This window comes from Dermacentor silvarum, chromosome 11, assembly GCF_013339745.2.
Source record: "Dermacentor silvarum isolate Dsil-2018 chromosome 11, BIME_Dsil_1.4, whole genome shotgun sequence".
Classification (NCBI taxonomy): Eukaryota; Metazoa; Arthropoda; class Arachnida; order Ixodida; family Ixodidae; genus Dermacentor; species Dermacentor silvarum.
In genome coordinates this window covers 23458315-23602493 of record NC_051164.1, presented here as the reverse complement: position 1 = coordinate 23602493, position 144179 = coordinate 23458315, and the positions used below count along the sequence as shown (strand labels likewise).

The window sequence follows — 144179 nt, the reverse complement described above, 5'->3', positions numbered from 1 at the left end:
AGACGGAACGGTGCTAGCCAGGCGCAGTCTTCAAGGCGTTCTGGCTCTCCAAGAACGATGCCAATCCGAAGTCACAATATACCGGCATGCCCATGGATACCACAGCGCAGCAGCGCCAGTTTTCCCTCTAGGTAATATAGTGAGAAACTCTATGGCGCCAACGAGCCAGCTGCGGAAGAAGAGGACGACGCTCGAGCCAATGCTGATGATGATAGTTTTCCGCGCACACCGACCCCGACACAAGTGAGCCAATACAAGCTTCTCATGAAAACTTCCTCTGCACTCGTTGGGTCGCTAGTAGAAAGAATGAGGATGGAGAGGCAAGGTCGGTGATGCGAGATCTTGAAAATCGCAAGAACTACTAAAATACTCGATTAAGCCGTTCACGTTATCACTTAGATGGGAGTATGAGTGTGTGTCAGCTTTTATTTTCGTTAAATGCGCACGGACATTTGTTATTTAAAAATTGTTGATAAACCGGCAGTTGCGCCTCGTATCATGGTCATTATTTAGTATCTTCTTCTGAAAGTAATCTCATTTTGCTCGTTTAAATGCATTAAAAGTCTGCTCAAATATTTTTCAAACGAGTTGGGAAGTTGAATGGTTCACTATTTATTCTTTTTCTGGAACCAATTTTTTTTTCCTTTTTTTTCGGGATACATGGAAGCCATGCCCTCGTGACACAAGGTTACCTTGGGAAACTGAATTAACGAGTAATGATAAATGTGTAGTTGTTGATTCGCGAATGCAGTGTGCAATTTTATCCAAAAATAACTGATACTGCAGTACAGTCAGTTGATTAAATCATGGAAGTACATTTTTGGCAGTCAGAACATACTTTCTCTTTGTTTTCAGTAGATTTAGAATTTTCTGTACTTATAAAGTCAGGAATATAAGCTAGCGGTCTTACATGATGTGATGAATTGTTGCTGCTGAAGTATCTGTAGTAAATTCAGTGGATATATGATCCATATATTGTATTAGATACGGCCATCACATCTAGTTGGAGTGGTCATTGAAGAAGCAAGGTCGTAGCTAAAAAATAAAACACACCAGAATATGAGAGCAGAGCTGATCATTACGGTCGATAATTTTCGTTTACGCCTCCGCAGATAATGGCATTCTTGTTTTTGTTTGTTAGAGTGTGTAATGACTTTTCAAGCTGTAGAAAGAACTCAGAGTATGACGATGACGGAGAACGATAAATGCATGCTAATACTGTGCTCTGGCTATTAATAGAACAAAAAAACGCTCTGATCGAATTCTGACCATGAATATTCGCAAAGAAGGTTACAGAACACCAAGTCATTGTGGCGTTTCTATGGCAATGATGGCCTAATAAATACGGAATATCTGTCTCCGCGTAAACGGTTTAGCACGATACCAGTGCTCTGTATCGTACCCTGATAGTGCATGCTAATTTCTATCGTCTGGCAACAGGCGGGTCCGGCGAGAGGCAGATAAAAGAAAAGCTGTGATTAATTACACAAAGAAGCGTAATGAGGCTGTCGTGGTAATGAGGCTTCCGTAATGAGGCTGTCGTGGTAAGCTACAATATTCTAAGCATCAGTGAGAATTTGAAAATTCCATCACTGAAATATTTGTTACGTTCCTGACAAGTAAAAATGCTTGCAGAGGTCAATATACACAGCGAAAACAACAACGCTAATGATAACTGCAAGATTACATGGGACGCAAGAGTTACGGTAAACGCGGCTGTCATCCTTCCTTCAGGATCTGATAACACAATGGTCTGTCCAGAGATGTTTCCATCCTATTGATTGTTCGCTCTCTTTTTTCTTAATTGAAGAGCTTGCGCGAACAAGTTAATTATTTACAGCATGCATTGCGGAGAAGGACAAGGTATTCTTTCGCAACTGCTGGCAGAACACGGCGCGTCTAACATTTCGTTAACAATGTAGTGCTTCCAGCGATGTGGTCGTGCGTAGGAATACTCAACACACTAAAATGAAATTCCGCCACATTAAGTATGCAGAGGGATTCAATCCACGCGAAAATTATAGTGTTCGGTGTTTTCTTTGATACCATAGAACATAACTGAGTGAAGGAGTCAGGCGCACAAATGTATACAACGTCACAGAAGCGGTAAATAAAAAAAAAAAAAACATTGCACTCGGCCGCGCAACGCTTGAAACAGTGAAGCTGGGCGATCGTAGCCCAGCATTTTCAGGAAGTGCGCGCTAACCTTTCATCTTATTACTCGTGATGTTGATAATTTCTTTTGGCACGTCTCGGACTTACAGCCGTCACTGCGCGTTGCATAGCGCAGCTTGCAACACCGACACCGCGTTCCAATGCCGACACCGCATTCCAGGAGACCCGCTGCATCTTTCTGCGTCTCTCTCTCTCTCTCTCTCTCGCTCTCATAGCGCGCAAAACCTCTTCACCTCGCAGAGCACGAGCGTACGAACGCGCCAGCTGTGCACGAAGACGATGACGCTCGAACGCAATCATATGGCTCGCATAAATGCATGCTCTGCAGGCGTGGCTGTATAGCCTAGTGTTTTTTTTTTGACAGCCATTTGATTTATTCTTCTTCTAACATAGCAAGTACCAAGAACTGAAGCGCTTTTTTTTTACAGGTTTCCTAACCACAGAGAGAGGGAATCACACATCTACATAAAGACAAGTCTTTGGTGCAGGCGCTTCTGCCACACCTGCCAAGTCTTGCTAAACTCATCTTCACCGTCAAGCAGCGAATTTGTGTATGTAAAAACATCGCAAAAGTGGGTCCACGCCGGTTTCGCGTTTTCTAGAGCTAGCATGTAGTCAGTTCGTGATATCCAAAATGAAACAAGAAAGTTACATAGCCTAGTGGTTACGACGCTCGCCTTGGGGCTGGGGGTACGCGGGTTCGAACCTCGCCTCGGAAAGAAAGTTTATTTTATTTCTTGGTAGTCTCCTTGCTACGCACCACAAACTACGGCTGGTTTAAACAGCTTCGCTGTTAAAAATATTTTCCAGAATTGTATGTGCCAAAACCACGATCTGTTTATGAGGCACGCCACATAGTGGCCGATCTCCGGATTAATTTTTCTTTAACGCCCACTCAACGTAATTGTACACTAGAGTTTCTTGCATTTCCCCTGCATCGAAATGCAGTCGCCGCGGCCGGGGTCGAACCCTCCAGCTCAGCAGTGCAACGCCGTAGCCACTGGGTTACCGCGGTGGGTGAAGCGGTTATAGTAGCCTTTTCAAACTCGGTAGATTTACGGGTGCCCCCCCCCCCCCTTCCCTTAGGTGTATTACCTTAATTTCTTTCCTTTCTGATACCGTTTGAGTGAAATGTCGAAGGGCCAATATCCTGAGAGTGCCCGGAAGGCCTAAGCCCGTGCGACTGGTTCAATAGCTTACTAGAACAGAAATCTGGGCGAGTTTGTACGAACGGATGATTGCCGCAATAGCGCGATAAATACGATATCTAGAACAGAAGACAACAGGAGAGGCCGTTAACTTCAAACTATAGTTTATTCTTGACAAACTGAACTTTTTAGGCACTGTCACGGAAAAAAGGGTGAACTCAAAACAATCCAAGGTGCGCGCGCATTCGACTCACAAAAAGATCATACTGTTGCAAGTCACACTGCTGTGACCTAAAAAAACATGCATCAAACGAAAGCTGCTGCGTGACTGTGGCGTACTCTGCCACATTCCTCTTTCACGTCGACGCAGTCATGTTGAGCAGGTGGGTCCCTGTCAAAATAGTAGGTTTAGGGAGCACCACAGCTCGCTAAAGGGGCCCCTTCCTGGCCCTTTCCTCGCACCTGGCTGTATATTGTCGCGAACCACTTTTGCAGGACACCTCAGTCGGTGTCAGTCAGGACACACGCGAAAAAATTATCTTTGGGTGCTCACGCTAATCTTCTGCGCGAAAAGTCATACGAATTTCACAAGGCTGAGTCATCGGTTTCTTCAGAAAATAATGCAATCTTTGTTTAACACTAAGAGAGAGGGAAAGGCATAGAGGGTAACCACGGTCGCATTTGATTGGCTACCGCTGCACGTGGGGAAGGGGAAGGGAAAGTCAAGAAGAGGGAAGGGGCGTCAGTGTGCGCACTCCGCAAACGAACGCTCACTCACGTATATATAGTCGCAAGCGGTGGCATAGTACTGATTTTCAATAATTTGTCAACTATAGTGCCGATATGGCGCAGCCGAAATCTATGACCTCATGAGGACGTACAGGTGGAACTTCGACGTGGTGTTACAGCCGCGTCTTTAAATATTGCTTTTCTTCTTTCTTTCTTTTTCTTTTTTTTTTTTTGTAGGGGGGGGGGGGGGGGGGGGGCTTACCGAGTTTCCGCGCACCGTAACACTAATATTTTACGATGTCTCAGAAATGTGTTGTACTGATTCCGCTAAAGTTATTTATTTCTCTTCGGTATCAGATTAGCCGTGTTCCTTGACAGGCGGTCGCGGCACTATACAGCGTTGTCAGGGGAACCTATTTCGCGTGCATAATTCCCCACTGTTATTTTCGCCACAGGGCGTGCTTAAACGAGCAAGGCGCTGTTGCAGGGCGTTGATTATTTTCCTGAGCATGGCCTTAATTTCAAATTCTGATCGCCGGTGTTCTCGGTGGTCCCTCGTTCCGTCAGCTGACCTTCAAATGAGTGCGCGTCCGGGGCGGTAGTTTTCGAAGGCCACATGTAGAGCCGAGTCCAGTCTGGCGCCATTCACTCGCCATAAATGGGTCTCTGGTGCATGACCTGAGGCAGCTTTCACCACCGCTTGCTGTGGCGGCGCCACTGGAGGTCAAGGGGTGTGCGGCGGAATTTACAAATCGTTTCCTTCCTAAGTGCTCCTCGCCATTGGCCGATTGGCTTCGCTAATAATAGATCTCCTCCATCGCGATTGGCTGGCACTTGGTCTTGCGAACCGTTCCAGCGTAATATATTCGTGGATACGGGCCTTGTCTTTGAGGCAGAATGAGTTTGCTCGTTTGGACTATGCGTTCTTCTTCTTCTTTCTGGGGTTTTACGTGCCAAAACCAGTTCTGATTATGAGGCACGCCGTAGTGGAGGGCTCCGGGTTAGTTTTGACCACCTGGCGTTCTTTAACGTGCACTACAACGCAAGCACACGGGAGTTTTTGCATTACGCCTCCATCGAAATGCAGTCGCCGCGGCTGGGATTCGATCCCGCGACCTCATGCTCAGCAGCGCAACGCCTTTTTTCGACTATGCGAGCGCTTTCTTCAAAAGCACGCTGACCTTTCTACGTTATCGTTGCCTTATGAAATTTTAACATCCCAGACCCATAGATCGCTACGGTATACGCCATTGCACTACACGATCGGACTAACTTCGCTTTCGGTACAACACAAACAACAAACAAACGATTGGCCAAATGAATTGGCTGTGGCTACGTCCAGGAATGCTTCAATATCCCACCGCTGATTGTCTCCAGACATGAGCCCCGTTTATAAATTTTTGAGAAAGGTTTCGGCGCGCTCATTCTCGGTATAATGAGATATTTATTTTTCGTTTCTTTCTTCCTTTTCTCTTGTCTCAGGAATGAAGCTAGCATTCTTTTATTGTTCTGTTATGAGCACTCAACAGTTCTGGCTCAACCTCAATAGTTAATTTTGAATTATCTGGCTTTGCGGCAAGCGAGAGAACAATTCTCAGCGTTCGCAGGCACCAGCGCGCCACGCCTTTGATCTCGGAGGCAACGCGCGGACTTCTCGGCAGCGCCACCAGAAAGAAGTGCGAGAGAGGAGCCCGATTGGCGGCCCAACCACATGGAGCACGGGATACGCGTCTCGCTAAGCGTACGAGTCTCCGAGTCCGTACCCATGTGACGATGGGAAGGGCGAGCTGTCACACGATACGCGCACAAGTCAGGGCTCCATGACGCGTATAGCGCAGTGCTGCACAATCACTTTCGGAGGAAACGTTCGTGTTTAGATTTGAGGAAAGTTCATTCTCAACTTGCTCAAAAGAGGCAATCGCGATTGAGAAATGTGATCCCGATCGGGCTCGATCGCTGATTGAATGCGCCCCGTGTGACAACCGTATAAAATGCGATGCGTTGGGCATCGCATTTCTCGGCACCTCGGCCCACAGGCACCTCGTCGCGAGCTTATTCTTATGGTGCTTGTGCTTTGCTGGCCAAAGTGCAGGCCGAGCCTCAACGCAGGCGACCTGTGTTTCTTAAGGCGAAATCCTTAAGTGGCTCATGGGTCGAAAAATACGATGTCCGGCGTTATCGAAAAATTGACCGTCCATCCTTATGGCAGTAAAATTCAATGGCATCAAAATTGACGGGAGTCGAACACACGACATTCGGTGTTAATTAAGGCAAAGTTAATTGAGCACTCGAACCCACGATCTTTGGTGGGACCAAAATAAAAGGGAATCAAAACTGATCGTGCCACCATTGATGGTCGAACCCAACACCCTTGGTGTTAATTCTCACAGTTATTCAAGTGAGAGGTCATTAAGGCACTCGAAACTACGACTTTTGGTGGTAGAAAACAACTAATTGAACTGTAACAACGCATTCGAATGAGAATGTCAAGTGATTTAATGAATGCCTCGTGGGCGTGCAGGCTCTCGCCTTCATCCTCTTCAGCGGATGCTATAGTGACTGTCAACGTTTTGATAGCGTCCATCGTCTTTGTGCGACACGGAACCGGCAGGGAGTTCCGGCGTCTCAGCACGATTCCGAGACTATACAACAACGTGTTTCCAAACCCGCGCCGGAAGTTTACATGCCGGCCACGTGATGACGTGACTGCCACTTCCGTCGCGTATACGCTCAAAATGAAGCACTGCCTGACGCGCGGCCTGCGCCTCTGCCCTCTCAAGACGCGTAGGGCAAGCGCGCACGTCCTTGCAGACGCGTAGCCAGGCGCGTACGATTGACCGCGTGTGGCTGGACCTTTACGCGATTTCTAGCGTTCGCGCGCACCACTACGTCATACATTTCGGAGGCTTCACGGCAGGCTTCACGCGAAAGAAAAGTCCCGCTGCAGTACACGCCTCCTACGTAACTCGTTTCGACGGTGGCATTACGCTGTGCCGCTATAAGAGCAGCGGCATAAGAGCAGCACCCAGTGGCACCTACCTAGTGGCCCAAGTTTGCCTCAAAGAGATTCATTGACGAGTGACATACCTAGCGTGCCCAATTTGAAGGCAGTTTCATTGAACAGAGGCACCGATCAAGTGACACACATCCGGTGAACCAAGGTGCTCCAGCGGTTGGTTATAGGAACCCTGTTCCATAAGCACAGCAGCCCGATGCGCTACCCTTAGGACTGTGGACTATTTACTGACAGTAACACCGGTTAGCGTGAAACGGGTTAACTGATAAGCGCCACACATGCAATGTTATATACCTGTCACTTAAGTTGGCCGGACCATTGGTTTCGAACCAGGTTTGTTCATCACAGCAGCGCGATTCTCTAACGCCCAGACCGTGGACTACCCATGTGACCCAAGCTGACGGAAGAACGGTCAGAGACATCGCCACACAGACAGCCACAGGAAAGTGTCAAGAGTACCCTAACAATACTAGTCGTGTTAACACTTGGACCGTGGCCGCATGTGTCACAAGCCCAGAAAGCGGTACGTGCATTACTGCCGTTCCCGTAGTCGACCGACCTAAATGAGCGACTGTAATTTCGATCCTGACTCCCAAACAAAGCGACACTCTGAGTGTTCGTTCTGCTTTCTTTCTTTCTTCTTTCTTTCTCTCTTTCTTTTTCATCCTTCAATCCTCTTCTTACTGCGTAAGGTGGCAAACGTGACGTGCGTATGGTTGACCTCCCTGCTAGCTATCTCTTCACTTTTGTCTCTCTCTCTCTCTCTCTCTCACCCCCAGGCACGGTAGCACAGCAGACTCGAACTTGGCTGACCTGTTGGCGTTGTTTCTTGACTCTCTCTCTCTTTCTCTCAAAGCGGAACGTTGCTAAGATTTCTGGCTTCATTAATTCCCGCTCATTTGACCCGTCAGAACCGTAAATAAATGGCGCGAGACCGCAACTTCGACGCGCCGAGGAGACGCCCTTGGCCGATGTATCTCTCGGTGGCGCCCGGCCTCTCTTATCTGGCAGAGATCAACGCGTATACTTCGGCAGCAGCATTCACTGAACCTGCTCGCGCAGCCCCTAAGCGCAGTGACCTCAACCGTTTGAAGCTAAGAGCCGAACGGCTGACGCATATTCAATGTTTCAGCAGCGCGGAACTGTTACCAGCACTTGGCTCTAAGTAAGGTCAAGTAAGGTCAGTCTATTTTCTTAAAGGAGTACGAACATGATATTTACGACCGCTCATATGTTTTTGCGTTAAATGAATGTCTTACACCTTTAAGCCCCAGAAAAGAAGTTACGGTTAAACTCATCTCACGATTACAGTCGATGGTAATGCGAATAGGATTCGAGCAATGCAGTGACAGACTGTATTCATGAAGTGACGTTCACGAAAACGTGTAGTGGTAATTGTGATACTTTCGTTGCCTCGGCTATACGCCACATACTCCGATATCGCCCCTCTTTGCTATCGCACTCATTTGCCGAGGTCACCCATGAGCATGCAGGCATGACCACGACCGTGTTTGACGTCGACGCTGTGACGATGGAATGATGAAGCAGAAATAATATCGATGTGACTACAAAGGTCGTGTAACGACAACGGCATCACGACGATCAGATGACCGCGACGGAATCACAACAACAGTATGACAACGAATGCCCGACAATGACGACGCAATGACGAAAATGGTGTGACAACGCTATGACGACAATGGAATGATGACGAGTGTACGATGACAATGGTGTAACGATGACTGTATCATAAATCCCGTATGACGACGTTGTCCTGACGAGAGTCGGATGACGAAGCTAGTGTGACGAAGATGGCACGATGCCATGACGACGATGGTCTGACAACGGATGCATGATAGCGTTTGTCTGACGATGACTACATTACAAGGCAACATTATCCCGATTTAATCAGAACAGTATGCTTACGTTAGAACGGCGAAGTCTGACGTCGATGGAACGATGACGACGACTGCGTGATGACAATGGCGCGATGACGGTGGCGTGACGAGAGTGAGATGACAAAGATAGATAGATAGATAGATAGATAGATAGATAGATAGATAGATAGATAGATAGATAGATAGATAGATAGATAGATAGATAGATAGATAGATAGATAGATAGATAGATAGATAGATAGATAGATAGATAGATAGATAGATAGATAGATAGATAGATAGTCACGTGGGAGCAGGACATCGCGACGTTTTGGCAGTCGTGCTCCGTCTCGCTCGGTCGTCTGCTATGCTGTTACATCGACCTTATATCATCGCAAAAGGTGACATTCTCGGAATATCAGCTTCATAACTTCGTTACTGCCAGGCTTCAATTCAGCATTCGTGATATGTTCCCTAAGTAATAATGAAAATGTCTGTAACGCGTCAATATTACCTGAAGGTCACGATATATCATGCGGACAATGCCCGTTTCTTTAAATTTACCGCCTCAATGGGTATGATTGCGCTGCCCGGCGAAAATGAAATTTTAAGATCCCGTACGGAATAAAAACGAAAAGAAAGGCCTTGAATACAGCAGCATGTGGCGTTACGAGTGCCACACGAGACAGGCGAGGCAGAGAAACACATGATGGAATGGTTATGCGACTTCAGGCGAGTGTCGGGTGAAGTAGGGGAAACCTAGTGAAGTACCTGATGCTGATGATGATAGTGATGAGTTATTGGCATACCCTTTAAAACGGGTCGGTGACAAATAGTCACCTATTCTGATTGGGGTAATCAGGTAGGCTATACATGCTTTTCATTCTGGCATTTTTGTATACGTCCCCGTAACCTTTCTTTCCTTCCTCAGAATTTCTCTAACTTGTAACGCTACGTATGCCTATAACGGATCCAGTCGTATCAATCGCTTCCCTGTTTCTTTTTTTTTTCTCTAAACGGCTCTTGGTTCTCTCGACTGCTGACCAGTTGATGCTTCCGTTCACTTTAAGTTCAAGCGCTTCTGGAAGGTCTACGTTACCTACGGGTCTCACTGGGTGAATCCTTCGACATTCCATTAAAATATGGCGAGTGGTCTCCGGATTTTCACTGCGGCATAGACATGTTTCATCTTGTTGCAAGTATTTGCTCCGGCACGTTTTTGTCCTTACGTAACCAGCTCGAGCCACAAATACTAAGGCACTGATCTGGCGCATCGCTCAGATGGCCCCTAAGAGCGCAGAGCGCAACAGAATCAGAACCATTTCGCCAGCAGGTCTTAACAGCGCACAACACTGTGATGGTAATGATGATAATTTGTTGCCATCCCCATTGAAACGGGTGGTGGTATAGTCACCTAGCCTGTTTGAGCCACTCAGGTATTCTGTGAGGACTGATGATGATTTAATGGCATCCCCCATGAAGCAGGGTGGTAACAACTAGTCACACAGCCTGCTTGACCCAATCAGGTATGCCATACATGTTTTTCATCCAGCATTCCTGTACACATTTAATTAATCTTTTCTTTCATTAATAACTAGGCACGGCGCACAAGTGACCTCTAGTGATCGCAGAACGATACACTTGGATGAGCGCACAAGTGATCCCTGGCTGGCGCAGAGCGAAACACTTGGCGCATCGCACAGTTGGCCACGACCAAGTGAGGCATCGAGGATGGTAAAACCCTTAGCAAGGCAGTTGCTGTGCTGAGCCTATTTTGATTTATATTGTGCGCTCTGAACGGCAGCCGTAGATCTGTGGTAGTGCACTCGGCTCGCACGTTCTGGGCCCGGGTTCGAATCATAGGTCAAGAGTGAGTTCAGTTTTATCGTCACCCTGGTGCTTTCTTTTTTTTTTTTTTTTTAATCCTGCGGGTGAATACCATTAGGATCTACAATAATATATACGTCCTCACCACGTCACCTTGAAACAGGCAAAAACACCGGACCTACTTTTTTGTTCTTTTTTTTTTTTCCGGCCTTCTCCTTGCAGTGGCCAAGTTCCGCAATTTGAAGTCCGGCGTCGGGAACGGTTCGGTTAGTTTGACGGCGGCGGTTGCTGCCCGCCTTGCTTGGCGGCATGATCGGTCTTTGAAGACACTCTTTTATAAACTGAACTGCGCTATTCGTCGACACTGGAATAAGCTCTGCAGGATGAAACAGGCTGCATTCTGTGCAATATTGAGTGGTCTCGCCGCCACCACCGGACCACACAATCCTTTCGCCGTCATTTCTTCACAGAAAAACAATTTCCTGCCTCGTTTAGCCAGACATTCTGCCTATGTCTGCACGCTTGGAAGAAAAACTGAACCTACTGTTTCTCTTGCGCCTTCGACACCTACTGACATGGACCCCCGCTTTACAGTGACAGAGTTTCTCAGTGTCATAGACAGGCTGCGTCGACGGAGAGCACCACGACCTGATGGCATCACAAACGAAATGCTTGCGGACTTGTCAGCTAAGCTAAAATATAATATGCTTGCCTTCTTCAATAACATGTGGGCAGCAGGTGATCTACCGTCATTGTGGCAATTGGCCTGGGTAATTCCGCTACTAAACCATGGCAAAGATCTCGGTCACACCAAGCGTCATATTGAGCTGTCTCCCTAAATTATCGCGTAGCAAAATTAGGGGAAGGGGGGGGGGGGGGGGGGGAGTTCGCCTGCGTGACACTAATATGATGGCTGGAGCAATGCATGAAATTTACATCTGTGACGTTTTTTTTTTTTTTTTCCGCCAGCAGCTCAGTGCTCAAGACAACGTCCTACACTTAATAACCCTCATACAATACCAGCGTGCCTTTCGATTTTATACTCTGGCCGTCTTTATTGACGTTATCAAGGTATACGACTGTGTACTCCACGGTTCCATCATCCTTCGATAACTGGACGAGTGACCGGTCACCTTATATGTCTGTACACGCGTTCCTCCACCAGCAAGTCCATAAAGATAAAATTAGCAACCAGGTTGAGTGACACAAGGACAGTTTCACGAGCTGTACCACGACGAAGCGTCCGGTCGCCCTCACTGCTCAATGTTGCCATGGCTGGCCTGTCTGAGGCGCAGGAAAAAGTGCACAAGTTTTTCCACGTGTCCATTTATATTTGTACTTGATTCAGAGGTTACCAGTGTAGACAACTGGTGCGAGGAAGAAGAATGACCTGTAGCTTAACTCGAATAATTGTTTTTTTTTGCGATACAATTACTCACATTGGATCATGTTGTTTTAAAACAAGGTATACTTCCTGACCCAACTAAACTCCGAGCCGTGCGCGAATTTCGTAAGCCAACGACGCTCAAGGCACTGCGTAACTTCATACGCCTGTGCTCATATTTTCACCGTTTTGTGTGAAATTTTGCTACGAAATTTAGCTACCATCATGGTACGCCGGACACAGCTCCTTGCCCACACTAGTGACCTTTTCTAGCTGGTTAGAAAAGTGTGACACCACACTTCGCCACCAATCTTACGTCACATCGATCCGAATGTTCCTAACGGAAATTCGCATTGACGCCAGCAGTGTCGGTCTGGGTGCAGTGCTAGCACAACGAAAACCTGGCTTTGGCGAGTACGTCGTAGCCTACGCCAGCCGAACTCTCACCAAAAATGAAGCGAGCTAGTCTAGTGAGTGAAAAGGAATGCTTAGCCATTGTGTGGACTCTTGCGAAATGTCAGTCTTACCTTTACGGCCGACCTTTTGACGTCGTCACAGACCACCATGCGCTTTGCTGGTAGCCGTCCCTCGAAGACTTGCCTGGACGCCTTACGCGCTGGTCCCTACACGCCTATAGGAATATGCCACCATGGTTGTCTATCGCTCCGGGCACAAACATCCTCACATTGACACTTAATTCCATTCGGAGGTGGTCATAGCGCTAGAAGACATGGACAAGAAGGAGAGAACAGGACGAGCGCTCACTTTCAACTCAATTCAACTTGTCCCTGTCTTCTAGCGCTATGACCACCTCTGATGTATATAACCAACTAGCCCAAAAAGCCATACTTGTAATTCCATTCGCCGATCCCACCCAACGTCGACATTGTTTCGCCCCTGACGCCCGCTCTGTTACCTGTGGACATCACGGACTTGGCTTGAAAGCAACAAAAGCACCCATGAATAGCCACGCTTGTGAACTGGACTACCCGCGTCTCGCGCGCTCCGCCATCAAGCGCCACATTTCACAGTTCGCGATGGACTGCTCTACCACAGAAGCTACGGCATGCGATGGTCGCAAGTGGCTTGTGTAGCGGTCCCGTTCAACTCCGTAACAATATCAGCGCTTCATTTCACGCCGACCTGCGGTGTGGCCATGGCAGCGTGTCCAAAATCTACACGCGTCTTCAATTTCGATATTACTAGCGGGGCATGTAAATGAAACGTACGGAAATGTGTAGTCTCGTGTACTGATTGTCCCAAATCGACTCATCATCCAGCCGCTCCGTTGCAGCCACTTCCATGCCCAGTTTGCCTTTTTAACCACATTGGGATTGATTTATATGGTTCTTTCGGCAACTAGAAACCGTTGGGCCATAGTCGCGGTCGAACGCGATATGCCGAAACCGCTGGCCTCCCAGCGGCCACAGCGCACGCCGTCGCTTATTTCATCCTCCATCACTACGTTCTGCGCCGCGAAGCACCTTGCGAACACTTGAGTGACCAAGGGCGCGTGTTTCTCTCTGAAGTAGTCAAGTCTTTCCTTCATCAATGCAACATTATACATCGCAGCACCACCCCCTGTCACCCCCAGACAAATGGTCAGACGGAACAGTTCAACCGAACTCTCGACGACATCCTGCACATGTGTATGTCGCCTCGGAACACTTCAACTAGGAACTGGTCCTTCGTTCGCAACATATACCTAAAACACCGCCACAAGCCCTAAGCGGATTCTCTCCAGTTTTTCTTTTCTACGACCGTGAATCTTCCTGTACCAACGACACATTCTTTTTCTCTCTTTTTTTCATATAATGCTGATGCTTCAGAGAACTCCGATTTTCACCACCCCTAAGCATGCCGAGGAATGTAGGCACCTTTCCCGCTCAGTCAACACACACCCAACCGCTACCCACGAAGAAGCGGCAGGTGTGCTGCAAAATGGAATTGAGCTGCACATGCATTGTACACCGAGTCATATGGGCGCAGGAGGGAACTAGCGAGCGGACGCACAGGGAGCAAATTTACCCACCCCCCATTCTCCTTGCTCCTAGCTCTTCCGTTGCATCCCGATCGGCAGAAGATGTAGACGCTGTCGATGCTGACCTGCAGCTCCGACAGCATAGAAAGCTTGCTCTACAAGCGCTTATGACGCCCGAAAGGCCAAGACCCCACTCCCTTATGGGCATCCACGCCGGTAACGCGTGGCACTCCACCGTCTGCGTCGAGAGCCCAATAACTTGACAAGTAAGTGGACCCAACCTGTGGAATTTGCGACACGGGTAAGCAAGCCACAGAACACCATCTGCTATGAACATGTCCTGGCCTATACTCACTGCAAAGAATCAGCCTTGCTGCGCTACAGAGCTCAATCATTACACTTAACGACTGTTTTCTTCCAAGAGGTACCCCTGCCCACCGCAAAGCTTGCTGCATGCAACAGCTTGCTGCTCCACCTATGAGGGAGCGAAACAATTAACCTAATCTAGGCACCTCGGCGGAAATACCACTGGGGTTGCCTTTTAATATATGTGCATATATATATATATATATATATATATATATATATATATATATATATATGATATAGATATATATCAATTAATGAACGTATTTCTCGCTCTCTCTGCCCCGCTAAGTCACTACCACCGACCAATCCCGCCAAAAGGTTCGACGTGACGACGACCAACCTGCCCCCACCTTCCCGCCTGAATCCCTCGTATGGCTCTTGGTCCCACCTGCCAGTCCTGGTCTCTCTTCCAAACTTCTTTCGAAATTTAATGGTCCTTACCGCGTCATTGCCCAAACCTCCCCCGTCAACTACATCGTCGAGCCACAACGCCCCCCAAGTGACCACCGTCGCAATAGACGTTAAATAGTTCACGTAGTTAGGCAAGCCTTAGTATGAGTATATCGTATCGTTGTCGCCGTATGCCGCCAGGATGGCTCCTTTTTCAGCCGGAGATGGCGGGTGGGATTCTAAGGAAGAAGAACGGCACACTACAAAGTCCCCTCGCCATCGTGTGTCTCGCGGCCAGTCCGCGTATCCAGCTGTGCTCTCGTTGCTGCCGCTGCGTTTCTGGCTGCTGGTCGACGACTCCAATGAACCCCGTCTCACTGGCACTGATAGCCCAGAAGACAGGCCTAGCCATTCCTGCTTACATGGGGACCATCAGACTTGAAATATCAATGGGAAAATTGCGCTTTCTTTTCTTCCTCGGATTGTATGCCGAAGGGCAGCGAACATGGGGCCGAATTCACAAAGCTCCTCGTTCATAAGTGCTCTATATACAGCTGGCTGGTTGCTTCGCTAATCGCAAGCGCCGCATCAGGATTGTCTGCCATTTTCTCTTGCGAACAAAGCGAGCGTGAGACGTTTTTGTGAATACGGATCTTGATGCTCCGCATCAAAGGCTTATACCAATCAAGCTAACAAGGCAAGTGTATTTTCTTGGTGTCACACTTGACTACACGAGGCAATGGCGACCCATCGTGGATGCTATCGTCTCAACATTCGTTCAGCCTGTAAACGTCATACCGATAACCGCTGGTGCGCGTTGGGGAAGTCATCCTATGTCTCCAATAAAACTGCGCATAGCCCTGGTTATCAACCGAGTATTTTATCAGCTTCATCTGATCGCACTATCCGAGTCACTACACAGCAAAGGCTCCAGAAATGCTTTTTGGGTACCGTAGACAACAACGAATGCAAAGGTCCATGAGGACTCCCGACCACCCCATATGCGTCTGCTTGCGTGCTTCTCAAAGACTGCTAATGCAACTTTGCCACTTAAGCATAGTCAGACACCAGGAGAACTTCGTTCAGACTGCTACGAGGAAAGGTGTCTCGTGCTTTTGTTACTCTCCATACTCACAGAGCCCTTGGTCTTAATTTGAGATGAAGAGAACGGCCGGAGGGGCCGTCGTTGTACATTTGAGTCTATAGGATAGCCTTCTAAAGATTCCTGGTATTACCACCACATTCTCTACAGCTGCGGCACGAGCTAAGTCCTTGGTGCTTAGCAGTTACATATCCCGTACCTCCACCGAAATGTTACGCGAATGACGAGGGATGTATTATATCGAATACAATTTTCAAGGTATATTAAAAAATTGGCAGCCGATCCACGAAGTGAATGCTGATGATGGAGCGAAGCTCCTTGGACGATTACGGCTGCTGCTCGAGCTTTCGCTTCGGGGTCTGGCTGCCGTTGCCGGCGTGCTGCTGCTTCTCGAGCTCGTAGCTCGGGGTTAGCTTCGTGGTGCTGCCGTTGGGCTGCCGCGTCTCGTTCTCGAAGTGTAGGATCAGCGTCACGACGTTTGCGCTTACGTTCGCGCTCCACCATACTGCAGGGCTAAGTGTAGCGACAGCGGCGCGGCGCCGGCGCAACACCTGCGCGCGGTCGGTATGCGCGCTGCGTGCGCTCTGCGAACGCTTCCGCGCATGACGTCGTGCGCTTGTTCGGAAAAGGGTTTCAGAGCGTCGGTATGCGCGCTGCGTGCGCGACGGGGAGCTACGACGACGACGGCGACGGGCATCGTGAGAGCCTAAGGAGCTAATAAATACAACTGCAATGTTGGCTAGTTCACCTGACAGCTCGAGCCCAAGGAGCATGTTGTCTTCTTCGTCGGGCCGCGCGCGCGCATCATCCACAATAAACACGCAATATGCATGTAGCATTGTTATGAGAGAGAGAGATAGAAACGCTGTGGGAAAGGCAGGGAGGTTAGCCCGAAAAGATTCTGGTTTGCTACCCTGCACTGGGGGAAGGGGAAATGAAAGGCGGAAAGAATAGGGAAGAGAAAAAGCAGTCACGGAAAAAAAACAAGGAATAAAATAAAAAAATAGAGAAGGTTGGAAACCTCTGTGATAACTATAGTCTGTCAGAAAGTCCACTCGATCACAAAAACTTCAAGAGTGCCTTGACTGACTTGTTGTGTGACGTCTGTATAGGCCGGCGTTCCAGGACTGTCTGCTCCGATCGAAAGCGGCTGGTCGTCAAGACTCGCCAGCACGGTCGCGAGTGACTGCCTATGTGCGCTGTATTGGAGACAATGACAAAGTACGTGCTCGATTGTTTCCTCGTCGCCGCAGTGGTCACACGCAGCACTATCCCTCCATCCGATGCGGCAATCAAACGACTTTGTAAATGCGACACCAAGCCACAATCGGCAAAGTACCGTTGTTTCGGGTCGGGATAGTCCAGGTGGAAGTCGAAGTCGAAGACAGGGGTCCAGTCGATGCAGACGTGGGTGCTGCAAACTAGGTGTGTTCCACAACCATTGTGTGGCATCGTTTGCAAGTACTCGAAGTTTCGCTGCTGCATCTGTTCTTGACAGCAGGATTGGTTCCTGCGCGCCGTCTTCATGAGCAGATCGAGCAGCTTCATCGGCATATTCGTTGCCCATTATGCCACAGTAGCTAGGGAGCCACTGAAAGGTGACGTCGTGTCCTTGCTCGACGAGGCGATGAAGGAGCTTTCGGATTTCGAGGACTAGTTGTTCGTAGGGTCCACGGCGTAAGGCGGAAAGCAAGCAATGTAGAGCTACCTTGGAGTCACTGAAAACACCACCTACACGTACTCACCTATAACTCTGTTGGCGTAGAACGAGAGGCCAGCGCTTCAGCTTTCGTGATACCGTCCTTGGGAGCCTTATCGATTACCCATACATTAGCGGGTTGGTTCTGCGACGGTAAAGCGTAAATGCCGCAATTGAAGTGGCTTAGCGAGAGCCTAAATCTTTCCAAGTACAACTGCGGTAGTGATCTTATCGAACTGCAAGACAGCACTCGAGCTACTGCACTGAAGGTTTCTCCAGGAGATCCGTCTGAAGCGGTCATTACGAAGCCTCACTCAGCTACCCAGTTTATTATTTTTAGAGCGCAGGTCTTAGGCGCCCGTTCCTGCGTGGAGCGTCGGCGTCCCCCGGCGTAACCGAGCGAACGAGGACAGCGAAGGATGAAAGAGCGAACGCGGAGCGCAGCGCGGGATGAAAGACGGCGATAGCGAAGAGAGTGCGAGGAGGAAAGCGGAGGAGGAGAGTGTGGCGGAAGGGTGAGGACGAACGCGGAGTGCCGCACGAGACGTGCTTCACGGCGGCGACCAGGCATGCGGCAAGCGCGTCCACCGATACCATATATGGAAACAAAGCGCTGGCGTGGGCTTCGGATCCACATCGCATGTGCTACTTCACCTGGGGCGTTTGCCGCCGCTAGAGAATGTGCTCCGCGCTAGCCACGCGTTCCCGTGTTCACAGCTTTCTTTCTGAACAATGAGCGACGCAACTGGTGGAAATGCTTCGTCTGATGCAGCTGCTAAACGAGCTGCCCGACCAGAGGCTCAGCGCCGCCGCCGAGAGGACCTTGTCATTCAGAATGAAATTCTTCTCCACAACATATCGCGAATTCAAAACACCTAAACAGCGCCGCTCAAAATTCGTATTAAAGAGTGTCGTAATCGTCGGTGATTTTTTTTTCTTTTTTTTACCTTGACTGTCAAAGGCCTCCGTCACATGTCGATGTGCCTGTATACGAAGCTGCTGATAGCGCTGTACGCCTGTGTACTTATATTTAGGTGCACCCTAAAGAACCCCAGGTGGTTCAAATTATTCTGTAGTTGCCCACTACGGCGTGCCCCATAATCAGATCGTGGTTTTGGCACGCAAAACCCCATGATTTTATTTTTTTTCAGCGTTGTAATAAACCTACAGGTTGATGGCTAGAGCACGTCTACATTAAGCGACTCCCGAAGACAACTATATTGAACAACTTTCGCTCCTTGCGCTCTCCACCGCACTGCAGCCCTGCGTGACGAAGGAACTCAACCGATTAGAAGCCTCCATACTACACCGTATTCGCGCGCGATCAGCGCGAACACAGGCGTGGCTGACACTACATAAGACTGTGGCCCTCATCAATGTGTTCCTTCTGCCCGCTCATGGCTGATGTGAAACACTACTTATTAGATGGCCCAGAATTCGTGTCAGAGCGCAAGACTCTTCTTGGTGGACTGAGATAGTCCGTCCAAGACTCTCTGCTGTCTTGACTGTCAAGACTGAGTGGCTCCGTGTGCTATCGTGGACGACTTATTCTTCGCGTTAGATTTTCATTGCATTTCCACAAGAGAAGCGCTTCGCCTCTTCCTTGAGTTTCTTAAAGACACCGGATCTATTCAGTGAGCAGTCGTGGTTGCCAAGTGATGCTAAATGTCGCCAATCGCTTGATGGTGTGCCGATTTGGAATGGGGTGAACTTGGTAGAGTGGCACCACTGAATGTATGCTTCCTATAATCGCCTTCACCTGTTTTGGAAGCTTGAAAATTTTCGCGCTTCGTTTAGCTCTGTGTCATGTTTAGCTCAGCACTTTAAAGAGAGACGGTCGGGTATAGAAATTGCAAGCGTGCCTTTTCAATGCTACATTCGGCTAGGGCTAGCACTATCTTATTCCTCAGGGAAAAACCCGTCAGGCGATTCGCAGTGCACAGAGAACCTAAGCCAGATGATAATGTTGAGTAGGGACTATTTCAGTCTGTGTAAGAAAGTGGAGAAAGCATGATTAATATGCAGAAGACAAATATAATGTTCAATAGCCTGGCTAGGGAACAAGAATTCAGGATCGTCAGTCAGCCTCTAGAGTCTGTAAAGGAGTATGTTATTCTAGGTTAATTATTCATAGGGGACGCTAATCATAAGAAAGAAATTTACAGAAAAATAAAATTGTGTTAGAATGCATACCTCACGCATTGCCGAATCCTGACTGGGAGCTTACCATTGTCATTGAAAAGAAAAGTGTACAATCATTGCATTCTACCAGTGCTAACATATGGGGCAGAAACTTGAAGGTTAACAGAGAAGCTCGAGAACAAGTTAAGGACCGCGCAAAGAGCGATGGAACGAAAAATCTTAGGACTAATGTTAAGAGACAGGAAGAGAGCGGTGTGGATCAGAGAACAAACGGGGATAGCCGATATTCTAGTTGACATTAAGCGGAAAAAGTGGAGCTGGGCAGGCCATGTAATGCGTAGGATGGATAACCGGTGGACCATTAGAGTTACAGAATGGATACCAAGAGAAGGGAAGCGCAGTCGAGGACGGCAGGGAATTAGGTATGGTGATGTAGTTAGGAAATTTGCAGGCGCAAGTTGGAATCGCCTAGCACAAGACAGTGGTAAATTGGAGATCACAGGGAGAGACCTTCGTCCTGCAGCGGACATAAATAAAAGCTTTTGATGATGATGATGATTTCAGTCTGAACGCTGTGCGGTACGTGCTCAGTATAGGGCACAGGACAGCTCCACGAAAGGTACCAGCGCAATTAATCGAGGGGCGCACACCATACAATAGCGAAGCTTTGCTAAACATTACAAAATAGAAAGGCTGCCTCGGGAAACCTGTCCCAATTTAGCACGTCTATGTTGCCTATAAAGTAAGAACCGCTTTCTACAATAAACCACAGTTTACAGACAACTTTGAGAATAGTTTAGCTTCTGTGTAATGTAGCGATCTGGGTCCAAATTCACAATGCTTTCTTTCGTTACGTGCTTTTTGCCATTGGCCCGCATCCTTCGCTAATGATATTTCCAGAATCATAATTGGCACGAACTTGCTCTGCCGAACAATTCTAGCACAAGAGCTTTTTTGAGTGTACACTATAGTCGACGTGAATCATCTAGGTCACAATCAGCCACCATGCTCTTCATTGAGTCCTGCGGCCTTCGTATCTTCGGCATTTTGCCGTCTCATTCTCCGCATCTCCGCATATCATTCGCGATGTTATAGTCCTATACGCTGTCGCTCTAAATTTGTCGCTAACGAACGATGTCGATGGTCGTACAGGGTGACGCGTATGGTTGTACAGTAAACTCAGACGTGCACTTTCTCCAAGAAATGTTTCTACAGAGCATATGGCCGTACTTTCAAAACGTGCCTTATCGGATAGTATAATTCAGGATCTCGGGCGAGCGTGTCGTGAACGGCTTGCCCTACTGCGCAGAAGCCGCAGAACTGTTTTTTGGCGGGTCTTGACTCGCTGCACTGAATGGGCTCATCGGTCATACGCTCGTACATATCTCAGTGAGGGTCTCTGTCTCAGCTAGTTGGTGCGTGACTGATTATAGCGAACAGACTGGGACACGCGACATGACAACCGACGGAAAACGACGACAGACAACCGATCACGCGACAGTTGAGCACACGGCGACTATGGCAGAGTGAGCTCTCTGAAACGGGAACGCTTTCGCTCCGATCGACAGACTCGTGTTGAACTACGCCTCTCGGAATGGCAGAGCGATAGGCTAAATTCAGCTCCGATTGCATCATGCGTGGCGCGACAACGGGGCCATCTGTGCACGTGACACATGCATAATCTAGTAATGGTTTCTTTGCTCCACACAACGATACCGAAGTAAGTCGCGTGGCTAATACGGTTGAAAAGATATCAGCGATATTAGTACTACATGTTTACCTTACATACACGTAACTTTACATAGAGTTTTAGCGCGTGCTGGCCCCTGTGCTGACGGAGATGAAAGACGTTTCACGTTAAAGAAGGATCAGGGAAAAGCAACGAGAAAATGTGTGAAAGAGGATTCCACAAATTTTGAACGGTATAGATATTAGAATTTTAGAAACACAGTTTAGAAGCTTTCTTGCCTAGTAGACAGCAACTTGGGCCCCGGGATATGTTCCACGGGTATGTGTCCGAATAGACAACTTGAATCACTTATCGCGCTACGTCTGAAAAAGTTGTCGCAGTTTCACCTGAAAGGCGAAGCATCAATTGCGATAGCAAATTTGTAGAGAGCTATACGGAGTAATGATATTAGCTTTATCAGCTGTATAAACTTGGACATGCAGCAGCACCGGCAACACGCAGAACTATTGTCGACGCCGTCGGCGTTTTGCCCGCGTTCGCTCAAAATGCGTGCGGCGTTGGTGACTGTTGCCGGAGCCTCTGATATAAATAGGCACTTGGTGCCGCAGCTAAACGTCGCCTCCCTTCCCTTCCCTCCCTCTCCCCCCTCCCCCTCTACCACGGCCTCTCGCGCGTCGGAAGAAGGCGCGTTTGCTCTACATATATGGTGATTGTAAAGGAGGAAAGAGACGCTTACTTCTGCAGCCCTTAAGCGAGCACGGCGCAGAACGCGCGTTTGTTCTCCGCCGTGCGTTCACTCCCCGTGAAAGCGCGCGCCCCTCGCGCCCTTTCACTCGCACATACAGCGTTCGGCGCGCGGCGACGATTTCATCTCCATTGACGTCATACGGAACCTCACGGCGACGGCGACGCCGACGGCAGAAATCTGCTTTGGAGTGTCCATATAATTGCTATCGCAATAATAAATACTTCACTTCATTAGTGTCATTAGCGTTACACTTGCGTGAAATTACATTCTGCTTGAGTAATTTGTGCAAACATGTCTGTCATTAGCGTTGCGTTTTTCTATAGTAGTTGCTTGAACATTCCCGCAAACATCAATGAAAGCTTCGCTTAACACCGATTTTTACATAGACGTTAAATCTGTCGATTTTAACACGAAAGTGTTTTATGCCGGGGTCCACCAAGACTTCACTGACGTATTTCCGTCACGGAAATACGTCATAGAACATAATACAAAGAAAGAAACCAGAAGAAAAAGTTCCACAAACATGCAAAATTTGGAAATCGAACCCACGACCTCTCGGTCCGCGACGATAGATCGCCGAGCGTTTAACCCATTGCGCCACAAACGCATTTGCAGAGAGCTACACAGACGCGCCTTATATATCTAACACTCCTCCGTGTACCCGCGCTCTTGCTCGGGGCGGTGCCGCCGCCTACGAGCAGAAAAGAGAAGTACTGCATTATGACACTAACGCGCACCGACAGTGAACGCTTCGGTGGTCTCAGCACTACGACGCCTCGATGCCAGCATTCGAAGGGACGCTCGCATCAAGAAGCACTACCAACGCCACCTAGGTGGCGTTCACCGTATCTTCAGCAAAACAAGCGGAAAAGCGTGGCCTCCAGCAGATTTAAGGCTGACTGGAACACATGTTTCTGAAGTTGAGTCAGGCAAGGAGGCTGCAATTACGACGTCCAAGAAAGACTCCAGTACGCGCTGATTTGACTCGGTGACGATTCAGCATACACACTACGAAAGTAGCCAGCAGATTTCCGAAAAAACGACCGAGTCTTGCGCGTTGTATTAGTGTGTCAGTTACGTGCTTCGTCTTTCGCGTTGTGCTACTGCGTGTGCAGCGTAGTGCCAAGCTTCCATATGCACGACGGTTGCTCATGGGTCATCGACGAATTGTGTATGGTCGTGATGGAGGAGAACGTGCCACCAGGCGTCAGCGTGGGTGCATCAACGCCTACAGGGCGCTTTAGCCACAAAACACCAATAGACATTATATCGATCAATGTGCAATAAACATTAGACTACTTCTGTGAAGACACAAAGGGTTTCACTTTCGTGTTCGACCGACGGCACGAAACAGCGCCTTTTTTTTTCTAACCAGGTTTTGACAGGAAGGATTGCCGAATGTAACTTAAAGAAAAAATGTCGCAGTTTCGCCCGAAAGGCAAAGCATCAATTGCGATAGCAAATTAGCAGAGAGCTATTTGGAGTAGGGATAGTAGTTTTATCGGCTGCATAAACTTGGACACATTCGCTTTCTAACTGAATTGACAAGCGTGGTGTCATCGCGCACAAGCAAACGTGAATAGATCACACTGAATGACCGCAGACAACGACTGTCAAAACGCTGGCAGCAAGCGCAGCCGCCGCAGCGGGCGAAGGTTCGTGCGGTCTATCGCTTCAACGGAAACTGAGCGGCGAATGCACAGCGCATACAAAGGTCAGAGCCGTGTGGAGATAAGGGACGGTGCGGGCGACCGCCACCACAGCCAGTACAAGCGTAGTTGTTGGCAGAGTAGAAGCTGCGCCCCCCCCCCTCCCTCCCGCGCTGCCTTCCCGCTTTCTTGCTTTCGCGTGGGAGATTGCGTTGCCAGTTCCCCTTGCGCCCGGTTGCAAGATACGCATTTGGTTCCGTAGCACAGCGCGTCCCGCCTCCCTCCCTCCCTCCCTCCCATACCCCCACGGCCTTTCGCGCGACGGTCGCGTTTGCTTTCCGCCGTGCGTTCGCTCTCCGTGATAGCGCGCGTCCCCCGCGCGCTTTCACTCGCGCATACGGCGCGCCGCGACGATGTTATAGCCCTTGGAGTCTATACGGAACCTCACGGCGACGGCGACGGCGACGGCGACACCGACGGCAGAAATCCGGTTGAAGTATCTATATAATTGCTATCGCAATAAAACGTTTTGATCCCTGAAGGAATGATCACTTGACGGACGCGCGTAAATACATCTAGGTATTATTTATTATTTGGTTATTATTTGGTTTGTGTACATATAACAAGGAAATAGGGAGGGAGCAAGCTGACAACTGCCACCGAGAGGGGCACAACGCCTGTCTACTCTTTCAGGAGGAGGGAATAGAGGAAATGAAAAGATGAGGAAAGAAAAGATGAAATGAAGAAATGACGGAGACACAGACAGAACAAAAGAAAATACAAATAATGTCTATAAACTGGAGGCCAAGTCAGTGTCTTTAAGAAAAGTTAGCAGGGCTCGATGGGCCTGGTCACGCCGGGAATATTGGAAAGAGGCAATTGTCAAGGGTCGCACATTGCAGTCCAATAAGTCCATATTCCTTAATTAGCAATGCGCGCTGCTCAACGAATGCGGGACACTCTAAAACGAGATGTTCAAGTGTCTCACAGGAGCCACAAGATGTACACGACGGGCTGTCCACACGTCCTTGTCGGTATAGGCGTGGCATCTAGGTAATAACATTGTAAATAAGGCGAACGATAACGGGGAACCGGAAACAATGTGTCTTATGAGTGCAGCAGAAATTTCTTTGCGGGAGGCAGTGAAAATATAATCCATGCTAAAGCGAGCCTTAACAAAGTGAAAGCCGCCGACAACCTCTTTAAAGAAGCCCCAAGGAGCCGGTGGTGCATCTCTGACAGATGACGACACAACTATTTCTGGAAGGTAACTGAGGGTCTTGGCCTAGTTCACCTTTTTGTTAGGCAACTTGTCTCCCGGTTATTCTTCTTGCGTGGTGTAAACAGTCCATTTGTAAGAGAGATGTTACAACTGCGGCTAAATTGGCCAAGCCTCTCAACGCGCTCGCTTGCACGCAAGGAGTTCATAACTCGAAGGATCGCTCAGCGGTGTTCAAATGGACATGAATGCTTTCGCATTCACAACTCATAAGGCGTGCTTAGGCGTCCTCGGATTTTTACTTTGTTTCTCGTAACGTCATAGCCCATAAGTGAAATAGAGTAGAAGGACGGACAGGCAAGGTCAGAAGTTTGCGGGATGCAACATAGGCGGAAAGATTTCATTTTGCCGGGAGGGGGGGGAGGGAGGGGGGCCCGACCAGCTTTCCGAAACCTACCCATATATATATATATATATATATATATATATATATATATATATATACCCTCTGCTAACAATTTTCTGTTTCTAGCTTTATGGCGAAAGCAATTAAATCGACACTTCAGGCAAATTGTCGCGGTTATCGTCGCCGTGATGTTCCGCATTAACTCCAAAAGCCATATACATGAGCGGCCCATACTCTGTGGGTGCGGGAAAAAGCACGTAACAGGGAGCCGAAAAGGTTGGCGGCTTGATGGGCATTATTTCCCACGCGCTCAATATTCGACTTAGTTGTAGGTCACGTAATCAAACGCGAATGGGACGGAGAGCACGCGTCTTCTCCTCTAGCCCTGCCCTAGCTGTGAATGACTGTGCGCGGCTGACGCTTATGGGGCCCGCGTGCCATATCTAATTGTTGGTAATCGTTGGTGGATGCAATGATAAAGGGCAACCAGGGATATCTGCTAACTTCATGCCTGCTGTCTTCCTTGCTGGGCTGTTTTTCTGCGCCCCTAGTGTTGCAGAGTTAAAGAGACAGAGGTCATCGCAGATCACTCACAGAGGCCGTCGGTAGTGGACATAAAAATAGACAGATAATGATGATGAATCTAATTTTCGGAGTTGCAGTGAATCGCGCGGCTGTACGAACCGTTTGCCTCCGCTGTCGGCGTTCTTCACAATGCTTGCTTTGTAAAAGCGAGTGCTCGAGGTCATCCAGTGAGGTATTTACAGGTTTACATGGTCCATGCTTATATGTCCACTATGTCCACTATGCTTACTATTTTAACTTTAGGTGAATGTTTACTACAATTTATATGGCCACTATAACTCGTGTAAGGGCCACACTTTTCCGTCGCGATTTTGACGAGCCTTTCATGGGACCGGGCCATGTGACCTCATTTTTCCAACTACACGTATGAAATCCACCGTAAACCTCCTCGATCGCCTCCTCTCGACATCCAGTAGCGACGCGCGAAAGTATGCTGCGCGCGACAATTCGCTGTTGAGCCCGATCAGAATGAACGCAAGGGACGCGATTGCTTCTCAGTTGGATGTCTTTTTTTTTAATATTGGCTGTCAAGTTATGGGTGCGGAGCTTACACGGGTGCGATCCTTACACGGATTTACACGGTAAGAATATTCCTTCGTGTAATTGTCTTCTACTTCGCCATCACTAATACTGCTTCGTCTTCCCGGCCAAACTGCACTCTTTTTTTATTTTTTTAGTACTTTGAGCCCGAGTATAAGCGCTGCTGCTCACGACTTCTAGACTTCTATTTATTCTCATTTTGAGTGAATCCAGCTTGGCATCATTTCGGTTACTGAGTGAATTCTATATACAATTAAGGTGTTTCAAGCGAACAGTTTCCAAAATTTTTAAAGGTGGCCTGTGGCAGATAGTACAATTCTAGTTCATGAGCTCGTCTACTCGAAGAGGCGGGCATTACTTGTACAAAAAATGAAATGAATACTCGACTAATTAACACAATTAACCAATTAGGTTTTTAGCTAATTACCTAACGGCCCATGTTGCAAGTTACAAATTCTAGCCGTGGAGTGCGGATCCACTTTGAACTAATTCTCAGGCAAACACCAGTGTCGAGATATTAATTCTCTAACTTTGCGGAGAAATACATTAGCGTGCCAGTCACTTTCTCAACAAAACGTCGTTTAATGCATCAAAGCACAAAAGTATGAAAAGAACAAATTATTGGATTTTACGTGCCAAAACCACGATCTGCTTACGAGGCACGCCGTAGTGGAGGACTCTGGAATAATTTAGACCACCTGGGGTTCTTTAAGGTGCACCTAAATCTAAGTATACGGGTGTTCTAGCATTTCCCCCCATCGAAATGCAGCCGCCGTGGCCGTGATTTGATCCCGCGACCTCATGCTTAGCAGTCCAACACCATAGCCACTAAACAACCACGGCGGGTAAGCGCAAAAGTAACTGGAACGCCAATGCATTTCTCCACAATGTTCGGGAATTATCTAGAAACTGGTGCCATCCTGAGAATTAGTTCCTAGAGCATCCGCCTTGCGAATTCCACGGCTAGAATTTGTAAATTGCAACACGGGCCATAAGTTACCATGTCAAAAACCTAATTGGTGATTTTTTTAATTAGTCGATTATGCATTTCAATTTTTTGTGCAAGTAATGTCCACCTCTTCGAGTAGACCAGCTCATGAACTAGAATTGTGCTATCTGCCATAGGGAACCTTTAAAATTTTTTTGAAAGTGTTTGCTGAAACACGTATTTATGGCCTCTGCATGCAAGAAGCGATGTTTCCATCCCTAATGCGTAAAAGTTGTAAATAATTAGAAGAGCTTTTTTTCTTTTATTTTGTCGGCAGTCGTTAGCATTGCCTTTTGGAAAGAGAATCAATATTGAGACACATATCACTCACGTGCTTTTCACACGCCGTTGATAGAAGACTCTACCGAAGGGGTCACTGAAGTCTGCTGGTTTTTTTCAGGGTCATAAAAGCACGCAAAGTAATTTGAAGTGAGGTGAACACACATCAACATATTCATTTTCTAGGTATAGGCTATCCATTTAGTTGGATACCTCCTTCTCTTTAAAAAATATAATAAACTTTGTCCCTTGTATATATTTAAATATATTGTGTCTGTGCGTGGTGTTCTCAGGCGAAATTTTTAAAAAATGTTAAAGTGAGGAAACACGGATGAGGTAGCCGCCGATTGTGCTTCTAATACGCTTGTCCTCCTATTGTCAGAATTTGCCGAAATAAAGCGAAAGTATAAATTAAAAGCCGTGCACGTCCGCGCGAACAATGGTGCCGTAAGCTTTTAGCCACAACAAAAGTGAAAATGTGGAGGCACCGCAAGATAATCCTCAAGTTATGTGGGTAACAGAACTCTGTTAATGACATTTTGGGGCCGGGGGGGGGGGGGGGGGGAGGGGGTCGGCTACGGATCTCCGGGGGGGGGGGGGGCTCAGCCCCCCCTGTGAAATTCCGGCGGGGGCTCGCGCCCCAGAGCCCCCCCGTAGTCGGCGCCTATGGGATGCAGGATCTAAAAAGAAAGCAGAATATTACCTCAGCCAGCGCACGCAGACTTTATTTCAAATGTGCTATGTGTACTGGTGTACACAACCAACATAGTGTTGAACCACTTATTGGTCACAAGCTAAAACTGCGCTGATATTCGATTTTTCATGGTACTTGCATCCAGTAAACTGTTTACCCTGATTGAACCTGTTTCAAATCTCTCAACTTTGTCCCCCAGCTAAGCCTAATCTTCCGCTTTGCCTCACTCCAATTTGTATCGTCTTCCACTAACGCTAAGCTACTTCGAAGGAAGAGAAGGTAAGGGCAATGGCGCATATTCAATGAAAGCTTAGACCTCTGGTCCGAGCGGGGACCCGTTCAGCCCTTTCTCCAGGCGTACTTATGTTCCATCCGACAACTGCGAAATGTGTTATCATCTCAATGGACGATATGGCGAAATTCCGTAAGCCGGCTTTACCACATGTCTAGCCTGCCCTAGCCAAAATGGGTGCTTTCCCGCTAGTGGCACTGCTAAAGCCGAGGGACAAGTTTTGAAAGCTTGGACGGTGCGAGGAACGGACGGCGGCAGGAATGACGTCACCAGTCCGCACGCTGACGCCTTAATTATGGTTCTACCCCATGGAGGAAAGAAACAAGACAGGAGAGGCCCTGACGTCAGCGTTTTTGAAGCCGGAAGTGCTGCCATGTTGGTGTGCCATCTCCCTTTGCGCCTCCAATCAGCACGCTCGTGTGCTCTTTTGATTAAAGTTTATTGTCTCTCTCTCTCTCTCTCTCTCCAATCAGCTCGCCGGAGCAGCTGGGCACGAGCAGGGCGCGAGCTTTGAACGTGCATTGTTACCAGCCGCCGGAAGTGTGTGCTGCGGACGCGCGCCAGAGCAAAGCCTACGAAACTTCTGTAACAGTCTTAGTGAAGCAGACGTGCTCCTGTGTTTTTCCGTGGCAGGTTGAAGAAGACGACGAAGACCCACACCATGATTGCTTGAGTGTATCTGTTGCTGGCTGACACTCACACTCACAGACCCAAAACATAACTTTCAAGCTTACACACCACACTCCAAAGTCAGTTTTTCTCGCGAACAAAATGTGCTGCGAGAAAAACACCGGCGGCAAAATCTTATCTCACTTTTCAGAGACCGAGAGCAGCAGCGAAAGCTTCAGGAGTGAGGTTGCTATGGCAACGTTGACATTTGGGTTACCCGTCCCAGTGCTCCTTTGCGAAAAACAGCACGTGACCTCCGCCACACTTTCTCCAACACGTCCGTGCTGGCGAGGGCCTCTCCTGCGCTTTCCTTCCTACATGTTCTACGCTGAGGTCCGCCATCTTGGTTAAGTCAAACGAGGTGTGTGAAGAAGCGCACTTGCGCGTTTTGAACAAATAACACAGCCGGCGTACACAAAACATTTTCTACAAAAAATTTCAAGAGCTGATAGTCCGGAATGTATTTGTGGCCACGCGGATTCATTTTCAAAGACGAGCGTTAATGGCCCTCCAAAGATTTTAGAAGCGAGCAATATTCTCGGAAACTATTGAAAAGAGTGTTTATCTGTGATAAGCTCACGCTATGGGATTTTTTATTTTATCTGAATTTGGTCAATTCAACACCTGGGTTCATGTACCTTCACTTGAATCTAATCCGTGCTATCTTATGTGCCCTGACTTTAGTACAGTTACGTGACCGGACTATGTGTTTACTTTAGTGCACCTATGCGACTGAACTTTGTGTGCTGTGTTTCTGAGTTGATTTTCAGCATTAGTGTGGCATTAGTGTACATTATGTGACTGGACTTTGTGTTATTGTGACTTTGAGTCGATTTTTAGTTTTAATGGGTGTAGGTTAATTCTTTTCTTTTCATATCTGTATGTGAAAAGGAGTAGCCGGCGCCAATTAAAGGCGACAATATCTCCTAAATACCATATAATAAAACATAAACGCTGGACCACCGCTGACACTTACTTCACACATGACCGCAGCAGGTAGACGCAATACCAAACTTTTTTTACCGAGCACGCATACGGACCACTCATCCCCTGACTACGACTGCCCCCCCCCTTTTTTATTACGATAGCAATTATATGGACACTCCAAGCGCATTTCTGCCATCGGCGTCGCCGTCGTCGTCGCCGTGAGGTTCCGTATAATGCCCAACAGCGATAAAATCAGCGCCACGCGCCGTGCGCTGTGTGTGCGAGTGGAAGCTTACGAGGGTGATCCGGCAAACGCGGCTCAATGTAGCGCATATGAGGGAGGAAGGCAGGCCGGAAGCGCGCTGTCTTCATTCTCGCGTGAGGTACGGGGGCGAGGTGACGGAGAGGGAAGGGGGGGGGGGCTGCGTTCTGCACCGTCGGCTGCTGCTCACAGCGCGGCAGCGCGGGCGCCGTATCTTGAAAGCGATCTGCGATGTGGGCGAAGTACGCGCCCGCGCAAGCCTCATCTTCAAAGCGATCTGCGATGGGTACAAAGTGCATGCGCCGAGTGCCGCTAGCTTGGTGTGCGATGTGCTTTCGACGTTTAGTTCGCGTTGAAGCGAGACGAGAGACAACGCGAAGGGCAATTTGCCCGCTGCTGCCCGCGCGCTTTCTCACTCCGGCGTTTTCACAGCGACTTTCCGCTGTCATAGACCATGATGTGTTCATGTTTTCCTGTGCACACGTGACACTGTGACGCCGCGCGTGCGCTGTAGGGGTGTGGGATGCCGCGGGACGGACAAGGCAGCCCGCCATAAGATGCTTCGCATCTAACAGATAATGCAACAGGAGTGTGGTTGAATAGGAAGGCCCCTCACCCGCCTTGCACCTGCCCCCTAAAGTTCACTAGGAAAAGTCGACAATGACATTGTCCACGGCATTCTCCATGGTATTCTCCTCAATGTTGCTTAGAACACAAACACGGTGGAAAACTGTTGAGGGTGCTGACATCATGGCGCCGCCAGGGTCGCTATAGCCATGCGCTTCTGAACGTGGTGAAATCAGTCTATTGAAGATGACAGAGATCATTCATCCTGCAATCGGCATGATGTTGATGAAACACGTGGTGTCTTTGAAAACGGGCTACAGTGACATCTACGGCAATTATTATCCAGATGCCCTGGACCTGCTCTCACTTCTACGTGCGCCCATTGCTCGCTCAGCGTATTCATTGAATCATCTTGATTCAGGCAACCAGTACACAGTTGCCTAGAGAACCGACACGAGGGCTCGGAAAGCCTGACGGAGCGCCTGTCCCCCAACCCCCCTCTCTCCACTTAGACTCATCTAAACATTGACTAAAGCGAAACAAAATTTGCACAGAGGTCAGAACAAAAGTACATGGCGACTAGATACTAGAAGGCAACCAATTAGAGTTAATATATATATATATATATATATATATATATATATATATATATATATATATATACGAGAAGAAAGGGAACCGAGGGGCCCGATTTTTATTAATCATATCATAAGACGCCAATAAACAATAACACCAAGGACAACATAGGGGAAATTACTTGTACTTACTAACTGAATTAAAGAATTGATTAAAACGGATGGAAAAAAACAACTGTCCGCAGGTGGGGAACGATCCCACGTCTTCGCATTACCCGTGCGATTCTCTTACCATTGAGCTACCGCAGCGCCGTTTTCCCACCCACATTCTGGAGTATTTATGTTTTACTACTAGAACTGACCCTGGGAGTGTTAGCCAGCGCCACCACTCGCAAACCTTGGCGGCGGATGTGGAACATCCTTTCTGCCGCAGGCGTCACGAGTACGTGATCTTTTTTGGGTGAAGGCAACTGGTCAATAAACCCACATATGCTACCTGAAGGCATCAATGTTGCCAGATTCGAGCCCTCGTTATGTAATGAACGAGAAGAAAGGGAACCGAGGGGCCCAATTTTTATTAATCAAAATTAATAAAAATTGGGCCCTCGGTTCCCACGTTCACATATATATATATATAGTTTGAAAGTTTTTCATACTGAAAGTTTTTCAACTGTTGGCATAATACATATTAAGTTTTCGCTTACGACAACGCTCCATCATTTCTATATATAAAAAGGTTTACACATGTTAAACATCATACAAAGGAACATAGCACCACCGAATTTTGTATTGGACGGCAAAAAAAAAAAAAGTGAGACAAACGCGACATATGTATGTATAATTCTGGCATTTTCAATCTGATTGATTTACTAGCATCTGCCGCAGTGAAACTGATGTCTGATATCAGACATCAGTTTCGACTCAGCTTGACATCAATATCAGACTCCGCTCTGCTTGCCACAAAGAGCGGGAAGTGCTTCTTTCGATACACTGGAACAGCCGGGCGCTATCTGCAGTCATGATCCAACTAAATGTTAGGCCCCACCTTGTAAGGGAACTACGGAGTGCCTCTCGAGCTCATCGGTTTAATACTGTAACATCATCTGACTGTTGTTGTTTTTTGTTTTTTTACATGTAGATGAAATAGTATTAAAGTAGTCCATTTTGTGTGGCATTCATGTGGCGGTTGAACGCAAGAAAGCCGTCACTAGTATTATTTTAGGACAAGCTTGATGATGTCTTTTACCATGAAGTATTAGCGAAACAGTCATTCTTTTCTTTAACTCCCTCAGTAATTTGGCCATTATGGGCGCCTTTCTTACTGTTTTAGTTTTTATTAGTTATTACAGTTAGCACGCGTTAAGTCGTAGGCTCGGTATGAGTGGTGAGTTAAATTTTATGCGTAAGCGTCAAATGACCCATTGAGCGAAATGCAGCTCCACTAACGTGAAACCTGGGGAGGTGCGAAGCATGCATGGATGCACCGCTAATGGGCTCATACTGCCTTAAGCAATGGCTCATAACCCCGTAAACGTGGCCTCCTCATTACGACGACAGAAGAGAAGTGAAATTATACGCTGGCATGATGAGCGGCAACGCAGCCAGCTGTGGAAGACGACGACGACGACGAACGCGGGAGCAGTGGCACGAGCGCGTGCCTTGCGCGAGCACGAGCCGCTTGCTTTACCGTGACGACGACGACAGGAGACGCCAACAGCCCGAGCGCAAAAGGGGCTTCGCAGTTCGTGTACCGTGCATTGGGTCCACGTTAAAGAATGTCCAAATTAATCCGGAGTCCCCCGCTACGGCGTGCCTCATAATTACATCGTGGTTTTGTCCCATAAATCCCTGAACTGAATTACTGCAATACTTCTGCACGTTTTTGTGCACGTAAACCACTGTATAAATGGTTCGTCAAATCTGGCTTCACCGCAGTCATGAGCAATGTGTGGGAAAGCCCGCTTCTGTTACTCGATCCTTTGCGTGTTAATATCGCTCGGTATGTGTGCGCCCACAGTACTGTCGATAACAATCGTAAGCTGGATTCACATCACGAGTCGAACCACTGGTACAGTCCGCAGTAGAGCATTACGTGACTCAGGGACGGCAAGCCAGGCCACACGGTATAGGGCGCCGCAGACAAATCGCGCTACAGCTAAGCCTCATCAGTATGGAGTGAATCAGATATTGCGTCCGACACGCGAACAGGCCAAGAATTCAGGAGAGGCTACTCGCACAACAGCATGGCAAACAGTGCAGACGACCGGACAAGAAAGACGGAACACATTTGATGACTGTCAACTGATAGTGGTGGTGGTGGTGGCGTGTGTGTGTTTCAGGGGCGTAGCCAGCGGAGGGCCCAACTGGAATTTCATCTGATATGATGTGTAGACGATGATTGTGCACGATTAGACCTAACGATACAAAAATAATTAGTTCCGATTCTACGCCTTTTTCTCCGTTAGCCACCCGCTGTTGGTCCTGTCTGTTATGCGATGTCACAAAACGGCGAAAACTGACCACGTCAAAATGATGTGTACGCATTAAAGATGCATTAGTATGCCAAACAAAATTGAACTTTCTTTCGGAATAGCCGAAGACTGCCCCGTTCCGAAAGGAGTCGAAAATCGCTACCCGCCGATCAATCTCGCACTGGCTACTCGGAGCTGCCGGGGAAAATGGATCTATTTTCGTAAAATATGAATTTTTGCGTATGCAGTATAATGTTGTCGAACCTTTCCGACACCTATTCGACATCGCTCTGCGAACTCTTCGTCGATGAAGATCCGTTTTAGCGGCATTTTTAACCTTCAATCCCACGCCACCGTGATTTTTGACTAACCACCGCAAGCTAAGCAAGGAGTACTGGAGCAATTGCAGAGGCCGGCACCACCACTTTCACTGCACTAGCTAATCCATATCAAAACCATCTCCACTGCAGCCTGTTCCTCGCCTTTTGTCAGCCACATAGATAAGAGGAACCTGTCAAGGTAGGCAATGCTATTCGCTTTGAAAGCAATCAAATGTGACGTCCCTCCCATAAACTAGTATAGAGCGTTTGATTGGTCGGTTCAAACAACGCTATGGGCCACCTCCCGATGCTTGCGTCGGCGGTTACGTAAGTTTGACGTCAGAAGATCAAAATAATAATGTGTTTAAAGCTGTTAAAGTACGCTGGATCTGCTCGTCGCTGCCGTTGTCGTTCTCGTACAGCGGCAAGCTTCGCTTCACGATGCGCTGATTCTTCTTCGGGAGTACGTACTTTCTTTCGGTGTCCCATGGTTGCATCTGATTGAGCGTTGCCGAGCAACGGCTTACATAGCCGTTGCCTGCTGTCGGCGCATGCGCAGTACTCAGTGTCTCCGGCGGTAGGCGTGGCTTATCGCCAGCTGCGGCACGGAAGAACTCGGCTACTGCAAGGAGGAAAGCGTGACGTCACACAAGCTGCGGCGCGGTGGTAGGGCGGCGGAACTCGGTTGCGCGAGGTGTCTCCATCGCTGGGCGTGGCTTAGCGGTAGCAGCTGCGTGGTTGTCGCTACTCCGCATGCGCGGCTTGGCATGACGTCACGAGGTTATGCCAGGGTACAGTGCCTAGAATGTAAGTACATTCTAGGCACTATAGCCAGGGGTTCTAGCAGCTGCGGCGTCGCTGGTTGCCATGGCTACGGCGCGGCTGGCTTTTCGTGAAACGCGCACACATTGGAATAGTTTTACGTTATAGGGCACACAGTTTCGGTCGTACGAACCGTTTGTCAATGAGTGGTCACCTTTGCTAATGATATGCTCTCTATTCTGATTGGTCGCAGCCTGTTCTTGCGAACCATTTTAGCCTACGAAATAGGTTTGTAAATGTGGGCCTCGGGGCCGAATTAATAAAGGTTTTTGTTCGTAAATGCCCGTCGCCATCGCGAACAATATGTTCGGCTTCCCAATTGTCTGGCTCTTGTGAACAGTTCTAGCCTTAGAACTCCTTTGTGAATTCTGGGGCATAGGATTGTTCGTAGGAGCAAATTGATTGATTCTGGGGTTTTACGTGCCAAAACCAGTTCTGATTATGAGGCACGCCGTAGTCGAGGGCTCAGGAATAATTTTGACCACCTGGTATTCTTTAACGTGCTCTACAGCGCAAGCACATGGGCGTTTTTGCATTTCGCCTCCATCTAAATATCAGCCAATCTTGATGTTAGACATATAATTAGTGGAACAAAAATCTTAGGAACAAAAATCTCTGAATTAGTCCCCAGCAAGTTTCTGCCAAGAAAGCTGAAATAAAATTCGCGAGTGATACCCTGAACCGGGCTTGCATCTTCGATTTCGCTTGTGTGTGACGTCAGCTCTCTTGTTTCGCCGCAGCTAACGGTATAATTGTACGACTGAAAAAAAAAAAAAAGTCACGGTGACTACGTACATGAACGTTATCATCATCATCATCAGCCTATAGTTATGTCCACTGCAGCACGATGCCCTTTCCCTGTGCTCTCCAATTACCCTTGTCTTGCACTAGCTGATTCCAATTTCCACCTGCAAATTTCATAATTACGTGACTCCCCCCCCCCCTAGTTTTCTGCCATCCTCGTCTGCGCTTCCCTTCTCTTGGCACCCATTCTGTAACTCTAATGGTCCATCGGTTATCTACCCTACGCATTACATGGCCTGCCCAGCTTCATTTCTTTCTCTTAATGTCAACTAGAATATCCGCTAAGCCCGTGTGCTCTCTGATCCACACCGCTCTCTTTTTAATTTAATAAGTGAACGTAATTTACAGCAGCCAACTTAGACCGAGAGAAGTCTTCATCGGCCAATCTTATTTCCCCTGTAGAACGAAGTTCTTTCCCGGCGACCTCCAATTACTCGTGTGTTACGTCAACCGACACCACCTTACGAAGTTTTAATCTCGTTCGTGCAGAGCAAACAATGAACAATAACAGGCTATAGAGGCGAAAAGACCTCGGTGCCCTTGCATATCAGTTCGGGTCGTTCTCGTTTCATCATCGCAAGGTCGTCTTGAGAAGTTGGCGATGAGGATCCACCGTGGCATATATCGTGACAACTGCTCATCAAAAGCAAAAAGCGGCGGTAATACAGCATCACCACGTCAGAGGGAGACACGGGCAGCGGATTTCTGCATCTCCTCCACGCTCACCACCGGCCCGAAAACTGGAAGAGACAATCAAACCGCGTTTAGCGTATAATAAACTTCAACGCGGGGGTCGAGTTTTGCTCGAAGCGGCTCTTTTGGCAAGGCCAGCGGCATACTGCGCACTACACCAAGACAGCGAGGGCTGAAGCACCGGGGCGGGTTTGTCGGGTATAGGTTCTCGCGGTGCAGTAGTCGGTTCGAGCGACGGCGCTTCGTCGAAAGGACGCACCGCGCGCTCAGAGGACAATCGTCGCGGTTGCTTCCCCTCTCACGAGCCGATCGTAACGAGCCGCTTTTCCATTCACCTGTCTCGGGTAACATGATGAATGGCCTGGGAAAAGCCTCGTGCCGGAGGGACGCACATACGCGCGCGAGACGCGGCAACCGCGTTTTTTACGACGCCGAGCTGCGCGCCATATGCAGACGTCGCCGCCGCCGGCAGTGCAAGAGAGGGGTCCCTCCACGGCAACGCCAAACCGCTCCAACGAAGAGCGCAAGGCAGCGAGCGAGCGGCGGGGGTGAGACCGGCGGCCGCAGCGTCAGAACGACCCTGGAGCAGCGCCGCTAATCGGAAGTCCGCATCGGTTATATAAGAATCGCCGATACGGACCGCGATTAGCGCGCTCTCGCCTTTGCCTGTCTTTTTTTCTCGCGAGAACGGGGCGCCTAGCGACACCGCAGCGCGCCGCTTCTTCCCTCGCGCTGGTCGGTTGTCGACGGAGTGAACGCCGAGCGAGAGCTCCAAGTCACGGCGCTATTTTCAGAGTTCCAGTGTCAGGCGAACGACCGGGCATCACACAGCGGCGAAGATGGGGAGAGAGTTGGGAAAAAATAAAAGCGTTGCGCTCTCTTCGACTCCCGGGACGTCCGCGCTCGGGCGTCGTCTGCTTGCGCTGCTGCTAGCGCTGCGCCGTACAACGCGAGCAACGTCCACTTTTATTCGCTCGAGCGACGACGTCCGGCGAACTTTGACGTCTCCTTTCTCGGGCCGTTTTTATCTCGGGGGCCCCGATCGGGTTTGCGTTATCCAACGCACAAAGCAGGCTCGCAAGAGAGAATGGTTGTCTCGTTTGCTTTCTTCTTCTTTTTTGAGGAACGACCTCGGTAGCCGACGGCGACCACCGACGCGCGCGCGCGCTGCGGGTGATGCGGCCTCACGTGGAGCGACGGTCCCGCCCCCCCGGCCTCGTGACGCGCCGCGCGTCACGCGCCTCGCGCGCCGCCATTGGCTCCGGGCAGCGGTGAGTGACGGCTCGGGGCCGGTTTATCGCTCCTCCCTCGCTGCCTCGCTCGCTCGCACGCCCAGCGACCCACTGCAGCGGCTGCGGCGATTATTTGGCCCGTACTACGCCACAGTTGAAATCCGCATTGATTTTGGCGCAGCTTTTTGTTTGGTTGGCCCGGCGAGTTGCTCTTCATCCTCCGCCATCATCTGCTCGTCCCGGGATCAGTGGAATCGATAGAGGCTGCGCAGCGCTTTTCGGTGCTCCCGTGGGACCCCGCTCGTTCGTTCGTCGGTGGCCTTTCTCTCTGACGTGTGTCTGTATCGCTGCGAGGAAAACCCGGAAGGAGCGTGCGTATTTTCTGTGATAACACTCCCGTCGTCGTCGTCGACTGCCGCCACCGAGTCGCCCCCGCGCCAAGTGTTGTGCCCGGAAAGGATGCGCGTGCCGCCCCTTGGATTCTGCCGCTAGAGCATGGTGAGTGTGTTGTGTGCCTTTCTCCTTTGGCTGGCGCGCGATGCTGCGTCGGGGCGCGGCGCCGCGCGCGGACCCCCGTCTCTTGGAAAGGCTGACCGCGGCCCCGGCTGCTGGGCCCAAGCCAGGTCAGCGGCGCCGCGCTGGCTGCTTGCGCGTTCGACGCTCGTCAGTGCCCCGGGTGTGACCGGCGGCGACGGAGCGCTAGGCCTAGGCTCTACGCACGATCGCGAGGCTTAAGCCCGCGTGTGCCCTTGGGCCCTCCTCGCGGCGCTGGTTTCGGATCGCCCGTTATGGGCCGCGCCGCGCGCCGCCGTGAAAGCTGAGCACGCGGCGCGCGCGCGGCGATGTGCGCGGTGGCAGCAGCTAGGAAGGGGGGGTCGGTCCCGTGTCCGAGCGGTGTCGCGTTTCTCGAAAGGGGGGGTTTGCCCCGCGACCGCAGCGACGTCGGCGGCACGGCAGCTTCCGCGCGGCGTCTGCTTGTCCCCGCGGATTGTGCGTGTGTGTGTGCGGCAGTTATGTCAGCCGAGCCTTGAACGGGGCCGACCTTGCACGCCTTGGCGGCTCGGAAGCGCCAAGGCGACTCGCCTCGTCATGGGCGACCATGTCCCGAGGGCGCGCTCCCAAAAGGGAACGGGCTCGATCAAGGCCGGCCAGTTTGCCGCACTGTCCTTGTGTAATGTGGTATCCTTGGAGGCGCAGTTTCGCGGAGGCCCTCGCGCGCTGCTGCCGCCGCTTCCGCCGCGGAGCTCCCATGCGGACCGCCTCGGGGACTCCAAGCCATGAGGTAAGCGCGCGCGAGCGAGGTTTATTTCCAGGGCAGCCCGAATTAGCGGCGCTTCCCGCCCCCCTCGAAATAGACGCGCGTCGCGCGCGGCCGGGTCCCCCCCGGCGGTGCTGCGCGATGAGCAACCTTGAAATGCGCGCCGCCGGTGCGAACCCACTGCTACCACCGCTGCTTCCGCGGATGGTCCGCCGCCGGTCCGGCCCTTGACATTCGGACCCCACCGCGCATTCGGGACCGTTGCCGCGCCGCGCGAGCTCGTGGCCTCCCCCCGGCGCCGGACCTTGGGCGCCGTTATCGTGGGGCGGCCTTGGCGGCTCGTAATCGAGAGACCCTGCGCGCAACGCGCGTTGTGTGTGTGTGTGTTGGTCGCGCAGGCGTCGCAGCGGAGCCGCTGCCTCGTCGTGGTACTGCCTGCCCAGCGGCCTGCAGCCGATGGTGGCGTGCGGCATACCGGCCAGCTGTAGCCTTCCCCAGCTCTCACGGGACTGCATGCCTCTGGTGGGTACCGCCGCCGCATCCAAGGTCTGCGGCCCAGCAGCAAAACGAGCAGCAGCAGAAGCGCGCGCTTCCGGTCCGCCCAAGGTTGGCCGCCTGTGACGCCGTGCGCGCTGCTGCTGCTGCTGCTGGCTGTTACGTCAGGGCCGCTCACCTTGGCCGCCGCCGGCGCGGCGTATAACGCGCATGTTTTTCTTCCGCGTGTGCTGTCGCAGGATGAATTCCATCCATTCATTGAGGCCCTCCTGCCTCATGTGAAGGCCTTCTCGTACACCTGGTTCAACCTCCAGGCGGCCAAGCGCAAGTACTTCAAGAAGCACGAGAAGCGCATGAGCTTGGACGAGGAGCGCCGCTGCAAGGAAGAGCTTCAGGTGCGGACTCGCGCGCGCGCGCAGAGGCCTTGACACAGAGCCGCCGGGCAGCCGCCCTTCGCTCGCTGCTTCCTACATCTCACCCCCCCCCCCCCCTCCCCTTACCAAGCGGCACTGCCAAGGTCCTCACCCCCCTCGCCTCCCTCCGGCAGGCGCGCAATCTTGAACACGCTGCGGCCTATCGGCTCGTGGCGATTCCCCCGCGGTAACAGCTATATAGTCGCCTTCGGAAAAAACAGCACTTGTGCTCCGCCCGGAGACCTCGCGCCGACGATATTGTGGTTCACAGAGACGGGCCCGTACGCGCGTTACGGATTGACCCTCGACGTCGACGAGCTGCTTGCGGATATATATGCGCGCGCCGTAACGTGCGCATCGCACTGCGGCGATCGCAGCTAGTGTGACACGAAGGCCACGCACTATATAACTCGACTGCCGAAAGGTTTATCTGCACGTGCCAGCGGGGAAAGCGCCACGAGCTGATGAAGACCGTGGTGTCGAGTGCGTGCGCGCGACCCGGCGTTATGCGTACAAGCATAAAAAAAGAGAGAGAGGAAGCCCCCACCGGGGGGCTGAAGTCGAGGTCATGCCCGAGGTGTCATGAAATAGCGCGCCTCGGTCACTGTCCCCTCAGCTAGCTGGTGTCCGGCCAAGTGGGCCTTGTTGTGGGCCACTGGATCCCACCTTGAATGTTTGCACATAAACTGTACGGCGCTTGCCAAAAGCACCCCCCCCCCCCCCCCCCCACCACCGCCACCACTCTTCTATGCTGCCTCGGGTAAAAAAATAAATAAAGAGAGAAGGTGGTTCCCGCCAAGAATGCACTCACTCACAAGCGAGCAGAGGTCTTTCACTTGTGCCCATACATTTGCCAATTTGCTGTTGCACTTTTACCTAAGCTCACTGGAGACATCTTCGAAATCGTTCACCCATATTAAGATATTTTGCATAATTTTGTATCAAATTTTTGTTTTAGATGCGTGACACTCATGTTTCTTTTAACAACCAACATTCTTGAAGGCTGGTTGCACATGACATATACAAACAAAATTTTTTCCTCTTTGGACTTATTTTTATTTCTTTTTTGGTCATGTCAGATACTGTTACTGTTAAGGTGTTTTTGATATGATAGCATATTTCTCAGACCCAGGTAATTGAAATTGCCATTTTATATGTGTATTTATGTGATCTTGCATTTTGCATTGATGTTACCAGAAGTCGACATACATACATACTACTGTTATACATGACTTTGCGAAGTCCTATTTCGTTTTTACTTTTTACTAAATGCTTTTCAAAAGGCAGATGACGTTAAAATTTCACACTGCGAGTTCTTGGTAGCGGTGTTGATGACCTCCAACATTGCAGAGCCCTGTGCTTTTACAGTTGGGGAAACTAGTAACTCCATGTTATGGACAATCCTAATCATCATTGAAACCAATCCGTATTGAAATTATGGAGTATAATCAAAACATGGGCTACGAGCCCACATAGTAGGAGTGAAGTCAAGCATGGCTTTTAAAAAATTGTGTTTCATTGTACCATATATTTTAAAGTGAAGATTTTCATCCCTTCTTTTACTATACTACAATGATTTCTATGTGTAAAAGAGCCTCATGGTAGGTGTCCTTCATTCATCTTTGTACCATGATACAAATTGCCATGGTACAGCAAGCTCTGCCACAGTATTACGAATTAAGTCTCGTGACCAGCGACTGACAGTGAAGTTGTGCAGTATTTTGGTATGTTATATATTACTACACTTTATAGAAACCTACTGCAACCTTTAGAATCATTCGTACAATTCAAGACTCATTGTCCTGATTAATCTAGCATCATCATTTTTCCTGTTTTGGTTGCATTCAGTGGTCACTGTGGACACCAGTAAACTCCTGTGCATTGAAAGCTCAAAAAATAAGTTTTCAAATGTTGATCGTCTGTTAGTTAAGGTGAAGCAGACTCAATTGTATGCAGTGTGCCATTGCACCCATGATGGCAAATAGATGCACATTTGCAACTCTTTTTATGGAATCTTCAGAGTGCCAATTGCAGCAGTTGACTGTCTTCGGGTCATTCTTTGACTGAGCACAAGGTCATGGGTTCGATTCCCGGTTATGACAGCCACATTTTGATGGGAGCATAATAAAAAAAATTGTAAGCCGATTCAACCTGTAGTTGACGCTGATGAAAGACAATGTCTTCATGAGCGAGTCAGGGGTAAGAATGGGGCGGAATCACTGCACATGGCACTCTATAGCACCACCCCTCACGTGAGGGCAGTAGGAAGAGCGTCAGACTGTTTTAATTTTTTTACTGGGATCGGCCCACATTCTGAGACTACTACCTACAGGATCGGCCCACATTCTTAGACTGCACTACTTCAGGATCGGCCCACATTTTTACGGGGATTAGCCCACATTCTTAGACTGCGCTATTTCAGAATCGGCCCACATTTTCTACGGGGATTAGCCCACATTCTTAGACTGCGCTACTTCATGATCGGCCCACATTTTTACGGGGATCGGCCCACATTCTTTGACTGCACTACTTCAAGATCGGCCCTCTCTTTTATGGGATCAGCCCACAAGATAGGCAGGAAACAGGCATACCCGATATGAAAAAGGGAGGGTAACTCACCAAGGAAAATATAATCTTCAAAAACACCTAATTACTAAGCTTTGGTGGACCTGATTATAACGAAGTCGCATCCAGCACGAAAACACCTTCATTATATCTAGTATTTGTATAACGCATATATCCATTACATATTGATATCAGCAAGGTAATTCTATATTTAGTTCATTATATCCAATAATCTGATTATATCTGTGATTGTTATATCAAGGTTCAGCTGTATTAAGTGAGGTTGATAGCCTAAATTTGGGGAGCTGGCATTTAGGTCAGCCTTATATTAAGCTTGGGTTCAGTGCGCTATAAGCAACACAAAACTAGAAGACGGTGGAACATTATTTTTAAATTCCTGCGTCAGGTCCATGTGACATCAGATACTTTGGCAATGCTTGTGAGTACCTAATGAGTTGGTTGCAGACAAAAAAAAAAGTGCACTGCGTTTGAAGATAAACAAAACCCGGCAAAATCTGTAGATCTCTCTTGCATAACAATGACTAAAGTGAGCAAAAATACCATGAAATTTGTGACGCTGCAAAGGGGTATCATCCGTGCTATGGTTTGAACGCACAAAATTATTAAGGGCAGAAATTTAGCCATAATAAGGGTTTGTTTTTGTTTATCACTTTTCTCTGAAGAAATGCAGATAGTTTTGCAAGAATTATCCGTCATCTAAAACTTTTAATGGTTCTCTCCAGCATTCCTAAAACTAGTTTTTGAGGTGCCCGCGGTGTGACGGTTACAGAAATACGTGCATTGCATGGTTAGCAGCTCCCTGTATTGATCTCCATTTCAAACTTCTTATCCATTTGTTCTACCTCACTTCCAGCTGAAATGTCTCTCTCTCTCTCTCTTTTATTATTATTCCTTGTCTTTCCTTATTAGTATTTCATTGGTTGGAGTGAAAACAGGACATGACATTCTTATACAGCCCCTTGTCTACATGCTGTTATGTACTAATGCCATATTTTATATCAGTCGTAAATATTAGGACATCATAGTGCATTGTCATGCACAGTGTACCATCATTATAGGAATTGTCTTGCAAGATCAATTGTCTAGAACCCATTTCAGGATCAAGAATTACTTTAGTCAGATGCACTTTCACGAGATAATAAGGGGGTTCCTTCATTTGGCCTTTAAGTATGCTCTTCCCCTACCAAAGCGGACTTAGTTTCAACGTTTAACCATCTATTAAAAGTCTATGCAAAATGCTGATGTTCTGTGAATGAGTGAAACAACATATTTTGTTGGTTAAGCTGAGTTTTACATAGAGCATAGTAAGATCAGTAAAGTCAGTCCCGTGAATGTGAAACGATCAGGAGTCCAAGCTAAGGCATACTTCTGGTGTGTAGCATTCTGTTCATTGTTCATGTTGACTGCCTGTTCGAATGGAGCAAAATCGGTTGCAGGTAATATGCAACCAGATTGGCGGTGGCGAATATACATTCAGAACTTTATTTTGAAACTATGGAAGTACTTGCTGCATTTTGTAGGTGCGATCCCTGTAGAAGTTACCGCACCTCAAAATACAGTGTTTGTAGCCTGAGCTCAAGCATGATAAAGTCAGCGTCAGTTAGTTAAAGTTCCTTGAAGTGGCAACACATTCTTGCTCGAACTGTTGCAAGCTTGAGTGATCCAAGATGATGTAAAATGCATTCCTAAACTATAGGCACACTCAAGTATATTTTGAGAGCTCACTGCTAGTGAGAGTGCCCTTGGTCCTGCGAGGTGTCATATGTTAGTGCCATTTCTTGTGTATTTTTTTTTTGCTTATTCCTTCATTAGAATTAATTGTAGCTGCCTCATTTGTCTATTTTTTTTTTTCGATGGAGAAAACTGTGTACCTTGCAGAGCTCTCTTGTTTAATTCACGGCTGAGCGTGCTGCCAAGTTTTGATGAAAGACTGGTGAAAGAAGACGTTGAGACAGGGTGATGCGCAAACTGACAATTGGTTTATTTTTCTTCCGGCATGGGTCTTGTGTACCGAACTTGAAAGACGATAACAGAAAATGGGGCCGAAAAAAAGGAAACAATAGAATAAAACCAGCTGTCAGTTCGCGCATCACCCTGTCTTCTTGTGTCTTCTTTCACCAGTCTTTCGTAAGAACTTGGCAGCACGCACAGCCATGAAGTCACGCCAACTATCCCCTGTCGCAGCTTTGCCGTTGTTTAATGTCGTGAGCAAAACAAGATGTGACGAAATTTTCCAGTGGAATAGCACTTAACCGTGAGCGGGAAGAACAAAGAGAACCAATGGGGCTATATTTTTTCGTTAGAGTATTAAAACCACATGAAACCAACAGACCATAAAGGAAAGGAAGGCATTAAGGAAATGAACTGTTCTCTTAATTGAAATGTGCAAATCATGAAGAGAAAGAAAAATAGAAGTGGGCAAAAAGACAACTTGCTGCAAAGGGGCTGTCACGGCCACTTCAATGGAACTCATTCTCGTTCACATTCGCGTCCCGCTAACACGCTCAGTAATGCTCTACCTCACCCCTGTGAAATGAGTTGGGAGCAAGGGTAAGTCAATGTACTCGTGGGTGAGTATGCAGAGCTATGCACAATCAATTCAGCAAAAGTGCAACTGTGTAGACCGCAGAGGTGATGGCGCGCGCAGGTGACTTTACTTCCTTCGAGAATCTGGATGAGTGACTGGAACCGCCGATGCGAAGAAAGAGTTCAAGAGTGATTTTCAAGGGTCACTGGCCCCACCCGATTGTGCACACAGGGTGAGCGTCCAGAGGTCAAACAGAAGTGGGCCTCACGACTGTTGGGGAAGCTGCGCAAGGACATCACACAGGAATGTCGCGAGGACTTTGTGCTGGGCATCACGGGCAAGCGGCGGGCCGCCTGCGTGCTTAGCAACCCCGACCAGAAGGGCAAGATGCGACGCATCGACTGCCTACGACAGGCTGACAAGGCAAGTTGGCTCCACCTTTTTTTTCTTTTTAACAAGAGTATTAAGTTAAAAACAAACTTCAACGAAATTTCTCTTCAGCTGAATTAGTACAAATGTGGTACTGTCTTTGGAGAGTACAAATAGCCGGTCAAATCTGGCTCCCTGGGCGACGTAGCCTGCTCCACTATTCAACTTCTCGGGTTTCATACCTGCTATGGCCATGGGGATTAAATTCATTGTACACTTGCTCTAATTTGATCTTTAATTCAGTACAGTTGACAATTATGAAATATTCGAAAACTGTTAAAAATATTTGAATTTATGGATAGTGACCACTCAAATTGATGATCGAATCAAGTAGGACAATGTTTGATTCATTATTTGAAGGCTTTGAATATTTTTGCACCCCTATAAATTGGTAGTAAATGAGTAATATATATATATATATATGTATATATAGCAGAATCTCGTTAAACAAAAACTGAAGACACCGGAGAAATACATTCTGATTAACAAGAGTTCCATTTACTAAGAAAGATGTGCAGAACTATATGTCATACACTCTCTTAACACAGTTAGAAATGTTAAGCATTAAGAATTGAAAGATAGCAGCCAGTTCGTCCTGTGGTTTGGGCGTAGTCGACAGCTACCGGATTGACTAGGCTCCTCTAGTTTCAGTTTAGAGGAGACACCGAGAATGTATCAAAAGAAGAACATAGCTCTTACTGTGCCAGTCGTTGGCAGAATAATGCAAGGTTGTGCAGGTGGAGTTGAAATTATTGAATGGCATGCTGTTAAGGTGTCCAAAATTTTGTTTGTCTTTATTTTGGTCTATGGGGCAAGTGGTGGTGTAGTGAAGCTGTCCATCCAACTTGTGCAAAGAACATAGCTATTGTGAGTGACGAATGCTGATAGGGCAATATTGGTGTTGCTACTGTGAAGATATGGTATTATCATTTATCAAGCAATATCTCTCATTTTTTAAAATTCGTAAATACTAACTTGAAGCAGGAAGTAGTGCGCAACAGAGCATGGTCTCTGAGATTGCTGGTTCTGCATGGAAAACCCTGTTCATTGCAGGCTATACAAATAAAGAATTGCGCTGCCTTTTCAGTTGCTGTATTCTTGGCACCTAAGTCATCTCTTGGCATAAAGCAAACATTGCGCAGTTTCTAAAAGGGCCATCTAACAATCTAGATTAACTGTGCAGTTGTTTTCTTCAAACTTAGCTACAAAATTTCGACCACACCTAACCAGTTTTGAGGCGATGTTGAGACAGCCTCAGTACATGTGCTTGGTTTTGACGAATGGCTAGCTTGTGGTTGTTGCTTGGTGCAACAGATCAAGTATAAGTCAGCTTATGTCTCAAGCTCATACAAATAATGGTCCACATGGTTGAGCACGTGATAAAACACACCCATTTTAGATCAAGTTGTATACCTGTTACATGGGATTCAATAACTGTGGTGTTAAATTTCTTACAATAGCATCACGGATTCAAATGCCAGCAGAGGCGTTCACATTTCAGTGGAGGCAGGTTACAGATATGGTCATGTATTGAGATTTGGTGTGCTTTTTATAAAGATGCCAAAGATGGTAAAATTTATCTACTACGCTGTAGATACTACCTTGACAGACACCTTGTAGATATCTAGCCTCCTTTAAAGGCTAGGCCCATAGCTTTATCATAAGACACACAATAACCTACGATCATACAAATACAATAACCAGCTATCATACAAAGCTGATGCTGCAGTGACCTACCATATTTTCCTGAACTGCTGATGTAATGCATTGGTAGTGACATAATCGTTGGCGCACAATCCTTTAGTGATTTTCTTTTGATGGAAATACCCACGCAGTACAAGAATGCCTCAAACACATTGTACTCGGATGTTGGAAGATGTCATTATAAGCTTTGCTACTATCCACGGCTCCGGTAACCTGGTAATCCGTAAGTAGTAAAAAGTTTATGGGCAAGCTGATACTCTCCATAACTGTGTTTGAAGTCGGTCATTGGTATGTTAAGTACATAAAAAATCCAATTATGTTTGAATACCTTGAGTAGATGTAGAAGGCAGCATCTCTATCTACATCAGGAAATTAATCTTCTCCATGTTTCTTGTCATAAAAACCTTTCTTTTTTTTTGCTTAAGCACAAAGATCAAGGTGTAACATTGCCTGTGTTCCAATACTTGCCGTGGACTGCAAAGTAGACGACTAAGTAGACATCGGCCATCTTGAGTCTCGTTCCAATTCTGACGAAGCCGTCAAAGAAGAGAGCCTTGCAAAGACAGCCTCGAAGTCAAAAACGATGCAGGCTACTTTGCTGTCCGAACAAGATGGCAGCTGAGCAGGAAGCTTGGAAAATGGACAGGAAGGTCATCTGTGCACAAGGAAACATAGTTGCGTTCTCCTATGCACTTAATGTAAGTTAAGTTCACACATAGGTTCACACACGCAAAGTGTTAAAATACAACGATAATCTGTGCTTTTCTTAGCTTTCTCTTCTTGGCACCAGGTGGTGTCATTTCGCATAAACGTCTTCTAGGTGGTTCCAAGCACGTTCCATTACTTGGGCTCGAAGATGTCTCCTTAGCTGTATACGTAGACTGTCTCTGATGCTGGCTGGAATTTGAACACATCGTGTGGCAGGTTGGCATGTTGATGTTATATGCCAAATTTTCATGTCAGCTTGCAGTATTCAAGGCGCATTTTGTGCGTGCTTCTTGTGTGTGGTTACTCAGTGGTTTATATCAAATTAGTGTTTCTTTTACCAAAAACTGAGGGCAAGAATATGCTTAAACCACTTCCATACAGTTCCTCAAAGCATCATAACACTTTATGTCCACGATGAATATCTTACGTAATCACTTTCAAGTTAATTTTGGAAAGGATTGAAGGCGATGTGCATATAATGTACAAGGGGGCCTGCGAGGATAAATTTATATGAAATCAAGATTATGCCATCATCATCATCATCATCATCATCCTGTTTTTGTCCACTGATGAAGGCCTCTGCCAGCGATTTCCAGTTACCCCTGTCTTGTGCCAGCTGGCCCCATCTTATGGCTACAAATTTCCTCATTTCAACACATCTTCTATCCTTCCTCTACTGCGCTGCCCTTCTCTTGAGAGCCATTTTGTAACTCTGATAGACCACTAGTTATCCGCCCCGCAAAGTTCATGGCTTGCCCAGCTTCATTCCTGCCTCTTCCTGTCAACTGAAATATTGGTTACCCCCGTTTGCTCTCTAGTCCTCACCACCTTCTTCCTGTCATTTAATGTTAAGCCTAACGTTTTCTTTCCCTCGCTCGTTGTGCGGCCCTCAACTTCTTTTCAACTTTCTTTGACAACCTCCAAGCTTCTGCCCCATGTGCCTGTATGTAAAGTTAGGAAAATAGCACTCATAACAGGTCTAAGCAACTTTGCAGCATCACTGACCAAGGATCAGACTCTCCCGCCAAAGAGGATCGTAACACTATGATGCCTCCATGCTTTCTGGACACTGTTTAGTCGCTGAACGACGCAGCTCACGCGATCTGTCCTCTGCCAGCGCTGCTAGCACTGAGCTCACTTCTACTTCGATGAAAGGGACACTAAAAATAAAGTTAGCCTGAGCTGTATTAGTAAACTACATTTCTAGAACACCAAAAAAATGTCACTCCTATGGTGAGCGGAGGCTTAGTAAGGCAGAAGAGACAAAAAACGAAAAGCGGGTGGCCACGCCACCATGAAGTTCTTGCACCATTTCGTATGATGTCATAGATTTTGACGCCATCTGCTTAGACCTAGTTGATATTTTTATCATTAACGATGGACTACATCTGCACTGTATTCTATAGGAGCAAAAAGAAATGCTGAATTTACCAAGTTTTGATATGTTTTACTGTACCACACCAGCCCAAATACCAGAAATATTGGCTGTTTTACCTGGCAGCCAAAGAAGCGCTGATAATGATAGCAAAGTTTAGCGTTGTGCTTAAACTCCTCAGATGGGTTCTAACTATACGCGGGTGCAGAAATATTTCTGGCACCCTTAAAAGTTTTAACACGCTGTGTAGGGCTTGTAATGGCATCACACAGCACCATGCTGCCCGTAAGGAGCGACGCTAGTGAAATTACGTAACTTTCAGATTGTTTTCCACGTTCTAATAGTCTGAGAACATTTAAGATCGAAGGCATGCATTATGAATTGAATGTTTGATTACTTTTTCTTGCGGTCTGTAATTCTCGAGAATTGTGAGGAATAATTCAGTCGAAAACTTAAGACCTGGTTTGAGCAACTGAGGTGGTTGAATAGTATAGCATCTACCTTGCATACATGGCATAGATAAACATATAGCATGCATGTACTTAAATAAGTACTGAACATCGACACTTACTGCAAAGCTAATGAATAAAGAGTTTTGAAAGACTACTTTATCAGTGTAAACTGATTTAGTGTTTTTGTTTAGTGCTTGTTTAACCTGCCATAGGATCAGCACCCTCAAGGTATCATGACATTGCGGTGACCACAGCTAGTGATCATATGTATGGACCGAATGATAAAACAAGCACTTGAAGAAGAAGTCAAGGTCCATAACCAAATTTAACATTGACTCACCTGATTCTAGAGTGGGTCCAACATCCATGGAGGATGATGTAAGCTCCAGATACCTTCCAACAAAGATAACCAATGCAATCCTAGCAGGACGCTATGAAAACATTCGTGTGGATCACCACTTGCTTGAAGCGTTTGGCTTGTCATATTGGATCTGCTGCCAAATTGTGATGGATGAATTGGGAATGGCCCACATACAGGGGCGTAGCCAGGGGGGGGGGGGGCGAACGCTGATGGGGTTAAGCCCCCCCCCCCCGAAATTTTTTCATGCTGGCATGCACCGCCGACCAAAACGACCACCGGCGCCGGGAATCATTCTATATTTTGTCTACAATGTCTTTTTCACGCTCGAAAAGACATTTCGGCACGAACATTGTGAACTCGGGATGGATTTCGTGGCAACATCCTTGCACCTGGAGTCACATAACGCAGGGAGCCCTGTCCGAGCACAAACTTTCAAGGGCTTTTTGATAGCGAGCGGGTGCATTGCGGCATCTCACAGCAGCAACGGAATCTACGGAGCGTATGGATTTTAATTCCGAGACTTTACGGGTATAAAGCCAAACTTTTCACGCGACTGGTGCACTGGCTTTTCCAAAGGCGTGCTTTAGATTTTCAATTCTGGAACTTAATTTATGGGTTTAATGTTCTTATATACTTGGGCCAACATGTGCGCACTGGAGCCCTCGTGACCAAGCCGTTTCAGAAATGTAAGCATGTGCTCGCAATCTTCCACACACATGAAAATACTAAATGTCACAGGGACTGTCAGCTGGCAGCTGATAATTTTCTCCTACCATTTTCAGGAAGCGCACCCAATGTGATCGATCAGCTAGACCAGGGCAGGCATAGTAAAATAAGGAAAACAGAAGAAAGTTAACGGCCTATTATTGAGGCAGTTCTTTTTTGCGGCCGACAAGGTCTGGCTCTCCGTGTCCACAGGGACCGTGGCTTTATGGATTTAAACATTGCCCCCGCTGAAAGTACAGGTATTTTCAGAGCGTTTCTTCGCATGCGAGCTGATTGTGGAGATACATATATGAAGAACCATTTGGAAAGTTGCCCCAGTAAAGCCTCTTATTTAAGCCAAGATGTACAATATCAAATTATAGAAATTTGTGGTGAAATTATCAAAGAAAGCCTAGATTCAAAAGTAAACGCTGCAGGCTGCTTCTTTATACTTGCTGACGAAACGGCGGATATTGCTGGAATCGAACAGCTTACTGTTTGTGCAAGGTACCTAAACAAGGATGCCAATGATATCGAAGGAGTGTTTTTAGATTTGAGAACCGGAATAGATGTTCTCTCTCATTGCGACTGCAGGTTCTATGTAAATGTGTACCAACTGCTGCAGATTCTAGTCACCCTTCCAGTGACCACTGCAAGCGCAGAGAGAATATTTTTTAACATGAGATTACTAAAAAAAAATACTTGCGCTCTACAATGTCTGAGGAATGCATGGTTAGGCTGGCGCGTCTATGCACCTACAGAGACGCCGGCGTCAACATGTTTGAAGTCATTGATCGCTTCGCTAAACTTCCCCGCCAAGTGAAGTTTGTCCTCTAGATAGCGAAGCAGCAAAAATCAATGCAAGTAAAAATTTAGCTCTGTTCCATCAGGTCCATAAACTGGTAATTATAAAAACGTATGACTGTTCATTAGCCTTTAAAACCGCAGAGAAATTTTTGCTGTTTATTCTAATAGTTAGCATCATGATCAAAATTATCACGTGAATACGAAAATTATGAAGACATTAATAACCAATTTTGACCGAACTTGCTGATTGAAAGTCCGGCCCACGCGGCGTTTCCCAACATGCACACTCGGATATTGGGTAGTTCAGCTTGCCGCATCATCTGTGGCTTTCGTTTGGCCTTTTCTTTCCTTTTTAGCTACCTGATTATACTTCTTTTTTGAACCGAAACAATACCCTTCTTTAGTTTTGGATGCAGAATATTTGTTGCCGCTCTGCAGGCAGTTAAATTTTACATTGTCGTACTGATTTCGGCATTATTCCGCTATTATTCTACCCATATGGTGCGGCCGTGACTGCCACATGGCCCAAGTACATATCACGATTTCTGCAAACATAGTTTTGTTCGTGCCTGGATCGTCTGTCTTTTTATGCGTAAAGTTTAGCATCTGTGACTGCGCAACATGTTTATTTGTCTTGTTTGACACATTATATACAGTGACGTTTGCTTAAATACGTAGATTTATTGGAGACTTACACGTATATTTAAATATCTTGTTACGAGTTGTATATACAAGCAGTGAACTGTTTCCAGTGGTACTTTATTGCACTTTATCAAGTTGTATCTTCGCATTTGTATATTCCATTCTATCTTCGAATTTATAATGTATATTTTGTGGAACTCCTGCTTTTTATATGTACTCACTGTTGCAACTATAATCTCGGTGTAATTACAATACACGACTGGTAAAAGCTACTCCTGTGCAATCTGTTGCAACAAATGACAGGATCATTGAGGTTTTTTCCTGACCGTTACACGTGTACAAAAATGTAAACAAGGTTCTTGAATGACAAACATTTATCAAATTATTTATCCTCAACTTGTTCTTTTCATGGCCTTTACGTTTTTCATATCAGCTGCACACACTGATTTGCTGGTTTAGAACTGATATAGTTCTAAAGTTTGTGTGATATTTTCTTTACTTATTAAATTGACAAAAAAATGCGGAAGCATTGATATCAGTTATTTCTGCCACAATTTTTGGGACATACGAATATATTCTCTTATGAAAAAATACATATTTTACTTGACAGTGCGTAGCGTTCAATAAATCGTTTGCAGCATCTAATATACAATGGCATTGGCAATTGCAATGCAGTTATTATTCATGTATTTGATCCCTCGACAAATTCTATAAGAAGGAGGCCGCGCTGCAACGTGAGCCCCCCCCCCCCAAACAAAATTTTTGGCTACGCCACTGCCTACATAGCAGTTAAACTTGTGTCCAGATTTTACACGAATAAACAAGAGAAGCATCAAATGTAGGTGTTCACAACTTTAGAACAGTGAAGCAAAACACGCATGTAGCCACGCACACACACACACACTCATGCAGCTCATCACAGCCAGTGTGAAATCGCAAGAAGCCCATTACATATACATTCTATTCTCGTTAGAAACTCCCAGATTAGCTCAGTACTAATTCTAGGGGCGTCATCTTGCAGCAAAGCAGCATACCACTCTTCCATAAAGCGTGGCCTCTATGATTGGGGGCGTGCAAGTGTGAGGTGCCATGTCTCGGAGGCAAGCAACATTCTCCAAGACGCATTTAGGTTGCACCTCATATGCACAGAGGTTGAAAAATATGGTCATCTTGACGTGGAGAAAATTACGGCTTTAAAGCCCCAAATGTGCCCATGAGTGCGCTTATTAAATTTGGAGTCCACGCAATCTCTATAGGTGCCAAGTGTTCCGAGCTTCTTTCAGATGTTTTGGAGGCCAACAGGTTACATAAACGCCAGCTACAATGCGATTTTGGACTGTGTAAAGAGCCATGTTTTAGATAGTGTAGATTTAGAGCAGGCCTTGGTTAAAATTTTTGTTTGAAATGCGAGTGGATGTGTTACAAAAAGGCTAGGAAAAAATAAATGTTTCCGATATGAAATGTCAAGAAGACCCCGTCATGACCACTCGCCGAAAATGGCACACAACCCAGAACATTGAGAACAAACAAGTACAGCATCTGGTGAAGCCATCCGCAAGCTAAAAATCTTAGAGGCCATGTTTCGAAATATGTGTCATTTACACTAACCGCCAGGCTCCCGTGTTACCAGCTAAGGCACTATTGAAAGGCTGTTAAAGTGAAAATTAGACACGTATTAGCTCTGCAGCTTAGCCAAGATTGCTTCAATAATGCTGTCAGACCCCAGTATAGTGAACATGGATAAACAAGTTTTTTGGGTATAAAGAAGTAAATTTAAAATGTTTTTGCCATTATCAGCATGTAGCGAGTACATGCTTATAACGAATAATGGATATAAGGAAGATATTTTTCTATCAGATATGGCTTCATTATAACGAGGCTCAACTGTGTACGCTATTCGTCTATAACCAATTGATATAAAGTGAAATTTTGTTGCAGCTGGCCTTCAGTGGCCTTAGGTAGGTCTGTCGTAGGAAAGCCAATGAGTTTGGCTTGCCTTTGTGCCAAGTGGTGATGCATGTGCACTGATGTTCGAGAAGGCAAAGGTTGCTCACTGGTGGGGGCTGGATGAATACAGGTATGGCGCCTGGACCTAGTGATGGTGATACTGTTCAAGGCAGTGCCCCTGGAGAGCACCGATGGTGAGCGGCTGGAAAAGGCCCCCGACTGCCACCACCCCGCCCTCTGCGTCAACCCTTTCCACATCAATGTCTCCGTCCGAGAGCTCGACCTCTACCTCGCAAACTTCATCCTCAGCCACGGTGAGCTCTCCTCAACGTTTTACCACAGAAGTGCTTTTCTCAAAGTCTCCAGCATCTCGCGAAAATGTGTTGGATCTGACATGGGCCCACACAGAACAATACCTATGTAATAAGTTGGCCTATATACGTATAACCATCTCCGATTGGCGCTACAGATGCATTGGTCCTCGGCTCTGTTCTGTATGAAATCACACAATGAAACAACAAATGCTACCTAAATATCCTCAATCAACAAATATATGCCGCCAAGTGCATGATTTCTTTAATAAACTGAATTGATTTGTTTTCCTTATTCTACCGTTTTAAATAATAGTTTTCTTTAGCTCTTTCGCTCATTCTTTTGCATAGACTTTCCTTGCTAAAGGCACTTGCTCTCATGCAACTAAGTTGCAGGGTGCGTTTATAGTTGAATGGCAACTAGCTCTTTTATTTGCACATGCTGTAATGAGAAGCTTTGTGGCACCTGAACGTTTAGACGCTGCGATTGGTGGTGGCACCGTGTCATTTTTCTCTGCTGTCTGGGCTGGCAGTTCTGGGCCTCATGACATCCTTTGTTGAGATTGCCAAAATCTTCTCTTCTTCTGTGGGCAATACAAATTTTTTAAAAAAGCTTTTCTAGTACCTTAAAGGTTCCTGTGCGTGGGGTTTTATAATATCAGGAATGGGCAACATTTCTAGTAAATGATGTGTTCAGTGACTTCCTTGAAGTGAGTGGAGCTTGAGTGGTACGTGGGGTTTAGAGGGAGGCAATTCCACCCTTTCGAAGCATGTACTAGAAATGGAGACAAGTGAGCTGCACTGCATGCTTGAAAATGATGTATGGTTCTGGCATGTTCGGTTTGGCTTGTATGGTAACGAGAGTGGTAGCGGGGGTGTGAAACAATGCACACTCAAATGATAGAGACACTTTGCTATGAACTACAAGGTTCAGCAGATAGATTCACAGGCCTGCAAGGGCCTAGATTTCCCCGGCCCCATCGCATTTTGATAGAAGTGAGATGCCAAACACGTGTGTGCTGATTATTGGCATGCATTCAAGAACCTCAGATGGGCCCAATAATCCAGAACATTTCACGATGCCATCCCTGTAGCCATTGTTTCTTTGTGATGTTACACCTAATCAACTGATGAATAAATAATGAACTTGGTCAGTCAGTTGTTTAATGAAAGGGTTCAAAGCTTTCAAATAAAGGTGTTGCATGGAGGCCAACCCAGACCTCATTGTAAATATACTGAATGGGGACAGCAAAACTGCTCTCGTAAGGCAACTGAATGCTGCATCAACTTTTGGAAATCTTTAGTGCTTTAACAAAAATGGTGGAACTCCATTGACTAGTGGAAAGCAGGTTTCGATTCATTAAAACTTTTACTTTTGTAATAAAGCTCCAGAGTTGTGAATTTTGATGAACTTGCAGAGTTATGTTAACAGGTGTATAACCTGGGCACGGAACAAGATATAGAAATGTTGTGCATTCATAGGCATGCACAGGGGGCATCCACTAGGACTTTCATCCATTTTTCATCATGTGTCACTCATGCATCTGTTTACTAAGCACCAACACACATGCAAATGTAACGTTCAGCACAGAAGTTGTACACATGTGACGTCCACCACTTAAGCACTACAAGCAGCATTGCACTAGCACTTCTTATTTGCTGCTTATCAGGTTCAGTCATGCAGCTGTGCTTTTTTTGGGGGGGAGGGGGGGGGGGCCTTAGGACTAGAAGCATCATTTCAAATTCCGGAAAAGTTGACAGTGCTATGCTGGGCTCAATTGGAATTTCATATTTCTGAAAACACTATTTCTGAAGTCACATTTAATTTAACATTGGTAGTGGTCATTGTGAGACTTCCATTGCTTCGGCTATATGTGACATACACCTGTATTGTCCCACTTTGCTATGGCACTCGCTTGCCAAGGTCGTCCATGGGTGTGGCTGCCTGACGATAAATGTATGATGCCGACTTAGTGACAACAATGAAATCACGATGAAGGAATGATGTCGATGAAATGACAATGGTGGCATGACGACAATGAGATGACCATTCTTAAATGATGATGATGGTATAACGATGACAGTGTGACGACATGAGGACAGTGGGATGACTGCGAGTGTATGACTGCAATGGCGTGACGACGGCAATATGACGAGAGTCAGGTGACGAAGCTAGATTGACGACGATGGCACGACCATGACGGCATGAAAGCAACTGCGTGATGATGACGCAATGATAACGATGGCATGACAATGGCAGCGTAATCACGATCAAATGACGACGGCATGATTACGATTGAATGATGAAGAAATAATGTCGATTGATCGACGAAGGTGGTATGGCGACGATGGCGTAATGACGATTTGATGACGTTACTGAAATGATTATTGTAAAACAATCGCATCATGACGACTCTGTGACGACGACGGCATGACGAGAGTCGGATGACGAAGTTACAATGTTGACGATGCAACGACAACAAATGCATGACAATGACTGTATGACAACGCAATGATGCCAGTGGCATGTCAATGGTATGAGGACAGTGTGATGATGAGTGTAATAATGACAATGGCATCACGACTGTATCTCGAAGCCTGTAGTACGAAAAGGGCGTGGCGACAACGGTGTGATGAGAGTGAGATAACAAAGCTGGAGTGATCACGATGGCACAACCATGATGGCGTGACGATATGATAACGGATGCATGGAAACGACTGTGGGAGGACAACGCAATGATAATGATGGTATGACAATAGTGGCATAATCATGATTGACAACAGCATTATTACAATAGAATGATGAAGGACTGATGTCGATGAAATGACGAAGGCGGTATGACAACAATGGGGTGACGTTACTGAAGTGATGACAATGGTAAAACGACAGCATGATGACGATGGGAGGATGACAGTCGGATGACGACGATGGAACGACCGTGATGGTGTGACAACGAATGCATGACGACAACTGTATCACAACAACGCAATGACGATGATGGCATGAGGACAATGAGATGATGACGAGTGAAGGTTACATTTTACTTAACTGTTTACTTAACTGTTTACTGAACAATTTTACTGAACTAGTAACTATTTCGGGTCCGAAACGAATTGTAGCAATGCCGTTGTAGCCCACAAGAAAGAAAAAAAAAGCAGCGAGAAACCGACTTGCCACTTGCTCTGATGTTCCCTCTATGGGGGGAACGTCACATGCCAGGCACACTGTCATTGGCTGCTGCGAAACGACGGTGCGGTTGTCGGACGCGTCGGACGATGAAAACCTATCCAGTTTGTTGCATGCCGGGCGCCCAATCTGGCACTTCAGCACAGGAAAACCCCTCGGTTCCGGCGTTCCGGATGCCATATCGGATGCTGAATCAGACCGTGCGTGTCCCGCTTCACCATAGCTCTATTGGTAGAGCATCACACATGTAATGTGGAAGATGACCCTCCTTTATCTTGAGCCCAGGCCATGTGTTTGTAGCGCCCACCGACGCTGCTAAGCGGGAACGCTAAGGTCGGCACTCTCGGCCGGCGTCTTGGGGCCGGCTGCGAATGACGAGGAAAATAAGTTGGGCGGTGCGTGCTAGCGGCGCAAGCACAGCACGCGCTAGTCCATTCTGAAAGACTGCTGAGCTGGTCCTCTTGTTATTGCACGTCGCTGTGACCCCTCGGTTCCCGACAGTGGTGACCGGGACGTGATGGTGTAAGAGGCGCCTTTACAGAGTCTCGTCTGGGGAACACGTGAGATGAAGATGCAAGGTCCGGATGCACAAGGAGGCTGTGGTCCATTGATCGAGGTGGTACGGGTCACAGTTGCTAAATGCAGTCCCGTAGGCGTTGGAGGTATTGTAGTGGCTGGGGGGGGGGGTACCCTGTAGCGCCCACCTACGCTGCTAAGTGGGGACGCTTAGGTCGACCACCTTTTTATGGTGCTTCTTGGCTTACTCGCCATCCTTCGTCGCGACGTTGGCTGTTCAGCAGCCGAACTCGTCTACGGTGCACCCCTGCGGCTTCCTGGAGACTTGTTTGTAACTTCGGTCCCCTCGCCCCAGCCACTACAGTACCTCCAACGCCTATGGGACTGCATTCAGCAACTTCTCCCCATACCACCTCGATCATCGGACCGCAGAATCTTTGTGCATCAGGACCTTGCATCTTCGTCCCACGTGTTCCCCAGACGAGATACTGTAAAGGCGCCTCTTACACCACCCTACGACGGACCGTAACGTGTCCTCCACAAGACGCAGAAGTCCGCCACCATTCTACTGAATGGTCGCGAAGAGGTTGTTTCATTTTACTGCCTCAAACCGACCTACGCACCCGTCGATCTGCTTGACACTAAGACAGCCTCATCTCTGCCTCATCGACGAGTGCATCTCGCCGTCCCGTCTGGGCGGGGGGCCCTGTAGCGCTTACCGACGCTGCTAAGCGGTCCGGGACGCTAAGACTGGCGCTCTCGGCCGGTGCCTTGGGACCGGCTGCGAATGACGAGGAAAATAAAGTTGGGCGGCATGTGCTAGCGGCGCAAGCACAACACGCGCTGGTCTGTTCTGAAAGCCTGCTGAGCTGGTCCTCTTGTTCTGGCTCTCCACTGCGACCCCTCAGTTCCCGACATGTTCATTGTCTGCGATGGTTTTTCTTGTTCCCGTTTCATTTGGCAAGTTATCTGTGTTGTCACACCTTGACTTCTGCACAAGATGGACATGCTATACCAGATTGTTTGCATTGATTATTGTTACATATCAGATTATTACATTGATTATCAGATTGTGGTACGTGGTACGTGTTATAGCTGTAGCTTGTATTCTGGTGGACTTGCAATTATCACTTGCTGTATGTTATCAGCACAATCCCAGACTTCTCCTGACGGCTACAAAGAAGTCTTACGAGCATAATATAGAGACAATTGTAACATACTTATTAGATATTATCATGTTCTTGAGCAAGTTAGTGTCTAGGTTTGCAATGCATTATTCTGCTTGGTGCAACGTAAGAAACACAAAATAGAGAAAGAGTGCAGACTGTACTCTTCCTCTGTTTTACGTTGCTTATGTTGCACAAAGCAGAATAATGTACAGTCGAACACCTCAACAATGAAATGACTTGTATAATGAATTATTCCATACATTGTGGCCAAATTTAAAAAATTTTTTCCTTGCCCAAGTTCTCCTGTGGTCAAAATGTATCACCTTCCAATCGAGTTAAATACTATGTCCATGCGCATGGGCTACCGCTGCAGCATCTCATTCATATGAGGCCATTTTTGAATTGTATTTACATGTGCTGCTTGCGGTGCTTCATTCAGTTCGTGTATTCTGAGAAAACGAAAGGTTAGGAGTTTTCTAATTTCTAGTTTAGTTCTAGTTTAATTAATTGTCACTTGCTTTTTTTTTGTGCATGTGTACAGAGGCTCTCAGTGGCTTACGGGATGCCGTCTGTGATGGGGATAAAGAGGATGATCCAGGTGAGTGGTTGTTCTTGCTTTAATCATAAGGTAAACCCATTCAGGTGGGTTGGCAAAATGAACAGGCTCAGGAAAAATTTTCATTAAAATGTAATACAAGTAATACAGAAGAAATACAGCAACCATCCATTTATTTGGACTTGGTGGGGTCACAAATGAGATTAAAAATTCTGACATTCTGAAAAAAAAAAGAAAACAGTGTCATCGGAAGAAACTCCACAAGTGGTCATGAAATTTTATTTTGTGCATGGCTATATGTGCTTAAACTTGCGCATGACGAATGTGCAAGTGGAGCAGGTTCACATCTGCCCTGCCGTAGGTGCGTAGCTGTTGTACTTGCCATACGTGCGTACTTGTTATGCAGTGCCAAGACAAAAGTACCGTCGGTGCCTGCACCAAATGTACATACAATGGCTGCAATGTGGTGAACTCATTGTCCTCACAGTCCGTGTAAGAAGGCACATACACTCCATTTCATACATAGCAGGCAATACTTAGATGCCCCGAGAATGTTTTGCACTGCCCACACGCATGACCAAGATGTAGTGCGTCCCATTTGACAGCAAGAAATAGGAGTGTGCTACATAACTTGGTGTTACATTGACTTAAACTGACGAAAGTGAGAAATTGCCATCCATCTGAGAGTAGCATAAAGCTGCAAAAGAAGCAGGTTTCCCAGAAAGGAAGTTCATAGCTGAAGGAAAATTCATCCTGGTCCGGGGATTGAACCTGGGACCATGCCTTTCACTTGTAGGGCTGCCACCATCTCAATGAGTCCCGCAGTACTCATTCGCCATGTTCACTTTATCTGTTACAGTCAACATATGGAGTAACTACCAGATTGAACATACAGCAGCTGTGAACCATAATTGCAGAACGATGAGCAGAGTGAGACATTGCACAGCTTCTACAGCACATTGCCTGCATTCGTGAGAGAAACATAGTGCATTGTGTACTGAAAGTGCAAGGCATACAAACAATACATGGTTGAGGTAAAATAAACTCCTTAAGTTATAGTTCTAACATAACCAGAAGTTATTCTGTTGAAGACATTGCATAAAAATGGCCAGTTTACTATGGAATGTCTGCAGTGACGCAATTCTTTGACACACTACTAGCATATCTTCCACAGCATTGCCTACAAATTAAGAAATGGAGTATAGTGAATAGTCTCCTTGTCACCTGAGCGACAAAAATTTACAACTCGAAAGGCCCCTGAAATCGTCTCATTATTTCACACACTCAGAACAATCATTGTGCACACTCAACAAGCAGTAAGATGCAAATGAATACTTGTGCGGCATTTGTGTGGGCTTGTAAACTTGGAGGCTTGTCTTGGCTGGGCGGTGGATGGCGGTTGGTGGTTATTGAATTGAGTTGGGCTGAACCATGTCTTACACTCCAACTGTAACCAGTATATTCTTTCTTACTTTCAATTTCAAGGAGACACTGGCAACGTATCAAGCAAAACAGTTGCTTTTTCTGCTCAGTAGCTGAGCTTGCAAGCTGTAGTGCACGCGCAGTTTCAAAAACAGAAAGCCACTCAAAAAGATGTCCGAAATTTTAGTTGTTATACATTATGTCTATGGGGACAAGGAACTAACGGAACTTGTCCAAATTTTCGGCTTCCGAGAAATTCATCAGAAACTGTAGTTCAATTAAAAGAAACATTTAATTCTGGGGCTTTATGTGCCAAAACCACAATCTGATTAGGAGGCACACCGTAGGATTTTGTAATAATTTTGACTACCTGGGGATCTTTAGTGTGGACCACACGGTGTTTTTGCATTTCGCCTCCGTCGAAATGCGACTCCTGCAGTCGAGATTTGATCTTGCAAACTTGGGCCGCTAAGCCACCATAGCTGGTTGGCAATTGTAATTAGCTATGGCATTATTGTAAGGCTATCACCTTTAAGTTGCCACATTTTTTTAACAATTCTCGAACAGGTTGTTGAGAATGACAAATTACTACAAGGGGCAACGATAAACTGCTTAGTAGTGCTGATTTCAGCTGGTCGGTACTTATCGTGTACCTGAGAAACAATTGCGAGGGCAGGAAGAACAAAGTATGCAAATTCAGCACTAGCTAGAAACTCTTAATTTCTTGGCCACGAAGCACTGCATAGGGGGTTTTCATTGATGTAATCAAGGCCCCTGTATTATTGCACAGCGAGCATGGGGAAAAGCCATGCGTTATCTCTATTCGCTTACAGTGGAAGCTGTCAATGGGACAACAGTATGGCGCCCATGTGACGTCACGTGAATACTCCCTAGAAAGTCCAGAAGGGAAGTGGAGAAGAATAGGAGGAGTGGCAAAGACAAGACAGTATCTGATTGTAGCAGTGCAAATGACAAAAACACGATTTCCTCTCTGTAAAGCAACAGTGATGGCATATTCAGACAGATGTACAGTGGAACCTCATTTGTTCCTGCTTGTTACATTTTCTCGGCTCTTACACTCTGAAGTGCCAGTCTTATTCAGTTCACAGAGGGTCATTTGCATTTGCATTTGCTTTGCATTTGGTACTTTTCCCTACTTGGTTGTTACGTAAAAAAACTTGGTTCACAACCGATGTGGCATCGTCCATCAGTGACGCTTACGTTGACTGGTGCATAACGTGGCCTTCGATACCTTGTGCAGTTACTACGACATTCACTGCTGCATCGAAACTTATAAAGAGCTTCGATGGCTCAAAGTGAGGCTTTTATTATCGAACGTTCAGCACAAGCACCAGTTGAAAATCGCAAGTTTCATTAAGTGTGATGGCTACGATTGCCCACAAAAAAGTGCTTAACATTTAATCTAGCCGCCAAGCAGTGATAGCAACCTATACACATTTACAGGGTTTTCAATACAGCAGAGCCCCGTTGATACATTTTTCAAGGGATTGAAAAAACGTAGCAGTGAGGAAGATTCAAATGGCCACGGCAACGTGAGAAACAGCTCTGAATGGCTGCCAGTACAGTTATTAGTAGAGGCCAGATCTCTAGGCATTAAAAAAGTGCGTTTTAGGCGCCAAAAATAGGCAAGCAAAACAACATTTTAGGCCTCCAATGTCGTAAATATAGGCACGATAAATTTTTCCATATATGCAAATAATTTCGAGCGAAGACGTGCGCGTCCTATATCTACGATAGGAAAACAAGAAATGTTATTGTCTACGATGGCACAAAGGCGCCAACAGTTGAACATAGCCGTGCAACTGTCCCATAAAACTTCTGAACTAATGACGATCAATTGGCTTAATTCAATAAGCACACTGCTCATATTCATGTTCAATGGCCACTGTACTCGAGCGTCGCATATAGTGAAACAGGCATGAAAAAGAATACTTGCAAAGCTTAGGAATACTGATTAAAAAAAGCTGATACTTTATGTGTTCCTGACGCAATTAAATTATGACAAAGCAAAAACAGACAAATAACAAATGTAAGAGAGACTACGATTTATTAAGAAATTAGCATGTTCTTACATGAGGACTGTTAGGTACAACTCTTGGCAATTTTCTCATATACAATGGCATTATCCGAATTGTACAGGCAAGACGTCCCAACACTGCCAAATACACTTCCGCCCATTTGAAGTGCATATGTTTGAAGAAATTTGTTTGTAGAGCACGCGGAATGTAGTCTAAGAATCACTGAGAAGATTGTGGAAACAATAGCAAACTACCATTCATCTCCAGATTTTTGGATTAAAAATTGTGCCTCTTGTCACGGGGAATCTTGTCACGGGGATCTCATACGCTGAGAAGGAACACCCGACGGAGGTAAACACCTTAAAAAGTAAATTACAAACAAAACAAAAGCCGTATGCACATCATATTTTTCTTTCCTCTTTTGCTCTTCCCTCTCCTTTTCCCTGACGGCTCTCCGCGGTTTCGCATTCGCCAACCGATCGCGCAATGTCAGCGCGGCGGCGTATGCTGGCCGGAACGTCCCATTTCAATGCTGCTAGCAGTTGTTTTCTGGGAGTTGGTTGAACTGAAGGACTAGGTTGAACCCCATAGAGTTCTGAACAGTCAATGTTGCCCGGTAACATGAATAGCGGTCTCTAACTGCACTCGAAAGCGAAACTTCAGGCTAAATAGTGTTCATATAGGCGCCGATATTGAAAATAGGCATTTATAGGCATTTAGGCACAAACGCCAAATAGGCATTTATAGGCACTATAAAAACACTATAAAAGCCCTTCTTAACCTCTAATTCATGCTCATATATCAAAGTGGGGCGATAGGAGCGCAAGGAACAAAAAAGGCATTTGCCTAAAATCCGGTCTCTAGTTATTAGACATCTCAGTGCTCGTACTGGAACTGGAGATCGTGCGTGCATGCGTGTATAATTAAAGGACACATACTATGTTCCATGACAGCGACCTCTTTCTGCTATCAATACTGATACGGAACAGCGGCCACAGTGTGGCTGTACTGTGACGCCCGCGACATGATCGCACACGTCGACCACGCGCGCCAGCTCGCCCGCACTCGTCCCGAGGCCTCACAGGAGCATCAGAGACGCCTCTATGATTGCCACCATCGCGATGTGCAGTTTGCTCGGGGGTTCTCTGGTGCTTCTCTGGTCAACCATCCGCCATGTGGGCCTTTCCGAAAAGCTGCTGTCACGTTTGCACTGGCCCATAACGTGTGGTGCGACAAGTGACCGATGTCACGTATGAAATCATCCCCGCCGACCTCTCAGCGTCGTCGTCAGCTGCAAGTGACATCGTTCACGTGGCGAGAGTAAAGCCGTACCACACACCTTTCACCGTGGATGTGTAGTTTAAGCACCGGGACGGTGCTTCTACTTCCGGGGGTGATGATACGGAGCAGCCTGCCACAGTGTGGCTGCACCAAGGAGAAGGAAGACGACGTGTTCCCGCTTATATAGCTTCGCCATCTTGGCCTCCGTTAGCTTCCCTGTAAGTAAATTGTAAATAGCCTTGGGCATCACCTACACATAACAATATGCTTAACCGTATAATATGGCTGTACTGCGGCAAAGCGGACTTTTGGAAACTGTCAAAAACCCCATTTGTGCCTAGACATGCTTATCGGGACTGATAATCACATACCGCGAGTATACATTTCTTGTCTTTGTAGCAATGTACAAGAGCGAATTCGCCTCTGAAGCGTAAAATTTACATGACTGCCGCATGACATGCTGGAGTGCGGTTTATGTGCGAATTTGCCTCTAGGTGTGGATTCACGGCAGCGCGAATTTCCCCTTATAGTGTGGCTTCACGGCACCACGGTGCACGCTGCCGTAAAGCCACACCTAAAGGCAAAATTTGCGTATAAGGCGGGGGGGGGGGGGGGCGACTTCAAGGCTAGAAATTCTGGGGAAAAACCTCGCCTTATATGCGAATAAATACGGTAGGTGTTCCCTAAATAAACATTCTTCTTCAGTGCTTCAAGAAGCACTCTACCAAGGCTTGCCTTAATGGGCCCCTCACCTAGGCCCCATCGGAATTTTCTTTTTTACACTGCAAGTTGTAAAGTGCCATTTATGAGCATTTTACTGCAAACATTTTTCAAATCAGTTCATTATTAGACGAGATAGGAGAAATTGAAATGTTGCATTGCCATGCTGCCAGGAGCTGAGCTCCACTGCCAACATAGACACGTTCCCCTTTTGCCTCGACCAGTCTCCGCAAGTGGCATTCTTTCGCTGCCTCTTCCATACCAGTACCGAGGGACTGCGTAACATTTACGTCACGAGCCTTGCTTCCTTTTTTTTTCTCTGACTTTTTTTGTTGCATGGTGCACTTCTAGTACCATTTTTAGATGCGAAGCATCTTATGGTCGGTGCTATGTCACTCCCTCCCTCCCTCCGCCGTGCGGCATCCACACCCCTACTGCGCTGCGCATCCTCCTCCCCCTCCTCTCCTTGTCTCATCTCCTCTCCTCTCAGCATTCCTCCTCTCCTCTCCGACGCTCCTCTCCTCTCCGGATTGCGCAACGAATGGCAACACCTGCGGCCCGTGCGCGATAATGCGAAGCAGCTTAGGTTAGAGGCGCGACGGTAGGCGCCCCAGAGGCACCGGCAACAGTCACCAACACCACGCATGTTCGGTGCGAATGCGGGCAAAACGCCGACGGCGTTGGCAACAGTTCTGCGCATTGCTGGTGCTGCTGCATGTCCAAGTTTATACAGCTGATAAAACTACCTTGAGTCGACCCCATGGCTGCTTCGCATACTACTCAGGGTTCCCCTACGGGAAGATGGTGTAATTTTTTTGCATATTCTGCATTGGATGATTTACCAAAGTCACGTGCCATAGTCGGTGACATTGCAGGCAGTGCGTCTGACGTTGACTCTGTGGCAGGAAACGGGGGTCCTGCACGAGGAAAGGCGCACGGGCTTCCTTTTGAAGTTTCAGCTGTTTCCGTGCCATGCAGCGGTTTGATACTTTACAGACATGATCGTCAGTGCGTGATCTACACGCCGAGCTTGTTTGTCTGCAGTGCCAAGCCTGGCAAGAGGCTCGTTAAGAACCTGCAAATGTTGTAAATAGTATGCTCATGCCAGACTGATTAGCATCGACCGCCACACATGCTTTAGGAATTAAAAGACAGCAAAAAAAAAAAGACAGGGACAAGATAGATGGCAGCACTGGCAGTTCACAGTTACCATGCTACAGTTACCTCATATGCACGTATACCATGTATGGTAACAATTTACCACATATGCAGGTGATGCAAGCAGCATTCTGGCTACCGGCGTGTTCACATCGGCTGAGCTCTACCGGCTCTCCAAAGGTGAGCCTCGCACATTACGCCTGCAAACTTTTGACAGCGGCGCGCCATGCAAACCGCGACTGGTGTCCAACTCAGTGGGCAGCAGGTGAAGTTCACACTTGTTAGCTTGGCTGTCAGGAGATAATGTTAGTGTATGCTATATGCACATTTATGTGCAGTGCTGCTGCCCGTATGTGCAGTACACGTTGCAGCCAGAGGCTGTTCTTGCAGTGTAACATTGCTTTTGATAGCAATTTTGAAGCAAACATACTTTGCACGTTAAGCTCCTTGATTATGCACGGTCCTTGTGACAGTGCTCTCTCTGCGTAGTATCTTGTTGTTGTTTTTTTTTTCTTTCGCTGAGTGTTGGGAGGAGGTTGGTATTACATCTGGTGTTGTACGTTAGAGAATCACACCATGCTTCACTGTTTGAAGAACACCTATATCTACTGTCCAGTAGTAATAATAAATGGTATAAATGATAATCATTGCTTTTTCCATGTCACGAGAGAAATACAAATTCAGGCCTGCCATAGCAGTGGTGGAACAGCTGCGCCAATTGCACCAAACTCTGCCAAGATGGTATTTTAGCGTAAAATTGTATGAAACCGGTGCCAAGAAAGCAAAAGAATGGAAGCTTTGTTCCATTCATGCTGCCTTGCAAGTGAAACTGAAACTGAAACCTATAGCGTGCTATCATCATCATCATCATGGAGGTCAATAGAGCCGCCATAGCCATGGATATAGCTGATGCCATTGGTCCTCCATTTGCTGTTTTCGCTCTTTTGTTCCATTTCTTTCCGGTGGAGGCTCCTATATAATGCCACTGTGCGATCTTATTGTTTGAGCTGTTTCTGCTGCAGTTCTGTATTCCTCGTACTAGTGTAGCACAGAGCTCGCTCAAGGAGGCTGTTGGATCGGAAAGAAGCCTCAGACAATGCTTATTGATAATTCACACATTGTTTAGCATACTTCTTGGCAATGCCACTTTAGAAATATCTTGTAATATGTGTACTCGACCACTGGCACATAATTTGCTAGTGAGCACTTTCCTTGCAACCCTGCACAATTCGAAAAGCAGATCCTGGGGTTGTAATTAAGCAGCATTCACATGATCCAACACACAATTATGCACCAGAGATTTTGCATGTTAGAAGTAAGGAGAAGTAAGGAAACTACTGGACGGTCCTTTTAACTGTAAGTTTGTAACTTCACTTTAGTCCTATGGTTCATGGCCTTTCTTATGTGCTGTTGTTCTGCGATCTTTTTATTGTCTTCATCTTGCTTGCCTAAAGTAGGGCAAACTGTGCAAAAAGTGGCTTTATACCATGACATACGCGCAGGGAAAGCCATTCTATAAAAATTGAACTAGTTTGTGGTAATTTTTATCCTGAATTGCTGCATCGATATTCATAAAGCCAACTCCGCTATTTTTATTGACTATTTCAGTCAATATTGTAACTTATAGTGTATATATGGACGTTCAACACTGCCAAAAGTGTATCACTGCATCAATCACATTTTTGCCTGTGCTAAGACCTGCACCAAAAGGTCAATTGGCTGTTCCACTGTGCGATAGCCACTCTGGTGTTTAGGGACTATTGCCTGTAGGATGAGCTGCGTGTTACTCGCCATGAAATATGAATAATCATTTGATGTTGTGGACGTCGGTATACATAAATTATTTGGTTCAGAGAGCTTAGTTCTTTCTAACCTCATTGTGGCTATTCATAGTAAACATATCTCTAGGCAATATGATTAGTACCAAGAAAATGTAATATATTCATACTCTCCTATGCATGCCAAACGTGGCAGAGGACAGAAATGATAAAGCACGAAGTTGTCTGATGAGGATATGGAGAACACAGTAGTCATATAGTAGAATATATAGTCACACAGTAGACTATATACATTTCAACACAACAGATTGAAGAAAAATAGCCTTAAGTTTGAGCTTAACACTAATAAATAATACATATCATAGATACTAGGTGATAAAAAGACCACATGACTCGGATGGAAGAACTTTTCAGAATGCAATCAGTTTCACAGCTTCATGCAGCCCCCACATTTTTCAAGCACATCGATGCATTTGCTTCTTCATAATGAAAGAACATGATAATTCTGTATTATACAGTGAACCTGCAATTTATTTTTAGTCCGAAATAAACTGCATTATAGCTGCATTATAGTTCTGCATACATTCAGTTTTAAGCCATTGACATCACGCTTTTGTCACCCGATGTTCCACACATCGCAACACATTTACCTCTTGCATTGTCTTTATTGTTTGGCACATTTGGTCGCTTAGACTCACTGTGAAGTATTTGATTTTTCGGGTAACTGTATACAAGCACAGATGGAGCACTGATCCACTTACATCACATTCTGTCAGTTGAGCGATACAGTATTTAAGTTTCATATCCAAGATAACATGAACTTTTGATACAACATACAGTGGTTCGTTGAGGCCCGAGTGTGAAAATATAAGAATAGGTCGCCTTAGGCATTGAAGACTACTACAGGCATTAAAGGTTGGAATGTTTATGGTATCGTTAAATTCTACATGATACTTTCATGTCTCAAAGTGCAACTGTCTGTGTTCAGTCGAGGGAATCATTGCATAAGAGGGCAGAAACATGCCTCAAAAACCAGTATTGTACAGTTATTCAAGCAATATAACATGGTTAAAAGTGATGTGCCTTGGGTACATCTAGGAAAAGGCCACAAGCAAATTCATTTTGTTCTAGTGAGTCATTTAGCATGTTAGAAAGTTTCTCTTGTGAAACCTGCATTCCTTGTGCTCATATAAAACCATTTGATGCATTTAAATGCCCTGCTGCAAGATCACAGTCCCTGTCATAGTTTTTTATTGGCTCGTGTAAACACTGGTCTACAACTTCAGCTCCAGATGGTACGATGATAATGTGCATTAGTTTGCACATGATGATGCAAAATTCAAAACATACAAGAAACATGATCCAGAAGTTTTTCTCGACAACGAAGGAAAACACATCACTTGAATCTGCTCGAGCATTCGTATTATTCGTGCAGGATGACAGTAATTTACTTATTACTGAGTACATCTACATATGGTTGACTTATAATCGCTGGTTCGTTGCCATGTACCATCATTTACGTAGTCCACAAGGAGAAGCTTTTAATGTGAATAACATTCTTAGCCTACTTCAGCCACTTTGGATCTATCTATTTATGTAGCGTGTTTACCCCGCCCTTCGATTAAAAAATTCCTGTAAAATTTCTACGGTGCTGGGCGGAATCAAAACCGCGTCACACGGTTTTCTCAAGCTCAGCAGCGAGATGCTTTAGCACTGTGCCACAAATGTCCACGGGCGGTAAAGGATTAATTTTCAGTGCTAGCATGCACTGATGCACCACACATCTTGGAGGCCATGCAAAAGGAGGGGGACATTGCACGGACTTCGCGGGCGCCCAGCCAGATGGTGCAGTGCATGGCTTGTGCACGATGAGTTTCGGCGGTGGTAATACAGTGCGCCCTCACATTGCTTGAATGCCGATCGCAATAACATCGAGAGTCATCGTGAGATAGGTTCTGCCAGAATTCTTTAATCTACGGAAAGATAAGCATGGTAAATCACGTGGAATTGATATGGCGCATACATATTTGTGTGAATAGCACTTCCGTACCTACGTGTCTATATCCGTCATGCTTTACACCTGTTGAATGCTCCAGCAGGCCGGTAGGCAAGGATATGACAGTGCGTCAATAGCAGAAATAGCTCCGCTTCATACCCTGCCAGGCTGTCGAGTGCGAGACAGGCAGTCATTTCTGCCGGAGGCATCAAATTGCGGCTTCCGGCTTGCTATTGTAGCCTCAGGTGGGAAAATAATAATCGCCTGGTAATGTTGAAAAGCAGCAACATATATTTTTTTTCTTTGATCATTCAGCAGCTCATATGCATGTCACCAAAGATGCACACGCTCCACGAGGGAAGCAGAATTGCCAGCCATCTTGTTATAATTTCGGCTGTATTTAAACATGTCCTGACTTGTATTTATTGCTTTAGTGGCAACGTCGGCGTAAATATTTTCTTACACAACTATCTGCTTCTTATTATTCAGCAGGTCACCTGTGTCACCTGTAATATGTATGCTCCCTGAAGTAAACAGGATCTTCTATAAATTTTGCTGTATTTAAACCAGGAGGGCTACAAACAGTAAGCTAAGATGTTCTGAAGAATCATAAATGCACAATGCTAACATCTCTTTGCACCAGATAAAACATTGACAGTTAACAAACTCAGCTATGTTCTATAAATACAGCAGTGTTCTACATCAAGAATTCTCCTGTCTAAAAAACATTCGTCATAATAACCATTCAAAGAAAACTGTCTATCGTGTTCATAAGCAATGTTAGCTTCATTTAACCCCTTTATGCCGCATTATTGTCCCAAATTTTGACCAAAACTGGCCAAATTATTTGTAGAGACCACGATTGCCAACATGTTTTACTTAGTTCTTCCACCAGAATAAACTCGCTGCTGCTTGCGCTACCCCACAGATTGTGTCTTGCGATATACTGGAAGCACAACAAGGCATTGAGATAAAACGAGCTTGTCTATGGCATTGCTAAAAATTAAAAGTACTGTCAACAAGCTAAGCTTGTTCTTGACCTTTTTACCAGAAACGCATGGACGAACCCAGCTCGTCCATGGCATGGGAAGGGTAAAAATGGACACTTCAACCATGGTATAAATAACACCAACTACTGTGAAAATTTAATCCCAATGTTTCCTGATACTACTGTGAAATTGCAAAGAGCTGTAAAACCAACTCTGTGCTGGAACTAGCAACTTGTCAAGCAAGCCGTGCAAGTCTTTAGCTGAAGTTTCTTATAAGACCATAGCATGCAGTTATATAATCACAATGTTCAAGTTTGATGGTACAGATTAAAGAAAGGTGGTAATCACCTTTTCTTTTCTTTTCTTCTTCTTTTCTTTTCTTTTATTTTAATTATTTTGCAAAAGATATTGCTGTTTGTAACGCAAAAGGACTTGTACTCTTTTTTCTTAGACTCTCCTTGCTGCCCAAAATAACCTTGTTTTCCTGTGTCAGGTTTTCTGTTACATTCGTAGATGAAACTGTCATCTTTATGCACAACCGCTTGAGTTTTTTGGGGGGCAGTGAGCCCTCTGCTGTGTTCTTTGGCTGACATGAACCAGCTTATTACCACGCACTGGCAAACAGCAGGTAGAAATGATTTGATTTGGCTCGAACTCTGGAAGGCTCGCTTACTAGCAGGCTCTGGCATGAGTGCTGTCAGGTTTTCACCAAGTCCAGTGCATTTGTAATTATACATTTTTTGGTATAGATTATTTATTATATTGCTTTGAGTCACTTAAGCCACCCATGTTGTCTTCAATGTGTCATCCTTTTTTGTTTTTGTCATATTTGTGGCAAATATGTTTTTCAGTTCACTTGAAGCATGTTTAAGCTATGTCTCAGTCACTCAGTGACTGCTTCTTGAGAACATGCTTGTGCTTCAAGAAATGTTACTTGTGAGGACATTGCACGGACAGCTGAATGTGAGACGTAACTGTAAGCCTCGATGGAGTCGTACTTCGTTTATGGAAACTTGGCTGATTTCTGAATATTGTTGGCAGATGTTTAACATTTTTGACAGCATTAAAAAGTTTGGCATTAACCTTTGGGTGCAAGGTATTTTTCCGAAGTTTAACACATTCCGTTTTCATATAAGTAACACATTAGCAGGCTTTCAATTCAGATACTTTTTATTGGCTAAATGTTGCTGAACATTTAACAAATTTTTTAGTCTGAAAATTTAAACATAAACGAACACTTCTGCTAATGAACTATTTTAATTAGGACATTTAGTGTTCTGCACGTAACATGTCCTCTTGATCGCTATTATTCTCCCTGAAGACACCTCATAATCAACATCGAAATCGTCTGAATCGGAGTTCAGAAGTTCTTAAATTTCTGCATCCTTCCAAAAACGTGTGGGGGGCTCTTTCGTGCCGGTCGGCCATGTTGAAAAACGAGATGTGAGCAATGCCTACAGTCAATAAGCTGTGTTGCACCATCTGTCATATAAAAACAAAAGACTTATCTTAAAAATGTTCGTGAATTATCTTGGGCATGGCCAGGTGTGTGCACCAGTGGCCAGACAAACATACTCGGCCTCAACACAAGTACCAGAATAGAACCCACACATCTTTGATTGCTTCTAAAACTGAGCGCCTTCTTATTCTTGGTTGCAATTTGAGCAGATATATCAAGCCACTTGCATATTGCCACTTGCATTTGCTCAGCTGCTCCAAAATGAGTAGCAGGGTTGGCACAAGATGTATCTTGATATTGACACGTAATGGTAATACAGTAGACTCCCCTTAACTCGACTTCGGTTAATTTGATCCCAACCAAAGGTTCTGGATAGCAGCCATGTATTTTTATGAGCCCACACTTTCGTTATTTCGATCCTAAAATTGGCCTATGTCGGATAATTCGAACTTGACCCAGTCAGCACGCGTACGCCTGACCCTTATAGTGACCCCAACAGCAAACCCTTTAGTTACAGCATCAGATCTCCAGTCGAAAACGCCTATTTTCGGCCTGCCCTCGAAGGATCTTCTAGCAATAACTATAACTCAGAATGTATGATTACGGTGTTTACGTGGTTCTAACGAGCACCTTTTTTATTTTTTCAAGCAACTTGGGCCGGAAATTGCTGGCATGGTGCCAATCGAATACGAAACTAAAAACACATTTGCGGCAATTGTATGTTTTACTGCATAACACTAACGTATTGCGGCAAAGATGACATTAAGAAAAACCCTGCGGTGATGCCAATTTTAGGAAGCCGGCTGCCATTGTGCAACCCTTATTAGGTCGACCCTTGCCAATTTTTCTTGCTGAAAAATCGAGTGTGCGTTAGATTTATATTTTGTTGAGGATCTTTAATCTCGTTTCTACTTTAGTTTTCTACTTTGGACAGATAAAAGGGGAACACATTTGATTCAAGGACGTGTTAGTGTCGGGCAAATACTGCCAAATTAATCAGCGGCGTGTTTTGGCGCTTTTTCTGCATCTTGTTTAATTCGATCCACCAGATAATTAGATCAATTTCGTCGGGCCTGTCAAGGCCGAATCAATGGAATTTGACTGTATATTGGACATATGCTAGAACGCGCTCAGCCTCTATTACAAAATAAAATAATGGTAATGTGGTATAGTTATACACACTCGTACATACATCCCACCCATCCTCTCACAGGTTCTTTGTTGCTCTTGTACATCTTTGTGAGATGCCAACTGTGAAGGCAGGTTACCATATGTGCACCATGTAAAAAAAGTTATTCTAAAAAACAAAAAGAAATAGAAAAACTACCTCAGTTACCACATGCGCACCATGTAAAGAAATTATGCAGATCTAGTGCACTCTGGCAATCTGTGTAAGGGAAGCTTTGACGAACCAGCAAAATGGCACTTCTTAATAAGAGACATCCAGTGGACTTTAACAGCAAACGTGCCTCATAAACATTCTCAAGCACACTGCCGGATCTTGCAGAGCAACGGGAAATCTTATTCAGCATTAAAACGTGTTCATAAAACAGAACGAGTGGGACCTTGCAGAAATCCAGCACAGCACCACCACAGACCACAGCATCTAAACTTTTGGACGCCACAGAGAAAGCTTCACTAAACAAGGCCTCTCAGCTGCAGCCAGGGTTGAAGCCAATCATCAGACACGTTAGTTTTTTGTTTTTTTTAAGCGAGACCTTCTACTTGGCAAGACAAACGACAACACCTAACATTGCAGGGAAGTAGGGGCAAAAAAAAAAACAAAAAACGAAGGAGCAATAGGCAGGGCATTGCTATTGGTGCAGCCTTAGCTGAGACGAGGCATTGTGCTGAGGGGGAAGTGGGAAAGGTAAACATTGTGCTCTCTATATGTTCTTTCTAAGTAGGTCTTCTTCAAAAATTTATTTAGGAATGTATTCATTGAAAGGCACGGCACCAGCCAGTGTGTTGGTCAGGCTGGAAGAAAAAGTATTGCAGAGCCACTTCTAGTGTGCATTCTTCAAGTGAGTCCATCTAAGATGAACAGCTCTGAACTTTCTGTAAAACTAATTCCCAGTGTCTGTTTCCATTCATCTTTAAGGGCATTTGCTCAGCATTCCATACATTCGGCTTTGACTTGAAAGTTATTTGGCACATCCAGGGGAATACGAACTTCAACGTTTCAGATTTTTTAAGCATTTCGGCATCGTGAAGGTCGCCATTTGATAGCAGAGATAGAAACACGAAAAACTTAATTCTGCTACAAGAAAAATCTTGTTAGGCTCTCCTTGGACTGAAGAGTGGAAATATGTTGTATGCTGAGGATGCACTGCTTGAACACTCAAAGAACCCTGAAATGACTGACTTGAAGGAGTGGCTGCAATGTGCAACTTGAGATGCGGCTGCATCAAGCACACTTAATAGTGAAAAATAAACAGGGCATCCTGACACGAGATTCAAAGTGTCAGTAACATTGCACTTAGTGTGTGTTGTCATGTGCTGTCGTACACTTTGTGTGTTGTCATATCAGTGCATTGTGTGCTGGCATGGGCTATGCCTCAGTTGACAAACAACATTGGGTATGAGTGAAGAGACCCTCAACACCAATGATATTGGAGCATAGTGATAATGTGCAGCCTTTCGGCATATTACAGGCAAGATTGTAGAATTTCAGCACTTCGTGATGAGAATTTGCTTGAAGAGTTGTATTCTGTCACGGATACAGTGTGCTGACCAGGCACCACTTAGTATTTTTTTTTAAATATTTCGAGCAATGCAAGGGTTTAAGAAAAGCATGCAAAAAGCAGCCACATGAAAACAGCAGACACAGATAAATGCAATGATGTTATCATTGGCACTGAAAGGACAGAGTGCCAGTATTTTTTGGAAGCAGAGACATTTCCAAAAAAAAAAGAACTATTTGTGGGGTCCACATTTGGACCAAAGAAAACAATTGTAGAGGTCCATTTCTTTAAGTGCCTCCCAGTGCTGTCAGATCTAATGAAGGCAGCAAGGATGGCAAACAAGGCGTAGTAACGACCATGAAAGGGACTGCATGACAGTGATGCAGGCACCAGTATCGACGGTACGATAAGGATAACGAAGGAATTATGATGATGACATGACATTGACGATGATCATAGCAGTGACGGCATGATGAAAACAGTGACGCAAGTGTGACCCAATAATGATGGAAAGAGCATGAAAACAATGACAACGACACAAAGACGACGGTACTGCAAGGATGACATGATGTTAATGGCAATGAAAGCGGCAGCAGCATGAGAACAACAGTGACGCAGCTATGGCACAATAATGATCATGACAGCATAACAATGACAGCACGATAATGAGGGCAACAGCACACTGTGACATTACAACGATGATGGCATGACAGTTCAAGTGTCACGTACCTGGACCTTATTGGAGACTAGAGATTTCTTTTGAAGTGATTTCTACCAAAGATCCACATTGGTGATAAATATTAGTGTGTAACAGACACCACAAAAATTGGCTGAGGCATCCCTAAGCTAAACCACATAAGAAGCGTCGGTATACACTGGAGTGAATCTCAAAATAGTTTCTGGGAGCTCTTCTTCTATGGTGCTCTTTCTGGTGGACAGTCTTCGTGGTTCCCTCGTGAAGATTCTTCACTCAAGGCTGAAATAACCACATGGACAATGCAGTGATCTCACCCGGCCTTGTGTCAGTGTCACACCTTTAGGACATGCACTTGAACAAGCCATTCAAGGATAACGTTGTGCCAGTGGATGCTGACTGCATGGCTGAGGGACAGCATGCCTTGAAGCAGGGAGGCAATGTCAAGGATGTATGGGGCTAAAGTTTTCAGGACATTGTCTGGCAAAGTTTCAAGAAATGCAACACCTCTAAATCAGTGGACGCAAGTGAATACCATATTTCACAGTAGTGCGGTGATGATGATGGGACCAATAAAGAAACCAGTGATTTGAGCATGCATACTGACTTGAGATTAGCTTAATTTTAAACAAATGAACGGAGGTTTTCAATTTGCATTCATAGTGAATGCGCACTTATGTTTCAATAGTGAGTGAGGTTTGAAATTAGTCTCAGGTTAGGCCCGCATACACTGTCGTTATGCCAAATGATAGTCACTGCCACAACCTCTGTTTCTACTTATAGCACAGAAAAATTTTCATTTGAAATTTTGCCTCGTGTATTTGGGATCTTCAGCCAAATTGTATAATGAGAAATTATTGTTTTTAAGCTTGGCTGGAAAGTTTCTCTCTTTCTGATTCACACAGCCATACAAATTTTTTGTCAGAGGTGTTTACCGTTATACTGCATTGAAAATTTCATAATGGGCATGAGAAGTTATATAAGCAGGCTTTTCTGCACACCTAATTTCTATTTATGGCTGACGGCGTTGTTGCAACACTGTTGAAACTGACGTGTATGCAAAGAAGGGGATAAAAAGATTAAGGATGTCAGGGGGCAAAAATATTCATTGCACCATCCCATACTCTGATTTGCTGTCTACACTTTTCTACTTTTAACGTGACTTCCCCGCCGCGAATGGATGGAACGAGATGTGCAGAGAAGTGCACTTTCACACTGTGGTGTTACTCTTTGTGAAATGTGAGGTGCCAGCGCGATTGTTTGATGGTGTCAATTTTAGTATGAAATCGGCGCTGGTAAATCACGTTTCACGATGCTTACAACTGGCTGGCCCAGCTTTCTTGTTTGAGTGTCACTGTTAACATCTTTCCACTTCCAACTTTCAGACAGTATTCTGCATTTTATCCTCATTTAAGCAACATTATGCATTCTATCAGATATTTTGGAAGTTATCCATTGCAAGCAGTGTGCAAACGGGTGAGAACGACTTAAGGAGAGCACAAAATGGACTTGATGTCATCTTCATCTGTTTGCATTCTGCCTACAATGAAAAACTTCCAACTTGTTCCCTTCACCATTATTGTACAGTTAAATAATGTTCTTTAGTTTAAAGCTTTCCTCTTACGGAAAAGTAATTATAAAAACATAAGTTATGCAAGCTCCTATAGCGTCGCACAGGTGTAAGCAAGGGTACAACAGGACACAGAAAAGATTGACAGGACGATGCACAGGCTAACAACCATTTGATTTATTGGGGAAAGAGGGGGGACACTTGGTATAAAGAGCATACATCGGCTTGGTGAAACAGCAAGAGAAGCGGCAAGGGTAAAACACTGCCACAAGTAGCTGTGTGCATTCACTGTTACAGAGATATGATATGATATCAATAAAACAAGAAGTTCTTAGTGAGCGCATTGTGCTGCTGATCTTTTCAGTGTCCTGTCGTTGCAATGTTTACACGTATGTACTCATGCACCAACCAGTAAAGTTCCTGTGGTGCATGGAACTCTGGAAGAGCACAGCCTGCTGTGTAGTTATCGCCAGCTTTTGCCCACTTGAATGATATGCCACGAGCCTCTGGTAACACTCAATTCAAATCACAGTCATAATCATTTGAACAAGAGAGGTTATGTTTAATTTCCTAGGTACGGTGGAATGTTCTAAGTAATGTGAAGATGGCGCAGAAGAAAAAAGATAGCAGAAGGACAAGTAAGACAAAAAGACACACATACATGTTTCTGTCTATGTCCTTAGTTGTCCCGTTCCTTTGCAACACTTTCATTATGCATATGCACTCACTCACCCATTTTCTTGGACATGCTCATAACAAAAGCCTATTAATTGGACTACCTCCCGATAGCTGTGTAATCGTTACAGCCATTGTCTGGACATAATATAAGCCTCTTTAATGCACTTATGATCATTTATTACAGTAAGTGTTCTAGCCTCGCAGGGAGTGTCTGTATTTTAGTTGTAGTTAGTGGCATGTAGTTTGCAGTCGTGGCGTCTGTTACTGCAGTTCCATGTGAGCGGGCAGTTTTGTTGGTGTCTCCGGAACTGGTGCGCTCGTGGGTCATTTTAACTGCGAGTCAGCTGCATTAGTGTTGTGGTCAAGCATTGCTTTTTTTTGTCCAGCTAGTGTGCTTGGCATTCCGTTCGAAGTGTCTGTAGCAGTGAGCACCTCCAAGGCCAATGGCCACCGAGGTGCGGACTGTCTTGCCGCCTTGCCGTAGGCTGCGACCCGGGGGCAATGACGAATGGGTGCCCATTGTTCTTTGCAGCGCGGTGTCTCTCTGAAATGAAGGAAGATTTCCTGGAGCGACAAACAATGGCCTTTGTCTTTGACAGCTCCAGGAGCAGTGGTAAGGGAAGGCTTTCGATCGGACGCGACGTCCTTTCCTCTCCCCCCCGTGTCTCAGTGCACACATAACCCTTGCCCCCTTCTCTTTCTTCTTCCGCCACAATACCTCCGCATGGATATATGGCACCTCTCATCAATGCTCGAGGGTCGCAGTACTCTTTCTTCTTTTTTTCTTTTTTCCTTCCGTCTGCCAGCCTCTTATGATTTTGTTTTGTTCCGTTTCTTGCGGTTGGCGGGATGGCGGCCACTTGGAGCTGGCCGTCATCTGCTACTGGAAGGTGCCCATCTGGTGTGGCACTTGTTGCACCCCGATTGGTTGGTTTGTTGTGACTTTTCTTGGGAGTGAGGCTTGTTCTTATAATAAAGAGGCGTTGAGCACGGTTTGGAGCTTTATTATTTTTTTTTTCTTCTTATTGTGGCAGTGATTGTGGTGCTCATGTTCGGACATGCATGGTCTGTCTGTGTGGTGTTGGGGACATACACGAGGAAATGCCTGGTCAGCAAGACTTTTCAGCGAGTGTCTACATGCATGCTTCTCCGTTTTGGTTGAGGTTCCACCTGTGCAAGGAGCTGCCAGAGCAGCTCAGATCTTCTAGGAAACTTATGACTCAACCAGTAATGCCTCGCAGGTGGGGCCCAAAGATGCTTCCATTCATTCCAGCACGATTCCCAAAAATGAAATTCCAGCTTACGCAGTGTTCAACAAGAAAGGACTGAAACAAAACATGTATCCAGTGATGCAAGAAAGGACTGCCAGCCACCTGTCAGCATCTGCTGAACAGTGTCCGAGTCTGAGGCACTTGCTACATGGTCACAACTGTTAAATAAAAACAACACACAAAGGGAACAACACATAGGGATGGGGCCACACACTATCAACTACATTTGAGTCTCTGAAAACATGGCATATGCCATGTTTCACGGTTATGGTGAGACATGGTGTCACAATCTGTTTCTGCAAAATCTACATCACCACAGACGACACATACCGCTATCTTAGTTTGTATGAAATAGGCAAGTAATGCACTTAAACATAGTTACACCTCAAGCTGTGCAAAGTGCTTCCTGCATATGTAGTTTGAGCTCAAAAGAGCCAGCAGCTGAGCCAGAAAGGTTGTGGGTACTTGGCAGTCTTATTTATGCAGCATTTGGTGTAACTGACAAGCCAGCAGCGTATTTCCCTCAAGTGCCGAAAGCCCCTGAGGGTAAATAAATAAATAAGTAAATCTAATTTCTCTCTTTTGCGTGCAACTTCAGATGACAAGTCATTGTGCTGCTGGTACTAGAACCTCATGTCATGTGTTGAGTTGCTTGCCAAACTGACACTTTGCCAACTCGTAAAGGCAGGTAGCACTTATCTAGCTCACAGTCCCCCCTTCGCGCCCTCACTTTTTACTGGCGTCTTTGTGTCCAGCGCTGGCCATCAAGCAGATGATAGAGTTCATCCTACATGTGCAGTTGAGCAAGTCCATTCATCACTCTTTTGAGTGGGCATTGGGATGAGCTAGCCATCTTGCCGTCGTGCCAGTCCTGATGAACTTAGTTTTAGCACGAAATAAAGTGTGCAGTATAGCCTTAAACGTACGTGCATTCTCTCACAGTCGTAGTACTTAACCCACAGATGAGAGCTGACTCAGCGCTGGTCACTGACTTGCACCAATCATGATGAGGAAGCCGCGGAAAAATGCAGCAAACATGAAGTACCGGTGCACGCTGACATTTTCTAGTTGTACGGTAGAAATATAGTTGGGTGCTCCGGGCACAGCTGTATAAGACAAAATGCGGGGATTTGAATATTAGGCCATGAAATAAGATATCAACAGTTAAGTAGTTAAAACAACAGACACCTGTAGGGTTAGCAGATAAAAGCGCCTCACTGTGATATTGTGTGTTCCTTGCTGCGTAGAAAAAAAAAAAGGAAAGCATGAGCCAAGCTGTCTGGGTTGTGATGTTAGTGACATGAATAAGGAAGAAACTTGTGTATGTCTAACAACTTCAGGGCCCTTCACAGGTTGTCTATCTAGATGTGCTGTATCGCAGTTTGATCCCTTCTGGTTTGGTCAGACTTGCATGGGTTTTAAGAACAGTGGCTTTTGTACACTACATCTACCAAAAAGGGCATGGCTGTCTTTTTTTTATATATCGTGTGCGCAATCACTATTTTCATATAACTACAGCAAGACTTGGAATATACAATGCATAGGCAGACATTTATGTAGATGGTATCAAGACCTTCACATACTATTGCGTTTGTATCCCTTTGGACTATCTTATGTAGATCATAAATTTTTAACTTACCTCATTGCATGCTATCAGCTGTGCTTTCTGTTGCACGTGCTCCTGTGCTCATGTTCAATGCCATTCAAAATTGGTAGCAGAGTTTTAAACTGAGTATGCTTCATGAGGTCATCATCTGACACATGTTTCAGTCGTGGACTGAGAAATTTTTTTCTTTGTCAAGAAGTTTTTCTTTTTTCAAGAAGTCAAGTCGGTCTCGTATAGTTGCCCAAGTTTGTTTGGCATTCTGAAAGACAAGTCTGTCCGTTGGAGTTGCAAACGAATGCCAACAAAATTTAAACGTTCACTTCAAAAACTCTGAAGTGCTTCAAACCTTGCGGTGTTATCTCTAATGATAACACTGGTGTGTAGCTGATACAAACACTGTCAGCACATATCTATTTTGGGATAGCAGCTGTTCCAATGCAAGCCAGACACGGTGTTCAAATGTGTTTCTACTTGTATTCAGAAAAGAGCTCCCGTTTTTGGTCCAAGTCAGGAATAGACTCAACACTGTCCCAGTGCCTAAATGTTTTATAAATGGTTCTCATTTCCAAGCTTTGTTCTTGCTCAGATTAGCCTGGCTCCATTTCTCATTCACGTTGCACGTTGAGCAGCCCACCAAATGTTGCAAATCATTGCTCTGTGTGCAGGGTCCGTGCTTCAGGCGTCGAACGGGGGCCAGCCAGTCAAACTGGAGCCACCGTACTATGGCTACGCATCGCCTCAGGATCCGTCTCCAGTTTTGCAGCCGACTTCTGTGGGGGCGGGGCTCTTGCGCGCAGCCAGCCCGAGCGAAGGGGCTCCGCCGCGGTGCAAGCGGCTGCGAAGGCTGCCCTCCGCCGAGGAGGACGCGGCTGCTGCTGGCGGAGGAGGCGGACACTTCTACGCCAGCCCCTGGCCAGACGTTGACCATGGTGTGATGCTGTTATTTCACTCAACTTCGTTTCCACGCTGTCTACACGGCACAGTAGCCCAGAAGCTAGAGCACTGCGTTGCTGAGCTTGATGTCAAGGGGTCAATCCCGGCCGTGGCGACTGCATTTGGATGGGGGCAAAATGAAAAGATTTAGGTGCACGTTAAAAAACCTAAGGTGGTCAGAGTAATCCGAAGTTTCCCACTACGGTGTGCCTCATAATCAGATTGTGGTTTTGGCATAAAAAAGCCCCAGAAGTTACTCAGATTTTTTTTGTTTTTGTTTTTTATGCTGTCAGCACTGAGACCAGGAACGGAAGGTAAAGGGGCACTCTATAAAAATTTCAAAAGAGCACAGCCACGTATTTTTGAAGCTATAGAAACTTTACCACACACTTTCTTGCACCTAAAGGAAAGACGTGTAGTCAAGGGTTCAATGAGAATTTGTCTGTTCACATCGGCCACTTTTTCTCGACAAGGATGAAGAAATGTTGCATTTATGTCATATTCATTAGGAACGTTGTGTACCTCCTCACTTGACCCATACATAACCAGTCCAAATACAACTGTGGTGTGTAGCTTGTGCACGCTGCAGTTCATTAGCAACCAACTTCGTTAGCAAAAGCATGTTTAAACTTTACCAGTAGGGGCATGCTTTACTTACTGCACTAGTGCATGTGAATTTGGAAAGGAAACTTAATGGCATGGGCTGCCATTTCTCCCAGGTGAGTGAATGTAAGGTTTGTTGGCATGAAGTTAACGCATTTTCTGTTCTTAACGGATACTGAACAATTTTTGCTGTATCTATATATAATTTGCTTTTGGATCTCGTAACTTTGGAACTTTTCATTGAGACCCTCTTCGGATCACTCTTTTCTAAAATTGTACTAGCTCGCAGTATTGAAAATATAACTCATCTTTGCGATAGCGGTTATGTTAAGCCAAAAGAAAAGCACTGTAGTTCTCTGTCGCTACATTTAGTTGTGAATGTTGAAGAAGCATTTATACAACTGTCCACACCCGAAGCAACTATGGAAGTTGTGTAAAGTACCTAGTTCTGCGGTGCCACCTATGGATGGACACATGGTTACACTGAGAGCTGAAAGGACTTATAGTAACGGCAGCTGCTGTAATGTTTGTGACTATAGCTGCAGCACGAGGAAGCAAGATGAGGCAGTAGACACACACACACAGCACTATGTGTGTCTTCAGGGTTCAAGTAGGTAATGTGTTGGGTGTAATTACTTGCAAGGAAGAATCCGAAAGCATGTGAGCACAGTGCCCAGTAGTTGGCAGCAGTTAGCTGTAAGTGGAAAGCTCTCTCTATGCTAGAGCAATGTCCAGGGGCTTTGATTTTTTAAGAAAGAGAGCTCCTTCACGCTTATCTGTCACTTTTGAGTAAACTACTTCACATCACAGAATGCTTCTGAGGGTTTCATTTCATCAGTATACACATCGCATTAGTTTTAACTTATGACAGTATTTTTTTTTAACCAGCTGTTTGAAACATCTTAAAGAAATTTTAATACTACGACTATTTCTGGTAAAATTTTATCCAAGAGAGCAGTAGTACAGTGTGCCACACTCTTGCTTACGACACTTCAGTAGCGGACTGCAAAGTAAACAGAGTTAATACCAAAGCAGCTACTAGGTTCAGGATGCCAGACTGAAAACTATATGATTTACATATCCAGGTGATGATCCTTGCTCTCAAGTATAGTCTTCCAAACCCAGCAACAGTGCAAGAATATTGCTTTCTTTGCTTTGCACCACAATAGTCAAGCGCTCTAGGCATGCTGGACATGCTGGACTTTATGTCTTAGGTGACTGCTCTTAATGACCAAACTGTTCTTGTATTCAGGGCAAGTGAGTAAATGCAGTTAAGTCACAGGGAGGAGACATATTTTGGGCCATGAAGGCGGTTACTGTAACTGCAAACATAGTGCAGGTTCTGCAGGTATGGTTAAGTTTCTTTGCTTTTTTTTTTTATTTCTGCTGATGTTCTTACCTAAGTGGCATGTACAGCTGCAAGGGCTAGCCTGTTTGTTTTTGTATGGCTAATTTCTTGTTGGCTTGCTTGCCTCTTGGTTGTTTTTTTTTTTGCTTATCGTTTGGAGGCACTCTTGCTCCGTAAGAGAGTGCCACTGGCTAAGCCGGACTTGTCGCCATCTGGCGCGGTGAGTGTCATCTGCTGCATGCTCGTGTGGCCTGCCTGTCATCATCCGCAGGACACCTGAGCTCCTCGCATGCCAAAATAAAGATGGAAGCCTTTGCCCTGGCCCGAGCCGAACCCAAGCCAACACACCCGCGTGAGTACTAGAGCATCATGGCCTGCCCAATTTTTTCGTTTGTTTATTAGACTTCTTTTTATATATATAATCGGTAACTAGCACTAGAGCATGCTAGTAGTCGCAGGGGGACCCGGGTCAGAAGAAGAAAACTTGCAGGCAAATAAAAATAAAATTGGGCAGGAACCATCGGAGCACGATTGCCAAAGTTAAGTGCTAGCTTCTCGGTAGATCTGCTAAGATGGGCTACTGGTAAACTTATTCGTTAGCTCTATTGGTTGATGCTATGACGCATATGGGTGCCGTGATGTATGGACATGTCGGAGTATGTGCACTCTTCAAGTACTCTTCTGACTCGCCATGTAACGAGGAGTGTGACGCGCTGACTCACACCAGTGGTTGTGCCATCAGGTATGCTGTGGCCAACGTTTCATGAAACATTGCCCATACTGCGAAGTACTTTTTTTTTCATCCTGTTTTCAGGGGCCAGTGCTCCAGCAATAGCATCTTGCTTGCGACAGAGCTGTGTGTGCGTGTGGTGTACGTGAAAAAACAGTTCTGCATTCTCTCTCGCAATCTGAAGTGGGCTGCAGTGTCTGTAGCCCACTTCTGCTGTAGCAATGCAATGGCTTAGAGTGCATACAGAAGGCATAGTATATACAATCAGCGCATTATACCCGAATAAATTTATGGGGACGGGACTGGGAGGATAATAAAGAAAGACGGGAAGACAGTGATGTGGATTAGAGAGCAAAGCAGTGCAGCCAATCTCCTCGCCGAGATTAAAAGAAGGTGGAACTGTGCAGAGTCATGTGATACATCTGTCTGAGAACAGTAATGTGTGGCAAGAGAAGGAAAACACAGTTGAGGATGGCAGATTAGATGGCGTGTTGAGATTAGGAAATTTGCAGGCATAGGCCAGAGTTGGCTGATGCAAGACAGAGGTAATGAGAGGGTCATGGAAAAGGCCTTCGTTTTGCAGTGGACATAAAAATAAGCTGGCAGCAGTAGTGATGATGATGACAACAAAATCGCACTGTGAACGTGTACCAGCGTGCCCTGGTTTCTTGCTTTTTTAAAATCTTAATGGAAAATTGCAATGTGGTGACCCACTACAAAGAATGGCGCTGGTTGCTTGGACGGCATCTGGTCCCTTGCCAGTGGCAAGTTCCCAACTGGTGTGATGACTCGGACCCCATACTGTATCTGCAGTCAGATTGGAAATGCATTAAAGGACCCCTCAAGTTTAGGCATTGCGAACAAACAAGCATAATGCGTAGATTGTGTGCTGACAATCGTGTCTGCAATGTTTATTAGTACACTGATGTGCGCCTCAAAAACAAATAAATAACCTAACAGCAGCCCCCGGGCCCTTACTTTCGAGAGAGGCTCATTTCACGGCAGACCAACAACTCACTAATGTTTGTCCACATCAAGCCGAATGCCTGCAGTGTCATTGATTACAGCATGCCACTGCCGTAAATCATTCATCGCAGAATGCACCAAGCCGCCCCTGGAAGTCTGCTGTACAGCATAACAGAAAGAGAAGGGCAAAAAAAAAAAAAAGAAGGCGGGTCTCGTGACCTCAACTTACTGCGATCGCTTGGCTCTGGTATGGGAAAAGGCAGGGAAGGAATGTCACTTGCGAACGCTAATTGAGGCAAATGGAGGCAGTGTCAATGTTGGCAGTGAAGCTTGCCTCCTGGCAGAAAAGTGACGCAACATTTAAATTTCTCGTAACACCTTTAATCATGAACCAATTTTTAAAAACCGTGAGCTAGAGCACTCTCTAGAATTTCCAATGTATAGCCAGAATTTCTGATGGGCCTGGTGAGGGGTCATTTACAATAGTGTTTGATAAGAAAACATGGGTGCATTGACTGGAAACAAGTTCATGCTCTATACGGCCGTTATGACAAGGAATTTGAGCTTGGAGAGTATAATTTTCTTTTTACACAAGTCGCACGTATTATTATGTTCTCATTTGGCAACACAAAGTCTAATAACTGTATTTGTACGTATTGTTTATGGATGACAGCCTCAGTAAATTTGTAGCTCTAAAAGAAACATTTTAACAACTCTCAAGTGGGTTCACAAGGTGTGGTCGTCAGTGAAAAATAAACTTGTGTATGAAGTTGAGACAAGAAAAAATTCTTGTTTCGTATTTGTTGATGCAACGTATAGCTTCAGTTCTTGCAGCAAGCGTGCTGTCATGACCATCTTTTTGCACCTACTGTTCTAGATAGTAGCACATTACAGGCACTTACTCCGGTGTTGCAGTGGATTTGAATAAATGATGGAGGCAGAAAAACAAACTCCACCTGAAATCAAGATCCTGATTAACTCTCCTCACGGAGAAGCAGGGCATAAGCTGACTAAGGTGAAAAAGTTATTAAAAATGACGCTTAAGCCCCATGATACAGAGCGGCATTCTTGATTGATCACTGTCAGAGATGCAAACGCTTTTACCAGATTGCGTGTGACTTAGTACCGGAAACGTTGCCGTCCACAGCCGACGATGCTCCTCACACAATGCCTAGCATGCTGTCTTGGCACGGTGCCAGGGATACTGTTGTGCGTTGATGCCGAAGCTTCGAATGCTGAGCCACACAAAATCTTGCAACAGTGATTGTATCTCCGAAAGTGATTGTTCAAGAATACCACACATGATTTCTTCAGCTGTTTTGGGTAACTAATTATCATACCAGAAGCCTGGAACAGTAAAGTTGTGATGGTTTTATTTGCTTTCTCTTTGCACTGCGTTTCAGAGGCTTGAAGACTTAAGGTAAGATGCCCAGCAGCTTGTTGCATGTCCTGTTGCTTGCCTTAGGTGTCGGGACATGCTGATTCTCAGCTGGGTGGAGTTTATTTTTTCTGCCTCCATCCTTTCCTTCAAGAGATGAGCTCTTTCTCTTGGATGTGCTCACGTTTGAGGTGCAACAAGTGGTGTGGTATTGGTTGTTTGCATGCTGAAATGTGCAAGCTGTTATGATGCCCATTCATCCTGCATGGTCTCATCACACGTCCTGACCCATCGTCGGGTTTTACTTCACGGGGACTTGTCATTGCACAATTTGGTCCTATCTTTCCTTTCTGTTTCTAATGTGAAAGGTGTTTGTCCTACAGTGAACTTAAGAGGCCGGTGATATTCTCAGGCCCACGAACCACAACACATTTGTGTTGTAGGTTCTCCTGCACACCTCAACAGCGTACACCAAACGGTGCGACTGACCTTTATGTAAATTGATTTCGGACATTGGCACGCACATTCCTGGTCTACACCCTTGGACAAATGATTTGCTGGCCACCCTCTTCTTGCCTGTTATGATGTCAGCATGGGAGAAGTGATGTCGGTGTTTGGATCTTGTGTACCTGTCCTTTAAACAATGTTTGCAGACTGTTATCGCTACGAGTGGCTGTGTTCAGCCTGTGTTTTGGTGTAATGGTTTTGGCAGCAAGGTCACCTACATAACACAATCCTTCTGTTTTATTTTTTTACCGAAAGGGGAGTCAAGTGAGCCAAATTGTTGTTGAAGACATTGTCTCAGGATTTCACTACTAGCACTCCTGTTGCTGACACATGCCTGATCTGAAGTCAGCAGCGATGTCATGAAAAGCAGCTCTCAAATATTCACTCGAGTTCAGTTTCAAGATGGCATTTTCCTTTGCTTATTTAAAATCGTTTCTGCATTTTATACAAATTGAGCTACTATATATCTTTCACCTGACAGGACTTGTAGAAAAGTAGAAGAAAAACAAAGAAGCTGCAGACACTGCTTTTTTCCCCCCACAAATATCTATATATAATGTGGAACTATAAAAATCTGCCTGTTTCTTTATTCCATAAAGTAATTTAACATTAGTAAGGATACATGTGTGTGCAGTGAAGCCCACCTTTTGTTGTCATGTTTTATAACTAAACTGTGCATTCTTCATGCAGATATAACAAATGGCTGTGTCTGTACAAATTTACCTGATTTATTTGCATAAATCAAAAGATCTCGATCTTCTTGCACATTTTTGCCATTTTTCCATTCATTCTTGAAGGGTTAATATAGTCTGAAGTGGTAGTCTTATTCTCCTGTATGTAATTTCTGACATGGGTAAAAAATTGATTATTGATCCACCTGTGGCCCTTTTTGCCTTCTGTTACACAGGGGTAGCAGGGGGTGCGAGCAGCCCGTTAGGAGGGCCTCCCCTGAGTGGGCCATCGTACTACCTGCACCCGGCGGGCAAGTACCAGGAGAATGGCGACACCTTCTCCGACTTTGTCAACCTTGTCTGCCAGGAGGCCCACAACTCTGGAACACAGGTGTGTTGTGCCATTCAGCCCTATGCTGCAAACTTTGAGTCGCCGGCAGGTGTGTCGTCAACTCCTCAGCAATCAAGTGCTTGGGCATTGCGTTAGTTCTGCCTTTCAGCTGTTGTCATTGCTTGTGAAGGGGCAGGACTCCTCAAGCTGTCATTAAACAGCTTCTCCTTGAGCCTCCTCCTTCAGCATGTGCTGTGATGAAACTTCAGAGAAAGTGAAGTTGACTTCGAGTACGATTGGCTTGAAGTTTCTAATATAAGCATACTCTGTAGTCGCAAAATTTTAAAAGTCGATTTAAGAATTTTTGGTAATTGCATATTTGCTTACTCTTTTTGTTCACTAAACTCTCAAAACTAAGCACATAAACAACTTTGACAAGCAACATTCGCATAGCTAGTGGAGCATTTTATTAAAATTACTGGTATTTCAACTTTGAAGGCACTTTATTGTTACGGGGCATTTCTACATTAAAACAATGGTGCAGCACTGCCTTGTACTTCAAGGAAGATGAGGTTTAGGAACAAATGTGGCTTGAGCTGCTGGTTGACCACACTGTTTTGACAACCCTGTACAATATATAATGTAAACATATTATGTCATCCTCTTAACATGTCTGTCATCCCTATCACAACGTAAAGCAATCAGTCATGGAAGGGAAATTGTCATGGGTGCCTTTCGGCCACACCAATTGCAAGGATTGTTGAGGAGATTACTTGCGGATGGAGCACGAAATGAAAAAATGTTAAGCTGTGTTATTAAATTAAACTTCTGCAATAGCAATGCGGCCCACTCTCATTGTGAGAAGAGGCTTGGTAAACCAGAAAAGTGATGCAGGTTTCAAAGGCAGGCAGGAATGCTATCCTGAAGTTTTTGCGATAGCTCAACTTAGCGTCAGTTAGTAACTGTTCACTCGCATATGGTAGTCAGGAAGTTTATTCTACTTTGCTGGTGGTGTAAATTTTCAGCGAGCACTTTGTCTTTTGAAATGTTTAGAATGTTTAACACTTGGTTACAGCAACAGTAACTCTTGTCTTTGGCTGGTTAAGCTTTGCGCCACCAGTTGGCTGCACTATACAGGCCGCTCACATTTACGCTAACGCACCTTCATCACAGTGGTTTACGCCCAGCTTGCCTGCGGCTACTGAATGCCGGACGCGTCAGGCACTGCGACAGAACGTTCGCACTGCACGCTGCTTGGATAGCTCATGTGTGGGATCGATGGCCTGGTGGCTAGCGGAGAGGCTGGAGATGCTTCGTGCGCTGGCTCCAAGACAACCGGAAGTAGATGACAACACGTCACAACATGACGTAGAGCCAGCGAAGGCGGAGCTTAGCCCCTTTCACTCAGCAAATGAGTTGAGGAGAAAAAGCATAGCTAGGGAGGAGGTTAACTTGTAATCATCCATAGCTCTCTTAAATTGTGGCACTAATGTTTTACTGTGGCTGTACCCTATGCGTCTACAAAATTTGTCCAAACGTTTCAGGGACCCTTTAACAACTTTTACTGAATCACAACACCCGAAAAATGGCGAAATCTGTGGTGTCAGATTGATGTGTCATTGCTGGGTTGAAAATTTTAACTTTCTCGTGTAATAACTTAACCGTTACCACAAAACTAACGGCGATTGAGTTTTGAAAGAATACTATATCTGTATAAAGTGGCTTAGTGTTTCTCTTTAGTGTTTCTTTAAACCGTCGTTGAAGTGTTCATGCCTCTTTGCCACGCACAGGCCAGCCCCGATGCGGGAGTGCGAGGCAGCCCCTCCAAGCTCCCGCAGTTCTACTCGAGCTCCATGCTGCCCCCGCCTCCACCAGCCCCCATGGCACGACCCGTCGCCATCATTCGGTCCGCAGGTAATCAAGAATGCTCTACCTTTGTCCCGTCTCTCATACTTAGGTTCACTGGCATTACAGTCGAAGCTCATAACAGTGAAGTCAAATCTGACATGCAAATGCCTTCATCATATTCAGTATTAGCTTAAGCATGTATTCATTGTACATTGATATTGGGGAGAGACATTAACTTTATTTCATTATACATTCAATAATTCTTCCTGCATCCAATAATCAAACTGCATTCAACTGGTACTAACACATGAAGCAGAAACTTCGATGTTTACAATGAAGTTTGAGAAGTTAAGAACCATGCAAAGAGCGATGCAACAAGAAATGTTATAGGCATGATGTTAAGAGACAGGAGGGCAATGCTGTAGATTAGAGAACAAACAGGGTTATCGATATTCTAGTTGGCATTCAGAAAAAGAAAATGAGTTGAGCAGAACATGTAATGCGTAGGGCAGATAGCCGGTGGTCAATTAGGGTTATACAAAATGGGTGCCAAGAGAAGGAAAGAGTATTAGTCGGGGACGTCAGAGAACTAGGTGGTATGATGAAATGAGGAAACTTGCAGGCATCATAAAAAAGAAATGTGCCGAAAGCCTGGGGTAATTGGAGATCACTGGGAGAGGCTTTTGCCGTGCAGTGGACATACTTATTGGACGATGATAATGATAATTCAGTAATTCACTATGTTCATGTTTGTTATATTGAGAATAAACTGTGTAGAGTAAGTTGCACTTACTTGCCAATGCAGCTGAAACTTCAAAGCTTCACAAAGAAAATGGGGTAAATATGCCAAGTGATGACAGGAAAGTGATAGATATGGTAAAGACACCTTGCAACACCCCTCATATACGGTAGGAAGCACGTCATATAATAAGGTCATTGCCTCGGGATATTTTTCCACAGAAAGCTTTTGAATGTGTTTCATTAGAGTGATGTTATCAGCAATAAAATGTCACCCTTGCCGCACATTCACAGCGTTTTCATTCTTTTCACCATTCTAACGGTGATCAAAGCTGTGTTGCTGCAGAGCGACATTGTGTTGCTCTGTCTATCATTGCACCCAGCTTATATATATCAACATGGACTTCAAAATTGGGCTGTCAGACTTCCAGATACCAGAGGCCATAGTATCTTTACAGTCATAGTGCTTGTTGCCACCAGGTGGTGCCATGACATTATCAGCTGCCATATTTCTCCTTCTTTTTTGGATCTGCTAGAGGTACAGCTTAGCTGTGCCATTTAAAGGGACCCCCTTGGCACCATTTTTTTGCGCCAATCAACCACTGCACATGCGTTCTAATTGCACAGAGGGGTCCTCTGATAAAGGGAACATTTGAGTGGAGAGCGTGTTGAAATTTTCCTCTCTCGCAATAGTGCAGTCACCTAGATTTGCAGCAGGTAACTTATGGTCGGCAGCTCTGACTCCTTTCGACACACCTGGGCACTGCACTAACATTGCTTCCGCAGCCACTTGCAGCTAGGGCGCCAGAAAAGTAAGAGGTTCATATTTGAGTGTTCCCTTTAACTGTGGATCACACTGTACATTATGTCCATTCGCCCTGCTTTACTTCCTCCTCTTAATCTTAACTATACTCCGCTATAACTATCACTCTAACTATACTCCACCAACACAGCAGGAAACCCTGCAGAAGCTACTCAAGTAGTACGGTCCTAGAAGTCTCACTATGTGCATTTCCCAGTGCAGTTCTTTTTTTTTTATCTGCGATGCTTTCTATGCAGTAACTGCTTCACATATTACAACTGCGACTTGTGAATGTGAGGCTAAGTCAGATTGTGTAATATTTGCACACTTTTGTGTTTCCGGTATGTGATACGTATACTACGTTTTGGTAGCGAGTGCAAGGTGATGCGCTGTGGCCGCTGGTCACAGTAATGTGTCACTCCGCTCATTTGGATGTAAATAGGTTCACATCGGCAATGCCTTCCATCTAATAATTACATCATAATTTGCGACGTAAATGTATGAGACTTAGGAGAGTACTGAAAGAAACTTTTTGTCCTGTTTTTATTACTTATTGTGGATAGCGCTCATCCCAGTAATTACGCTATGGAGTCTCAATTGCCCGAGAGTGCAGCAAATAATTACTTACCTTAGCTTTCAATACGATCACTTCTAAACGCACTCCAAGAGCAACGCGAAAAAGGTTACCCATATTGTCACCGAAACCGGTTGTTGCGGTCTCGTGGTACCAGATACCACTGACGAGTACGCACACACTGCGCCTGTGGTGCCTAAAGCTGAGTCCATTCAGTACTCGACGGGACAACCCTATTGTCCCGTCCTCCTGTGTTTCCAAGAGAAGCGAACAATCAGGAAGGGCCAGTTTGGGAGCTTTTGGTGACGCAGTCATTGTATGCCCTTCAACTGCCATACCCTGCCACCTCTGCTTTTGGTAACGTGAGAAGCAACCTTTTTCACGTCCAAGGTCACGCTGCGCTTGACGAGCGTTTTGGGTAGGCCGTACAAAAGGTGCTGTAATTAATCATTTGGGGTGCTCTTGAGGAATTGAGGCTTCATACCATAACTATAGAGTTGACAGCTACCTGAAACAACAAGAGGGACACCAAATTTTAGTGTCAGTATTCCTTTAATGTTACGTCGAATTATGAATGTGAGCAGTCAGAGAAGTCTCTCTAGCCTTCATAGCATTGCCTCCTATGTGTGAAATGGGGCATAAAGCACCGTGCCCCCACATTTGGTCTCTGACCAATATTATCTCGAAAGAACCATAGACTAGTATGTAGTCTAATTCTGAAATGCGCTTATAAATACCTGGCATGCAGTGGCACGTCAACACAATACATACCACAAAACAGATGCGCTATATTTACAAAGTAACATTCAGAACTTACTAGTTTTCAGCAAATCAACTAGATACGAAGGCTACCTCGAAAGTGAGTGTTCATTTTGAAATAGCATTCTCCTCATGGACAAAGTGAAATTACGCATTAATTTAACATCATTGGGCATCGTGTTACATATGAAAGCACTGGTAAATTCCGATAACTTTCTGCCCATATGTGTTTCTAGAAAATGGTAGGTTAAGACAACTGTTAGTGGCAGGTCTCTTGTCAGGTGTAGGAATGTAGTGGAATACCAGGAGACGAAGGTGGTAGACCCTGTGTCCTTTAATTGTTGTGCCCAGGCCCGAGTAATCAGCCGCAGCCGCAGAGCAGCCCGCCCAACGTGGAAGGGGCTCGGCCCGAAGACAGTGGCCCCAAGGAGGACTCGGCCAGTCCCGGGGGTTAGTATGGCCATGATTTCAAATCTGGCTTTTGGCTGCAACTGACTTTCGACTACCTAGTTCGGAACCTCTCTAGATGTTCTGCCCAATGCAATGGTTCTCAAGCAAGGGCCCTCAGTTCCTTTTGGCATCTGCGAGCACAGTGAAACCCTTGAGTGCACTACAGTTAAAGCACTGCATGGAAACATGAGATAACCGATGACTCATATAATCTTGCATTACTTATCAGGTTTATCACGTGTGTCCCCATGTGAGTCAAGGTCGAGCCTACATAGTACATCTAATTTCAGCGGATGGTACAGTTGGTTAACTACATATTGGAATTTGTATAATACAGTCAACTGTCCGATTTTTCGGACTCCTTAGGGGCCGCGAACATGTCCGAAAAATCGGGCAGTCCGAGAAAACGAATGCATGCCTTTTACTGCCCCCAAGGGCTCAAACCACCACAGGTACGTTCGAAATAGCTCTGAAGGCCTGCCAGTGCACTTATTAGGCGTATTGGTGCTTGTACTGCGATAAGAGACGGCGGGTGCATGCGTGTGCACCGGCCGGAATACACATACGATGTCCTGTAGGAGTGTAGTCGGCTAGGTTGTTTCTTCATCCAGAATTTGATCCCGACCTTCGGTTGGGATCAAATTAACCGGAGTTGAATTAACGGAAGTCTACTTTATTTGGGCAGCTGAATATGTGCACATATGTTTGTTATGCCCTTGCTACTGACACCACTCAACATAGCTTGATGCCACAGGGAAACAGTAGTAGAATGTTGAGCTGGGCAAGTTGTTGCTACATGCTTGCAGGAAACAACTAAGCAACGCAGACCACAAGGGACAGAGAAAGAAACAAATTGGCGATTACATCAAACTGAATTTTGTTTTAGGAAAAGTAACAGCAAAATGCAGCTACATTGTACGCATTCATCCGACTGTAGCAGTACTGTTGCACTTTATATTGTCATAATTTTCTGGACTGAAGAGGATGCCATTAACTGAAAGCTTGAAATGTTTGCACATCGCTACATTCAATTTCGCATGAGTTCATCTTTGTGGTATTAGACTTTTGTGTTGCTTATCCCACTTAGTTCTATTTAATGTACATTTACTGTGGTGTTCACGATGTTTCGCATCGATCATTGGGAGCAGGTGCCTGCAGTGTTGGGAGTGACTCAGTCGTGACGGCCACAGTCCGGACTTCGTCCAGCCCCTTCCTGGCTCGGTCAACATCTGAGCACACCTTTGGCCACATCCACTCGCAGGGACAGGTGAGAGCGCCATTTGCACATTCGTATCCAAGCTGTTAGGGACGCTAAAGGTGAAAAAAAAAAAAAATTCCGGCAGAAGCACACTATGTGGCCACGGCTGAAACACGTCATCTATGAGGCATGTACTGCAGCCGAGCACTTCTCTCACACTTGCTTCTGGGACACGCTGTGCCATCTAGGGACACCAGTGGCGTAGCCAGGGGGGGGGGGTTGGGGGGGTTCAAACCCCCCCCCGAAATTTTTTCCGCACCCCCCCCCCCCACTTACCCGTCCTTTGTTTTCGTCGCTTCGCGCTGACATAATTCATGAAACCGGTGCTACTATCACAATTTCATTCCTGGGCGCTTCCGTTTGGTTGGTCATTTACAGCGAATCATGTCTGCATATGGAAAAAACTGTCACGGTGTTTGTCAAGGCTTTGACACTCTGTGAAGTTTTGGGCGAGAATGTGGCGGCCGTATTCTGAAGCAACAAATGTGCAACAAATGAAGCAACAAATGCGGCAGCCGCATTTTAGATGATGGCGAAAACGCTCGAGGCCCGTTTACTTAGATTTAGGTGCACGTTAAAGACCCCAGGTGGTCGAAATCTCCGGTATACATTTCCGCCGCTTCCCTTCAGGTGCCGGTAAGGCCGCGCTCGCGCAGGATCTTAGGCTACGTTCACACTTGGTCTCGAAGCTGTAGGAAGCGGCAAAATCTTGCAAAACTCCGCCCACCTAGGCGGCAAAACAGGCAGAAAAACAGGCTGCGAGCCAAATCAGTCTCGGGCCGAGTTTTTCGCCATGGCGAAGCGGAAACGCGGCGGAAAGTCGTTCTGCTTCACTGCAAGCTACACTAGCATGTAAACAACCGGTCGTAAAATTGAACATGGCACCAGAAGTGTAGGCTGTAATGCTGATCGACGCGATCAAGAACCAGCCCTTGCTCTACGACAAGAGTGGCACTAAAACGTACTGTCAGCAATACGCACGATAGTATTCAACTTCGCGCGACCGGAGGTGCGGCAACGAAGCCTTGGCGTGACCCAACTTCTCGCGCTTTTGCAAAGCCAGGCGAACCCACCACCGCCGTTTCCGAGGTGTCCGCGTCTTCCGTTTATTCACTGTCCATTTCTAGAAAACAAGTAGGTAGAAGTATAAAAGCCATTTCTTCTTCCACTTCTACGGCAGACAATACTTAGGCAGTTTCCTCGTTGGCGCTCCATAATTCTCCTCGCACGTGTACGGTATGTTGCAGAAGTCGCGGGGTGCTTTTCTCGTCGCGACGATAGATTGGGAGCGTAGGTCTCACGTAGGACGCGCAGGCTTTGGCGAGCCCCAACACAAGGGCCAGCCCGGGTTTTAGCTGTGGTGTTCCCGTTGCCCCTTTGGTGTCCTGGAGGCGCCGATAATACGAAATGATGAAATGTTATTACAACTTGTAAATAAAAGCTGTTAAAGAAATATTCTCACGCCTAGGCACCAACCTGTGACTCAGCGCTACCGCGCGCGTGTGCGGAGAATTACGAAACGCCAACAAGGAATTTACCGAAGGTCGCAGATGACACTCGAAGTTGCGTAAAATGATCACTTTTGATGACGGTACATGGGTCAAAGAATGAACATACCGCTCGACATAATGCGATAATGAGCGCCACCACGCCCACAAACGTACGCAGACGAGATGGATCTGGACGAAAACGGCAGCGGCGGCCGCGGCGGTAGCAAAACAAATGTGAAAAACTTGAGGCCGTATTCTGAAACGTTCGCCTAGGCGAAATTTCTTTTTCGCTTTCAGGCTTGCGCCGATTGGCTGTTTTAGCAAAATTGGATGAGCTGATTGGGTGGTTGAGCCCGACGTCATTCAATTTTGCTCAACCAGCCAATCAGCGCGCATGCTGATTTCGCCTAGGCGAACGTTTCAGAATACGGCCCCTGGACAAGCGCGGAAAAAATTTTCCGGCCGCTTTGGCCCTTCCGCCCGCTTGCCGCTTCCCAAGTGTGAACGTAGGCTTAGTCTGCACGAGAAACGTCTCTTGTTTGCGATTGCACCCCTACGGAAGGCTGGTAATTAGTGTTGTGTTGTTTAATCACAAACCAGAAATTACGGAAGGCTGGTAGTTGCTGTTTCAGTTGTGGAATCCCAAACCAGCAATGTACACACGTAGGGGTTGATGACAGCAGTGAAATTCCACCGACTCGCAATAGAATGCACGAAACAGACAGCCGACAAGCATGAATTACTGCTGTGCGCAGTGCAGCGTAAGTAAACTCTTGTTGCAGGTGCTGAGAGTTCTCGTCGGAGTTCTCGCGTCCTGAGAAATTGATTCTGTGCACTATGTACTGAACAATACCGGAGTTCATTCCTGCATCACTAGTACACCAATCAGTGGAGATTCTGTGAGGTACAAAGCCGCTTCCTGTTTGCACCGGCGTAAGTGAAGCAGAAATGAGTTGCACGCACTACTTAAAATGCGTACACATGCCATATCTATGCTGTGCGGTGAAATATTCTGTACAATTCTGAATCTGTTGACGTAAAGGCAAATGACGGCTGCACGCTCGCACACAGCGGAAGACACAGCGGCCCATGCACTTGCCGCAGGAAACGCAACCCTCTCGTTTGAGGGAGCAGGGCGACGAAAGCTTCGAAAAAAAAAAAAAAAGCCTTACGCATTTTTGTGCGTATTTAAGTTTTCTAGCGCAAAGACGAAGCGAACAAGCTATTGCTATGGGAGTAGGTATAGCCTGGTCACACTTGCATTTTCACGCGTATAGCCGTCCTTGACTTGTGAAACGCACTTCGCCCCGACGAGGACGACGCCATGTACGCTTAACGAAAATTAAAAATTAACGATGTCTTCTCCGATCGAATGGGTCGTCTCAATGATGCGTTTTCGAAGACTGGTCCATTCAGTGGCGCGATGAGAGACCGTTGCTCCAAACGCCCACTGTACCTGTCGTACTGACTGTATTTACTGAGCTTACTTTACTTATTACTTAATTTCTTCACAAGCACACGCGAGGGGGGGGGGGTCCTATGTCTTTGATATACATGTATAGAGTGTGCTTAAACTACCGACATTTATTATCGATCACGTGACCTAGAGGAAAGCAGAAGCTTGCCCCCCCCCCCCGGTCGGGCCGGTGAACCCCCCCCCCCCGAAAAAATTTCTGGCTACGCCCCTGAGGGACACTGCTGCGAAATCCTGTGCGTAGCACATTTCTGAATTTATATTCAGACAATATTGTCTGAATCTGCCGTAGTAATTGCAACTGCCATAATAAGTGAGCTGTATTAAACTACCCTACTCCAATTCCTCAAAAAGCATCTCTTACCATGAGAAAGGAGGTTTAATAAGGCAAAAAAGATGCAAGAACGCGAGATGGGTGCTGATGCTGCCTTGAGGTTTCTGCACCAGCTTGCCACGATGTCATGGATTTTGACTATGTCTGCTCGTAAATTTTTTATTGGAGATGGTGGCACAACGGCTCAGAGGTGGTGGCACAATGGCCCGAGTACAAGAAAATACATTGATAACTGCGACATCACACTGATGTAGTAATGCTGGGGTTGTAGGCACAAAATTCATTTTCTCTTTTAGTACTTAACCTATTACTGTGAAATCAACAAAAGTAAGCATTTAAAATAATACTTTATGCGTTTAAATTTAATTTTTGTTTCCCTTCAGTGTCTGTCTTGAGGAGTACTTACTCCAATATTCTATTTTTCATTTCCCATTTTCTTTTTCTTTCGCATAAAATTGGCATCTAAGCCCTCTAAACCTTAAAAAGAAATACTACCAAGCGTCAGGGGGCTCTAAATACTTTAATATAGTACTTCTTTCTGCAAACAAGTGTCACTTCTAGTACCCACGAGGCAGATGTGCCATGGCACCTGATGCGTTGGATCACTTTGCTTCTGCAATTGCAGTGTCTGCCACATGTGAGCGTACTTAAAAGAGAATAGCGCAGCACTCATATTTGATTTTTTTTTGTTAATGTTATCATAGCTTTTATCAATGTTATCATGGCACAACGTCAGCAAAGTTTTCCGTGTGTCACGATCTCACAATAATGTCGATGACACCAGCTGCAAAATGTTAATGGCATCATCTCTAACCTCTAAAAAGAATTGTATTCTGAGGTCTGAGTTCTCAAGGTGCGTCCTTTTGATGCATGGTGCTTTTGGATCACCGTAAGATGTGTGTTTGTGGGTATTGAATACTCTACCAATGACTGAAATAAAGCTTGGCCAAGTAAATTTAGATTTTTGTTGTTGTTGTTGTTGTAGTATTTGGTAAATCGTTATATCCATGTTCACTGTATCAACAGTCTGGCTGCGTTTGCCTCTGATGTCCTATTTAAACGACAGGTCGTTCATGCTCACAAGTGTTTCGCTAACCAGACCACCCCAACCTCCCCTTCGCCTTTGCACAGCTGTTCACGTACCCGGGCACGACGGGGGGTGGTGCCACGCTCTCGTCAACGGTGCTGAGCTCGCCAGGCGCGGGAGGTCTGCTTGCATCCCCGAGATCGGCACGAACAACCACGACGCCCACACCTCTGCCACCACGCTGGAACCCACCATTCATCGCGCTCGACGAAAACATGGACTACCAGATGATGGCGGGCCTGCTTCCCCCTGCCGGGTCCCAGCCCCCACCTGACAACTCACTCATGGGCCCGCCCCACGATGATGGTAAGCGGGCCCGTGAGCCTTGTCTTTCAATTCGATTCACTTTAGTGCTGCCTTCATCAGCATTTTGGTCAGACCCGCCATGGTAGCTCAGGGGCTGTGGCGTTCCGCAGCTGAGCTTGAGGTCGCACGTTCTATCCCTGCCACGGCAGCCGCATGTCAGTGTGGGGTGAAATGCAAGAATGCTTGTACACTTAAGATTTAGGTGCACATTAAATAAACCTCAGGCGATCAGAATTAATCCACAGACCTCCCCTACTGCATGCCTGATAATCAGATGGTAGTTTTGGTGCATAAAACCATAGAATTTTAGAGCGAAAGCTCTACTACGCCATGTCTCGCAATATCATTCATCGCATCGCAATGACATTGAGCTGCCGGAGCGCAAGTGTGGCAGGTGTGAAACCCGCCACGTGATTCGCTAGGGAGACTCATCGCATTTGCGCTCGCTCGGAGCTTCGCCGCTGCAGTATCATGTGACTAGGCGAGGGTTTGAAGGCTGCTTCGCCGGTGCTTGGTCGCTCAGCCTCGCCATGTATGGCACGCTGGCTGGGCCATCTGTGTGTGCGCTTCAGCGCAAGCGACAGGCTGAATTCAATCATTCAGTAGATATAGCTAGACAGCAGGCTGCGAAATCTCAAGCAAAGGCAAAGTTGGCTGCTGAAACATCGGAGCAAAGCGAGGCCAGATTAGCACGATGCAGAGAAGCTTACCAAGCGCAGAAGCGTGTATTAATGAAATGTTGTTTGCATAGTTGTTGCAAAACCGAGTCAAACAGACCTTTCGCTCGTGATATCTAGGTGTACAAGAGTTAAACCTCGACCAATTTTTTTTTTTTTTCTGGTCAGGCTAAGCCCAAATCACTATTTGCTGACGTGGCAGTTCTCGACACATTACCTGTAGTGATGGTGCATAAGTTTACAAATGCATGCTTTCTACGTATGAAGTACCCAATACTCCCTTGCAAATATGCAATACTCTGTTTCTTTAAAAGTAAAAAAGCATAAGCATAAAAACTAATGTTGCCACAAAAGCATTTTAGAGCAAGTATGTACAAACATAGAAAAGAGTAAATGCGAAATTGCACAAAGTTGTAGTTTTTTCATCGCTCCTGTGCACCGCTTTCTTATTTCGTCATTCCCTGCCTTGTTGAAATGTGGAGCATATCTTCATTGAGGTCGTTAAATATAGCAGGGGCACAGCGTTTCCTTAGTTTCTTATCACAGCTAGTGAGAACATGCAGTTTAAAGTAGCTTTCAGATTTTTTTGGTGCTACTGATTTGGAAGCAGTTCATGAAGTAAAATTAGTGCTGGCACTATTCATTTATTTGTGGGGACCCCTTCTCGCACCAATTAAACCAGTCGATTGAAAATTTTTCTTTATTGCTTGCTTCATTGTAATCACGGAAAGCGTACAGCTTCTGAGCGGATTAAGAATTTTTAAAATCTTCATTTAGTTTTTTCAGGTTCACAGAATGTGTGTCACATGCGAGAACTCTCTACAAGAACGTCAAATATGAGAAAATCAAGTGTTTCATGTCTAGCGTGCTTGAAAACTGCCTATCTAGCCACTCGAAAAATATGCCTGATGTAACACGTGAAAAACAATGAAAGATGGGAAACTGCTGCGTGAAGACCATACTAACACAAGAGCAAAATTCCAGCCGTCCACTTTCTGATCAATTTTACTTTACTAAAACACCTTACATGTAATATTCAAACTTGCAGCCCAGGTCCAGTCAGAAATGTTTCAAGATGTGTGCAAGCCACATTTGAAATATCAATATTTTCTTCAGTACCGTATTTACTCAATTGTAACGTGACCACAATTGTAACGCGAGGGGTAACTTTTCATTGCGTCCATCAAAAAAAATAAAACCGTGAAAGTAACTTGAGGGGTGACCTTTTGTTGCGTCCAGCAAAAAAAAATAATAATAATGAAGAAGAAAACAGCTAAAGTAACGCGAGACCACCGTAACGCGCGAAAACGCACGAAAAGTCGCAGTTTCGCCCAAAAGGCAAAGAATCAATTGCAATAACAAATTAGTAGAGAGCTATACGGAGTAAGGATAGTAGTTTTATCGGCTGCATAAACTTGGACACATTCGCTTACTAACTGAATTAAGAAGCATGGTGTCAGCGTGCACAAGCAAACATGAATAGATCCCACTCGATGACCGCAGACAACCACTGTCAAAACGTTGGCGTGAGCAAGCGCGGCGACAGCAGCGAGCGAAGGTTCGTGCGGTCTATCGCTTCAACGGAAACTGAGCTGCGAAAGCACAGCGCATACAAAGGTCAAAGCCGTGTGGAGATCGCTTTCAAGATACGGTGCGCGTGACAGCCCGCAGCTGCGCAATGTACAAGTACGCAGAGTAGAAGCCGCACCCCCTCTCTCCTGCGCTGCCTTCTTGCTTTCCTCCTTTCGCGTGAGAGATTGAGTGGCCAGTTCCCCTTGCGCCCGGTTGCAAGATACGCATTTGGTGCCGCAGCTAAACGTTGCCTCCCCTCCCTCCCTCCCATTTCGCCATGGCCTTTCGAGCGATGGAGACATCACATTTGCTCTCCGCCGTACGTTCGCTCTCCGTGAAAGCGCGCGTCCCTCGCGCGCTTTCACTCGCACATTTTACTTGTTGATCAGAATTGGGTGCATCATTGCACTTTTTAGACAACTGGAATTTCGGTATTCGATTGTAACACGAGGATCGACTTCAGGTAGTAAAATTTTGGAAAAATACTCGCATTACAATCGAGTAAATACGGTACTTTGATTCTGATGCAACAACTTGGATGCACTCAGCACCTGAAAGTGTTACATAAGAGACCAGTACCTCGTGAAAAGTGACGATATTCTGTTATTTTACATGGAAGACTACCATTCTCTAATATATTTGTACTGGTAAGCTGGAAGAGGCATTTTCCCGAACTATTCTTGGTTGGGGCAGTTTAGTTTGCTCATGCAATTTCTAGTTATATTTGCTTCTAAAGGCTCATGTGCAGTGTTGCTTGCTTGTCCAAGGAACACCCTGCAGTTCTCTGGGTCCAAGAAATGCCAATAAATAAAGCAAAACTTCTCTATAACAAATTCACATTCAACGCGGAAATACCTTTGTTGTATACAATATTCATTATAAGCCTACTCGATGATATCAGCAGCAAAAAATCAAAGCCCCTTTTTTAAAGAAAGATGGTTGAGCGCGAAGCTTTCTCCCATGCAAACTGAATCAAAGTCCAAAGCCAGTGACCACGCAACAAACCTAAAAAATGCTGAGCGACCCGATGCGATGCATATGTGATTTGATTGCTTGTTTAGGATTGTATTTTTTTAACGTTGAAGTTGAATGAAGATACATTTCATTAAGTTGCATAGCCTTTATTTTAGATCATGTAGCCGTTGATTACACGCACACACTAACACTTTCACGGACGACTCTACACTTGCACATTATTGCCTTGTGATCACTGTTGTAGACGGTCAGAGGCTATGCCGTTGCCGATACACAGGATGGGCCTTTCGGGCCTTATGTTCTATTGTGTGCGCAGATGCGCAGCTAGTTCCATTGTGTAAGTTGGCTTTCCTGCAGTGCATTTTTGGCGCTTACGGACAAATCAGTGAGACATCGAAAGGTTCACTTTAAAGAATTTGCAATTGAGTCTGTAGGAAAAGTGCAAGCATGATGCGTCCAACGGACCAGCAAAGGGGCTGCTGTCAATTTTAATGGCCTGTCAGCAGCTTGCCGTCGCTACACATGGCACATGAACAATAATTTACTTTGCACCATCATTAATACACAACCATACGATCAGTGTGATCACATGTGGTCGACATGTTGACTTGCCAGCAGCAGGCCAGCCAAGCCAAGCTGTTGGCAAAAACAGGTGTTTGCATCCAGAATGCACCATTTCAACTTGATCTTGTAGTCTAATTGAGATTTTTGCTGCCAGAATATACTTATATGTTTGGGGAAACAAATTTGGAGGAACAAACTTTGTAACTAATATTGTTCTTATCTTTCATTTTAAATTTTGTTATAGCAGTAGAATGCTCACATAAATAAAGCATGGCTAACCAAATTTTGTAGTCACTTCACTATATTCGTTAATTAATCATATCCATCTTCGTTACACGTTAAATCTCAATATAATCAACATGAATAAGCATATTAAATCGAAAACGTTTTTTGCTGACATCAGCATATAATGAATATATGCCTATAGTGAATACCTGTTATATCAAAGGTATTTTGATGATAGATGAAACTTCATCATGAAGGTTCAACCGTAATTGGAAGATTGTTGTGCCTCTCCGTGCTGGCTTTGATTACTCTTTTTTAATAGTTGATGCTTGAACTCTTTACTGAACATTTCTTTGCACTTTGATCATTGTTTTATTTGCTCACCCTTGCACTATTTGCAAAATGAAATCCTGCGTGCTTTGATTAATGTCTATTTAATTGCTCGTCCTTGCACTATTAGCAGTATATTTTTTCTCAATTTGGTTAATGTCTTTAATTAACCGCTCTTGCGCTCCTGCAGAACGTTCCTTCTCGCTTTAACATATTTTTAATTTCTCGCCCTTTCACTCTTTGCAGAATATTTCTTCGTGCTTTGATTCTCTATTTAATTGCTTTCTCTTGCACTCTTTACAGAATGTTTCTTCTCAATTAACATTTTTTAATTGCTTGCTATTGCACTCTTTCCAGAACATTCCTGCTGACTTAAACAACTTTTGATTGCTTGCCCTTGCACTGTTTTCCAAACTTTTCTTCATGCTCTGATTGTCTATTTAAGTGCTTGCTCTTGCACTCTTTCCAGAATGTTTCTTCTCGCTCGTCTTTTTAATTGCTTGCTATGCACTTTTTGCAGAAAGTTTCTTCTCACTTTAACATCTTTTTGATTGTTCTCCCTTGCACTCTTTGTAGAATGTTTCTTCAGGCTTTCAATAATGTTTATTGAATAGCTTGCTCTTTCACTCTTTGCAGAATGGTTCCTCTTGTTTCCTCTCGCTAACGTCCTTCTTATTGCTCACTCTTGTACTCTTTGCAGAACGGTTCTTCTCAGTGGCCAGTGGAGAAGCCGAGGAGGCGTCCAAGCCGTCCTGAGCCATTTGCTCAAGGTGTTTTCCCTTCTTCCCTCGACCTGGGTGCCAAGGCCAGAAAGACAAGACAAGACACGTGGTTTCTCTTGTGATAGGCAGAGACTCGATTGTTGTACCATAGCCCTTTTTAGACATACTGCTCTGTAGCTCATTTTTTCAAAAAAGAGTGACACGAGTAAGGGCCTTTTTTACAAGCTCCACGCTAGAGACAGTTATATATATATATATATACAACGTTATAGCATATTATACACACATATATACACATATTATATATATACTACGTATACACACGCCCGTTCACGCGAACACACACAAGATAGGCAATGGTTCGTCGCAGGGCAGCGTGTGTAGAAACAGTGTGCGAGCCTTCTGTTCTTTTCTTGGGTTATTTTTTGGTCATAGGCAGTTTTAGAGGTTGGCACAAGTCTTCAGAGTCACAACAACTATGCCTATGAAACTTTGCTACAAATCTATGCAAACCGGGGCCCCGGCCCTTAGGGTAAGGGCGCACCCCGCTCACGTGAGGCAATAATTTAGCTCGGCGACACATTGTCACTTGTACATAGAGCCAGCGGTGCCAAGAAAAAGCCCGGTGCGCATCATCGTGTTTCTTGTCGCATCTCGTCTCTTTGCAGCGGGGCGTGGCCATTTTCTTTTCGTTTCGTTTTACTCTCAGCTGCACACACACAGAAACACACACACACATTTGCGCACTTGCGTCTGTATATACGGCCATGTGTACAGCCAGAGCGACATAATATATAAGTGACATGCTGGGGGCAGCGGGCGGGGCAGGCGACGCCTCCCAGGCCCCACGGTCCCACGCCGCTTTGTTCATTTGATTCGCCGCCGCGCTCTGGCGTCAGGTTAGTTTTGTCAGTGCCTTTTTGCGAAGGGCGGCCTCGTCCTCCGCGGCCGCGCAGTGCCATTGTTTCGCTTGTTGCTCCTCCCATTTTTGCCTGCAGAGGGCGCGCTAGTACAAAATATCCAGAGGGCGCCCCCTGCTTACCCCCCACCCCCCCTACCCCTCTAAGTTGAGTGTGTGTGCCAATTTTGTTTCTCGCCGTAGCCTTACGCGAGGGGCGCTTCTCGTGCTCTTCTGCTGTTGATATATGCTAGATTAGACGTGCCTTTGAAGACGACGCGAGTTCAATGCTGCATGCAAGCGTCAGCACTTGACGGGGCTTTCTGTTTGTGTCTCGACGCGCTCGTACGCTCACACTTATGTCGGTGCGCTCGTTTAAAGAAACAAAGCCCAAAGCCGTTCTGTAGCCTGCTGTTCAACTACAGGAATCTCTGTAGGGTCTGCCGTTGCTGCCGCTGCTGCTTTTTGCAGTCTTTCTTCTTTTTTTCTGTTTTGTCTGGGCTTGGTTTTCACTCCCGATGTATTTGGCCTCGCCTGTGTGTGTGGGTGCAGAGGGATATATACGAGGCTGCACCGTGCTGGAAGGCCTTTTGTGTGGATATACGGGGTGCTGTACGTCAAAAGGAGAAGGGCTTGCATCAGAGCCGTAGTGAAAGAGGGGAAGCCATCATTGTTTTTTATACCGATGCATCGCACATTGGCTTACTGACAACACCTTATTTCTGTCGGACAAAAGTGGTGCTATGATTGTATGCTTTATAACTTTATGTTTGCGGCTTTTCAAGCTCTCTTGGTGAACAAAATGACGCAGCAATGATACCTGGCTGCCCTCAGATAGAACTGCTGTATTTTTTAGGGTGCCCTGTATTTTTACGATTGAAGTAGACTGCACTAGCATAGCTAAGACGGCTTGTTTATAGCTGGTCTTTATTTTTTTTGTCAGCCCATAGCATTAAAAGTACGAGTGAGTATTTTTTTTTTTTTCTCATCACAACTCGCAGTGCCACATCATTCATTTCGTGGACAAAATGTATTGCAGAACGTTGTACAGGCTTAGTGATCTCTCATTTCATTGTTTTTCTGTAAAAAATCTATTCGCTCGTCTTGTAGCGGCACTGCTACTTATGCATCTGTCATGGTCACTTTATGATTGAGAATGAATTACTTTTTTTTACTTCAATGAATTTTAACAAAGCACTGACGATCATAATGGGTTGCGGAAGGCTTAATATTCTCAACAGCTTTTTGCTCACATACTTAATATTCATAAATTGCTGAACAAGGGAAATAGTAGGCTGCAGAGAACTCGCTTGCACATGTGCGCCATCTCAGTAAACATCATAAGCTCTTCGGTAATTGAATAATGAAGGTTGCAGGTATATCTGGCCCAACCCTTTCTGGCCACAAGAATGTCATGCTTCTGTGTACAGGTACTGGTCCAGGTATGAAGTACAGGTACTTCGGTACCTGTACGGTACCTATAGTATTTGTATGCAGGTGCCACAGCTGCTGGTACCAAGTTGGTACCCTGGTACCTGTATGCAGGTGCCATAGCTGGTACTTTGGTGCCAAGCTGTTACCCTGGACCCTATGATGCCTGTATGCAGGTGCCATTGCTGGTGCCTTTCTGGTTCCTTGGCACCAAGCTGGTACCTATGTTACCTCTATGCAGGAGCTTTGATAGACAAGTGGTATTGGTTTTTGCATGGTTTACAGTCTTGGGAGCATCAGTCACTGTAGACGCTACGCTCCTTCTAAGTTGAACTGACTTCATTTGGATACACCAAAATCTGGAAGCACTACTGGAAGTCTTTTCATGTTGAATTGACATTTTTCAGAAGCATTAAGATCTATAGTTATTACTGGAAGCTCCTCTGAATAGTACAGACTTTGCTCAATTACATTAAGGAATTCTGTTTGTCTGTTGAAGCAAACTCTTACCTTCGAATATGCATTCAAGTGGAGCAGGGTCTCCAAACAATCAATGTGCAAGCTTTTTCTCGAGCACAAATTCCAGCCAACAGCTCTCATCCATGGAGAAACATGCTCAGATACCGTGGCCAATCGCTTGCCAACCGAAGTGTTCATAACGAGTGTTCGTTGCCAAAGCTGTCCAAGCCAAAACTGTGCATCAGACAGGAAGCGCACAATTAGCATCGTGCTGCCAGGCATGTCTTTGTGTAGACTGCCACGCAAACATGGAAAGACTTTTCCTCTACCTGCGGCTCTGGTGCAGGACTGCGTCGAGTTGAATGTACAGTACGGTTCACTGTTAAAGGAATCACCTAATTAGTAGCCAGCTACTTATTAGTACAGCTAAATTATGGCATGAAGGCTAGCAAACTACTTTCTTAAATATGCATACATCGCCTTATGTGTCCTATCGGCCTCTTTCTTTCTCTCGATAAAGTAATAATTTTGTATGAGGTACATGGCATTATTACCAGCCAAGTGTTAGCTTTAAAGGTGACCCTCTGTGTTGGCTTGGTGGCTGTTGCATTGGTGTTGCTGAACACGAGGTCATAGGTTTCGTTCCCGCCCACACTTCAATGAGGGCGAAATGCAAAAACGCTCATGTGCTTATTTAAGTGCATGTCAAAGAACTCCGCAAGTCAAAATTAATCCAGAATCCTCAACTATGGCACATCTCAAAGCCCTTGTGTTGCTTTCGGACATTAAACCCCTTGAATGAATTAATGAATCCTCTAAGAGTGGACCGTACTGTACTTGTTGGAGAAGCTAGTGTCTGTCTCTAGACGTCACTGCCGGGGACATTTTGCTTAGGATTCTGCCAGCCTGGTTATCCCTGAGCATTGTAAGTTTGTTGGTGTGATGTGGCTCAAATGAACTGTGCTTTGCTCGTGCGAGTCAATGCTTCCATGCAGTTGGTCCGTGCATGGGGAGACCCTGAAACTCCTCACGAGAAAACTTTGTTGCACCGGAGCTACACCTGAGCTGACCTTGTGACTTGAAAGATGCCTTCTCTCCCAAAATTTTTCGATCTGCATTTAAGCCATTCTAAATATCATTTGGATCATTCGTACAAAAAAAATGCCGGTGATTCCTTGTAAATTCTCTAAATATTTTGCATGAATTGCGACATTAAGCATATGCATTTATCAGACCCCAAACAGTTCCGTTTCAATAGTTGCTGCAGACCTTTAGCACGTAGCTGCATCTGGCATGCTGGCCGTGTAAATTGTAGTAGAGTTTGACACCTTGCTTCAGAGTTGAGAGGACACAAATAAACATAAGTGGAAGGGTATCATGCTTCCAGGTTTTGTTCTTACAAGAGTGCAGCTCAGCACCGCTTGAGCAATATCTGGTAGCGAGGCAGTGCGGGTGTGGTTCTGTGGTCACACTGTATTATGACATTGACATTGTAGCCCTCTTAGAGCGACTGCTACTTGCATGTTTTCCTTCCACAACTTTTCTTTACTGTGCCTCTTAACACCACAAGTGTATCCCAGTGCAAATGGGGTGTAACATTATGGTTTGACTTGAGTGGCTTCAGGGTGTCCCTGTGAGTAGTGGCAGCTGCTGTGTTTCTTGACTGTGTTGAAAAATATGTCCATAATTGGATGAGTGCTGCAGGTGGTATTAACAGAAGTGAAGGGCTGCACGGCGCCCATCTTGGCCTGTCGATACAGGGGCGGTATGACTACATACTACAAGCGCACAGTGTAATGTCCACATTGGAAACAGCGGCTAGCTGCGTAGACTTACTTGGCATTACACAAGTGCTTTAGATTAGTGCCACCATGCACAGCAAACAAGAACGCATTCGTATAAACCTCTTGACAGTTTTCAGGATAGGCGTGTGCCCATTCACTGCTGGGGCTCAAATGGTCTGGTCACAATGCCAGTCAAGCATGCCGAGAGTGCATCTAACCTGAAGTGGTTGTCTTCTGTCACACTGTCCAAAACATTTGTGACGGTTTCCCAGTTCGAGTTTTGGCACTCTGTCCCCCTTTTGCTCTAGTTGCTCTGAACTCTATGCACATTAGTGCTTGTAGCACTTATGCTCAATGACAGTATGTGTTCAAAGACTGCTTCTTGAATTATAAGGCTTCATGAACTTGTCTTACATCGAACCCAAGTGAAGTTGGAAGTGTCTGTCATTCACAGGGGAAGACGGCGCTGTTTTCTCTTTAGATGGCTGCACATTGGTCTCTGACAGAACTGTTATGAAGGCAGTTTTTAAAAAGAATGCATTAGTGTCTTGCAGCAGGCAAATACAGTCGAACCTCGATATATCGATCACGGATATAATGAAATATTGCATATAAAGAATTATCAAATGTAACTAAGTTAATGTAAAATTTTTCTCGCCAATTTCAGCGAGTAATGAACATATGCTTATAACGAATGTCAGATATAACGAAGGTAATTTCGTACCGAATGCGACTTCACTCTAAAGAGTTTTGACTGTATAACAAACACTGTACTTATGCAGTGCTTGTTGCATGTGCTCTCAGCAAGCTCGGCGAGTTGTTTCTGCATCTGGCGTCGTGGAAGGTAGATTTTCATTGCAGAAATAATTAAGACCTGTGACGAGCATTGAGAAAACAGCATGGCTGCTATGTTAGATTCTGTAATGCCCTTGAAGAAAGCTGGCGACGTGGAAGGTAGATCTTCATTGCAGAAATAATTAAGACCTGTGACGAGCATTGAGAAAACAGCATGGCTGCTATGTGAGATTCTGTAATGCCCTTGAAGAACACGGTGACCTACTTTAATGTATGCTACAGAGAACAAGCAAAGTCCCAGGATAGTATTTTGAGGGGCAGTCATGCTTGCAAGCTGTTGCGAGTGTACGCAGTGTAATGATGACCAGGCACCCAAGTGCAGTTTTCAAAGTCAGTCCTCATTGTGACAGTCTGGCTTGCCCTAGTGTGGTCTTGCAGCCCATTCAAGGACGCTAAAGAGAAACCCATAGATGGCAGTCAAACCATTTTATTTAAAAGACTGACATCAATTCCTTTGCACTGTCAAGTCGCTGCTCTCATTTCATTGTGCCTAAAAAATAGCCATATTGAAAGTGTCTATCCTTTATCTCCTTGCTTTGTTTTTTTTAGGTTAGGTTAGAATGTGATTCATCTCAAGATTAGTATGGTGTCCATTTACATTCAGTTAAAGGGTGTGGATGCCAGAAAGCTGCATGTTTCGCCACATCATTTTTTTTTTCTGTTCTTTCATTATCTTCTCTGTAGGTCAGCTTCAGAAAATGGCCAACGTGATTTGTCAAAGCTGTTGCCATCAGTTTTTAATTGGATAGAAAAGTATTCTCAGTTAAAGAGATAAAACTACAGTCAAATATACTTCAATTTCCGATATACTAGTATATAATGCAGCTTTGACACAAGTCTTTGATTTAGGTGACTGCGACATGATGCTGTGAAGAAGGCTGATTTCAGAGATAAGAGTGTGTATTATTAAATTGCATTAAGACAGCTAAACAAATGCTGTGATGCTCAGGTGTACCTGCTGTTCTCAAACTTAATGGAAAACATGCATGCATAATACTTAATGCCCATTAGCTCACCATGTGCACCTCGCTGCATGCTTTAAAAATCATTGTCTTATTGTTCTTGGTACACATAATTGTGCAAGTTGGATGCTCTTGCACTAATCACACAAGAGCGTTTACCCTAAATTGTGCTATGCTCCTGTACAATTTGTGCAAGAACATGACACTTGCACAATCTCCAATTGCACCGAGAGACAATGGCAATGTTTGTGTGCAACATGTGCCTATGCATGTTGCATAGCATTTGGTAGATTTGCGGTATGCACTTGTTTAACTCTTGCTTTATGTCCTGATCGTGGTCAGTGATAGCTCTGAGTTTGGCAGTAGTCGGAAAGTGTTCGATAACCATTATCCTTATGCACCTCTGTCAAACATGGGTGTCCTGGTCTCTGTAGGCTGCGTAGACTCTCTAGAAAGATGGACAAAAACATCTTCAAGGGCAAGTTAGGTTATGCAATAAAAATGTTGGTTATGCAGTCAGATGTTTTTGTTGACAGATGAGGTTTTATTTGTTTGTTAGTTTATTAAGAAAGTTGGGCAGAATCTTGAAGGTCTCTCGCTGTTAAGATGATCTTGTTTTTTCTGCAAGCTGGCCACGGGCACGGTTGCAGCTGGAAGCAATCAAAACGTGAGCGCACACAGTGTCGCAGCCGCCAGTGTTTCTGCTCTGCGAGCGGCTGCTCGACGGCCCCGGACGTCCGGTGGTGGAGTTTTTGTTGAGGGTTCTAGTCAAGCATCCTTGGAAAGAGAGAGAGAGAGAAAGGGCCGACGGGGCCGGAGCGAGGCACAGTAATGCAGGCGCACACCGCCACCACCACCCCCGCACGCGGGTCTCTGTTTGTTGAGTTTTGTTTGTTTGCTCCCCCCCGACATGTTTTTTTTTTCTTTGTTGTCTTTTTCCAGCAGTTTTTGACTGGATTTTGTACCTGTTGCTGTTGAGATAGCCAATAAAACCTTTTTGCATCTCCATGGACCGCTTGTGAGTTTTGCAATGACTCTGACGGCAGTTAGACATCCAAGGAATGTACAAGAATTAAAGGACTGTCTTTGACTCTGCGCAACTATTACAGACTGAAGAAATGAAGAATGCATGCTGCAGATTTATGGAGGGGTTATGGTATGCAATAAAATTTGCCTGTCGTCCTTGGGATATCAAAATAAGCGCTTCTATTCTTTTATGTGAAACATCCTAGCTAAAGGAAATTGTGGGAATGTGTGAGCTATTATAGTACTATTATGCAACTGTTAGACAATGCTTAGCGGAAGGATATAATATTGGTGGTGCAGTAAACTAATCTCCTATGCGAAGGAGACAGCTACACCCGGTATATATGCTGAGAGTATATGTAATGCTCGAGGCGTGGACTGTCGTGGTTAATGTGTAATGGAGGACAACAAAGTGGGATAGAATAAAATGTGGTGTTGGCCTTGTCGCACGAAGAAGGAAAACCTATGATCATTGCGGAAGTAAACAGAATAGGAGGGAGCATAATGTCACGCAGCTAGCCTCCGCAAGGCCACCCCTCCTTTGCTTTGGGACCTATCTGCATGTTGACTCCGAGGAAATAGGCCCTCCATCATTGCCAGACATTTAAGAATTGGTATAGTTTTTCGTGGAGCTCTTGTAATTATGATCGAACCTTGCCCCCATAGTTTCCTAATTAAATTACTAGAGGGAACTCTGCTATCATTGAGCTATTAGTACATATAGATTTGCCTGATTTTCTTACTTGTGGCTTCAGACGTTCTTGTGACTTTATTCACTACACCTTAGGGAAGTTGTGGGGAGCGTTCGCAGAATTGCGGGCGTTTTATGTTCACACGTGACGTCGCGTCGCTATAACGAATGATGTCACATCCGCTCTTTGTTAATTTCCGTGGTAGAATGGTGGGCCTGTCGTAAAGACCCTCTATCCACGCGCCATCGCCGCTTTTGCCAAGTATAGCGCTTTGTATCACTAGCGAATGTTTATAGAAGGCAGTAGCAGACGGCAATGGCATCACTTACACTTGGAACCAGAAGCTCGGATTACGTAAGTTCCGCTTCACGCTAGAATCTGAGGGGGTGAGCGAGTGAGGAGGAGGAGGGTAGGTTGCCTGGTTGGCGAAAACGTGCATTAAGAACGCATAGTAGACTAAATTGCTGATCTTCGACTCAGACTTGTTAGAGCATATATCTTTACTACTGCTTATATGCCACCACATAGCAGATGGCAGCTTTAGCATCGGGGCCAACTCTGATGCCGCCTATTCAAATACATCTCACACGCAGAAATGCTTTGATGAGGCAACCGCTGCATCGATTTTAACGAAATTTCTTGCATCGGTGAAAGTTACATTTTATTGATTGTGGCAAGCAGAATTTCCATTTAGAGTCTAGAATTTTTAACGAAAATTCCCGAAAAATGCAAGTTCAGAAAAAATGAAGCATGAAGTTGATCGATCCATAACCTCTCTGCCCAAACAGATATTGGAGTTCTGTCAACTGCATCTGTTAGAACATCTGAAGCAGAAAAATTTAACGTATAAATTTACAGCTTACGTGAAATTGTTACGTCTAAGAGGATTTTGCAAAAGTCCTACTCACAAATTAGTCGATACTATATTGCAATGCGATGTATAACATACATTTTGTTTGCTTTAGATGTATAATTATTAGGTGCAGTTTACAGAAGTGTGATATCATTATCATTGCCAAGTTACAGCTAGAGTTGTAAACTTAATAATGGCATTTCCTGAAATTTTGCAATATTGAACTTTTCTTAAAATCCTGGCGGCCTAAATTCAATGCACTGTGGGAATTCATTAATCGATGAAGCGAAGCTCTCTAAGCTGTTTGCTTTGGTTGAAAATAATTACTGGTGATGTTGACTTCAAATGTGTAATTTCTTCAATGTTTATTCCCAATACGTACGATAGTGGTGAGTTGATGTTAAGCGTTACCTTGCGTGCACCATTGCTGTTTGTGTGCATAACACAGAACACATGGGGATAACATGTTTGCTTGAGGCATTGTTGTGCGCCATTGTTCATAATCTCCGAGAGGGTTGAGCATTATCATTGCCTCACATGGCAGCATCTCATCGTGGCAGAAGTGTTAAGGTTGAATTATCGGGCTGTGCGTACCAAAACCACGATCGGATTATCGGACCTCGTGGGCAGCTTGCACTAGTGATGCAAGGCTAAAGTAAACAGCGGAGCTGGTGATCGACCTAGCGTCTTTCAGGTTTTACTACGCTTGGCTAAGTTTTGCTAGGAAATGCTAAGTACTGTTAGGCACGGTATTCCGAATCGGCTCGCCGCCGACGCGCAGATTCTCGCTTGGCCGCACGACGCGCTTGTAGATGAGCGGCTTCTTCTTCGGGTTTCCGGATCATATTTGGTCGTCCCATGGCAAGACTACATGTACTCGCCACAGAGTCAATGAGAGTTCTGCCGCCGTTGCGGTGGCTTCAAGCTTTATCTGCCCGGTGACGTCACGGCCAAGCTGCGCCTCCACACTTACCGGGGCGTGGGTGGTCGAAACCTGCCCCGCCGCCACCTGAGGCGCGTGCAGCAGTCACGGACACCGCGCGCCTTCAGCGCGAAGCGCGGGGAAACGCGGACGGCGTCGGCAGCAGCTCTGCGCGTCGCCTCGTTGGTGTTGCTGCAATTTCTTTCTCTCTCTCTCGCTCTCATTTTCTCTTTCTCTCTCCCAAGCATAGCGCGCATGCTCTCCTTCCATCTCCTTAACGTCCCATGTCAAGGCAACATGTACACGGCACGGAGAGGAGGCGAAGCACACGCCAATCCGCGAGGTGGTTGATAGGCAACGCAGGTGACGTCATCGCTCAGCGAGGTTTTGTTCGACGCCTGCCAGGAAGCTCAACCTCCCGGTTCCGTCGTGGGAGACGCCCTCTCCATGAGAGCCCCATAGCTCTCGTGGCCTGCAGGACCTTTAATAAAGTTGATTTCCTTCCTTCCTTCCTTTTGTTCGCTACACATGGACTGGCGGTCGGCTTAAACAGCTCCGCTGTTAAAACAAGGCAGATTAATTAGAAGAACCACTTGCACCGAAATCCCCGAGGTTCTGAATCCATCGTGAATATAATGTTTATTGTCTCTCTTTCAAGAGCCGTCATTCGCCGAGCGCATGTAGCACCAAACAGTGCTTCACCAAGGCGCATAGTGTCTTCACCTTGATAGCGTATATATCAACGGCATTGCTTGTAACAAAGAACCCAAGTCGGAAGTTTATGTGTGCTCTGCTCATTTTTCAAGCGAAGCTTGCATTCCATCACAAGTGTCGGCGGTGGTGGTGGTGTCATGCTAAATAACCCGGCTGCTCCCACAGTAGAGCAGCTGTTCCAGCTGCGCCGGCGCCGGATCAGGTGACCCGCGTAACCAATCAGGGTCGTTTGGAGCGTAGCGAGGAGGGAAATGGAAGTAAGGGGTTGACGCGCGCACCGCCGGGCTTCCCTCGCCTCAGATCAGTCTCGGCGACCCGATGGGCTGGGCTCCGCGTGGTCCGTTCCATCGAGGAGCAGGCTGCGTTTGAGTAACGGCGCCGCGAACTCGCTCGGTAAAGGGCTCGTCGTTGACGTGCCCATTTTAGCGTGAGGGCTTCCGAAGCCCAGGCGAAACGTCAGCGAAGAGTCGCGCGGACCCCGAGTTGTGGGAGCGCGATGTTGAGGGCAAACGTCAGCAAAGAGCCGCCGACACAGAGTTTAGGGCAAACGAAGCGGAACACCTGCGACTGCGTCGTCTTGTCCTCCATGAACCCGGCAACAGTGGTGCATGCCTCGGCAACGCTAGCGCCAACTTTATCGGCCAGGTTTCAACGCGAGTTTCTCAACCGGAACTTCGGAGCCAGCTCCAGTGTGTGTTACCGGTTGTGGTTGGAGCACAACGTGGTACTTGTCAGTGCAATTCGTTCCTAGGAACACCGAAGAAACACACGACAAGCTTCGCTTACCACCATTTTCTCGACAGGGGAAGGGGTTATGTTTTTTTTTTTTTTAATTTGGTTTTGTATTTGCGTCATCATTGACTGTATTGTGTATTGTGCAAGTATAAGCACTTCCTAACTACTTTCCTCTAGTAAATAAAAAACAAACATATGTTGTCTTAACGCTGTTGGTTGTACCGTCAACTTTCAAAGAGGAAGGACTACGTGTTCGATGCTGGTTGCATGACGATGATCACTTCTTGCGGAGAAGATACGGCAGAACGACTTACGCGCTGAGTGCGGCATTCACAGCTGTTTACGTGTGAGTTGTTCACCGTCGTCATGACGACGTGATGGTGATAATTTCTTGTTATGGACACCTCGTTGTGCATGACACTGGGGTGGACTGCTTTGGCGCGAAATCCGTTGTAAGAATCGCGTGTGAAAAAGGCTTTCCCTCACGTACACTCTTATTGCGGAGAAGCACGCATTCGAGGCGCATAAAACTAATTGAGGGCTAAGTTTGCGACAAGTCTCACAATCTTAATAAATGGGGGAAAATGGTGAATTCCAAGAAAAGGCAGGCTTAGAGGCCTTGGGAGTTAATCGAACTCACAACTTTAGTATGACGGGTGTTAATAGTTAATTTTACATTACAATTATAAGAACAGTTCATTTCACTTGTGCATTCTTTGGTCATTCCTTTCCATTTGCTTTCTTTAATGGATGTATTTAAGGAGAGGTTGGTACCTATGTGTGGCGCCTCTCTTTTTCTGACATGATAGTTTTTCTCATAATGTTCATAATAAAAAAAATCATGACCCATTCCACTTCTGTGGAGGTGGATGACCAGCGAAGCTGTTTAGCGCATGACACAGTTGTGACACAGAATTTTGAACAAAGGTACGAACATACTTATTGTCCTGATCGGTGGTCATCGTGACGATAGATAAGCACACACATTCGCGTATCACCTCTGTTATTAAATCTGTCCGTCATGTAAGACGATGAATGTCTCATACCCCCTTAAAGGGTAGCTGAAGTGGTTTTAGAATTCGAAGATTTACGGCGTTTGGAAGGCTGACAAAGTATAATTCAACTCCTGCAGTCATTTTCTCGATTATGCGCGTAGCAGCGCCGCAATCGCGGTTTAAATTTTTGTTGAAGCTCCGCCCTCTTTGCGCGCCGAGCGTAGCGGCGAAAGACCGGGCGCGATGATGACAACAATACAGGGGTCACGCGCGCGCTCTATTCGAATCACGCTCCTCGGGGATACCTAAGATGACGTCACGATCGTCTTCGTCATCAGAGCCCGTTAAACGACCCGCGGCGTCTCCCGCAGACGATGTGGCTTCTTTTTGCTAAATTAAAGCAATTGGCGGTGGCTTCTGGCCTGTTAAACCACCATTTTCGTATTCAGGGGCTGACAAACTATAATAATTCGTTGAAAGCTCACTTTTTTATTTAAGTGCTTCAGCTGCCCTTTAAGCAATGACTCATAGCCGCGTAAACGCGGCCTCCCCATTACGTCGACAGAAGAGAAGTGACATTCTACGCTGGAATGATGAGCGGCAACGGAGCCAGCTGTGGAAGAAGACGACGACGAACGTGTGAGCAGGGCCACGAGAGCGTTCGCGCGGTTGCGCCCAATGAACCAGCTGTGGAAGAAGACGACGCTCGAGCCATTGCTGACGAGGATAGCTTTTCCGCGCGGACGCCACAAAAGCCCATCTCCTAGGGATAGACAGCTTCGCTGCAAAAGAACAATATTGTACAACGCGAAAATTGTCATATCAATTGCTAGCTAGCAGAGCGGACCTAAACTATTTACATTATGTGACAATGCAAGAACCACTCCCATCTCCCTAACCGTAGGAGTGTTTTAATTCTGGATCTGTCGGAGGTTTCCATGCGCATGCTACAACCCCGAACTTCGGGAGGCAAACTTGAGGTGGGCCTACTGCGAGTAGGATTAGTGGGATTACCTTCATCGCCTTCTCGCAGCCTCTTACCTTTTAAGATGGGATAAATAAAGGTAATTCTCTCTCTCCCTCTCTCCATTTAAAAAGGCGACTATGGCGCCCCAAGCTTTCTTTACGATAACGCAACACAGAGTGGAAAGAAGGAACAGCAAATTCCAAAGGCAAGCATTTCAAATATATATGAATGGCGCACATGAATATAACACAAAACAATAGAATAGAGTAGTTTTCCGAACAGATAGTTTAGAATGATGAGTGAAGCCCGTTCAAAGTAGTATTCACTTAATTTGTTTGAAACCTCTGTCACCCTTGTAGGCCCTTTCTTTCTAGCTTCCCGGCAAGAGCGCCTGGAAGTGCTGCCGGAAGCTTTCCCCGTCACTATTTACGGGCGCGCGGTGGCCGGGTCTTGCCGGAATTCGATATGGTCCTGCTTGACCCGATGCGGCGGGAACGCCTGTACAGATAATGGCGACGCTAAACTGTCGACGCGATGGCACCGTTTCGCCGCGCACTTGGTGGCCTGCGTGGTTGTCGCAGAGGTCGTCCCGTGTCTGCGGTACTCCGCGGCGCGGCTGCTGGAGGCGACTCGCAACACCGCCGACTTTTCGCCTTAGCGTCTCCGCGCATCGCCGTCGGTCGAGGTCCAGAACCTCGAGGCCCAGATCCTGCTAGAGCCTCGGCTCTCGACCATTGCTGTACTTGGACCAGAGGAGCTGCCGGTGTAGTAGAACGCGTAGAACCACGAGCGATGCCGATGCTTCGTAAACCCGGTGATGGCAGGCAGGTGTCGTCGCTCGGGGATCTGCAGGTCCTCGATGGCTGCTTCCGGCAGGCATCCTGGTTTTGCGGTTCCTCGATGGGGCTCGGATTGTCGACGTCAGTCAGCGGGGCTTGTTTTGCGGCTCTTTTCCAGACGCGGTCTTCGTCCACGGACACTTTGGACGACTTCGAAATAGTGGCGATGACACATTTAGGGACCCCAGTTGGTTTCGGTGTCGGCGACGTCTTCGGAAGTCGGCGCCGGCGTTCCTGGCATTCGCTTGGCATCGAGCGCCGGTTGTGCTGCTCCGGATCCGTCATCAAAGTGGTATGTGTGTAGCTTCTAATAGAAAGTTATAATAGTTCAGGCCATAGAGTTTCTTACAAAAGTTCAGCCATACTGGAGAAAAACACCATTCCGACGTTAAGCGCAATCGTCGTTCGCTCCTTTATTACGGAAAGGAGACAACGACTGGCGTGATTTCTGACTTGCACCTCGAAATCAAGTGTGCGAACCTCAAAAGTATGTTGATGTCGTCGGTGCGCATTCTTGAGACTCACCGCTCGGGGAACTCCCGGTGCATCAAGTTAATATTTGCTTCTTCGACATTGCCAGTGTCACAAAAGAGCGCATAATCAAAGCGCGCGCCGCGTGTCACGCAAGCCAGCGAAAGAAATAAGCCGGGCCCGCGGCAGCTTCAACAAAGGGATTGTATTTCGTGGGATTATTTTTGGAAGCTGATAAGTCGGCTTTCGAATTTGGTCCGGTGTCTGCGGCTCATACGCCTCTAACAGCCGACGATACCAACGGAGTCTAGACGTCTAGAACCATAAACGAAGCGACGGTAACGAGAGGGAGAGCACGAGCGCCGAGACACCTTCTCACCTGGAGAGTCGAGAGAGAGATAACTATACAGCGTGAGCGTGCGCCAACAGGATGAGTCATCCCCCCCCCCCCTTCGACGACGTTCCGACGGCGGCGGTCGAAGATGCGAGAATTAACTAGAAGATTCCCAGGGTTTGGCCATGCTACGAGATCACGACTCCGATAGGAAGGTTCGAGAACGCCCGTAAAAGCTATAAATACGCCGTGCGGGAATCAGAAGGGCGATGAGACCGCTCCGGTGAAGAGATGTAACGTCAAGGCCGACCGTCTGCGGAAGAAGGGGATTCCCCGGCAAGCTAGTCCACGAGTTCATCGAGCGTCTGCATTTCCGGAAGAAGTTTCTTCGAGCTTTTCCCCGAGCGACGCCGAGATGACCAGCACTGGTGAATACGATTGGACACTTAGTGTTCCCATTCATTTTGTACTTTACGTGTTGGACTCTTAGAGCCTTAGAGCTTGTCGTTAATTATTTTCTTGTGTTTTATGGATACCCATCTGAATTGTATTGTGTTGTGTCTAGCCTAAGTGTGCAAGTGTGTGTGTGTAACTGCCTTGTGTGAAGAATTAGCCCCGAGAACGACCTACAGGGGCTCTGCGAGCGCCGCTCGCGTGACGTCACGGCACGGACTCACGCCTGTCGTCTGCTGCCGTTCGGGCGCTGTCCGGGCGCCTTCTGCAGTGTTTCCGTTTGTTCGCTGTCGTTCCCTGTGCTTGTGTACTTACGACGTTCATCTCAAATACATTTTGCGACATCTTCATTTGCGCAAACTTATTCAAGAGCTTATTTCCTAGACGACAATTTATTTCTCAAGGGCAACGCTGCAGTGCCCGCCAAAGGAGCTCCGACCAGCCCATTGCGTGTTTTTCATGCGCGGATCTAGACATTGCAGATTGAGGGACTAATAAAAAGCATAAATAGCACGTGACTCATAAAAGCATAAACGCATAAACATAGCACATATGAATCCAGTTAGGATACCATACCTGCAGACTGCAGTGGTGCAACGAGCATGTCACTACGTCTGCTACATATGACTAAACCCATTAAAACGTGTTTGCGTATGACGAGTAGCTCATGGTATAGTATCTAATTTTTCATTTCTGCACAGAAATGCTCGGCAGTAACGCGAGGGCCTGACGCAGTTTAGATTCAACCAGCACCACTTGTGTTCCTTTACCTGCTTCTCAAAATTGGCCGTTCCTCACCGGTTAATTTCAAGTAGTGGTAACTTGAAGTAAAGCTAATTGAGGCTTACAGCTATTTGCAGAATACCCAAAAGAATGTACCAATATTTATTCACTGTCCCGTGCTACACGTTCAACCCACTTGTGCAATTTACGGCTGCTTGTTTCTTGAGGAACAGACATCACGAATCTGTTTGGCGAACTGACACAGGCTCCTCGACCCAATTTTTTTAGTGAATTATGCCTTTTCGACCGTATGGTGGCAGCTAGAAAGTAGCCGAAGCCTCATTCATTAGCAGTATGAGGCTTATTGAAGATATCTGTGGAGGTCAAAAATCAAGTGAATTCATTTGAGGCTTGTGGTGTCTTCTCTATGAGACGGGTATGCGAGGTTCTCTTTTATGTACTCACAAAGCGAATAGTTCTCAGTTTGTGTTGTTAGAAAACGCAGGATCGAGACATGGTGAGGCAGAAGGTGTTGAATTTTCCTCTTCATAAGCTGCGCTGTATAACCTCGAGTATACCTTAGGCATTGCAAGTGGCTGCTTCATGGTTTCAATTCGAAGTTGTAGTGAACTGATGGGTTTCGCGAATAATGCATGCCTCGCCATTACCACAGTCGGTAGATTTAGTTGCGGAAGGGATGTGCCATGATGTCGATAAAAGCAACTGAGGCCCGAGGGTCACTATGAAACATTTGCTCGCGTGCAATTGATAAGCTCTCGATCTTAACCACGAAACTGTTCTTTTAGGTGATTGCTGTTATGGTATTCGTGAAGTATATGCATACTATACGTGACGCGCCGTCGTGTTAACAGCCATGAGCAATGCGTTTTCTGTGTGCCCATTGCGTGTTTGAAGAACGATGAAAGTATTAGCAAATGTTTTCATGCAAAATGCGCGCCTAACTCTTCCTTTTACGCATTGATAAATTAGCCATATTTGACTACAACAACTCACCGTAGTAATAAGAATCATCATAAAAGATTTGCTGTGCAGTTTCCTTCTAACACGCATTTATAATATTGACATCAAATACTAATATTTATACATAAATACTATTAATATATAAATACTGCTTCCTTGTAAAATGCAATGCCTCTCATAGCTAAGCACTAAGAGAATCTGAAGTGTTTTGCGGAGCATCCTACACAACTTCGTGTGTTGAAATTGGAGACATTCTTTTTACGCAAAGTTTACGGACAGACACTGCGCATATACGCATTGCCAAACCAGTAGACCCCTTCAATGCTACTTAGCTTACGATATCCACGCCGCAAATTTTCACGACTCGCGGTTTTGAAGAAGAAACTGCCATTCAGACATGACAGTAAAAAGAAGCCGGTATATCCTTCAGTAAGTACGGCTAGAGCCACCAATACCCCAAGCATGCACGAAGGAAACGAGCGCGCGCAGCAGCCGCGCGAGCGCCGTCCTGGCCGTGACGTCACTCGTAGAGGGCGCCACTCCAACTTCTCGCGGCTAATATATTTTGTTGTGTTTAGACAACTCTGGGCTCTGACTCGGTCTTTGGACAGCAACCGGCGTTCGCTGGGGCACCAGACGACCCATTCTTAGTTGTCCTTGCTTTCGTGAGATTATTTTCGGAAGCTGATAAGTCGGCTTTTGAATTTGGTCCGGCGTCTGCGCCTCGTTAACGGGGTCGGTGAAAGCCAGCGTCTGTCAAAGTGGGCTACGTTGTACACCGCGTACGAATATTCGCTCCGAGGCCTCTTCAGTGCCAAAAGTGTCTAAAGATAGGCCACGTGAGCGCTGTGTGTAGAAGTGAAGTGACCTGCATGCCCGCGTTGCGGCAGACAACATAATACCGCCGACTGTGATGCGTCTTCATATAAATATCCCAATAACCTGTCCTGGTTCTCATGAAGCAACGTCGAAGGAATGTCCAAAGATGCAACAAGAAGCTCGTATTTTTTTTTTTTTTTTGGAAAATGGCAAAAGAAAAAAACTTCCCGCAGACAGGCTGCTCAATCTGTTCGCCAAAGTAAACAACACTCGCGAAAGAAACGCCTCCAAGCCACTTCAGAAGAACTGCTTAGCGGGGCTCAGGCGCCGCGATCACATCTGCCTGTGCCTGCATCGAGGACAGTAACCACACCTACGGCTAATTCAAGGTCGGTGAGGGCACACGGCGAATATTTGTCTCCACCGGCTGATCCGGTGGGGAAGAATACAGCCCTTAGACTCACAGCCTTGACAGCGGGCCGTAGTGGTTCTCGGCGCCAAGAAGGAAACAATGATAGGGCCAATAAAACCGGCGGCACAACAGGCAAGCATGGAGATGGACATAATGGTTCAGGAAATGCTGAAGCACTTGGTAGAGTCAATGCGCGCAATTATTCGCGGTGTCCAGAATCCGGCCGTTAAAAGTGCCCTGCAGGTGCTCGCCGTACTGGAGCTGCTTATCGCAGCTCTTTCGATTTGGAAAGCTTTTGCTTGGCACCTGTGCTTGTGACTTATGAGAAACCCACAAACCAGCTTCGTCTTAGCGCCTCTATCTGAAGGTTCATTCGAACTAGTGCATGGCCACAGACAAAGTCAGAAACCCGGTGGTGGCTTCATGAATGACATGTCTGAATGTTTATCAACAGAATGTTGAACTTGCTTTCACCGTTGGGCATCCCTCTTTCTACATGATCATTATCTCCCATCACACCTTTATGTTCCCATTCCCCCTCCCTCTGTGCATAGTAGCAGACTAGAGCGCGCTAGCTCAGGCCGACCTCCATGCCTTCTTTCAAATAAGTTCTCTCTCTCTTTCTCTTGTATGAAACTCTGCTTTGGACTTTGGACAGATGTGTGGCGGCAAGTGGCAGCTTTCTGACAAAATATGGAGTCGGAGGATCGTGCGCCCACAATTAGGTTCTTCTTTCTGGGGTTTTACGTGCCAAAACCAGTTCTGATTATGAGGCACGCCGTAGTTAATTTTGACCACCTGGGGTTCTTTAATACGCACTACAACGCAAGCACACGGCCGTTTTTGCATTTCGCCTCCATGGAAATGCGGCCGCCGCGGCGGGAATTCGATCCCGCGATCTCGTGCTCAGCAGAGCAACGCCTTAACTGACTGAGCCACCGCGGCGGGTGGCTCAATTAGGTGGCGGTAAGCGTATAAAAGTTTGTGTATTCACAAAAACTCATATCATCATAATCATCATCATAATCATCATCATCGTCATCATCATCATCATCATCATCACCACCACCACCACCACCACCACCACCACCACCACCACCACCACCACCCCCACCATCAGCCTATATTTTATGTCCACAACAGGACGAAGGCCTCTCCCTGTGATCTCCAATTACATACCCCTGTCTTGCGCTAGCGTATTCCAACTTGGCCCTGCAAATTTCCTAACTTCATCATCCCATCTGGCTTTCTGCCGACCTCTACTGCGATTCCTTTCTCTTGGTATCCATTCTGTAACCCTAATGGTCCGCCGGTTATCCATCCTACGCATTACATGGCCTGTCCAGCTCCATTTCTTCCGCTTAAGGTCAACTAGAATATCGGCAATCCCCGTTTGTTCTCTGATCCACACCGCTCTCTTCCTGTGTCTTAACGCTAGTCTTAAGATTTTTCGTTCCATCGCTCTTTGTGTGGTCCTTAACTTGTTCTCGTGCTTCTTGGTTAACCTCCAAGTTTCTGCCCCATATGTTAACACCGGTAGAATGCAATGATTGTACACTTTTCTTTTCCACGACAGTGGTAAGCTCCCACTCAGGATTTGGCAATGCCTGCCGTATGCACTCCAACCCAATTTTATTCTTCTGTAAACTTGCTTCTCATGATAAGGGTCCCCTGTGAGTAATTGACCTAGATGAACGTACTCCTTTACAGACTCTAGAGGCTGACTGGCAATCCTGAATTCTTGTTCTCTTGCCAGGCTGTTGAGAGATAGAATAAACTTTTATTATTGAGGTTGAGTGGAGTTTTCCAGCCGAGTGGGCAAGCCTTGCGTCTGTTTCGCCGTGACGCTATCACGATATTCCGCCAACCGTATCTGGTCTTCCGGGTTGTCAGTTTTCGTCTTCATCTCCAACTCTTCTGGTGAAGCAGCTCGCCTAAAGAGTTCTCTTGTTGAACATTATCTTTGCCTTTTGCACAATATCTTCAACCCCACTCTTACACTTTCTCGGTTAAGCTCCTCAATCACTTGTAATTCGTCCCCAGTGTTGAACAGGACAATGTCATCTGCAAACCGAAGGTTGCTGAGATATTCTCCATTGATCCTCACTCCTAAGCCTTCCCAGTTTAATGGTTTGGATACTTCTTGTAAGCATGGAGTGAATAGCATGGAGTGAATAACGCTGTGTTGCGGCACCAAATGCGTATCTTGCAACCGGGCGCAAGGGAAACTGGCGACTCAGTCTCGCACGCGAAAATTAGGAAAGCGGAAAGGCAGCATGGGAGGGAGGGAGGGCAGCTTCTACTCTGCTCAGAATTGCGATTGTACTTTGCCCGGCTGCAGTGGTCACCCGCACCGTATCTTGAAAGCGATCTCCACACGGCTCTGACCTTTGTATGCGCTTTGCATTCGGCCGCTCAGTTTCCGTTGAAGCGATAGACCGCACTAACCTTCGCTTGCTGCCAGCGTTTTGACAGTGGTTGTCTGCGGTCATCGAGTGTGATGTATTCATTTTTGCTTGTGCGCGCTGACACCGCGCTTGTTAATTCAGTTAGTAAGCGAATGTGTCCAAGTTTATGCAGCTGATAAAATTACTATCCCTACTCCTAATATCTCTCTACTAATTTGCTATCACAATTGATGCTTCGCCTTTAGGGCGAAACTGCGACATTTTTTTTTTTATCTTCAACCCCACTCTTACACTTTCTCGGTTATGGTCCTCAATCATTTATTGTAATTCGTCCACATTGTTGCGGAATAGGACAATGTCATCTGCAAACCGATGGTTGCTGAGATATTCGCCGTTAATCCTCACTCCTAAGCCTTCCCAGTCTAAGAGCTTGAATACTTCTTCTAGGCATGCAGTGAATAGCGTTGGAGATATTGTGTCTCCTTGCCTGACCCCTTTCTTGATAGGTATCTTTCTACATTTTCTTGTGGAGAACCAAGAATGCTGTGCAATCCTGTAGATATTCGCCAAGATATTCACGTATGCCTCTTGTACTCCTTGATTACACAACGCCTATATGACTGCTGGTATCTCTACTGAATCAAATGCTTTTTCATAATCTATGAAAGCCATATAGAGAGGTTGATTGTACTCCGCATATTTCTCTATTATCTGATTGATGACATGGATATCATCCATCGTAGAATATCCCTTCCTGAAGCCGGCCTGTTCTCTTGGTTGGCTGAAGTCAAATGTTGCCCTGATTCCGTTGGAAATTATCTTGGTGAATATCTTATACAATACTGAATGCAAGCTAATGGGTCTATAATTATTCAATTCTTTAACGTATTCTTTTTTATGAATGAGTATAATATTGGCGTTCTTCCAGCTTTCTGGTACACTTGAAGTCGTGAGACATTACGCATAAAGGGTCACAAGCTTTTCAAGCATGATATCTCCTCTGTTATCCTCATCTACTGTTATTCCATCTTCTCCAGCAGCTTTTCCCCTGGACATGTCTTTCGCGGCCCTTCTAACTTCATCGTTAGTTATAGAAGGGGTTTCTGCATCCTGTTCATCACTGTTTCGAATGAAAGCAGCGTGGCTGCTCTGGGCACTGTACAGGTCAGTATAGAATTCTTCCGCTGCTTTTACTATGTCATCTAAATTGTTGATGATATTACCATGCTTATCTTTCAGTGCATACATCTTGCCTTGTCCTATGCCAAGCTTTCTTCTTACTGATTTAATGCTGCGTCCATATTTTACGGCTTCCTCAATCTTTCCCATGTTATAATTTCGAATATCCCTTACTTTTTTCTTGTTGATTAGTTTTGACAGTTCAGCGAATTCTATCTGATCTCTTGAGTGTGACATTTTCATGTTTTGTCGTTTCTTTATTAGGTCCTCTGTTTCTTGGGAGAGCTTACCTACTGGTTGCCTTGGTGCCTTACCTACCACTGCAATCGCTGCTTCTGAGATCAACCTAGTTACGGTTTCATTCATTATCTCTATGTCGTCTTCATGTACTTGTTCTAAAGCTGCATATTTGTTCGCGAGCACCAGCCTGAATTGGTCTGCTTTTACCCTTACTGCCTCTAGATTGGCCTGTTTCCTCTTGACTAATTTCACTCTTTCTCTCTTCAAATTGAGAGAAATCCTAGACTTCACTAACCTATGGTCACTGCACTTTACCTTACCTAACACTTCTACATCCTGCATTATGCTTGGTTCGTCAAAATTCTCCTATTCAACCCCAAATGCCGCTATGGGTCTTTTGGGACATAAAACGGGAGAGAGTGAATTTATTTGAAAGAAGGAAGAGAGGTCGGCCTGACCTGCGTGCTCTAGCCTGCTACTCTACACAGGGAGAGGGGGGAACGGGGACGTAAAGGCTGGATGAGGGGTGACGATATGACATATCAATTTGCATTTCAATTAGATCTCGATTAGCCTACCTGTGTGATATCCTCTTCTTTCATTATGTGAATAACACGGGAGTTGTCAGTCTTCCGTTCTAGGATCTTGCCTTGCGGTACCCAGAAGTAGTTCAATTTCTTTTCTTTTTCCTTTTGAATTGTCTTATCTAGTAGCGCCTTATTTTCAGCACAAAGGTGCTCGCTGACTGAGACAACAGCGTTCTCTTCGAAGCCGAAGTCGGCAGTTGTCAACGCTTTATTTTTTGCGGCCTGGAGGATCTTGTTGCGAGCCGACCGACATGTGAATCGTACTATCATTGCATACGCCAGCCACCTTCTTTCTACTCCGGAACGAAAATTCTCGATAACAGACCGTGAGTGCTTGCCTTAGTATGGGTGGTCACAAAACTCCGCCCGTACTTGTAGGGACGCCCATTCTCGGTCATTATCAACCACCATGCCCTCTGCTGATTGTCTTCCCTCAAGGACCCGAGTGACCGCCTCCGTTGGTCATTGGGCGCTCCAAGATTATTAATTTGTTATAATATACTAGTCAGGCCGATTAAATTAGGATGGAGACTGTCTCGCGCGTCACCCGGTAGACAGTGCTGGCTCTCCGGACCATGATGCCGACGCTTGTGTACTGGCCATCACCGATTTGGTCTATATCGGCCCCAAACAGCACCACGACAATTCATTGCCATTGATCATCAACCAGCCTTCCCCGCTCTAGCCATTCCGACCCTTCTCTCCGCCGCTTTTTCCTACACGGTGACATTCTGTACTGCCGCAACCTTCAGCCAGACGGCGCTGAATTTTTGCCAGGCACTTGCGTACTGCCGTTCTACAGCATATTCATGACGCACCGACAGCTGGTCATCTCGGCGTCTTCTTCATCTAAGACCTCGTGCGGCGGTGGTTCTCTTGGCCTAGCCTTTACCGTTCCGTGCGTCACTACGTCGCCGCTTGCGATCGCTGTCAGCGCTGCAAACGTCCTTCTGTTGTACCCTGCTGGCCAACTTCAACGGGTCGACATCCCACCAGACCCATTCTTTCGTGTCGACCTTCATCTTCTGAAGCATTTTCCTACATATTGCTGAGGCATTTTCTTACATTTTCCTACGTTACTCCGGCAATAAGTGTATTGCTGTCGTGACTGACTACGCGGCCAGATTTGCCATCACGCGCTGTGCCGAGTAGCTACGCTGCAGGCGTCGCCGACTTTCTGCTGAACGACGTCATCCTTCATCACGCTGCTCCGCGCCAGTTGCTTACAGATCGTGGCCGCTCGTTCCTGTCCAAATTGTCGAAGGTGTTCTTTGCTGTTGCTCTAAAACGCATCAACTGGTGACTGCGTACCATCCACAAACAAACGGCCTTACCGAGCGGCTCAACAGAACACTGACGGATATGCTGTCCATGAATGTCTGTGTACCACCGCGATTGGGATACCAGCATACCTTACGTTACATTGGCATACGGTTCGTACCGTCAGGACACCGCGGCTAGCTATTCGCCGTTCCCCCCCTTTTTTTTGTATGGCCGCCACCCGGAGTTTACATTCGACGCACGTACTGCTACCTTCAGCTTCTTGTGTTCTAACTGCATATGTCCGTGACGTCGTTGCGCGAGGCCTATTGGCTCGCCAGATCAGTCATGCGCGGCTCTGTGCTTGGGAAGTGTCCCAGGAAAAACGTTACCACAACTGGCACCACGACGTCGACTATCCTCCTAAAGCTCTGGTTCTACTCTGGTCGCCCTGTCGACCTCAAGGCTTGTGCGAGAAGCTCCTCAACCGCTACACGGGAACCTACAAGGTCATTCACAAGGTCAACGACGTCAATTACGTGATCGCTACGCTCTATCCTCGAACGTCATCTCCTACTTCACTTCCGAGTGATGTAGTGCATGTGTCGCGGCTTAAGCCTTACCACTCCGCCGTAATCTCAGCAGCCGCCGTGACGTAGCTCTGTCCACTGCGGGAGTGGTGTTACGTGGCGCTTGCGCATTAATGCGACAACGGTGCCTTGAGCGCGAAGACGAGGTGGACAAGAAGCGTTGTATGAGCTGTCAGTCGGCATGGCTGTTTCATGCCATTATATATTGCATAAATACACTCTTGATTTTCTTTGACGTACGCGTCATCCCCGTGTCAATACGTTTTATATAATGGGTTAGTCTGAAAGGCGGCACATACCCACCGGCCAAAGTTGGCATCAAGGTGGCTTATTGAAGAGCTGAACAGACCCAGTGGCACACGCCCAGTGACTCAAGTTGACGTGAAAGAGGGTCATTGATCGGCACATACACATGGGAGAGAGAGAGAGAAGTCGTAAGGGAAAAGCAGGGAGGTTAACCAGGCTGAGCCCGGTAGGCTACCCTGCACTGGGGAACAAGGAAAGGGGATTGAAAGTGGAGAAGGAAGAGTGAAGTTACCACCGTGCACAGTTACACAGTCAAGCGTTCATCACTGAGTTTCGTCACAGGGGGTCATACAGGCCAGTGCACCTCAAAAAACGCAGCCGCGCCTTTGTAGCCCTGGACATAGCAAACGAACGAGACCACGGGCCCGACCCAAGTTCGCAGCAAATGAGGCTTATTGAGGAGCAGCGCCATACCCACTCACACATAACTAGTTACCCAAGTTGGTGTCAAGGAGGTTTTAAAGCGAAGCTGTTAGCCTCTAGCTGGTCGGCATTTTTCGTGTTGGCGTCCGTCAGCAAAGATGTGGGCCGATCCCGGCGGCAGTGCAGGGCCTTGAGCAATGGTTCATAGCCCCGTAAGGCAGAGGCTTCAAGCAGTCGACAAAATGAAGCGAGCAGTGCATATATTCTTTGGATCACGCATACAACATGCAGCAAATCATTCGTTTCAATAAATAACGAGCACAAAACAATCATCCGAACCACATAATTGATGCTAGGGCGCTCCTGATAACAATGCGAAGCACGCAGTGCTCCCGGATACGTTTCCCGGTAAAGATTAGTGTTGCGCAAGCTGCCGCGCCGACGGCAGCTTGCGACGAGGGGATCGTGACGTCCCTAGCCTTTCTTATATGAAGTAACCAGTCAAACAACCGATTTCGATGTTGTTGCTGGACCGCCATGGGCGGCGGCGTGCTGTCAAAACTACCATTATAACCATTACTATAAAGCATTGAATACCCCCCTCATCATTTGTAGTGGTGGTTTTCAACAGCTTTGCTGGGCATAGACTTTAGCAGGGCTGGGATGGCGAGTCAATTTTTTTTTTGAAGAGCTCTAGATGCCTAGAGTTGCGTACCCAGTGACCCAAGTAGGCCCGACGTATGGTTTCGAACCCCATGCCCTTAGCACAGCTGCCCGGTCCTCTTTCCACTTTCAAGTGACCCAAGGGCGGGAAAGAGGTTAGGCGCGGACATGCATACACACACTGTTCCAAGTTCCGAAGTAATGGTAATAGCATTAAAAAAATTGTAGTCGTAACATGAAGAGACGGGAAGAGAGTGGCGTACATAAAGCAGTAATCCGGTTTAGCCTACATTCAACAGTTGAAAAGGAAGAAATACAGTTGTGTAGGCCATGAAACAAAACGCATGCCATGCTAAGGAAAATTCAGTGAACGAGGGCAAAGTTTAGGTGCACGGTGTGTTGAAATTAGAAAATTTACAGGCACAGATGATGCAAGACAAGAGTAATTAGAGATCTCACTGGGTATAAATTGGGCTACTGGTGCTGCCGTCACCACCGCTGCTGCTTGTTGTGCACGGATCTCCTCACGGCCGTTGGATGATGTAAGCAGGAAATAATTCATGGACACTTCTGCACATTATTTTTTTCAATCATAGTTCAAAGCTTTATTTATGGTGTTGAATATTGCGGTCACGCAGTAATTAACTTGCGCAGTTTCCTTGATCAGATTTCACGCAATTTTGCATGAACTGCTTTTTGCACTCAGAGTGCAGATGGTTGGCAGTACTGGCCTTTACCCATGCTGTGCAGAAGGGCTGTGCTGCAAAGTAAAAGGAGCGAAGCAGTCAGACATCCAGGGGGCGCTGAATACACAAAAGTTGTGTATTCACAACTCAGAAAATAAATGGGCGGCTAAAGTGCATAAGTATCTGTACCTGAAAAGCGTGGACACCGAATGGAGCAATAGGTCAAGAAAACTGGCAACTAAGTATAGGGTAATAGAAAGTGTAAAGAGACAACCAGGAGTCATCAGAAAGAAAGTGACAGAGACGGAGACAGTGAAAATGAGATGCAAAGAATGGAAACGAAAGGGACGATGAAGATTTACAAGAATGCGACAAAAGAAATTAGAAGGGAGAATCTGTACGATAACACAAAAGGCAGTGCCTTGCTATTTGTGGATCGAGCCGGCTGCCTACGGACAAAAAACATACCGGAGCAAATATTCGGAACTAGATGAGGCATGTGTATGCTACAGAAAAAATCCGGAGACCACTCAGCACATCCTAAAGGAATGCGAAGAGATTCACCCAGTGAGAACCGTAGGTAACGTACACCTCCCAGAAGTGATTGGAAGTGGACGGAAGCATCAGGGGGCCAGTCAGCAGTCGAGATAAGCCAGCGATGTTTAGAGTATTGGTGGAAGGAAAGCATCCAAGAGATTGATAGAACTAGATCTGTTTAAGTCATAAGTAGCGGTACGAGGTAGATTTCGAGAAAAAAAATGAGATGTGTAGAAAGATGCTAGATAAAATTATGTATAGCATACCTGATTAAAGGGACACTAAATGCAAATGCTTAGTCGACGTGGACTGTTTCAATACCATTACAGAAACCTCGGAACGCTTGTTTCGTGCAAATAAAATGCTTAGTTTAGGAGAAAATTGCATATGAAGGGTCCGAATAAATGTATGGCGATTGAAATCTCGCGCCACACCAACCAACGGTGAGTAAAACTGCGCCTGACAGACGGCGGTACGATGCGCCGCTGTAGCTGCTTTTGTTGAAGTGTCATGGACCGTTCGGGAATCCAGCGACATCACACGGACGTTGAATTTTTTGATACTTGCAGTTTGTGCGAGTTCCGCGAGCCAGCAGAACCAGCGCAGCACTATGCGATAACGTAACTACTGAAACGCGATATCGTGGGCGGCGCAGAGTCGAGCGAAAACGAAACCTTTCGACCGGCCGCGTCGTTGTCAACGGTACATGTAATGTCAGTGAGTTCTTTTTTCTAAAAATGAAATAGAACTGGTCAAGCAGCATTTTCTTTCGTCTTATAATGCAAATATGCTTCTATAACCAGTGGTTCAATACTATAGTGGCAAAATTTAAACGAGGAGTGCTTTCGTCATCGGGCAAGTACTGGAATGTCCCGGGGGAGTCTCTAGTCGTGTCCTACATGTACCTCAATTTATTTATTACTAAGGCTCTTACTAAATATTACTTTATTTATTACTAAGGTTCGCGATAATATTGACGCCTTAGAGATACCCGAGCACTAACCCATCACTTTAGCTTGACTTAGTATTTGCCTTTAATATCCCTTTTAATCAAGCAGGCTAGTTGACTTTTCGGAACCACCCCGTTTTAAAGGGGAGTCCATTAAATCATCATCATCATCATCATCATCATCATCATCATTGTGTGCCACCCCGCACTAACATCAGGATATAGTTGTGGTGCAGTCTTCTAACCTAAATTTTTTACCGAAAGAAAAGTATTTGAATTGTAGCTAGAAATACTGTATCCGTGGTAAGAATGACCAGAAATATTTTTCCATCATTTGGGATTTTTCCATCATTTGGGAGCTGAGATTCGCAGACCCGTTAAAAGAAAACTGATAGCGAATTCGAATGGCAGATTCAGAGCGCTTCCGGAGCAGCAGTTTCTGCTCTTTTTTGGAGAAACAGTGTTCCAATGGCAGATCGGGAACACCGAACGAATGGCAGATTCGAATGGCAGATTGAGAGCACTCACGAGGCGAGATCACTCCGCGGAGCAGCTGAAACTGCTCTGCCAAAATAGGCGCAGCGGACCGGAACTCTCGGCTGACGCATTTCCTGTTTCTACCCAGCATGCCTCTATCCACGCCGGGGCGCCCGTATCGACGGACGCAATGGACGCCGCTATATCGCTACGCACGCTTTTGATCACGCTGCTTGAGAGCGATAGCTTCGCGCCGGGATGTCTCCTAAAAAATTACGGGGGATGCTTAGAACATTCTAAGAATGCGAAGGTGAAAGTCTTGTTGAACCTTCTGTTGAACCTCCTGTTCGCTCCCGTCAGCCCCTTCATCTCTCAAGGCGGCTCGTCTTGCACGTCTTCAACAATTCTGCATTCCCAGAATGCCTACGTCCCATAAGGGCCGTATGTTACTCTCGTCGGGTGACTGCCGCAGCTTCATCCATAGCTGCTGCTCCCGACGGCGGTTACGACGAGCAGCATTTCGAGCTGCTCTATGCTCTTCCGCCATGGCGTAACGATGTATCATGAAGCTCTTAGATCAGGCGGTGACGTATACAAGGCGCGCGAGCGCGCTCAGAGCGTGCAACCGCTGTTTCCAGAAGGTTATACAGGCGCCGTCGCTGACATTCCCTCCTCCTCCGGTAGCGCTGTTGCCCTTTCCACTCCACGCTTCTACTGCGCCGCCGTTGCTCTTTACCTCAACTCTCCAACTGCGCTTCCTCACCCTTTCTCAGAACTCTCCTCCGGCACTGCTGTTTCCCTTTCCCGGCATGCTCCGTTTTTCTGTACCTCACAACGCGACCTTGAAACACAGAAATCGAAGGCTTTCGCCTTAAATAGGGATGTTTCACTTCATGCCGCTTGCACGAAGCGAAGGGGACGCCTTGTGCGATTCATGAGGCTTCAAGTGCGTCTTGTCCTTCTACATGCTATCTTCACAAGCGTCTTCTGCACAGACGCTTACAGCCGCATGTGCAGAGCCGCAACGCGAAAGTCAGCAAGTTGCAAAAGTTTGTTTCAAGCAGGAAATGCTTTTAGCTCCCGTTGTTGGCGACCTTCAAGTGACCTTAACCCAAAAGCCAGAGCCGTTACCCGGGCACTCAAACGAGAACGAGAACACCCGGGCATCGTTGTGAAAACAAAATGAGATCAGCCATGCAAGCAGTCAAAACTCAAGAAAATGCGGTCTCTGGCCCCTAACCCTTTGTACAGGATCGCATTACATACGCTAGTTACTACCCAAGCAAGTTACAAAATATATTGCTTCCGAGTTCTTCCTAATGTTTGTTCGCAATATCACTGAAGCTGTAACTTCTTGTACGCTGAAGTTTTATTTGTCATTTCCAATAGCGACGTTCAAAAGACAGATACAGTGCATTATAGAATTGATTGTCCTATTTTAGCGCTGAGATAGGGTTGCCTGTGGTCTTTTCAACGCCAGCAGTCTGCGAGTTCCGCGGCTCGGGTGATTTTCCGTCATCTTCGACAGATAGCTCCACGTTACGTGACCAAGCCGGCAGCGTCCGGCGCGCCGCGGATGGCTGTTTGGCCGAGACAAGACTTGCAATGAGGTTCTGTCTGTGACAGGAAACAATTGCGTCCATATGAACCACTGCACAGTATGGCGTGGTGCGGTGTGCCGTTACGAACATGCACTACAACCATTTTAGGATTATGGCTATACTCACGGACAACTTTCTGTGGCAATGAAGGGAAAGCTACGGAAGCAAAGCGCGCACAAGTGAGAGCGCTACTGAAAAGAGTCCCGTGTTTTAATCTAGGTTCGTTTAAGGTGGGCAAGCGAAAACATAAACAGCTGATTAGCAATAGTTCTTCTTTCTGGGGTTTTACGTGCCAAAACCAGTTCTGATTATGAGGCACGCCGTAGTGGAGGGCTCCGGATGAATTTTGACCACCTGGGGTTATTTAACGTGCACTACAACGCAAGCACACGGGCGTTTTTGCATTTCGCCTCCATCGAAATGCGGCCGCCGCGGCCGGGATTCGATCCCGCGATCTCGTGCTCAGCAGCGCAACGCCTTAGCTGACTAAGCCACCGCGGCTGGGTAATTATTAGCAATAGTTAAATCAGACAGAACACACCACTGAGTGTAAAAGTTTACTTATTTTGTGGCATTTCCCTTCCGCGTCTGGGCAAACGCGAAACCGTCGCACATGGAAGCTGCGTCGATTCAGCGTCTGTTCTGAGCAGCCGAAAGCACTGTCAAACGCTGTCGGACTACTTGGCCCGGTAACACATGTGCAGCATCCACGCGCCCGTAGCTTTCCCTCCATTGCCACAGAAAGTTGTCCGCGAGTATGGTGTCATATCCAGCCAATCTGCTTTGCCGGTAGCCATTTCATGCTTACGTCTACTCTCGATTACGGGAGAGGCAGAATTTGTTTGTTTGTTTGTTTGTTTGTTTGTTTGTTTGTTTGTACGTTCCTCCCGCTTTTTTCTTTTGTACGTTTGCTTCCACCTTGTCTTTTAGAACATAAATCTTCTATTGTGGCCCTGTATCTACGTCTCCGCAGTGCCGTGCGCGCTCTTCAGACACGATGCACCACGGAGTAGCCGCGGCGGCAGCCGGAGACAGCAGACGATAATCCCCTCCGGCCAGCAAGGGACGCTGGGTAGCTGCTTATCCGGTTGCGTGGTGTGCACGAGCGCCCCTTTGCCATACCCTTGCTCTGGCTGCAGGGCTTCTGTTGCAATTGTGGATTTGGAGGCACCGCTCTACGCCGTAGTGAAGTGCTCGCTCGCGGAGAGGGCCGCTCGCTCCGGCTCTGCCATTCGAATTCGATGAGAAATGGGCAACTAGCTCAAAACAATGCCTTTATAGCACTCGCGCGTTTTCGCACTGAACAAACTAAGACATCGCACGTGAACCATCTCACATCTTATGGTAGTATATGTCCAAATGCGATGAAGACGAGTGTATGACGATCATGGCGTGACGAGGACTGTATGACAACTGCTCTATGACGATGATGACGTGACGGTGACAGCGTGCCGACGATCGTAATAACGACAATAGAAGGAAACTGGAATGATGACGGCATCACGATGACGGTATGTCAACGAATGCATGATGACGACTGCATAACGACGATGACATCACAACGGCGTGATGATGACGATTGAATGACGACAGCATGATTACGATGAAATGACAAAGGAGGGATGACGGCGATGGAACGACGAAGCCGGTATGACGACGATGGCGTGACGAAGACTGCATGACGACAACGACATGGCAACGACTATACAACGAGAATCGGATGACGACCATGGTGGAAGATGGCGTAAAGACGTCTGTAGGATGATTATGGCGTGGTAATGACGGCGTTAATTACGACGACAGCAAGACGTCAACGCGTGACAACGATGGCACATATCCAGTGGCATGACGACATACCCAGTGGGGCACACGTGGCGACACATACTCGTGGGAACTCTAAACTGCACTATCTCAGGGATCAGTAAAGTACTGCGCATGGCGCCCACGGCGCAAAACTGAACAACGAGTCAAGAAAAACTAACGCTTTAGAAGCCCTCTCCCACTTCACAACCGGAGACTCAATATATATGCACACGAAGTAGCAGGATCAAACCTGTAATCTTCTAAGACCATAAGAGGTGCTCTAAGGATGACTTGGAACAAACCGATGGAAAATAAGCTCATACGGATTTTAGTTCCTTACAATGTTAATGTTTGAAAGCGCCCTTAGTTCTTTAAAGTGTATGTTTCGTACGTAACACTCTTTTAGCATCCTGAAAAAAATTAGAGGAGGCACTAAGCAAGGAGGCTGACTGGGCTAGTGGGTAATACACACTGAATGTGAGCAGCGCAAAGGCAACGCGGGGACAAAAATGAGACGGGACAAGCACTGAATTTCAACTGACCATTTTACTGACTGGCATGCAATATATATACATGTGAAGAAAAAAATAAACACTGCAAAAAACATGAAGAGCAACTCATGAAAATCCCTAATCAGACAGAGTCGCCCGCTAGGCATGCTTCCTTCTTTCAAGAGTAATTTCTTTTCTATATAGGGCTACCAATAGCTTACTTACACATGCGCACTGTTCACTAGTCATTTTAGCTGCTTCACTAATTACGCGTGTTTGCTTTTTCCCAAGCTCGAAAATCATTGTGATATGCTCGAAGTGTGCGGTACAGCCACACGGGCCGGAATGGGGAAAAAAAAGCCTTCCTTTTCATTACAGACATTCTTTGCTTGCTCGCGCAGGCGCTCGTTCAGACATCTGCCCGTCTGGCCTACAGAAAAATGATTCCTGTAAACGATGACTCGTATACATGTCCCAAACCTGGTTCTGTGCTTCACATTACATTGACTCCAGCGTTTCCTTAGACAGCAGGTTCTCCTCGCCAACTGAGACAACTTGAGGGGTGCGGTGAAAACAACTAGAACGTCCAAGCCCTGTCCTATTTTCTTCGGACGTTGGGAAACACGGTGAATGTACGGGATTACGGCAGCCTTCCCGCGTTTCTCAGCCTTCCTTTCAGCGTCCCCATCGCGATCACTACTCAGTGTTTTCTTGCGAATAGCCTCAGCTACATGAAACTAGCAGCGGTTTTGGGTAGCCTGATGCTTTGAGACGTTCCGCCTGTGCTCGAAAAGTAGCTCCAAGGCATGCTATTTGTCCTAAATTTATTTAAGACAAGTATACTTAAGAGACACCATAATTTAGAGCACATACGAAGCACAAATTTCAATTTGCGGCTATCTCTTGTGTGGCTCTTTTATCTGTGCTAAAGTTGATCCGGCTTGACACTTGTGCGCTTTCCCTACAGGCTTCCTCTATCGGAATGCGGCCGCCATGGCCAGTAATCAAACACGTGACCTCGTGCGCAGCCGCGCAACGTGATAGCCACTGCAACAGTGCTGCGGGTTAAATTTGTGTGGGGAATTGTGCGGGTGAAATGTAGGCACCCATATACCGTCAGCACGAATTCAAATAGTAGCAGCAACGAACGCCTTTTACGCGTAATTACACGGAGGTGCGGCGTCTAATCGCTTGGCAGCCGGTGTCTAAGCATGAAGTACTCCCTTGTGCACGTTTTAGAGTGTGAAATTACCCACTGTAACAATTACAGGTGAAAGCGGAAACGAAATAATGCATTGGGGAAGTTTCGGAATTCGAGCGGGGGCATGTTTGTCTTCAGATGGTGCACGGTTTCTCGCTACCATTATAAAACAGTAGAGGCCAACTTGCTTACGTTGAAACGAATACCTTCTGTTTTCAAAAGACCACTGTTGGTGTTGCAGTACCGCAACACGTCTCATACCGGATATTAGTTATCATTATAAATAGGGATGCGAGAAAGACACTTTCACAAAATCAGTGAACGCGCTCATTGTAAACAATTCACAATTTCGAAATGACTAGCGATTTGTTAAAGAACCATGCGCCTACGTGGCACAAATACAGCTTGCCTTCTGTTGAATATGACAGAGTAGGAGAGGCCATCATCATCATCATCATCATCATCATCATCATCATCATCATCATCATCATCATCATCATCATCATCATCATCATCATTATCAGCCGATATTTATGTCCACTGCAGGACGAAGGCCTCTCCCTGTGATCTCCAATTGCCCCTGTCTTGCGCTAGCTGATCCCAACTTGTGCAATATGATGCGCGTATTCATCTACGCAGATGATTTGCCTGAAAGAGTTAGGTAGAGAGGGGCGTACGAACACGTCACCGCGGCGCATGGTGTAAAACGCTTGAATAATAGGCCACCAAACGACCCCTCACACACTCTTTGCTCTTGCAACCTATGCAGATATTGCGCCTTCTGCGTGTGCAGATGTGTTGCTTCCCACTTCTTAGAAGTGACGGACAATGGTCATTTCCCATAATACCAAAATTATTTTGCATTAGGCTAACTCTGACAAGACGAGCGCTATCTTTGGACGAGGATGCTAACCCTTAAATCATTAGCTAGTGAATGAATGAATGAATAAACCTTTATTTGAAACAGTGAGTTAGTTGCCAGTCGAGGTAGGAGGGTCCCTTATTCCAGGATTAGCTAGTGAAAAATAAAAATAAAAAATCTCACACTTTCGCCCTAAGGGCGAAGCAATGAATGCGATAGCAACACAGCAACGTCATACGAAGTAAGGTGAGCGGCTTTGGTGGCAATATGAATTGTAGTAAGCATGAGCTGATTAAGTAAGCAGGTGTGCTGCGGCGTAAGTAGACCGACATGAAGAGAGACTCGATGACCACGAGAAGGCGCGTGTGAAACGGTGGTGTTGATGAGAAGCGCTTCCCGTGGGCAGCGCGTGCGAAGGGACACACATGTAGCGCTGCACTGCCGATCCGGGCAGCATTGCATGTGTAGCGTGCGTTGGAAAATGTGGCCCGACTATTACTAACTGAATGAGCAAGCGTGGTGTGAGCGCGCACAAACAAACATGAATAGATCACACTGAATGACTGCAGACAACGACTGTCAAAACGCTGGCAGCAAGCGCATATGCCGCAGCGGCGAAGGTACGTGCGGTCTATCACTTCAACGGAAACTGAGCGGCGAATGCACAGTGCATAAAGGTCAGAGCCGTGTGGAGATAAGAGACGGTGCAGGCGAGCGACGAGCGCGGTTGTTGGCAGAGTAGAAGTGCGCACCCCCCCCCCCCCCCCCCCGCTTCCTCCGGCGCTGGCGTCCCGCTTCCTTGCTTGCGCGCGGGAGATTAAGTGCGTTCGCAGAAATCCGGTGGAAGTGTCCATATAATTGCTATCGCAATAAAAGAGAAGTAACGCCACACGATGGTAAGAGAAGATACTATCAAAATAGAGAAGTCGTTTAGTGGCGTAGGATGTTTGAGACTTTTGGTATTAGGCGCACATGTGAAGACAGTCTCTGCTACCGCTCGTTCAGGCAAGAATCAGGGGTGACAAAACTGTCCTCTTTTATGTGCCTTTATATACGTCATTATATGCGTCTTAAACAAATAAGTACATCAGAACTTGCCTCTGCCTTTTATCACTGGGCACGAACGACATTTTGGTGTTTATTATTAACAACGATTTTCACTTTAAAATAAGTTGCTATTAAGGTGACGATATATAGAGAAGAATGATTTGAGCTGTGTTCGTAGTATACCCTTGCACAATACGAAAAAAAGAAAACTGCTCTTACTTCAGAACACGCTTGGTAAGCCAGAAAAAAAAAAAGCAAGAACGAGACGCGGGTGGCAATGCCGCCTCGAAATTCCAGCACCATAATGTTGTAACCTCATACATTTTAAACCGTCTGCTCGGGCCTAGTGAATTGGCAAAAATAGACTACATTGTATTGTAAAAAAGGCAAATACTAAACATAGAAATTTTCGAGTACTTTTCCTTAACCACAATGGTCGAACTGCAAAAACATTCACAACCATTCCACTGTGTGAAGGTGGATGGCCAGCGGAGCTGTATGTGAGGTCTATACACGACTGAGGACGAGTCATGGCCACACTGCTGTTTGTGTAACATTGAATGCTGAACCTTTCCAAGAGAAACGCCATGAACCGCTTTCAGTCTGGCCGAGACACTTCTATGTTATATAACCCACAATTACGGTTGGAGTGGAGATGGTAGGGGTGATCCAACTAGAGGTGCATACGCTTGGCGTTTGCGGCACGATCTTCATCGGCATTATGTGACACCCGCCGTCTCCGCGCACTTTTCCGCTTCTATTCACGACGGTGTTCTTCGTAGACGCGCTGTTCTTCTGCAGTCCACACCCCACGCGGCTATACCCATTGTACGGGTGGAAGGGAACTGAGATAAGGTTACATGGTTTGACTATATATTGACTTATAGTGCCCGTGGCGTCAAACCGCAATCCATGCTAAACAGTGTCTATACCGGTTTTACTTTTTTTATTGCGATATCTTTTTATCGCAAGACGTTTTGACACTTCTCGCGATTAAACGCAGCTGAGGCATAACCGGCGATACGCTTTTATCACCGTTTTTATCACAGTGATCGGCCAATCGTGACCTATAGGGTGGCCACCATTTTTTTTTTTTTGCCTAAGCCCACAAACCGCCAGAACCTAGCGTAAAACAGCTCCGCTGTAAAAAGACTTTGTTATCCGTGACGTCCCTCTAATGTCTACGCCCTGAGATTTCGGCGCAATATTTAAAGAAATGAATGTTTGATGGTCATTTTCTCTTCTAATAATGTACCTATTGTCGCAAAATTAACGATTTTAGTAATTTGAAAGAACGCTTTATCAATCTGAACTGATTGAGGCGTTGTCTTAGCTGCCCCTTTGACATGCCATCCTTTCTCTTTACTTTTCTTTGTCCCGACCCTCTGCGGAGTTTTACAGCAATGGATGTGTGGCCAGAGTCAATGATACGTAATTACTCTACTTGTAAAAATCAGAGGATGTGCTTACCACCTGATGTCATTAGTAGTACGCAGCTAGTGCTCGCGTAAGCAATCTTGTATGTCCCTCTGATCATGTTTCCGAAGTCGTTTGTGGCTGTAAAATCAAGTTTTATGGTAAGAATTTGCATATAACTCTAATAAAGCTATGTAATTTAATAGCGCAGCTTTTCGCTGCAATTGACATTGCTTTTTACGGCGAAGCTATTATTGCTACTTCAGAAGCGCTCGAAACGTTATATACATCTGTTCCGAGTTTTCAGAAGTACGTAACTCATAAATTTTATATTTCATGAAAATGTGGCAATCGACAGGGGCAATATTCGGGCAAAGTTTGAAGTTTGTGTGTCAATTAGGGGTTAAAGAAAAATTGTCACAACCTCATTTGCGGGCAATTTAGAGGCGTATATTAAATGATTCAAACGTTTCTCCGCTTGCCTTAGAGGACTAAAGCAGCAGGAATGTTATATTTTCGGAAAATGTTCGGGCACTCAATGGCTGACGCAAACCGAAAGTGTGTACGTTACCGTGTGTAGGTTAGTTATGTGCTTTGAAAAATCGGTAGCCCCTCCCCTGTCGAGGAAATGGGGGTAAGCGAAGCTTGTCGTGTGTTTCTTTGGTGTTCCTCCGAACGAATTGCACTGACAAGTACCACGTCGCGCTCGAACCACAACCGGTCACACGCACTGCAGCTGACTCCGAAGTTCCGGTTGAGAAAATCGCGTTGAAACCTGGCCGTCGCACCGGGGCCGAGGCGAGCACAACCGCTGTCGGGTTCCTGGAGGGCTAGACGACCCGGACGTTTGGCCTAAACATTGCGTTCCACAACTCGGGGTTCGCGGCTCTTCGCTGACGTATCGCCTGGGCTTCGGAAGCCCTCGCGCTAGAATCGGCATGTCGATGATGAGCCCTTTCCCGAGCGCGTTCATTCCGGATTGATTTCCATGAAATTTCTTAAAAATAAAATCTGTCCCTTACATAAGACAATGAATGGCTCACACCCCCAGCGCGTGCCGAGCACATGGACGCCAACGAAATCTGTCAGTTATAACAAGCTTGGATTGAAAAAAAATACGGTAGGACGCATCTCACGATCACTGTCGACGGTCATGCGTTTAGCATTGAATCAATATAGGGACACAACGCAATGCCGCCGTAGAAGCGAGTCACGTATGAGGCGTGTACTGCAGCGGCACCCCCCTTTCGCGCTTCCCTAAAGAACACTCGGCTCCATCTAGCGGCGGCACCACGAAGCCTGTTCGTTAGCTCCGAAATACATGGCGCGCCGGTCAATGCGACCGCTGAGAAGCGCGTGATGCAACAGCCGGGCTCCTCTCTCGCGCTTTTTTATTAGGGAGCCTACATGCAAGCGTTGTTTTAGGGTGGTGACAACACCGAAATTTTGACCGCTATTTACCGCCAAAATTGGTGAGGAGCCATTTTGATTCCCAACCTCGCTAGAAGTCGCGGCATATTCCTGATTTTTTGTCACCCTCTGATGTACCCATGTTGGCCCGCGATCTATTAAATTTCTGTAATTTAGTTTGCACAAATGCGCACACGAAACTTGCATACATCTTCAATATACTATAGTTTCCTTCTCCTTTTATTTCAACACATCAAACTTATTTTTTCTATAGCATATAAAGCAACAAGTTATAAGGCACGGTGGCGTGCTCGTGGTAGGATTATCTCACGCCAATAATGTGAGCTGCATTAAACATTGTC

The 144179-nt window shown here is 46.2% G+C and overlaps 1 protein-coding gene across 5 annotated transcripts; it reads left to right on the top strand.

The window, feature by feature from the left end:
• Positions 1 to 38169: 38169 nt before the first annotated feature.
• LOC119434053 (nuclear factor 1 X-type) lies at positions 38170 to 112817 on the top strand. Of its 5 annotated transcripts, none has more exons than XM_037701359.2 (16): positions 38170 to 38769; positions 39928 to 40051; positions 40264 to 40419; positions 45782 to 45973; positions 54811 to 54994; positions 60405 to 60461; positions 67154 to 67219; positions 79420 to 79500; positions 82430 to 82693; positions 84920 to 85000; positions 89137 to 89291; positions 91022 to 91145; positions 94304 to 94402; positions 95551 to 95669; positions 100090 to 100351; positions 105395 to 112817. In XM_037701359.2, exons 2-16 carry the CDS (start codon positions 39986 to 39988, stop codon positions 105448 to 105450), a joined length of 1962 nt encoding a protein of 653 aa, XP_037557287.1. In that variant the 5' UTR covers positions 38170 to 38769; positions 39928 to 39985; the 3' UTR covers positions 105451 to 112817. The 5 variants fall into 5 exon arrangements, with proteins under 5 accessions (XP_037557287.1, XP_037557289.1, XP_037557290.1 ...); XM_037701358.2 differs by lacking the exon at positions 38170 to 38769 and adding an exon at positions 38802 to 39553; XM_037701361.2 differs by lacking the exons at positions 38170 to 38769; positions 84920 to 85000 and adding an exon at positions 38801 to 39553.
• The last annotated feature ends 31362 nt before the right edge of the window (positions 112818 to 144179 follow it).

Excerpts from the sequence above, each read along its gene's own strand:
- LOC119434053 (XM_037701358.2), top strand. Across the intron at positions 45,974-54,810 it reads GCCTACGACAGGCTGACAAG|GTATGGCGCCTGGACCTAGT; the intron begins GCAAGTTGGCTC and ends GGATGAATACAG. Across the intron at positions 54,995-60,404 it reads AAACTTCATCCTCAGCCACG|AGGCTCTCAGTGGCTTACGG; the intron begins GTGAGCTCTCCT and ends GCATGTGTACAG.